The 117801-nt window shown below is 36.8% G+C and overlaps 10 protein-coding genes and 1 long non-coding RNA gene across 16 annotated transcripts; 7 read left to right on the forward strand and 4 right to left on the reverse strand.

The window, feature by feature from the left end:
- The first annotated feature begins 8472 nt into the window (after positions 1 to 8472).
- Positions 8473 to 16033, forward strand: LOC149502515 (uncharacterized). The gene is made up of 3 exons (XM_089729101.1): positions 8473 to 8665; positions 14458 to 14642; positions 15291 to 16033. Exons 1-3 carry the CDS (start codon positions 8597 to 8599, stop codon positions 15388 to 15390), a joined length of 354 nt encoding a protein of 117 aa, XP_089585227.1. The 5' UTR covers positions 8473 to 8596; the 3' UTR covers positions 15391 to 16033.
- A 3112-nt stretch (positions 16034 to 19145) lies between these two features.
- LOC149502516 (uncharacterized) lies at positions 19146 to 24240 on the forward strand. Its single transcript, XM_089729100.1, has 7 exons — positions 19146 to 19362; positions 19753 to 19897; positions 20231 to 20332; positions 20492 to 20599; positions 21445 to 21593; positions 22348 to 22525; positions 23158 to 24240. Exons 1-7 carry the CDS (start codon positions 19276 to 19278, stop codon positions 23340 to 23342), a joined length of 954 nt encoding a protein of 317 aa, XP_089585226.1. The 5' UTR covers positions 19146 to 19275; the 3' UTR covers positions 23343 to 24240.
- A 5039-nt stretch (positions 24241 to 29279) lies between these two features.
- Positions 29280 to 66740, reverse strand: CenB1A (Centaurin beta 1A). Its single transcript, XM_089729096.1, has 20 exons — positions 66543 to 66740; positions 66311 to 66427; positions 64905 to 65078; positions 63313 to 63397; positions 62644 to 62787; positions 51170 to 51265; positions 50021 to 50277; positions 49542 to 49658; positions 48300 to 48494; positions 47350 to 47456; positions 46519 to 46607; positions 45261 to 45355; positions 39838 to 39972; positions 39248 to 39318; positions 37684 to 37815; positions 36667 to 36821; positions 36010 to 36123; positions 35209 to 35315; positions 34261 to 34415; positions 29280 to 32715 (listed from the first exon to the last, which is right to left on the reverse strand). Exons 1-20 carry the CDS (start codon positions 66593 to 66595, stop codon positions 32696 to 32698), a joined length of 2418 nt encoding a protein of 805 aa, XP_089585222.1. The 5' UTR covers positions 66596 to 66740; the 3' UTR covers positions 29280 to 32695.
- On the forward strand, positions 57015 to 59227 carry LOC149502518 (uncharacterized). The gene is made up of 2 exons (XR_016323401.1): positions 57015 to 58409; positions 58519 to 59227. It is a non-coding gene; the product is annotated as an uncharacterized LOC149502518 (long non-coding RNA).
- A 1643-nt stretch (positions 66741 to 68383) lies between the features above and the next one.
- On the forward strand, positions 68384 to 75071 carry LOC149502519 (ESF1 homolog). Of its 3 annotated transcripts, none has more exons than XM_089729102.1 (9): positions 68384 to 68633; positions 69027 to 69460; positions 69873 to 69996; positions 70408 to 70510; positions 71092 to 71206; positions 72636 to 72826; positions 73062 to 73272; positions 73658 to 73861; positions 74387 to 75071. In XM_089729102.1, the coding sequence occupies exons 2-9, from the start codon at positions 69046 to 69048 to the stop codon at positions 75049 to 75051; spliced, it is 2028 nt and encodes a 675-aa protein (XP_089585228.1). In that variant the 5' UTR covers positions 68384 to 68633; positions 69027 to 69045; the 3' UTR covers positions 75052 to 75071. The 3 variants fall into 3 exon arrangements, with proteins under 3 accessions (XP_089585228.1, XP_089585230.1, XP_089585229.1); XM_089729104.1 differs by having other exon boundaries at positions 68483 to 68625; XM_089729103.1 differs by lacking the exon at positions 68384 to 68633 and adding an exon at positions 68849 to 68934.
- Positions 75072 to 83133: 8062 nt separating this feature from the next.
- Positions 83134 to 88434, forward strand: LOC149502520 (uncharacterized). The gene has a single exon (XM_089729107.1). The coding sequence runs from the start codon at positions 83149 to 83151 to the stop codon at positions 84733 to 84735; it is 1587 nt and encodes a 528-aa protein (XP_089585233.1). The 5' UTR covers positions 83134 to 83148; the 3' UTR covers positions 84736 to 88434.
- A 980-nt stretch (positions 88435 to 89414) lies between these two features.
- spt4 (Transcription elongation factor subunit spt4) lies at positions 89415 to 91318 on the forward strand. The gene is made up of 4 exons (XM_028172295.2): positions 89415 to 90270; positions 90805 to 90911; positions 90980 to 91035; positions 91119 to 91318. Exons 1-4 carry the CDS (start codon positions 90130 to 90132, stop codon positions 91235 to 91237), a joined length of 423 nt encoding a protein of 140 aa, XP_028028096.2. The 5' UTR covers positions 89415 to 90129; the 3' UTR covers positions 91238 to 91318.
- A 2412-nt stretch (positions 91319 to 93730) lies between these two features.
- On the reverse strand, positions 93731 to 94611 carry LOC114241473 (TP53-regulated inhibitor of apoptosis 1). The gene is made up of 2 exons (XM_028172308.2): positions 94263 to 94611; positions 93731 to 94038 (listed from the first exon to the last, which is right to left on the reverse strand). The coding sequence occupies exons 1-2, from the start codon at positions 94407 to 94409 to the stop codon at positions 93937 to 93939; spliced, it is 249 nt and encodes an 82-aa protein (XP_028028109.1). The 5' UTR covers positions 94410 to 94611; the 3' UTR covers positions 93731 to 93936.
- Positions 94612 to 98447: 3836 nt separating this feature from the next.
- Dnmt1 (DNA cytosine-5 methyltransferase) lies at positions 98448 to 109651 on the reverse strand. 3 transcript variants are annotated; one of them, XM_028172261.2, is made up of 8 exons: positions 109446 to 109651; positions 109010 to 109100; positions 107125 to 107554; positions 105654 to 105867; positions 102554 to 105557; positions 101566 to 101746; positions 100355 to 100536; positions 98448 to 98713 (listed from the first exon to the last, which is right to left on the reverse strand). In XM_028172261.2, the coding sequence occupies exons 1-8, from the start codon at positions 109484 to 109486 to the stop codon at positions 98627 to 98629; spliced, it is 4230 nt and encodes a 1409-aa protein (XP_028028062.2). In that variant the 5' UTR covers positions 109487 to 109651; the 3' UTR covers positions 98448 to 98626. The 3 variants fall into 3 exon arrangements, with proteins under 3 accessions (XP_028028062.2, XP_089585232.1, XP_089585231.1); XM_089729106.1 differs by having other exon boundaries at positions 109220 to 109651; XM_089729105.1 differs by having other exon boundaries at positions 109205 to 109631.
- A 1173-nt stretch (positions 109652 to 110824) lies between these two features.
- SerRS-m (Seryl-tRNA synthetase, mitochondrial) lies at positions 110825 to 113443 on the forward strand. 2 transcript variants are annotated; one of them, XM_089729108.1, is made up of 5 exons: positions 110852 to 111066; positions 111136 to 111697; positions 112051 to 112238; positions 112442 to 112609; positions 113081 to 113443. In XM_089729108.1, exons 2-5 carry the CDS (start codon positions 111272 to 111274, stop codon positions 113397 to 113399), a joined length of 1101 nt encoding a protein of 366 aa, XP_089585234.1. In that variant the 5' UTR covers positions 110852 to 111066; positions 111136 to 111271; the 3' UTR covers positions 113400 to 113443. The 2 variants fall into 2 exon arrangements, with proteins under 2 accessions (XP_028028065.2, XP_089585234.1); XM_028172264.2 differs by having other exon boundaries at positions 110825 to 111697.
- Positions 113305 to 114454, reverse strand: dbe (KRR1 small subunit processome component homolog dbe). Its single transcript, XM_028172272.2, has one exon. The coding sequence runs from the start codon at positions 114452 to 114454 to the stop codon at positions 113456 to 113458; it is 999 nt and encodes a 332-aa protein (XP_028028073.2). The 3' UTR covers positions 113305 to 113455.
- Positions 114455 to 117801: the final 3347 nt, after the last annotated feature.

Here is a 117801-nt window from a genome sequence, read left to right on the forward strand (position 1 = left end):
GTCGCGGGGCGACCTAAGGGGGTTGAGGCTGCGCCGCACACTACCGCCACTCTAGCGCGCTAGCACCAGAAGGACGGGACAGCGGGTCGGTGGCTGCGGACTGCGATGCGGTCCGCATTTTCGTCGTCGCTGTCGTTGCCGAACATACTGTAGAAGAGCAACCCGGTCGGCGGTGTATCGCGTTCCGACCCGGCAGGCTGGTTCTGGCCCAGCGGAGTATCCCGAAACACCAGCGACATCGCCCGAGCGGCCTGGTAGGGCCGCCGTACCGCGGAGACCGACGTCGTTGGTCGTCGACTATCGCCTCGACGACCCATCGGTCGGGCGTCCTCGGGGTAGCGCCGCGTGTCTGGTTGTAGTGTTGACCGCGGGAACCTACTCTGACCGGTTTCTGACTCCGGACGGAGATCGGACGTCGGGTGTAAGAGTGCAGGGGAGTCGTTTAGTGGGTGGGCCCTAAAATCCTTGGGCCCGCGATCTGCTCTCAACACCTGCAGATCGTTGAGTCTCACATACCCCGCGCGCCCCCTAGGCGCGGGGACCTCGTAGGAGGTTCGGACCCTTTCCAAAAAAAAAAGGTTCGCCACAGTCTGTGAAGCCTGACCGGCCTTTGACCACGACCTTTTTCGCACGTTCCTGTCGTACATGATCCAATTTTCATCACCAGCTATGAGCTTCTTCAAAAATGGTTCGGTTTCATTACGTCGTAATAAAGAATCACAAATGAGTACACGGTTTATTGGGTTTCTTTCAGTGAGCTCGTGAGGTACCCAAATATCGAGCTTTTTTTGTGTACCCAGTTTTTTTTCAAATGCGCCAAAACTGTTTTGTGGTTAATTCCCAGTTCTTCAGTTACATCGTAGCTACTGATATGCCGATCTTGCTCCACTTTTTCAAAAATGGCGTCGATTTTATCCGTAATAGGGCGACCAGAGCGACGTGCATTTTTGACATCATAATTTTTGGATTGAAAAGGCTTAAACCAAATTTGTGCTACTCTCACAGACACTGCACTAGGTCCATAATTATCGCAAATTTTTTTCACGCCTTGCGTTGCATTTTTACCTTTTTTGTAGTAAATTTTTAAAATGTATCGAATATTTTCATTAGATTCACTCATCTTGACAGTACGAAAAATAAATAAAAATCACACATCTTCCTAATTTTAATTTGGAATTATCTTCTTTAGAATTTAAACTTTTAATGACATCAAAACCAGCTAGATACAAATAGTATAGCTAAAGAGATTTTATTACAAGTTCATACATACTATAATGCGAAAAGACTTTTTCCCCAACTTTTTATTATCAATAATAATTATTACAAATAATAAAAACGCTGGCTTAGGCGGCGGTTTTTATTTGAACCAGTTCTAAATTATAAACTAAAATTCCATGAAAAATTACCCATATTTATCTATAATCCGAAATGATATTAATTTATTTTTTGTAGTTTAATAAGTTATTATTGTTAGTAGTATTATTTACTAGTCGAAATATAAAATTTTAATTATCTTATGATGAGAATCTTGTATTAATGAGAAAAATATTCAACAAAAATAGTTTCGTTCTAATAAATTCGTACAATAATAGTACAGTGAAATAGCAATGTATTTTGGTAATTCTGAATTTAAACAAACATGTTGATGAGAAGAATTCATTTTTACTTTGCAAATTTGTAAATACACGCTCTGTAGCAATGTACGTACATATAATAATATGAAGAAACAAAAATAGCATCTACAAATTAGTACTACGTGGTACTACATTTACTAAAATGTGAATGTTATTAATGAAATTAATGAAATTGTGGTTTTAAAGTTTTAAGGGTGTATAAAAAATGGGGGGCGCTGAAAAATAATTGATTTTCAAAGGGGGCGGTAAAAGAAATAAGTTTGATAATCACTGTCTTAGAGTGTTAAAATTATGAGTTCATTAAATTCTTCACGGTAGGCCTAATTTTCAAAAAAATTAAGTAAGTCCTTAGGTGGTATCGGGATAGTGTTAGGTTTACTATGGTGTCAGTGCTATCGAATTGAAGGTTTTCTTTTTCGGAGTAGGAAAGCGTCTGTCTAGCCCGAGTGTCCATATAATGCATTCGTTTTAAAAAGAATACGTTAAAAAGCTCAGAAGATCGCAAGATAATGTTTATTCTAGACCTATACGGTGCATATGAGGAAAACTTCTCAGACCTAACCCATTTTTAAATAAAAACATTTTTGTTTCCATTACTTGCAAATAAGTTCCCAATTAGCCCGGTCGATCATATAAACTTTTCATTGACCCTTTAGGTAGAGTAGCATACGACTCACCTGATTGTAAGTAGTCACTGTCACCCATAGACATCGACAACGTTTGGGTTACACCCAAGATGTTGCCTATAAAAATATAATTATTTTTATAGTTCACAAAGCTTCGTAGTATTTTATAAATTCTGTTGTAGGCGAGGGCGTAATAAACACAAAAAAAACTCAGACTGTTGTAGGCTCGTGTATCACCTCATCGATAATATAAGCGAATAGCTCCTGGTAAATTCGAAAATTAACGTCAAAGAGATTAGTTATAAGAAGAGACAGGACCATAAATTGTTTAAAGAGGTTATTAAAAAAAAATACTGAACTGGTAACATCGTAATGTTGGCTTTTTTGTGGGCTCGTTAAATCGAGATTTGTTTGGGTGCCGCTCATGAAGAACTGTTGTTTTGTCTGACAGTTTGGCAGCTGTCCAGGCCCTGTGAAATCGTCGCAAAACATATCTTAATGTATATGACGTTCTTGTGCATATTTAGTCTAATTTCGAAAATGTTATTGGTGCAACGTTTGATCATCGTGTCATATATGAAATCGAGCCCGCTGTTCAACCAAACTAGTTCGTTGCTCCAGAAATACATGAAGTCAGCGTCGGAATGGTACTTCGATAAGGCTATGCGTCATGATAATCGCCTTATCGTAGCCGCCGCTGACTACTCCCCGAATCCTGATCATGCAGGAGCTAGTCACCGTCGACGCCCTAGACACGTCCTTACGGATCCATCCGATCCAATAACCTTTGCACTAGACGCCTTCAGCTCTAGGAGCAGACTTAGGGACCTCGGTAACCGTACTCGTCGAACTCGACAAAGAGTTCGCCGTACAACCTAACCCATGAATCAGCTCGCTGAGTTTCTCGCCGGATCTTCTCAGCGGGTCGCGATTCCGATCCGGTAGTAGATTCATTCGCGAAGCAGCTACTCTTGAGTTGTTAGGTCTCCTTCGGAGGCGCTCGGGTAGCTGTTAGCAAATCCCACCCCTCCTGGCTGAGCCTTTGCTCGCCCACCTGTCCTGATGAAACTGTAAAGGCCTCCGGGCCACCAGTAATCCTTCAATCATAAAAAAAACTAGTTCGTTGAACTTTAGAGGTCATTGCATACAGAAGCAATCCTGCAGTGATATACTGCGTAGATTAATTGTTCTAAGAGTATTCAACAAGATTTTAAGTTATGTCCCATTTTCAATAGATACTTCAATAATTCATCTACTGGGATTTAAATTAGTAAATTTAATAATAACAAACAAATAATTAATAAATAAAAAATCGACCTTTTTAAAAATGGCTTTTTTACTCAAATCGATAGTAAAAGTAAAGATAGATAGATAGCCTTAACTTAGCCATCTTGAAATCTAGCAAACGAACTGCGTAGTAGGTAATCTACAAAGTTATACCTCTTGTTTCAATCCAAATATTTATTTGAATATTTTTTATTAGTCGTTCAATTTTAACATTTTCGCAAGTCGCAAAAGTTTTCCAAAATATTAACCGAAGGTAACTCATATAATGTAAATCTATTATCAATACCAAAATTGTAGATAAATGTTCTGTGAAATATAAGTAGGTAATCTGAATACATTTATTTGTCATTGGTCACTGCTTTTAAATATTTATAATGTCAGGTAAGTGTGCATTATGCATTTCGCTGCACTCTGTTACGCTACTGGCACCGGAATGGAGTTATTCTCGGAACTCATCATTGGCTGGCTATTCACGGTTTATTAGATTTTTCATGGTCACGACATGGTCGGACTAGAGCTCCGTAAAACTAAACCTACACGATATATGAAATGTCGATATTCAAACACAAAATATGAAGTTTGAAAAAAAAAAATTTGTTATTGCTATGGTGGGTGGTGGGTGGTGGTTGGTGGTGGGTCACAGCCCACCTGGTGTTAAGTGGTTACTGGAAACCATAGACCTCCACGACATAAGTGCGCCATCCACATTGAGATATCAGTACTAAGGTCTCAAGTATAGTTACAACGGCTGCCCCGGTTGCAACGGTTAATTATTAAACATTATTTGAGATTTCACTTTTTTATATTTGTAGACGGATCAGCATATGACCCCCGAGATGGTGAGCGGTCACAGTCGCTTATGGACATCACCTGGATAAAAGCAAGCAACGGCCTACGGATGAGAATTCTCCTCGAGCCTCGTTTGAAGAAGAAGTAATATCATAGCAACCGGGTAGCACCGTGGAACGAAGTTAATTCGAAAGTTAGATGGCCATGGCATGGAAAAAAATCTCTGGAAATGCACTGTGGCGGGAAGTGTGATGGTTAAAACGAAATGACAAGATCATTTCAACCAATTATTCCGAGCACTCCCTATAAAACACACGGTACCAAACAGCAACTAGCGAAGTCCATCCCTAAACTAAAAAACTAAACGATCCGGATTATCGACAAACCGAACTACCCTTTCTTATATAGAGTTATATGGGAGTACCTAGTATTTTAACGTTACAGTGGACACGTGTATTCCATATCATAAACTAGCAATGTTTGCAATTTCACTTGATTGAGTACAAAATCGCTAAATATAACTAATATAAAATCATTGAACGTTAAATTTTACTTTGTATATATTGAGACAGTTCAGATTTAAATGTGTTTCATCTTATTAATCTCTGGGCTTGATGAAAGGAAAGTATAGTTCAAATTAGTTTACGTGGAGTATCTAGAAAGAAAGAAACACAAGCGACATCCTAACCTAAATTACTAATGTAGCCAATTCCAATATGGCTGTTTTTATAATATAATATAGCTATAGGATAAAATAAAAGAATACAGAGACAGAAGTATTTCATTTCATGTAGTTTAGCATTCAAAATGCTCTGTAATATCTATCAATTCGCAAACAATAGCGTAAAATATTTTATAGGCAATTAAATTTGTTCGGATTCTATGAAACTTTTGTGACGCAAGTTTTTGCTATCATTCATTATTTGATGTTTATTTCTATTGTCTGTGAAATTCCATTTCTATTCAATGTTCTACTCCATTTATATTTCTGTTTTTTTTTTTACTTCATAATGATTATATAAAACGCCTACATAAAGCCTTTGTTGTCAAGTACAAGCCAAATTGGTAAATAACGGCGTTAGATTATTTAAGAAATTCGGATGCCGCGGGCTTTCAACGTTATTATTATGTCTAATGATTTGAACTATAACAAGATAAAACATTATATGTCAAATAAGTAGAAATGTTATCGTATGTTTCTTAAAAAAATATTGTGCTGTAGTTGAAGATTTTTTAACTTGTAATGACTCACAAATTTCATTTCTTTTTCGTTTCCTTTTTCATTACAGTGTTGATGCCTCTGTTTCTTCCGGATGATCTTGATTCTCGATTCTGATTTGATAGCAAGTACTATGCAGTAGTTCTTACTGTTGTCAGAACATGATACATATTATTACATTTAGTTAAATGCAGTGCTTACTTAATTAGCTAACACGCATCAATTTCCTTAACTTGTAAGATGTAAATAATTAGCGTTCATAAAAAACATAAGTAAATATTTGATGTTATACGAATGACCTATAAAGGTCGGGTATTGGGGCCCTTTTAAGATGTAAACTCACCGGATTGAACGTTTAAGAAATGGTGTAGGCATAATTTAAAGTATAATAATTTTCAAAATTGCTTTCGATATTAATCCTAACAGTTTTCGTCGGAATCGGATACACAAAGTACGCTAGAAAATAAAAAAATCGTTATCCGTATAAATCAATAAAAGGAAATTGAAAAAATATTTTCTTTTTTCAATTCTGATTTGTCTTTTTATAAATCATGATAGTATTATATATTAACGCTAACCTGTAAGGTTTATTTAGGTGTTATGAAGTTGTTACGTAAATACAGCCGTTGGTTGTACTACAACTGAGACTTTGAGTTATGTTCTATGATAGATAAGAAAATAACGTAATAATAACTTCGCAACGTTCACTTCGTAATAAATTCGTAATTTTCGTAATAAATGATTATTTTTTTCATCTGATAAATTACATATAAATTTCGCGGGTATTTTCTAATTTCGTAACAATGTTCCTAATTTGCATTAAGAACACATCGTTTTTATGATATCACATTTCATTTTGAAATAATAATTTTAAGCTTTAGCTAAATTTAATTTAAGTTAGCTAATTTTCTAATGTACTATAAAATTGGAAAAGTAATGCAAAGCTTTGAAATTGGCTAAACAACCGGGCACCAACAACTGTCGCGAATGAAATAAATAATGCCAATTCATGACGCACGGGCCGCCGTGAGCATTTGTAAACATACCGTATATAGCTTTATATATCGATGTGACTTTGGAATAACTGAAACCTATGATTTCTCCTTCGATAATAGGCACGTGTACTAGTAGCGATGAATCAGAAAACAAATGCGGTGACCTTGACAAAAGGCATAAATCTATATATTAATACGTGAAGCAAAAACTTTGTATCCCTTTTTACAAAAAATGCGCGGACGGAGGAATATGAAATTTTCTACACTTATAGAGAATATAGAGAAGAAGTGCACAATGCTAATATTGTTTTTAAATAATGCATAAAAGATACATTAAATCAATAAAGAAAACATTACACACACTACATACCATGTATTTGACGCACACGCGCATGCATACCTACTATTTATTGTTAAACTTTTGTTCTTGACGTCTGTGGTAAATTTGGGAATAGATTAAATATAGTTTGTCTTTATTAATATTTTTTTATAGTATAGCCTTTGGTGAAATTTGTGATTATAGAAGTATAAAATACAATCATAATAGTGTACAAACTTTGAATTCCAATTAATTATAGTCGAATTTCGACTACTGCGGGACCACTAGTATAAAAAAAGACATGTGAAAAGTATTTATTTTCTTTTTTATGAAAAGGCAAAATACTTATAAGTTACATTCCCCTTGTTTTATGCACAATAATCTTAAATATCCCTTATCCTAAAACGTAATTTAGTAAAATTTTAAAATGATACAATATTAATGTTAAATTTAACTATAGGACAAAACCTGTTCAACTGTGTATGAGTTAAATAAATCATGCACTAAAATCGTAGACCGTATGAATTATCAGTTGCAATAACAATTATTGACGTGTTCGATATTTGACGCATGTGCAGAGAGTTGTCCATTAACTGAATTAATAATTACGCAATGAGGATTTCTAATAGTTCTACACTATAGTTCCACATTAGTTATATCAATCATATTTACGACTTGAAGATCTGTCCAAAATTTTATTGGGACCGAAATCAAAGTGGTACATTTATTCCTTCCTTCACAATGTGTACTGTTGAACAATCCATAAGAAGCCTTTTGAGAAGAATTAAAACAAAGACCATGGTAGAATGTCACCGCATTAATCTTGCAATGATGTGTCCTCAATTTTATTTGTCAGTAAGAACATGAACGATACCAATCCTAAAGTAGTGGAAGATACAAGAATATATAACATGTTTTTTTTTTAAATTTTGCTTCTCCTGTACCTATAAAGTAAATGAATAAAACTTGAAGGATCTTTTTTATTTTGCCTGTATCCATTCAAATATCAAGTAACATATTGACCTCTCCCTCTAGTTTGAAAGTGGTTTAGTAACTAGATTTCATCTTAGAAATATCATCAAACAGCATCGTTTGGATTTAAGAGATGTTGCTCAGCAAAGTGTTGTATTTGACTTTAACTAATCTTTTGAACGCTCTAAAATATGATATAGGCTTGTGGTAGGACCTCTTGTGAGTCCGCACGGGTAGGTACCACCACCCTGCCTATTTCTGCCGTGAAGCAATAATGCGTTTCGGTTTGAAGGGTGGGGCAGCCGTTGTGACTATATTGAGACCTTAGAACTTATATCTCAAGGAGGGTGGCGCATTTACGCTGTAGATGTCTATGGGTTCCAGTAAGCACTTAACACCAGGTAGGCTGTGAGCTCGTCCACCCATCTAAGCTATAAAAATAAAAACGTACATAGAATTCACAATAATTTACAAGATTACATTTTTATACAACAGAATAACAGTTACAAGACATATTTTTTTGTGTTCACAGTTTACAATTTCGTGTTCTACGCCTTAAAAGTATCCCTTTGTCTACCCAACGAACTAAATACGTCGTAAATATATATGTATTTGGATTTTACTGTGATCACAGCGCCGGGTTTCGTTGAATACATAAAAGCCGGCGCGAGTTCACCGCTGCCGCCACTCCACGATCTGCCGCTGTGCGAATCTTACTTTCTTCTACGTCTAACCAATTATTTTAATTAGAAATCATGAGGCAGAGTGTATTACTGATTCTGGCGGTTTGTGCTTTCGCGGCTGCCAATGTTCCCAAGGACAGGGTAAGTGCTTTTACATAATGATCGTTTATCGCGCAAGAGTTTTACAATTCCTATTTATAATTAATTTTTTCGTGCCCAGTTATTTATTTTCTAATGGTCAATTAAGCGTTCATACAATAGTAAAATTCAAAACTAAGTTTTGTTATAAAAATATCATCTTTATTTTGCGGGAGCATCGTGTATTTTAATTATTTAGAAGGTTATTAAAAAAAAAACTTCCATGTACTAAATCGTTATTTCTATAAAATGACAAATTTTATCCAAACTTTAATAATGTGATAAAAATATAATTTATTTAATACGTACGTAATTATTTGCTAATACGTTCTTTATGAAAAAACGACAACACTATTATATTTAAATGGGCCTCCTAATGAAAAGCTGTAAAACTCATTGACATCTTTACAAGGATCCAGATGCTCTGCTTTGAGTTCCAAGGAAGAGATTCGAAAAAAAAACCCTGTTCTATCCTTAAGCCAGAAAACGTGATTGCAACGCGGTAAGAATAGTAAAAACTTATATGTGTACTACCGTCAATATCATTTTAATTCTCTTCATCATAATACCGTTTAGATGCTAAACCCTTTACCTTACATGGTTTAGGCCGGACAAACCAAGTAACCGAGTAACCACCCATACCCACGATAAGTAGGGATTGATTGAAATTATAACCTACGAATCGAATATTCTAGAAACATGTAAGCTTTCTAACTTAAACGAAATTTTAATTTTTTTATTTTTAACTACCTGCTACTGCGTAAAAGTGACTCATACTCGTAGAATTCATTGAAGAAATGAGACTCGAACGAGATTTCGTTAATTTTAAAGTTCTTTGTTCTTGCATGTTCGGTTTTAGTTTTCCGAATGCTTTGAGAATATTTCTGGAGGCAGAAAGCTTAACTTGGTCATGAGATGAGAGCCGCCTTTAAAGACAAACTTTAAAAATAAATCTATATACCAAATGTGGGTATGGGGATGCAGAATATGATAATAATAATAAAATACATGAAATACTTTTATCATTATATAAATAAAGCGAATCATGAAAATAATTTTCCACTGGACAATTAAATGAACACGGTCAGAGCTACCCGTGAATTGTTCTTAATTTTTTAATCATTTAAACGTGTGATTCAAAACTTGCGTTATGCTTTTGCGAAAATCGGAAATGTTATATCGTTAGTTCAATATATGCAAAACGTCAATGTGTAGAAACTTTGAGAGCATTTCTATTTCACGAACGAGCTTCATTATTTACAATTTATTAACAGAAGCACGTAGCGTTAAGTCCGAGCCATGAGTGACTCATTAACAAAGTAATTATATTTTTGCAGCTACAACAAAGGCTGTCATGTGGAAAAATAATTTAAAAACAGTTTCTGCTCTGCACAATAGAACTACGTATTAACTCATTGAGGGTAGTCTACAAAATCTTGGTTCACTCGATCTTATTAAAAATGTAGGTACTTTTATTGACTGGCAAGTTTTCAAAGCTATCACGAAATTACTGAAGACCTTAACTTTGAGTTCTTCTTATAACTTCAACATGTTGAGATTTCGATGTCCATCGAGGCTTTCGACATTGGGCGCGTAATCCGTCATCACGTATTAACCGCGCAAGCACCCAAATTTTAGATGAATTCTATACAAGCAGATCGTATAGTAAGTACACTACTAACCTTGGGGGGCAAAGATTAAGTGTGTCCACGCTTATAGATAACTCAATATCTATCTAATTCATTAACATAATTTTTTTTATATTGCTTAGATGGGTGGACGAGCTCACAGCCCACCTGGTGTTAAGTGGTTACTGGAGCCCATAGACATCTACAACGTAAATACGCCACCCACGTTGAGATATAAGTTTTAAGGTCTCAGTATAGTCAACAATATATATATATATATAGTCAAGGCTGTCCCACCCTTCAAACCGAAACGCATTACTGCTTCACTGCAGAAATAAGCGGGGTGGTGGTGCCTACCAGTGCGGACTCAAAAGAGGTCCTACCACCAGTAAATAACTAACTTTAAATAAATAAATAACTTTTGTGAGCATACGAGCATGCAGACCACCTAATGGTGATTGACTATCGCCAGTCATAAACGTCAACAATGCCAGGGGCATAACAAAGCCTCTCACTACATACTGTTATTGGTAACAGTAAAAAAAAAGGTGGTTACACTTATTGTAAGTTCTAGCTACAATAACAAGCTCTATAAGAGTAGGTAGGTAGGTAACGCGATCTGTCATTATATTTTACCACGATGACATAGATTACAACAAGGAAATATTCCTACTATTTACTGGCTTCAAATTTGTAAAATACATACATATTTCTTAGCATATAGTACGAAATATCAATTTTCAACTTCCTTATCAGGAAATTCATGAAAAATGACCAATGTCTTCTTGTCCAAAAGAGGTGTCTGTATTCAGTGAATCTCTATAAACAGATTATCGTATTCAGAACTACAAAATGTGCATCTAATTTACTAGAATATATTTTATTCTGTATAAATAACACTGGACAAGGACAAACCTGCATACATTCATTTAATGTGTGCATGTTTGTCCTTTATGCGTTCCTATACCATTCATTAGACGGTAATGAAGCTTACCCTCAGACACAGCCCACTGAGTTTCTCGCCGGGTCTTCTCAGTGGGTCGCGTTTCCGATCCGGTGGTAGATTCTGCGAAGCACTGCTCTTACTAGGGTTCGTGTTAGCAACGTCGTCAGGTTTGAGCCCCGTGAGCTCACCTACTAGTTAACGTTACGCTGGAATACCCTCTCAAGGCTAACAGGTCAGGTAGGAAAAAAAAAAAAATGAAGCTTATTCCAGGGAGAAGTCTGTACCGCTACCACAAGAATAGTTGAATTCAATGTTTTTCTTACATTTAGCGAGTTACAGTCTAGTGTAACCGGGTTTCCCAAGTTTCTAATAATATTATCACACGAAAACATAAATATAAATATTATACCTCTACTCTCTTGTAGAAAAAACAAAAACTTTGATAATAATTTTAAATGACAACGAGACTAACGCTATTTATATCAAGGTAAACACGATACTTGTTTACAATATTCACGATAGAAATTTGTTTTCAATATTCACGGCGCAATAGTTAAAATAGACGAAAACAAACCCAGTCAACGAACTTTTGGCTGATTCCCTGTTTATTTATACGGTGCCTCACGCAATGTACTACTGAATGTGATGGTAGGAACATTTAATTTTACACATCTAATACTATTACATGTTACCTACCTAATACCTACACTTTCATTCACACATAGCATATTTAAATATAAGTGGGACGTTACTGGTGATCGTGTATCGTCAAAATAGTACAAGCAATAAAATAATTATCTCTCTCCCTTTCTGATGATTTATTTTACATTGGAACAGCAGAAATAAATAGAACGGTAGATATAGCGAGTGCGCACGACATTGACTAATATTTGTAGAATAATACTGATGAAATAAATCAACGTAATTTCTGAGAATGTTGACGAACAATTAAGTTGAAACTATTGACGTAAATACAGTATAACATCAATGACTACAGAAATATGATACAAAGCTTATTTTACGTTTGGGGCCTTTACAATCTCGAATTAAACGTGTGCAGATAATCTAACACTGCGCGTTGATTCGATGACTTATCTATTTTAATAAATAATCAGGTTGAGCCCGTGAGCTCGCCGGCCCGTCTGCGAGAAGTTGCAACAGGCTTTAGGCTCCTGCCGAATAGGTGCGGAAAAAATTAATAAATACGGTACAAGAAACTTAATGCACTTCGATTATTTTTTTGTTTTCTTTTTGAAGCTATACTTCTTTAGGCGCGTTATGAAAATTGATGAGAGTGAAATTTTACGATGCGCGCGCACCGTGACACAAAATTAACAGAATGAAGTTGCCCACTAAATCGCTCATTACAATACGACCGACGTAACTTGGCGAGTCTGAATATAGTCGCAGTTGAACTTTCCGAACCGTACCGAGAATTACCGAATTTATACGATGTCAAGAAAAGGGATATCCAATATGCGTGTTTGAGGATGTTGTTTAATCGATTTTTTTTTCAAATTGATTAATATTTAAATAAAAAAGTACACGCACCCTTTTTTTATTGTCTTGTAAATAGAATCGGTTCATTATAAATCGCATTTATATGTAGCCCGTAACTCGAATACATTCAAGGACGGGTCGTGGCTTGGAGCGCGTACAGATTGTACGGTGTCGCGTGCCTCGTCCGATAACCGATATTTGAAAATTAAATTACTCTTTACACTCGCCTGCTTTTAAAGTCTTTGAAAACCAAAATTTATTGTGATAACAGGATCTTTTATAATCTATATATATAAAAATGAATTGCTGTTCGTTAGTCTCGCTAAAACTCGAAAACGGCTGGACCGATTGTCTTGAATTATTTGCGGAGGTCCAGAGAAGGTTTAAAAGGTAGATAAATATGAAAATGCTCGAAATTAAATAAAAATAGTAATTTTGTTTTTCCTTTGATATGCATTGTTTTAAGTTTATTTTATACATTTTATTTATCGATTGAGGCACTACGAAGTCTGCCGGGTCAGCTAGTAGCTAATAAAATTGCTAAGCATTTTAATGCTTAAAATTACTACCTCCATCCTGGTTTAGGACTAGAACTACTACTTTTATTTTTGAAAACTATAAGGCAGTAAATGTTATAAAGAAATTCCCTTGATAGCACTCATCTTATTTGAACAAAACTACTAAAGCTATCACGTGGACATGATGGCCGATCCAAAAAGAAATAAATTAAATAATTAAATAAATTAAATAAATAAACATTCATCTCTTCTATGGCTCTTCGCTATGTTATTTTTCTTCTGGAGTATAGTATGAATCGACCAAAAATTAGACTCTTAAGTATCTTAATTAATGCGTGAGTCCGAGATGCTTAAACAATCTAATCTTATGTTATGACTAGTTAATGGGTCGACGGTCGCAAGTCCGAGATGTTGAAACAATATTGTATCATTGAACGTGAAACGAACGTCCGAGAGGTCAGTCCGTCGACTCGGAACAGTCCAAGAACATCTTGCCATCATCAACATTTCTGAGCAGTCTGAGAACAAAATACTGATACTAAATATCAAATACTAATTATTACTAAATACTAATTGACTCTATTCACTCAGCATCAAATGCGACTTCTTCTATTGCATAAACTTCTCGGACTCTCTCATGAGTAAACATAGTTTAAAAGTGTATCTATGTAGATTATGTCACTAGTAAGTACTGAATGTACTACGAGTATATGGATACGAATTATAATAAATCACAATACTGTGTTGACGCAGTAAGCGTTAACGATAACTCGTTTGCCCTTTATGACAATATTGTCATTATTAGATAAAATATACAATGCACCCATTAAGTCAGATTGATACAATGTGCGACATTATAATTCATGTGTACCGATGAACATATGATGGCTAGTACTTAACGTCCCTTACGGTTATCAGCGATACTGGGAACACAACTTGGACGATGATATGCGTTGACAGCTCCTGCATATTAAACTATTAAAAAAATAGTCTTTTCATTGCTCAAACGGATGAAAAAGCAGACTGCCTGTTGCCATCCACCTTGAGGCATGTGATTTGAGTCTCAAATTTATGCCAGCCGTCTCGTATTTCAAACCCGAACACATTACAGCTTCTCGGCAGAATACACATGGTGGTACCTACCCACATGGGCTAACAATACACTCTAACATCAGCGTGTAAAAAAGTGTTATTTTATTACAGCTCCAAGTAACAGATACCGCTCAACCGACAACACAAACTACCGAAGCAACAGAAACAACGGGAACCGCAGAAATGACACAGGCATCTGGAAATAAGCCCATAATTTGCGCCCCGACTACTCCTTGCGCCTGGACTGTTTATTCGCCAGTTTCTAAGATGATACAGACTAACATGACAAACAGATTGTAAGTTTACAGAATTCGTAGCTTGTGCTATACCTAGGTTTTAAAAATAAAAAAATATCAACTGAAAAATTTTCTCCGTTATCAATAATTACCTTTTTTTGCTCTTTAAGTTTTTTTATTATCCCTACATAGTATAAAATAAAGTCGCTTTCTCTGTCCCTGTATCCCTATGTCTGTTTAAATCTTTAAAACTACGCAACGGCTTTTGATGCGGTTTTTTTTAATAGATAGAGTGATTGAAGAGGAAGGTTTATATGTATAATAACATCCATTAAATAGTGGAGAAATCAATAATAAATTACAGTTTCCGATGCGAAGCGAGGGCGGGTCGCTAGTTATTTAAATAAATATAACTTAACGGACAAGGTTATCAAATGTTTCAAATTAAATTACAGCCTCATTTGACAGTCTGTCTCATCTGTTGTCCAGTTTCTTTTTTTCCCCTACCTATGCTGTAGGTGAGCTCACGGGACTCAAACCGGAAGTGTTCCTAACACTGGCCCTAGCAAGAGCAATGCTTAGCAGAATTTACTACCGGATCCGAAACGCGACCTACCCGGATCGAAACTCAGTGAGCTGTGTTTATGGGTGCTGGGTTCGTACTTGCTTAGGTTGTTATATGCACTTAACCATAAGTTTTTTTTTCAGCTGCATTTGCTCAGCCGACACCACATGCGCTATTACCGAAGACGATAAAGAAGTGCACGCGTACATTCACAGATGCACTCGCGTTGATCCCGACTCGTAGTAGTTTTGTATGCTGACAACTTATTGCACCGCTATAGAATAGCTTGTTCATTTATAAAAAGTCTTAGCTAGACGAGAGTACTTAAAAATATCCGGTTAGAGCCGCAAAACTTTCATTATAATTTTCACTATCCATTTTTACATGTTGATAAATATATAATATTGCATGTCGACATACACCGCTATAATTCACATGTTCTGTTGTTTTTCGTTATTATTTTCTAATTTAATGAAAGTATAATTATTGTTTTATCATTCGTCAATGCCGCCACGCTTCCGCCGATTATTAATATTAGTATGTAAGTTTAGGTTAAGTTTTTAAACGAGAATTAACTTTTGATTTTGTATGTTTAAAAACCAGTATCTTAACAGCCATTTGAACAAAATGAACAAGTTCGTATTTTTTAAAGTTCCTATTATCATTTTATAGTATAAGTGTCATATGCGGCATGATTTGTGCCACCTCGATAATATGTACTCATGGATGACATAATAAAGTTAAGTGATGTTTAAGTACGTTTAATTAAGTTTCTGACTAAATAAAAGTGTCGATTAATACCTGATTAGTAGTTTTAATTTCTTGTTGTTTCTTTCTGTCTTGTTTATGACTGATGCGCAATAAATATGCTTATACCTATCTGTAACCCATCTATTTTTTCAACAACTTCCTTCGAACATCCCGATATAAAATATTATATGTATATAACTGCTTTTCAATACGATGACACAGATTTCATTGGTGATATTAAATTTCGTCAAAGTGTAAGTTGCGTAAAATCTTTGAAATAAACAAATATGACAAATACACAATACCTACATTGTATCAAAACTAAATGATGGAATGAAAATCTGACATGAATTTGATCCATTACAAAAAAATTGAACCTTCTCATCCTGATCAGTATTGTAAATTTCAGAAAAGTTTTATACTTACTAAATCAAATACTAAATAACTAATTATAAATACTGTATTCGGAAATTCATATTTCCGAATACCCTCATGGGTAGATAGACAATGTAAAATATTAGTGCACATGATCAAAAAGATTTGACGCGTAAATGTTAAAAACAGGTCTGTCGATGCTTCCATCGGCATTCGATTCATAGTAACAGTTGTAGATATATTGAATGGTTATTGTACTCATTTGAATTGGAAAAATAAGACGTGCAAAAAAGATTTGAACGCGCTTTTGACCCAGGGGTATCAAATCCTTAATCACAAATTAGTAGGTTCGAAACGGGTTGCTACGAAGTATATGTACCAGCTGTCTACGGAGTTATTAGTGTATTTCTACAACTTATAAATATTATAACTTATTATAACACACACATAACAGGTTATAGCGGTAAGCTAACACATAAAGAAGATATGCCGTCAAAACCTGCACCGCGCTAGCGAAACTTTCAAGTCAAGTTTGCATCTATAAAAGTTAAAAACAATAATATTCGGTTTCCGAGTAATAACGCCGCTCAGTGGAAAGTCTTCGCAGGTCCCTCCGATTTTGTTCATAAAAACCTCAAAGCCTTAAGTTTAATTGAATTGTGAAGATAGTTCCAAGTCTGAATAAGTAACGATATGTGGTAATAAAGTAAATATAATGCTGAAATAAATAAATAAGAGAAACACGACCTTGTGATACATTTTTTTTTTTTATGCCGTATAGGCAGACGAGCATACGGCCCACCCGATGGTGAGTGGTTACCATCGCTCATGGACGTCAGCAATGCCAGGGGCAGAGCCAAGCCGCTGCCTACCAAATAGAACAAAAGGAAGGACATAGGAAGAAAGGACAGTTTCTTTTCAAAAATCGTTTCTCTGACAAGTTCCACTTGCGTTGAGACGTTGGAAAGTAACCTTGTTTCCGGTTTTTTCTCACCAGAATATGTACTTATATCGAGTGAGGAAAATATCTTCGTGGAGTATTTTACGGAAAATAAACGGAGCGATTATGCTTTTGCATTATTGAGTTAAATGAGCGGTGTAAACGCCTTTCTCTTAAACATTTTATTTAGCTAACTATCTGCCAGTAACCTTGAGGGGCTATTCTGGCTTCACCATAACTGGTAGGCGAGCTCATGGGACTCAGCCTGAATGAGTTTGCTAACATCTGCCCTCGCAAGTGCAGTGCCTCACTGAATCCACCACCGGATATAAATCACGATCCACTGAAAAGATTCGAAACTCAATAGATATCGGTTAGACAGGGCACGCTCGTCCCTTAAGTCGTCGTCGAATAAGGAAATATATTTGTGTACTGTCCTGAATTACAAAATATGACATTGAGGCCTACGTTAACTGGCCTGTGACATAGTATAGGTATGAGCACTACCGGTTATATTTACTTAACATGTGTTCACAAATGACTTCTAAGATGCAAGGTAAGAACATCGTGTTTTAAAAACCTGCAAAATTTGTAATTTGTTTAGTTAATATTGTTTGTGAGCCTACACAAGTAAATACTATCACCCGGCCTCTTTCTGCAATGCAGCAGTAACGCGTTCCAATATGAAGAAACCTCATTTTTGGGTAGTTAGCGGCATTCAAGTTTAGATGTCCATGGAGTTAGTAACCATTTTGCATGAAGTAGGTATGCCGTGTTTTCATTCGCTTGTCTATACAATAAAAATTGTGATTATTTTTAAAACGAAGTTGTCATACGAACAATCAGGGGGACAACGGTGAGGCAATAAAACAAAAAATTCAACCCAATCTTTCAAAAGAGTCATCAGCATTAATCACGTTCATGTTTGATCTTTCGAAGTCGTCGTGGCCTAAAGCATAAGACGTTCGGTGCATTCGTATCTAACGATGCATCGATATTTGAATCCCGCAGGCGGGGTACCAATTCCCCTAATGAAATAAATGTTCACTATTGACTTCCACGGTGAAGGAATAACATCGCGTAATAAAAATTAAACCCTCAAAATAATTTGCGTAATTACTGGTGGTAGGACCTCTTGTGAGTCCGCACGGGTAGGTGCCACCATCCTGCCTATTTCAGCCGTGAAGCAGTAATGTGTTTCGCTTTGAAGGGTAGGGCAGTCGTTGTAACTATACTGAGACCTTAGAACTCATATCTCAAGGTGGATGGCGGCATTTACGTTATAGATATCTATGGGCTCCGGTAATCACTTAATACCAGGTGGACTGTGAGCCCATCTAGGCAATAAATAAATAAAGAGATCTTCTATCTGATGGCTTCGGAGATCACTGAATACGAGGTGGGAATTTAGTTTTCTAGTTCAAATGTAATAAGTAGAAACTTTCGGTATGATCAAAATTAAAAAGTGCTTTATATCAAACACATATACAAAGTTCATAAGTACCATATCTCTTTATTATTATATTTTTTTCCCTACCTATTCGTTGGTAACCTAAGGTTAACCTAAGCTACGCGCGGACGGGAACTATTATTATTAACTTTATTTCCTTTGAACGCTAATTGGAAAGCGTATTAAGCATTTATGAACCACGGTGACCAAAAATATGGTTAAGAAGTCGTGTATTATCAAGATAAGTATAAATAACTTTTTTTAACTTGTTGCTTTGATACCTTTGAATATTCAGGTAGGTAACTACTCAATAAAATGACAGTAAATACACCGCGACTGGTTCAAGCTCAAATCTAGTAATGTGAACCGTAAGTCAATTCGTTTATGATCGTCTTTTTATTGTTTTATTTACATCAACTACAACATTAAACAAGTGAGGGTAGAAAAGAATCAAAGCCCATCGAAACATTTAGAATACTTGCCTTGTAGTGCTCTTATCTACATACATACCTATAGATATCTTTATAGTGTTAAAGCATTATAAATAAGCAGTTTCAAATTAATTTGTTCTTTACTGTCGCCGCATGCAAAGAGCAACATCTTCCTAATTGAAATGGATTCCATGTCATATAACTTCAATATGGAAGATGAGAAGCCTATTTTTACAACAGCTAGCGATGTTACAACCACGACTACGACTGTAAGTACCTATTTAATTTGTTTTCATTGTTGCGTAATATAAGGTATGTAATATGTAATTTTGTTTGTTCATAAAATTCACAAATTCTTTCGTATTTTGTTGAAGCATATACCTATGTACTTGTAAATACAAGCGTTCTTATAAACTCGTCAACGATATCTAACAATTTTGTGTTTTACTAACCGAAATACTTGGATTTACAAATTGAATGAAGTAAAATAAAATTTTAACTTTAAAAACTGAAACTAATAAAAGCGTATTAATAAGGTGAATCCATTTAAAAATTCATAGATAGCTTTTTTGCGGATAGAGTTTCGATTCGTTGGTCAAATTCGTCTATAAATTTTGAACACTAAATATAACTTGTCGTACTCCTACTGCTTTTAACAGGAAAGTTACACTACGACTGGTTTAGACAATATTACCATCAACAGCCAAGAGGGATCATTCTCAGCTACAACGCCATCGTTTCAAAGAGGAGGAAATGACCTTCTTAACTTGCTAGCTCGGCAGGAACCAAGAGCCGCGGATCCCGGTAACAAAATGAATGTCCTTTCTTTCTTAATTCAACCTTATAATTACTTATAATTACCAACAATACTTATAATTGTTTAAATAAAAAAGCCATTGAACACGCTAAGACACTTCATTCTTCAAGCAATGTTTCAAAATAGTTCTCAGAGGACAGTAGTGGCTTAACTGTTTCTCATTTCACTCACTCATTTGGTTCCCATTTTATGAGTGACTGTCATCTATTGTTTTACCGTGAGCAATTTAGGACTTTTGTAAACTGTTGGATTATTAAAACCGCTGTTTTTCCGAGGAAGTAACATTTGTGGTAAACTAATATTATCTTAATTATTTACAGCTCCAAATAGCACCGAAATGGAAGACATTCTACTGAACATGCGGCTCAATGGCACTGACCCACTGTTCGATGATATGGATCCAAATCACAACTACTTTCTGGGTAAATTTAATTATTAAAATTAAATTAAGAAATAATTAACATTTCATTGATTTCAAGAATCGTTTTATAGATCTTGTATAAACGCGAATATTTCACTCGGTCAGATTAATTGAAACATTGTAATATAATGTGGGTAATAATTGTATTTGTTTTGTGTAGGGGGACGTCCTGAGTCCGTGGCATCATCTAATCTGTGGAATGATAATTCAAGTGTGTCTGGAGCTAGAAACGGCGAAATGATGGACACTTTTGACTTTCTCATCAAAAGTAAGAACAATTTCAATGTAAATGTTTAGAAAATAATGTTGAAAATGCAAGGCTCTCCAACTCTAATATCTACAACCACATTCGTTTTTCCTGGTGGTAGGACCTCTTGTGAGTCCGCGCGGGTGGGTACCACCGCCCTGCCTGTTTCTGACGTGAAGCAGTAATGCGTTTCAGTTTGAAGGGTGGGGCAACCGTTGTAACTATACTGAGATCTTAGAACTTATATCTCAAGGTGGGTGGCACATTTGCGTTGTAGATGTCTATGGGCTCCAGTAACAACTTAGCATCAGGTGGGCTGTGAGCTCGTCCACCTATCTAAGCAATAAAAAAAAAAACTTAAATCACCAATATCTTATCGATTTTAATGAAATAATGTAATGAATTACATTTTTTTGTAAACCGGACTATAAAGGGTCTAAAGCAAGGGTGGCCAACTTGATTAGAACCAACATCTACTGTCTACTGACGAAACACTCGGCGATCTACCAATGGCCTTAATCTTGAAATTTAACGAAACAATGTAGTTCAGTATACAAATAAGTAGTATATTTTCTTTTATTAAAAATATTAAAATAAATCTGAAATTATATAATAAAAGAGAACTATTGCGTAGAAGAGAGGATAAATAATGTGACGTAATGGTCATTAACAAATGAGACAAGATGAAGATGATGCGTGCAGCAATTGGTGATTACGTTGCGCAGTCTGTTCTAAGTATTTCTAGTTTTTATCTTTCCACGATCTACCGGTCGATCACGATCTACCGGTTGGCTACCCCTGGTCTAAAGGTACCAAATTTTTTGAAATACAGGGAACAAAATTAGTACATAAAGTTAATTTTGTAGGTTTGTCATCTGCTAACAACTACGTGTCGATGTTGACGCGGGAACAACTCTCGGTTCTACGTTCAATTCGACCTAGTCTCTTGTACGAGTTTCTGCAGGAGGTCGCTAAAGTTCGCAGTGATAGAAGAATGCGCAGGGCTTTACCTAATGTAAGAAGTTCATTTTTACTCGATTAAAATTATTATTTGAACATTTATTCGAATTCTATGCTTTCGCAAATAGTTCGTCGATGGCTATTCAGATAGTTTTTTATGACATCCAAAAGTAGTTAAAACTCGTATGTTATGTTTCTTGATCCTCACAGGGAAGATTTAATGCGCAATAATACGCAATGATTAAGTGGCCGACTTACACTAGTCTTATAAGATATGAAAATAGAATGCCGCCGAATTGAAATCTAAAATCGGCAGTAGGTTAAGCTTAAATGTGTTTTTGTTGGAAGCTTTGGAAGGAAAACTGGAAATATTGTTTGAAATTTGTCTTTGTATAAAAATTATCAATTGTCACATGGTGCTAATAAATAATAATAATACTAGATGAAACTGTATTAGGACTCTATAAATACCTCTTGTATTTATACTAGATACTATAAAATAAATGTTATACGTTCGTGGAACTCTTGCCAAATCCCTATGCAGCATGATGTGAATGAATACACATGGAAACCCAAAATACTGTTCCCTAGTTGACTAGTGACCATTATCTTTAATAACTATTGACAATTCTAGGACTACAGGCAACCTATTATTGCCTACCGCTAAAAATATTCTCAAGTCTGCTTGTACTTTAAAGAAGAACAAAAGTAGGCAAAATTATTCTCAAAACACTCAGGGGACTTCCATTTAAATCGTTACACTTTAAATTTCTTTGGTATATATTGTTTTCGTTTTGAATACACCCCAGGAATGCGCATTTTGTAAGAACAACGGTGAGAATGAAGAGTGTTACTCTTCGCATGCACTGAAGGATTGGCGCGGGCGTGTACTTTGTCCGGTGCTGCGTGCTTTCCGCTGTCCGCGGTGCGGCGCCACCGGTGACCGCGCTCACACAATCAAATACTGCCCGGAGAACTCTGATGCTAGTCAGTGACTTTAATTGTTAATTAAGTTTATTCATTACATTTTTACTGGTAGTAGGACATCTTGTGAGAGCGCACGGGCATGTACCACCACCCTTTTTCTGTCGTGAAGCAGTAATGGTTTGAAGGGTCAGGCAGCCGTGGTACTTTAAAACTTGAGACCTTAGAACTCGTGTCTCAAGGTGGGTGGCGCATTTACGTTGTAGATGTCTATGGGCTCCAGTAACCACTTAACACCAGGTGGGATAAAAAAAGCAGTAATGCGTTTCGGTTTGAATAGTGAGGCAGCCGTTGTACTTTAAAACTGAGACCTTAAACTCGTGTCTCAAGGTGGGTGGCGGCTTTTACGTTGTTGATGTCTTCGGTAACCATTGAACATCAGGTAGGCCGTGAGATCGTCCACTTAAGCAACAAAAAAATCGTTTTTTGACGGAGGCAGCGGCTAAAAGGCAGAGCTCGAACTCTGCGTGACATCAGCAATAGCCCCAGAGTTCCCAAAAACCTGGTTTCATTTTATATACGATGTTCTTTAACAATTACCACATGTCAGTGTCCAAGATCGAACTACGATATCGTGGAATCAGCTCCCAGGAAAAGGATGCTATAATTTATTCATTTAGGCTTATTTGTTACAGGTTCCGATCGTTCTGGAAGTTTGTCCGCGCGTCGTCGCGTGCCACCATCGGCTTCATTGGTTATGGGCGGGACGAACAGAACAGGCTTTGGACCTCTGACTCCTAGCGCGCCAGCTTCTTCACCCGTACCTACTTCTACTTCGTTCCCGAACTCTTCATTCTGGACAAGTTTCAGCATGAACTGATTTTTTATTTGATCGAAACTAACAGATTCAATTTAAAACCAAATTAGGTATATTTAATCCACTGAGTATTTGAATTTACAATGTTTAAACTTTCGATTCAAGTTAGAGAAAATAGTGTATACTAATATTAAAAACCATATTCGTGAGCGCTCTAAAAAATCTCTGACCGTGCTTGTTACACAATTTTGATACTAAACAAATAACAAAACACCTTAACAACACTGAAGTCAATTTTTTTTTTTTTCATAATAATTTTGTGACTCGCTCTTTTTCACCAATTCAGGATATACTGTTACTTTCGATTACATATCTAGTTAGTTTTGAATATCTGTCAATACGCTTTAACAAAATGCAGTCCCACAGGTACTTCGAATTAGATTGTTTGTTAGAAATCTAAGGATTGAGTTACATAATTTCATAATACATCTTTGTTCACTTTACTACACGGCAGTAGAAAATGTGAATGAGTTGTATATACATGTGAACTATTCAACCGTTCAAACAAAGCTATGCTGGTCATACATTGTTTGATATAAATACGTTGGAATCTCAATGTAGCTCGATTAACGTAACGTACTTACCTACCTACCTTTATTTAAATTTTTCATTGGTACAATTAATTGTATGCGTTATCAGATTTTCTAAAAAGTTCGTTTATACTGAAGTTTTAATATAATATCATCAGTCAAATACAATTCAATACTACAATTTCAAAATTTTAATGAATTTATTGTTAATACTGATAATTCATTCAATTTTGTATGCAATTCATTTTAATGCATTCACAACCGTATGTTATAAATGTAATTAGTGTTGTCGATTACGTAGGCCAATGAAAAATTCCTTTTCTTTGTTTTGGGTGTCGGTTTCTTATTTTTAAATAAATGTTTTTGCAATATCACTTGTTTTTACTATCTTTCACCTATTATTTCTGTAATGCGAACCAACCATTAAAATTCCTATGAAGAGCCGGTGGCGTTTATAATGCGAATTACGTAGGTAATTATTATGATCGTTAAATGATTAACGCCATCTGTTATTTCTACAAACACCATTAGACATTAATGGTTTTGCATTTCTCATTGTCAGATCGGTTTGAAATGATTTTTTTTATTACTTAGTTGGGTGGACGAGCTAACAGCCCACCTGATGTTAAGTAGTTACTGGAGCCCATAGACACCTACAACGTAAATGCGCCACCCATCTTGAGATATAAGTTCTAAAGTGTCACTATAGTTACGACTGCCCCACCCTTCAAACCGAAACGCATTACTGCTTCACGGCAGAAATAGGCAGGGTGGTGGTACCTACCCGTGCGGACTCACAAGAGGTCCGACCACCAGTAAGTGCATAATATGTATATCGCGTATCAGAGGTATGTAAGCACATGTGGTCTTAACTAGATACTATGTATTAATTTCATATTTACACTTGTAGGCTACGCAATTTGCTAAACCATATTATTTCGAAGAGAAAAGGTAAATAAATGAGTAACGATTTTAGAATATTTTATTTTCAATATAATTACGGATAGACAAATAAACAGTACATATTACGAGAGTATTGATTTTAAAATAACATAGAACAACAAATAATATTGTTTCTCTTTCCATTTCAATGTTTGTACCATAATAGCTTAAAACATTTTCATCAAGAGCAAAATTAGCGTATCGCTCACTTTTATACCTGATGACATAATAATATGTACTTTTACGCTGGATAAAGTTGTTTACTTATAAGTTTAAGCAAAAATGATTTGTCACATGAATCACAAAAATTTATTTCAACGCGTAATTTTAAAAATTGTGAATCCCACTTAATCAAAACCCATTAACGCTTTCAGAATATTTTATTGTTTTAAATCACTAAACCAAGAAAACGACAAGAACGCGTTTTCTTAGAGGTAGTGTAGTGTAAAGAGGCACTTTAAGAAGTTCGCCATAATCGGCACCTTCCGGACATATTTCCTAGCTTTGCCGATCATTTCATACTTTCCTTACCTACTGCGTTAGGTTTTGATAAAGCTAAGCTCGCATTAGATTATAGATAGTTCGTAGATACACAATTTGTAATTTACATCTCCTGATAATATTTTCAAATTTCAATTACATTTTTTTGTTTTATCTTTATAATTACGTAACAATTTTTTTTCGATTGTTTAGTAAACTTAAATTTTTTCTCCAACCGACGCCGAAAGTTCGGTTTTCGTCCCGCTGTACAGGGAAGAAAGTCTAACTTTTTCTCCCTGGGTACTGACAAGTGCGCATGCGCGTTAGTGTCTACGTCTGCTCTCACGCACCTAAAATTCTTCGCCATTGTTATGCTCGGGTAATTTGCAATATTGTGTTTAGTGTAAAAGTGAAATAAACAAAAGGCAATAAAATTTAATAGTGAAGTATTAAACAAAGATGAGTTCATCCGACAGTTCTTATTCAATTAGTAGTAGTTTATTTAAAAATTAAAAAAACAGTTAACTTGTTTTTTTTATGAGGGAGGGGGGCTCCGCCCCCCCAAACCCCCGCCAGACCTTCGCCCCAGGACCCCGGCTCGGTACTCCACGGGTGCTAAGTTTTTTACAATGTCGAACTTACGGCCTGGTAGGAGAAAAAATAGTATGTGCACCGCGGGAAAAAAGTAGGACATCTCATCCCGCGTGTTTTCCACCCTCGCAACAATTTTTCTCCCTTGGTGCACAATGTACTATATCAAATAACCATTAGATTTATTCGTAATCACGATTAAAATTTACATTTATAATTTCGTTCATGGACAATAATTGTGCATGCAACTTGAAGTTCAACGTGCAGAACGAGAAAGGGAAGATCTTCCGCCGTGCGGACGTACCGCTACAAACGTATACGTAAAATTTAACATAAAGCGACATATATATGAGACCATCAGCGCACAAGTGACCTAACCCACAATTTTTCATAACCATGCTTATAAATGAATATGCAATTTCGAAAAGGGCACATGTCGCATATTTTGTCAAATACGTTTTTTCATATACATGTAGTTTTGAGGCTTACCTACACCCATTTAATAATAATTCCAGTAATTTTCAATTGTTAATATTTTCAAAATTTAATATTTTAAATTTTACACTGCTTTAGAAATAATCCATTTTTTTCATTTCCTGAACATTTTACATTTTCAGAAATGTGCCTTTTCGAAATTGCATATTCAATTATGTACAATGCAATTTATTTAAAATGTAATATATTTTTTTGCAAAGTCGGCCTATCCATAGTTTCACTCATAAATAACAGATGGCTTTGTAAACATTATTTTTGCGCGGTTTGTTTTTTTGCCTACTCAAATTCAAATTCATGAAAACTTAAAGCTCATTGCTCCGTAATAACTATGGTAAGCTTAGGCCACTTTTGCGCTGACGGCCTCATATAACAACACATTATTGAATATAAGGCATATCATATGTTATCAATTTGGCCACGATAATATTTATTTACTAGCTTTTCCATCCGTAACTTCGCCCGCGTGGATTACGCGTTTTATCCTGTAGGCGGAAACCCTATTATATATTTTCGCGAGATTCAAAATATCTGCATATCACATCCATTGGTACAATTGTATGCGTTTTCAGATTTTCTAAGCTCCTTTAAACTGAAATTTTCATAAAATACGAGTATCATTAGTCAAATACAATTGAAAATGCAATTTCGAAAAGGACGCATCTCTGAAAATGTAAAATGTTCAGGAAAAAAAAAAAAAACTGATTATTTTCTAAAGCAGTGTAAAATTTTAAATATTAACTTTTGAGATATATTTTTGTGTTAATTAACAATTGAAAATTACTGGAATCATTATAAAATGGATATAGGTAAGCCTCAAAACTACATGTATATGAAAAAACGTATTTGACAAAATATGCGACATGTGCCCTTTTCGAAATTGCATATTCAATTAAATAGTAAACTTTCTATAAAATTTAACAAATTTATTGTTAATGCTGATAATTCATTCAATTCTGTATGCAATTGATTGTAATGCATTCACCACTAGATCATATCTTCAATAGTTTAAACGTCAAACTGTAACAGACAGACACAATAACCACACAATAACTATCCGATTTGAATGAAACAAAGCGTACATTCTGCACTAAATTAATCTCTACCGAGTATATCTTCACAGATCAGTTCTACTTGTAGCCAAAGTATCACTGAAAAATTCAAATCTCTTTTATTTCATTTCATAAGATTTTTCTTAATAATTATTATATAATATATAACAAGAGTCCCAAAATACGTTATTGATATTTTTCGAATCAGTTCAGGAACGTAGATATTCTTTCGATTTAATAGTCACAGAGTTGTAACACGATAACATAGAACTTAAAAACTAACATTTCATGATATTATTTATTATACAATATGTACTTTTTAACTAAGCATAACTATTTAGTATTTCCAAAATATCCTAAGTTATATATTTGTAAATGTTGTAATATACGTAAAAAAATAGCGTAAATGGAAAGTTACTAGGAAGTAAAACTTAAAGCTTTTTTTTTAAACATATATTTCATTTTTATTTCATACAATGGGCAAGTCTTCTTTACATAAAAAGAATTGGCAAGTTAGTAACATTAACATTTGGTAGCACGCGACTCATAACCGGTTTACTGCTGCAAGTTATTGTGACGTTTTATTACCGTCAAACGCAACGTGAGAGCTTGCCACCTAGGGTTGCGAACAATTTTACAATTTTTAAAGTAGATGATTGCAGATTGCAGAAAGAGGAAATAATACAAGCTTTATAAGTACAGTGCTGTTTTCCATTGACGTCACAGGCAAACGAATCTAATGAGCGACTGATAGCGGTGACTTACCGCCATCATTAATGAGCATTGCCAACGCCGCAGTGAGGAAGAATCCACTATATGTTTAGAAATATATAAGAAAATACGTTTTAATCAAAAGACTACGATATTATTTACGGTATTTTTGCTTGTAAATTATTTTATTTAAATAGATTAAAATTCTTTTTTTTAGTGCTGCAACCCTAAGGCCCTCTGATGGTAAACGGTCACTGCCCTCAGGACATCGGCAACACCAGACGGAACAGTGCTGTGGCTTACCGCGAAATGCCCTTCGAACGACTTTTTATGTTTGGAAACAAGCATTCGGAATTCCGATGAACAAGGTTAATTCCAAACCCAAATCCAAATTCATAGTTCTTTGGAAATCGACAATCGTTGATGTCCCATGACACGATCTGAGAAAGCGAGAATTTTCACAGCTTAATCTTTTAATTAGGTACTATGGAATATACTATCGTCACCCAAGTTATTATTTTCGGACTAGAAATCCTCAATTCCGGCGCTTATGAGAACTTTGATTTGGTGATAGCCAAAAACTGATTTAAATGATTAAGCTTCAAGTCAAAATAAACGTGGTAAAGTTTTTAAAATTCGAAAATACTTTATGCCAGTATTAGACCAACTAGATCACAGCTTAACTGGTATGAAGCGGTTTCCGTAAGTCACATAACTTGGCTATGTCATCTATCTTAGGGCGAGAGGTCTTTATTTCAATTGTTCTATAGCATCCCAATTTTCAGACTAGAAGCCATGAAAGTTTGAAGGCTGGATTTAAAATAATGGTAATTAATAACTGAACAGAAAATCTTAGGATTCGTATGCGCGATCGTACAATTATCAACTTCTAATTGTCACATAATAATGTTGTCGAAAATTACTACTCTTTTAGGACGCGGTTTTTTTTCAGATCACATACCAGGCACTAGTATCCCAGTACAAATTCGAAAAATAACAATAGGTAAAAATAGCTCTTATTGAGTTTTTGACATTCGTTAAATTAATATAAATGATATCAGATGAAATTCAGGTTAAAGGAATTAACTTTGTTCTGGTACCGGATGCTGCGATAACGAAATGGAGATAATGAGCAAGGGAGATAGTCAAAACAAAAACCAGCAACACTTTATTTAGTAACCAATCTTCATATAATATGTTAGATTAATTTCTGAAGACGAATTTACAAAAAAGGTGGCTTTTTAAAATAGGTACATAACAAAAAAAAAGAGAACTGAATCCGTGAATTTTGAAGTACCACACAGTTTTCACGCCAATGATAATTCTCTAAAATCTAGAGTAAAAAATTTTACTTTGGTAAGTTCCATATCGCACCGATTTCTTTAGAGTCATTTAAAAAACACCGCACACTATAAATTAAACATAAAATAATAATAAAAAATACAAAAATAAACCACACAGCGTTGAGATTCACAGAATGAGCTAAATATTTATATGAAAATAAATTCTTTTCTTTTTTTTAAATGCGAAGACATTGGAATGATCGTGAGATTAATTTAAGATTAAATTAATTATTATATATGTATTTAAAAATCAATCATGTAACACGGAGAATCGCTCGTAAGCGACTTGACAAATTTGGCTGATTTCTTCGTTGTGTTTGTTGATAATTTTCAGCACAAAATGTCAGCATGATAATAAAGTTTTGGAAAACCTTAGCGATAGTCATTAGTGTCATTAGTTAAATATAAAAAGAGTTATAAATTTACATAAGTAAAACTTTATGAGTTGCATTCATAAGAGTAATTATTAAGCATTTCGGGAACTTCCTAAACAGTCCATAACAATTAATGACGTCACTATTTTACATTTTATTCGTGCCTTTATTAGTAGTGTGCGTTGTTATTAGTACACACGGTGTGTCTTACCACAACATAAAATTGAATCAGAACAATAACGACGTTCCTTCAGGAATTAAATATTTCTGAATTTACCATTTTTAATTACTTATGTTCGCCGACTTGCATTAACTTGAAGTATTAAATAATGGTTATTGCATCCGGGCTAGCACAGGTAGGCTGCAAGCACTAGTGACATCTTCACATTACGTACATATATATCGACGCTTGAAATGCAAACGTGACTAAGCGACAATAATTGCTTTGTACATAAATGATAGGCATTAACCATATTCGATGCGCAAAAATATATATTTCTAGGTCTATTAAAACCATTTCAATCCTACAGCTAGATTCGTTAAAACATATTTTTTTTCAGGTATTTCAACTTTAAATTAGTCTACTGTAAAGTTCACGCATTGTAGCTTAGTCACGTTTGCCTTTCAAGCGTCGATATGTAGTAATTAAACAAAAAACTTTATTTTTTCCTTATGCATACTTAATAATTGAATCTTTATGATAGAGAAAAAATAAGCATTCTAAACATATTTAACGCCTGAACAGATAAAAAAATAAAGGTTTTTCGAATGGATTTTTATATGTACAGTCCTTATTTGAAACTATTCCGGAATTCAAATTAAATTTCTAAAATAAGCATTTATTAATATTCGTTAAATTATCTAATAAATGGAACCATATGGAATCGTTGGACACCGAACATATAAATCGATCAACATTGGAAATCTTTGGTCTACTAATACACAACTTCACAAAACACCAGATATTGTGATGCTATCGCACGTGGGGCCGCCCACAATTATTTATCAATTTCAATAAAATATTTTTAATCACGAACATCAGCGCCAACAGTAGACGGACAAACAAACTCACAGCCCATCTCATGGTTCAGTGGTTATCGTTAATATTACTAGCCTGTTCATTTTGATATCCGAGTGCTTAGTGCAAGTTTCTTAACGTTGTCGGTAGCGTAAAAGTTAACCCAATTTTGTATGCAGTTGGTACAGCGCCCCTAGCGGCAAACGTACGAAAACGATCCCATTCCATACAAATATATATACGCTATATAAATTTTACGCTGTCGAGAACGTTAAAAAATTCGCACCAAGCGCACTGAAGTACAAGTCTGAATAATGATTAAACGATTCTCTTAGTTGTCAAACCATTACCTCGCGATAGGATAATTGTGTGTATCCATACTTTTAGTAATATTGTTTTATTATTATTTGGAAGGATAGCTCACCAGCTTCTTTATGACGGAAGGGCGCACTCAATTGCTCAGTTGGATAAGTTTGCTAACAGCTGCTCGAGCTCACCCAGATTAGGGCTAACCGTTCAAGAGCAGCTACTTAGCGACTGCATATTTCAGTAATAATTGAAGACATGAGTGGATGAAGGGGTTTTTATTTATTATTATTTTATTGCTTAGATGGGTGGACGGGCTCACAGCCCACCTGGTGTTGAAGTGGTTACTGGAGCCCATAGACATCTACAACGTAAATGCCGCCACCCACCTTGTGATATAAATTCTAAGGTCTCAGTATAGTTACAACGGCTGCCCCACATTTCAAACCGAAACGCATTACTGTTTCACCGCGCGGACTCACAGGAAGTCCTACCACCAATGAAAGTTAAGTACAATTTTTAAGATTTTTGAGCTTTTACATTTAATTTCGGAGTCGTCGTGGCCTAAAGGATAAGACGTCCGGAATCACAAACGCAATGTTTACTTGTGACAGGGCGTATTGTGAGCACCCAAGGGTGGATATTTTGATCTTGTCCATTTCTGCCGTGAAGCAATCACTCATTTCAGTTTGGAGTCTGCGAGAGCCGTTATATAGAGACAAATACATTGTGATTTTGACCGTGGCGGTGGACCATGAGTATGTCTAACCATCTAGTGACATTAAAAACTTGTTTATTCGACGGTATCATGTGATAACATAAAAAAAAAAAACTTAGTTACGACGCAAAGGAAACCAAGGCGCAGTCGTTTAAATTAAAAAAAATGCTATAAAATTTGTATTCTTAAAATTTTTATTGTAAAGCCGTATCAAAAATTTTATTCCTAAAAAGTTCCTAATCAAAAGCTTTTCAAATGCGCCGATTCTGTTGAAAAAATGTTTTTACTAAATTATTCTATATTGATATCGTATTGATTTTTAAGAAGCAACAAAACACATGTAAAAAATTTATTTTCAAAATTTTAATAGATTACGATTTTATAAAACCTGCCTAATAAAATATTATCAATTACCAATTATGTTTTTATTTTATTTTATTTAATAAAACAATTAGGCCTTAAAATCTGTTTAAAAACATTCAACATTCACAACACAGCGCTGGGAGACATATTTTGACGTCATCAGTTTTTTTTTCCGTAGGTAACTCAATCAATCACGATAGCAAATAAACTAAGATAAGATAAGATAGCTAATAACTAAACGTGTGTATACGCATCATTTAAGTATTCACGTACATGTATATTTATATAAGTTTTTCATTTAACTCATCCCCAGTACGATTCCTTTGGTGAACAACGGTCCTAGGGTTGTCAACAAAGAATTCGCCTACGATCGGAAAACCTCTCAGTGCTTGTGAGGCCACAGCAGCCACCGTCGCCGAACGATGTTCGGGTGACGTCATTCAGTCGACTGCTCATCTAAACAAAGACAACTTAATAATATACACCTTATACTGTTTACTATATTTATAATACAGTAAAAACTCCTTATTCGCGCTTTTTTAATTCGAAGATTAAAAAATACATGTGTGCAATTCAGACGTGGTAGAAGTGAAACCTTCGAAAATTTAAATACAATTATCCTAAATATCTAAGTATTGTATATGTAAAAATTCGTCATTAGTAAATAATTGTAAATCATCTTTTATAGTATGAGGTAGCGCCCTCTGTGAATTGATATTTTAACTTCACGTATTATCCTAAATTAAAATTCACTACAAGAGGTTTTCATACACACGTTAGTATTAAAAAATCTCATAGATGGCGCTGTATTAAAAAAAACACTACGGACTTATTTTTTCGTTTCATCGAATTTGAAATCACAACAATTCTAAAGAAGTTTCACTTCAAAAATATGACCCAATCCCTATATTCCCGACTAAAGATTTCCTTATTCGCGAATCTAATCGATACAACGATAAATACATATTGATAAAAAGGATGTCAACATGGAGACACTCAATCGAATATCCTTTGTAAGCGCGCCGTCAAATGGACTAATAAAAAAAGTAAAATAGACCTTATTACAATTATGCTTAAAGTATGCTTTTATTGTCATCTAGGAACGTATCCCTTATAACCCCATATATGTAAATTACCATATTATATTCACGGTTTCTGTATTTGCGAAATATTTACGGAACATATACTCCGCGAATAAAGAGCTTTTACTATTCATAAAATACCCAACGATTTCAGAGCAAAATGTGATAGATGTACATACGAAATGGATAGCGAAGCGAACGAAGGAGAAATAGGTTTTCCTTTAAGCCGAAGGAATCAGTGTGCTTAGTGCTTAACTTCTCGATTGCGTAAAAGTTAACTAATAACTAAATTTGTATGGAGTTGGAACAGCCCCCCTACGTTTGCCGCTAGGGGCGCTGTTGCAGCTCAATACGAATTTGACTTATAACAATCCGTATATTAAATATCCGTATATTTTTTGTATAATTCGTCATATGAATGAATAAAGTTCCTGTTTAATCAGGCACTTAACCTAATAGGTGTATGGCTCTAATAAAGAATAAAAAAAATTAAAAATAAAATAAAAAAAAGACAGACATCAGCCATTTTAATTCCTCTGGCAACATTATAGAGTTAAATTGTACGCGATCGAGAAGTTTTTTTTATTGTCCTTGTAGGCAGACGAGCATACGAACCTTTTGATGATGAGTGGTTACCGTCGCCCATGGACTTCAGCAATGCCAGGGGCAGAGCCGAGCTGCTGCCTACCAAACTACGGCCTGCTGTAGTTAAAAAACTGGCACTAAGCACATAAGTCGGTAGACAGCGGCTCTGCCCCTGGCATTGCTGAGGTCCATGGGCGACGGTAACCGTTCACCATCAGGTGAGCCGTATGCTCGTCTGTCTACAAGGGCAATAAAAAAAATAAAAAAATAAACATATGAGAGGAGTAAGGAGAGAGGAAGTGAGATAGCAAGAGACGGTGTAGTGCGCACGTACTGTTGTGTTCGCAGTTGTTGTTGCGGGCGCGCACGAGCCGCTCGGGGTGCGAGTGCGCGAGCTGCGTGTAGTCGCGGAACACCTCGTTGTACGTGTCGTCGTTAGAGCTCATCTCACTCTCGCGCATCTCCTCGTTCAGCTTCGTCAGCCGTAGCCTGATCGTGAACGTAATAAATACATAATAATATGCATTAACGCCGTAATAAAGGCGAAGGTTTAAGCGATATTTATCTTTGTGTAAGCCGCGCCAATAAAGAAACGAATCGAAAATGGCGTCTATGTACCTGCACTGACAGATGGTAGGGTCAACAAATAAAAAGAAATATAGAATGAAAAAGTTGTTTATTGTAAAAAAATATAAAAAAACAAATGAGAAAGTACTTTTCTTTACTTTATGCCCCGGCAGAGAGGGAGATGTCTCGTCTGGGATGTAACTGGCGTAGACACTTTTGCTGCCTGTCATCTAAGTCGCACAACTCGAAAGTGAAAAAACTCGAACTCAACAACAAAATCAGAACTGATATTTTTTTTGCATGCAGTACGCGGCGTGTTAGACTAAAGACAGCAATAACTTAGAGTGACAGCACATGGTCGCCGCCGCCATTTTAGATTCGTTTCTTTATTGGCGCGACTTATAATTATTAAAGGTTCGTTTCATTTGATATCAGTATCAACAATTCGATGTTTGCATTTGAATTGATTCATATGAACTTCAATTAAGTTTACTCCATTCAAATAGCTGATAAAGTATTTTTGTTATGATATTTTTTTCAAATCTTAAACTTAAAAATGGCTATCCTGAAAAATTGCAAAAATGTTGCTTAAACCACAGTCTTTCACCCTTCGGTATATATTTATATACAGAGTAACAATGTGAGCGTATATTAAATGCACTATTTTTCTGGATCAAATGGAATCAAAAGTCAGAAGTAAAGTGAGTAATCTTACAGAGTAACAATATCGGCGTTGGCGTGTTCCACGGCGATGTCGAGCGGTGATCGTCCGTCCTTGTCACGTATCGATTGGTCGGCGCGATACCGCAGGAGAAGGCAAACCTGAATTGTAAAATATATCATTGTTTTTTTTTAATAAGTATCTTACACAGCTAACCGAAAACTTACTGGCGGTAGGACCTCTTGTGAGTCCGCACGGGTAGATACCACCGCCCTGCCTATTGCTGCCGTGAAGCAGTAATGCGTTTCGGTTTGAAGGGTGGGGCAGCCGTTGTAACTATACTGAGATCTTAGAACTTATATCTCAAGGTGGGTGGCGCATTTACGTTATAAATGTCTATGGGCTCCAGTAATCACTTAACACCAGGTGGGCTGTGAGCTCGTTCACCCAATACCCAAGCAATAAAAATAAAAAAACCGTGCATTAACGGTACAGTAACAATCATAAAAAGACAGCTAACTATTAATTAACAACTAATCTTTTTAAATATTTTATAGTATCATCACTACATAGTATAAAACAAAGTCGCTTTCTCTGTCCCTATATCCCTATGTATGCTTAAATCTTTGAAACTACGCAACGGATTTTGATGCGGTTTTTTTTTAATAGATAGAGTGATTGAAGAGGAAGGTTTATATGTATAATAACATCCATTAAATAGTGGAGAAATCAATAATAAATTACAGTTTCCGAAGCGAAGCGAGGGCGGGTCGCTAGTGTACTATAATTTAGTAAATAGATTGACATGCAACAGGGATGTTTCAAAGGGACAACAAACGCGCCAACTGTCCGTACCTGTCCGGTGTGTCCTGCTTCCGTGGCGAGATGCAAGGGAGTCTTCCCATCTTCATCTTGCACGTTCAGCTTACTTCCGTTCAACAACAGGAACGAGCACGCCATCACCGAGCCCTGCAACACACACCACAATATACTACTCAGTCTATAAAACGTAGTTCCACGAAAGCACTGAAAGTCGTTGTGGCCTAAAGGATAAGACGTCCGGTGCATTCGTATATAGCGATGCACCGGTGTTCGAATCCCACAGGCGAGTACCAATTTTTCTGATGAAATACGTACTCAACAAATGTTCACGATTGACTTCCAAATTGACTTCCTTCGGTGAAGGAATAACATCGTGTAATAAAAAAAATATAATTAACGTTTATCACTGGTGGTAGGACCTCTTGTGAGTCCGCGCGGGTAGGTACCACCACCCCGCCTATTTCTGTCGTGAAGCAGTAATGCGTTTTAGTTTGAAGGGTGGGGCAGCCGTTGTAACTATAGTGAACTGATATCTCAAGGTGAGTGGCGCATTTACGTTGTAGATGTCTATTGGCTCCAGTAACCACTTAACACAGGGTGGGCTGTTGGCTCGTCCACCCATCTAAGCAATAAAAAAAAGTCTGGTGCGTCGGAGCGGAGCGTTGTGCGTGATGTGTGTGGTGTACTGACGCTGAGCACGGCGTGGTGCAGCGGCGTGCGGCCGTCGTGCGCGGCCACGTTGACGTCGGCGGCGAGCAGCGCGGCGCGCAGCACGGGCACGTTGTGCGCACGCGCCGCGCGGCACAGCACCGCCGCCGGGCTCAGCCGCTCCATGCCCTCCGCGTCTGGAACGACGACAATATAATACATCACTCATAAAAAAACAATTTAACTGTTTTTATTAATTTTTAAATAAACTACTACTAATTGAATAAGAACTGTCTGATGAACTCATCTTTGTTTAATACTTCACTATTAAATTTTATTGCCTTTTGTTAATTTCACTTTTACACTAAACACAATATTACAAATTACCCGAGCACAACAATGGCGGAGAATTTTAGGTGCGTGAGAGCAGACGTAGACACTAACGCGCATGCGCACTTGTCAGTACCCAGGGAGGAAAAGTTACACTTTCTTCCCTGTACAGCGGGACGAAAACCGAACTTTCGGCGTAGGTAGAAGAAAAACAAATTACCGTCATTATAAAAAGTTGAGATGACTTTTTATTGCACCCAAATTAATGTTTTTTTTATATTTATTAGGTACTATAACTTTTATTGTGCGAGCATGCCGAATTTCTTGTGGTAAGATACAACAATCGGGCTTCTATTAATGAAATTTTAATGATCGAGTGACCTATGTTAAATTCTATGGTGCCACGTTAAATTCGGTTAAAAATACAATGAAAAATAATTAACATTTTATGTACAGGTCGTGATCGAGGCTGCCTCTCAATAAGGACCGGTTTAAAATTTTATTATAAATTCATAAAATATGGAGCAGTCATTGTACAGCTAATGCCACTAGACGAAAACCGATATCTAAAGCGAATATTCGAAAGCCGATTTATATGCTAGCTATTTATATAATGTTAATTTTATTTTTTAACAAATAAATATTATTTTCTCCTTATGCCGTGGTTATTGTTAATGTTCGGGCATCGACCCCGGTCCTACAGTCCTGTGCTTTCTATAAAGTACTCACCGAGCTCTCCGTCCTCTCCCTCTGTAGAATCGTGATCCGAAGGCAAGCTGAGGTCCACGTCGCGCTCGCTAGCCAACTCCTTCCCGATCAACAGCACCGGACTTCCGTCTGATTTCGTTGAACTTTCTGATACTGAAAACAATACAGACAATCCAGCGATTTTTTTATTAGTTTTATACATATATATGGGATTAGCTTGAAACAATATATTTTTTGAAATAAATACTGCACTTTTATTTATTTTGCTGTCAGATATGAGGTCGTCAACGCAAAAGTGACCTAACGTACAATTTTTCATATTCGTGCTTATATGTATATTGCAATTTTAAAACATAATAAATTTTGATGCAAAACCGGCCTATCCCTAGTTTCGCACATAGACAACAAATGGCTTTGTAAAAATTATCTTAACGTGTATTGTTTTTGCCTACGAAGCAGTGTAAAAGTAAATTCAGACCTCATTATCTCGATACTTACTATGGTAAGCTTAGGCTACTTTTGCGCTGACGGCCTCATATAATCACCACATTTTTTTCGAAATCCTTCGCACTGACTTTTCTCTTTGACACTGACAGATAACTAATAAAATTGTGTGTGAGTAGGACACAGATAATAGAAATCACTTAACATGATGGGTTTAAAAAAAAAACAAAATTAAAAATTTATAAAACATTTGTATATATCATCTTTTTTTGCCTTTACTTGGCTATTTATTGAAGACGTATCTATGTTCAGTTTTACCATCTAGTGATCCATTTAGAGGATATCTTTCCTTACCGTACCTTTTCCTTAGGTAGCAGGGCGTCTTCTGAGCTCGTATGGTTAGATATCACCACCCTGCCTTTTTCGGCCGCGAAGCAGTAATGCGTTTCGGATTGACGTTTGGGCAGCCATTGTACTTTAAAAATAGACTTGGAACTCATGTCTCAAAGTGAGTGGAGGCATTTACGTTGTGGATATCTAGGGGCTCCGGTAACCACTAAACACCAGGTGGGTCGCAAGCTCGTCTATTTATCTATGTAATTAAAAAAAGCTGTTCATGAAAGATTTTCTGAAGTTATTGTTTTCAAAATCTTTTTTTTTTATGATTGAAAGATTACTGGTGGCGCGAAGGCCCTTCCAGTTTCACCAGGACAGGTGGGCGAGCAAAGACTCAGCCAGGAGTTCAAAATCTATATCTGCAGGGTGATAATACAGTACAAAGTGTTGCCATTTAAAAAAAACACCGCGCAAACACAAACCCAACTTAATTAATTCTATGTTGAGTACAATTCGTTGAACATTTCATCTCCAGGACTTTACCGTCGACTACACGAGAGGTTTAGCGCTATTATATTAGGAAAGTAAACCAAAAATACTACGATAAAAAGAAAAAAAAATAACGTCCCATTTCTTAGATTTCTTGCAGATTTGTTAATTAATTTACGTAAACTCTAAAAACATTTGTTCATGTTCAAAACTGAAAGAATAGGATGAGGAAGGACATTTGATGGTACTAACTTAAGTAATATAAAATTCTGAATAGACCATATAGTACAAACTAAAATAAAATATTAAAACTCACCGCTCATATCGCTGTTAACATCGCTTTTCTCATCGCTAATTGTATCTGGGACGGAAGGCGGGACACGCACTCTGTATACAAAATGTAAATAATAAGGATAGTGACAAATTGTAAACAGTACATTGTGTAATTGTGGTCAATTACTTTTTTAGATAAGCTCATAGAATATTTTGAAATATCTATTAATTGCTCACTACGCGAGTTTTTTAGCGGCAAACGTAAGGGCGCTGTTCCAAATCTGTACAAATTTGAGTTGGAACGTTTGCCTACGTTTGCCGCTAGGGGCGCTGTTCCAACTGCATACAAATTTGAGTTAACTTTTACGCGATCGAAAATCTTAAAAAACTCGCATTAAGCACACTGGTCGCCCTGTGTGAGACCTGCGCCAGGTACCCGCGCTATTACCTCGTGTTATAACCGAATTCTTCTCATAAGCTTATGATAATAGTTGATAATCTTATTTCTCGTAGATAACAACTAAATATGTTACGTTACGTTGCGTTGTGTTACGTTACGTTACGTTCGTTACGTTACGTTACGTTACGTTACGTTATGTTATGTTATGTTATATTACTTAACAGTTATTTTACCTTCGTCGAGCTCTTCTAACGGACCAGCGTCTGCCGGACTTGAGTGGAGACTGTTCGAGGGCATCAAAGTTCACGAGCTCTCGTACAAACATCAGCGAGACGTACTTAGCACGGATCCACGCTTCGCGAACACAACTGGACAACGACAAACCACATTACTATTGCACTAAATTTTACAAGAGGCTTTGCTCGTAGTTAAATAAAAGCATAAAGATGATAAATAGTGAAATCAACCGATGACCTTTTCTCTCTCTCTAATAACGGGTATATTACATTTCACGATCGATCGAGTAGTTAAGACGTGAAAGATTGATAAACAAATAAGCAAAGTAAATTCGTTATCTTATTTATAATTGTAGGAAAACTACGTGGTTGTGAAAGAAATAAATGATACGTTTTAGGATCACAATATAACTCGCATTTATTGGTAGAAAAATATAAAAGTACACAGAATGTCAGCTTGACAAGTAGTACAGAGTACAGCGCCCCAGGCGTAAGAAAAAGGAAACTAAAATGGCTGCATTCCATTTCTCTAACACCCTCCCTTGGAATGCAACCCCATTTTCGTTAAACAATACAAATGTTTATCAACACTAGTACCCTTAGTTAAATTATCAGCTATCATTTCCTCACCCTTTATATAACAATACTTTATATCTAAGTTACTGACATGGTCTTTGAGAAAATGATAACGAATATCAATATGTTTTGATCTGGGTAAATAACAATAATTATTTGATAATTTTATAGCACTCTGATTATCACAAAAGATGATGAGAGGGTTGTTCTTCTGTTGACCGAGCTCGGTATGTAATTGTTGAAGCCACAACGCTTCCTGCGCCGCTGACGACATCGACATATACTCGGCTTCAGCAGTGGAGAGAGCAACAGTCTGTTGCTTTTGAGAGCGCCAAGATATAGCACCATCCTGTAACATAAATACGTAACCAGTGGACGACTTACGATCACGTACATCGCTCGCCCAGTCGGCATCACAATATCCTGTGATGTTCTCATTACCATCTTTGGTATAAACTAATTTCAAATCTTTGGTACCCTGCAAATATCTAAAAATTATTTTCACAGCTGTCCAATGTGCAGCAGTATAATCCTTGTTGAATCTGCTCATTGTATTTACTGCAAATGATATATCCGGCCGGGTACCTTGAGCCAAATACAACAAAGAGCCAATAGCCTGTTGATATGGACAGTCAATCAATTCATCCTCTTCCTTCTTCTCACTGAATTTCATACCAACTTCAAAAGGTGATCTTACAGGTTTACAGTCAGACATTCTGAACCTTGCTAACATCTCTTTTATATATTTTTCTTGATCTATCATTACTTTACCTCCATCTCTGGTAATCCGTAAACCTAAGCAATAGCTTGTCGAACCAATATCCTTCATTTCAAAGTGTTCCTTTAACTTTTCTTTCAACAAATTTTTTGTTTTCTTTTGAGAAGTCAACAAAATTAAATCATCGACCCAGATAGCTATAAACGTGTTTTTCTCTGCATTATAATAGATACAAGGATCTGTTCTTGATTGTTGCATACCTAACTCATGTAGTACACAATTTAATTTCTGGTTCCACAGTCTACTGGCCTGTTTAAGACCATAAATAGATTTATGTAACTTACATACCTTAGACCCTTGCTTATACTGTTCTGGCTGCACCATATAGATCTCAGTATCAATTTCTCCTTGTAGAAAGGCCGATACAGCATCCATTTGATCTATATCCAATCCATATTTAGCCGTTAAAGCAAATAAGTAGCGAATAGTTGTGTACCTGACAACTGGAGAGTATGTTTCCTCATAATCGGTGCCTTTTCTTTGAGCATAGCCTTTTATTACAAGTCTTGCCTTGTAACGGGTGACATTTCCATTTTGGTCTGTTTTAATTTTGAATACCCACTTGCATGGGAGAGCTTTTTTACCTGGAGGAAGTTCTGTCAATGACCAAGTTTTATTTTTCATAAGGGAACTATATTCTTCATCCATGGCTCTCTTCCATTCTGCAGCTTGTGAAGATGTCAGTACCTCCTCAACTGTTTGTGGATCAGTCAAATCTGAATACAAACACAATAGGCTTGTTTTGCCATCCTGTGTATCACATTGTTTATTTCGGTGCCTTAATGTTATACTACTACTATAGTCTTGTCTTATCGGATAAGGCGGGTGATAAGTGGCATCTAGTTCCCCAGTGTCAGTGTCATACTCACTTGAGTCTTCACTATCACCTTTTCGTATATTTGAGTCTTTACTAGACATTACAGGTGCAGTTGCAGATGACTCCTGAGTGTGTATCTCTTGTTCCCGGCTGACACTGGAATTCCCTGAGTTCTCATTTTCTGAAGGAACAGAACTGACCGTGACTGTGCGATTATCCTCAATTGGAATGGAAGTTTCCACATTTTCAATAAAAATAACATCTCTACTTTTGATTATTTTTAGTGTTTTAGGGTCCATTAAACGATATCCTTTGGAACTGTCGCAATAACCCATAAATATCATTTTTACTGATTTTTTATCCCATTTATGGCGTTTTTCCTTTGGCACATGGACCATAGCTTCAGAGCCAAATATTTTTAGATGTGATAAGTTAGGTTTCTTACCTTTCCACAATTCATATGGAGTTTTACCTTCTAATGACTTTGTCGGGGAACGATTCACAACATAAGCAGCAGTTGCTACTGCTTCAGCCCAGAATTTCTTTTCTAGGTTAGCATAAAATAACATGCATCTTGCGCGTTCAACTAAAGTCCTGTTCATTCTCTCGGCCAGGCCGTTCTGCTGTGGAGTATAGGGAGTAGAGGTCTGATGAATTATACCATGATTAGATAGGTATTTTTCAAAATTATAGTTGCAGTATTCTTTGCCATTATCTGTACGAAGCCTTTTAATTTTATAATTTAATTCATTCTCTACTTTCAGTTTAAAATCCTTAAAAATCTCTAATATTTTCAACTTGTCTTTAAGAAAATAGACATGAACCATTCGTGTGAAATCATCAGTGAAAGTAATGAAGTATTTCATACCTCCAAATGAAATGTTCTCCATAGGACCACACAAGTCAGAATGGATTAATTCTAGAGGTCTTGTAGCTCTTGTTCCAGTATTTTTAAAAGGTAACCTAGCTTGCTTACCTTCCATACAATGTGTGCAAGTGACATCATTTACATCTGGAATCAGAGTCACTCCCTCAGAGCATGTAGGTAGCTTCTTTACATCAGACATATTCAAATGACCCATCCGCAGGTGCCACAGGTAAGTATTATTGCTATTTTTATTTCTTGAGACCAAGTGGGCCACTTCCTTACAGGTCTCTAATACATACAAACTATTCTTCAGCTTTGCAGAGCATATTACTTCACCTTTACTATTTCCAACTTCACATCCTTTGTCATTAAATGTGACCTTATGTCCATTTTTCACAATAGCTCCAACTGAGAGAAGATTAGTAGCCAGCCCGGGTACAAATAAAACATTTTTAACTTGTATTTTATTTTCTTGACTTAGCTGAATGTTCACACAGCCAACTCCATTCACGGCAAAGGGTTCTCTGTTAGCCACAGTGATGTTTTTTACAGATGATTCAGTGACATTATACATCCAATCAATTCTGCTTGTCATATGCATGGATGCACCGGAGTCAATGTACCATTCATCACTTACATTTTTGCTGACTGTAGCTGAAAAAGCTGCCACAAAACTAGTACTTTCTCCTTTGTTTGCTGTTTGTTTCTTTGGTAGTTTACAATATTTAGCGAAATGTCCATTCCTATTGCAGTTGAAGCATCTCGGAACCTTTGTTTTTATCGATGAGGTATTATTTCTGGGTTTTCTGGAATTTGTATAGAAGGCTGCTGATTTTGATGTATTAACTTCTTGTATAAGTTTAGATTTTACTGAATCAGCACTTATTTTAATGCCAGAGCTCTCTAAGCCCATAATCATGGGTTTATATTCTTCTGGTAAGCCAGCCAACATCAAGGTGCCAAGCCACTCATCATTGACATCAAAACCAATATTACGTAACTTGTGTGCTGTGTTCATTATTTTACTTACGTAATCTTCAACACTGTTACTTGAATCTAATGTGGTGTTGATCAAATCTTTAAGCAAACCTACCCTTCTTGTTAAACCATTATCATCAAATGCCTTTTGCAAATTTTCCCACACTTGTTTGGCGGTTTTACAGTCTTGCACATGGACATAATTTTGCGGATCCAGTAGTAAAATCAGCTTTGATTTCGCTTTGATATCCTTTACAGCATTCACCGGCTTGCCGTCGTGGCATTCGACACAACACCACAAGTCTTCATGTTCCAAATATGCTTTCATGCTGAATTTCCACGTGGCAAAGTTTTCTCTTCCTACCAGTTTTTCTAAATTAAACATATTTGGGCCCATCTTGCTTATCTTCACGAGAAATATTCAATTTTTGATGAACGATCCTACCCTTCAATTTGAATTGCAACGACAATTTTTTCGGATTGAAGTTTTATCCACTTTATTATTATTTCCAGCTATACCACAACTAAACACAACTGAACCACGCTCTGCTACCATGTAGGAAAACTACGTGGTTGTGGAAGAAATAAATGATACGTTTTAGGATCACAATATAACTCGCATTTATTGGTAGAAAAATATAAAAGTACACAGAATGTCAGCTTGACAAGTAGTACAGAGTACAGCGCCCCAGGCGTAAGAAAAAGGAAACTAAAATGGCTGCATTCCATTTCTCTAACAATAATATATAAATTTAGATGGCCTAGCGCTTAAAACTCTAAAGAAATCCGAAAAGTGAAATCTGTTAATATACAAAAAAAAGGTAATGCGGTCTGTTTACATGTGTTCCAAATAAATCTTACATGTGTGCACCAACGACTGGGAATAACTTATAGTAAATATCAAACGCACATATATTTTTCAGCTAGCGTTATTACTGTTGACAGAGTCACTCTGTCTTGAAACAATTGAAGACATGAGTGGATGAAGGGGATATCATACAATTTGTTAATTTTGAGAACACGGGCAACAAACTTTTGTTACTTGTACTTTTTCTTCGTACATAGCTCTGCAATTTCTAAAAATAGCCTCTAAGCTCGGAATTTCAAGGTCTAATATAGTTTATAGGTACATAACACCTTCATTCAATGTAAAAACTCAAAAATCTTAAAAATGGTACTGAACCCCTTCATCCATTCATATCTTGAATTATATTTTTTTCCTACCTTAGCTTGTAGCCTTGAGAGGCAATCCCAATCTGGAGACTAGGACAGCTCTTATACAATATAATTTGAGGTTTCAACCTCATGTCTCAAAACGATCTCCGATAACACCTTAATACCACGGCGGGTTGTAATATCGTCATTAAGACCAATTAACGTAATCTCAACAATTCAAAACTCACGTTTCACAATCCGGCGTCGCTCTGGTAACAGTCGCGCCCTCCGTGTTAGCTTCATATATTAAATTCACTAATTTGTTCCCTAGTTCGGCCATTACCTGCATCAGAAACATTAATTTTCGATAAAGTAAAATTTAAATTGTTACTATTAATTATATAGACGTTTTTAGTGTACATAGGCAAAGGAGCTAACGGCTCATGTTGGATAAAATCTGTTTCTAGAAGCTCATGGCGAACAGCATCACTCTATGTTGCATCGTTTTCATCTTCCTAGTGCTTTCCTTTATCAATTCTTACATTATTCCGTATTATTCTTATTCCATTCAATCCGTGTTTTTTTTATAATACTCTTCGCCTTGTTTGCATGTACATTTAATTTACCACTCTTCAAATAATACGATATTACATACAATGTATGTATGTTGGAGTATTTCCACTTTTAGGGTAGCGACATGGTAAGCGGGCGGTCTTCGTAAGTCAATAAAACTAGAAATGTGAAATGAAACTCAGAGCGTATATTACGCAGGAGCGAATGGTTTATAAAAACACGCGCCGACATGTATATATGATATTACATTAAAAAAAACTTTTCATAATATAATACGTATGTTTTTTTTTATTGCTTACATGGGTGGATGAGCTCATAGCCCACCTGATGTTAAGTGGTTACTGGAGCCCATAGACATCCACAGCGTAAATGCGCCACCCACCTTGAGATATAAGTTCTAAGGTATAGTTACAACGGCTCCCCCCCCTTCAAACCGAAACGCATTACTGCTTCACGGCAGCAATAGGCAGGGCGGTGGTACCCACCCGCGCGGACTCACAAGAGGTCCTACCACCAGTAATTACGCAAATTATAATTTTTCGGGTTTGATTTTTATTACACGATGTTATTCCTTCACCGTGGAAGTCAATCGTGAACAATTGTTGAGTACGTATTTCATTAGAAATGTTTACATTATAATACGGTGAAGAGAACTTCTTTACTGGTGGTAGGACCTCTTGTGGGTCCGCACGGGTAGGTACCACCACCCCGCTTATTTCTGGCGTGAAGCCGTAATGCGTTTCGGTTTGAAGAATGGGGCAGCCGTTGTAACTATACTAAGATCTTAGAACTTATATCTCAAAGTGGATGGCGCATTTACTTTGTAGATTTCTATGAGCTCCAGTAACCACTTAACACCAGGTGGGCCGTGAGCTCGTCCGTCTAAGCAAAAAAAAAATATATATAGTTTAGTAAAGTCAATGCAATAGGTACCTTTATAATTTCCGGTTCCCAGTCATCGAGCGTCAGAGACCTGACTTTACTGACGTGCACGCCCAGCGACCGGTGTATGCCCGAGCATTCTGAAACCAATCAATCATATTGATTTAAAGGATGCTAGCTGGCTGAGCTGCTGACTTTATGCGGGCATCCGAGCCCCTGGAAACCAGAGCGTCATCAGCAACATGGGGTCTCTTTTGAATCGATTTTTGTTTTTCTACCTAAGCTGATGGTCTTGACAGACCATATCAGCGTCACCGGGCGAGTAGGTGAGCTCACGGGGCTCAAACCTGACGACGTCGCTAACACGAAACCTAGCAAGAGCGGTGCTTCGCAAAATCTACCACCGGATCGGAAACGCGACCCCCTGAGAAGACCCGGCGAGAAACTCAGTGGGCTGTGTCTGTGGGTTAGTTTACTCGCCGAGCCCATCGTCACAAGCGACGGGTTCGACGAGAACGATGACCGGTGCTTGAGGTACCTAAAAGCACCGTTAGTGGATCGGGAGGATCCGAAATTACATGTTTTTGGGCGATGTCGAATGTTTACCATTCTGTCCGCAGGATCGGGAATGTAGTTACCGGCGGCCACGAAGAAAGGGTTTTCGTGTCGTTCCGCTTTATCGAAATGGCGTATTGATGCATTGGGTACATTCCCAATTACTTTAAAATCAAGATGGCTTTCTTAACTTACTTTTTTTTCTGTAATTTTAAAGTTATTTTCTATATTCCATCCATGTGAAACGATAGTGGAACACCCTGTATACCAGCCGATTATAACATTGTTGGTCGAATACGACAGATGTTGGCAAAACAAAATACTAACCTATACATAGTGTGATGCCGAGGTTAATGCTCGCCCACCTCGGGTTCGGACTACCGCAATCACAACAATAATTGTTCCCGGGAATGCTGAGAAGTTGCTCCCAAATCCTAAGACAGAAATGTTTTTCTTATGCACATACGTACAGTATGTTGTTTACGCAATATAGAAACACATTAAACAGTTTTATTACACATTCAAGTATTTATTCGTTGCCATCGGAGCTTCTAAATGAGTCGCGATTCCGATCCGGTGGTAGATGTTGCGAACCACTGCTCTTAATAGGCCTGGTGTTAGTAAATTATCTCAGGTTGAACCCTTGAGCTAAATTTTCCGTCGGCACGAAGTTGGAATTATCTCTGAGGCTACCAGCGAGTAGGTAGGAGAAAAAAACCAAATTCAATTGATTACTGATTAAAAAACTCAATTCAATCAATATGGAGTTCAGTGTGTTAAATGAATTGACAAAATAACTGTTTCAATTTTTAAAAAAAATTGCTTGGACGGGTGGACGAGCTTACAGCCCACCTGCCCGCCCACAGGTATTAAGTGGTTACTGGAGTCCATAGACATTTACAACGCAAATGCGCCACCCAACTTGATATATAAGTTCTAAGATCTCAGTATAGTTACATCGGCTGCCCCACCCTTTAAACCGAAACGCATTATTGCTTCATGGCAGAAATAGGCAGGGTAGTGGTACCTACCCGTACGGACTCACAAGATGTCCTAACACAAGTAATTACGGAAATTATAATTTTGCGGGTTTGATTTTTATTACACGACGTTATTCCTTCACCGTGGAAGCCGATCGTGAACATTTGTTAAGTACATATTTAATTAGAATGAACTCCAAAATCGTATTTGTGTTGTAAGATTATTCAGTAACTAAATCATAAACGTAGCCAAATTCGAAGTAATGTTTAGTTAAGACAACAAGTTTCCGAACAAACCTAACTTTCTTCATGGCGACACTGGTCGTGTTCCGTCTGGTGTCGCTGAGCCTCGTGTCGTCCGGCACGAGCACTAGCTGCGACTCCGGGTTCTCTCGGCTCTGGCCCTGCTGTATCGCCGAGCGGATGCCGCTCTGCAGCGCCGCTATCCAGCAGCTCAACATTTCCTCGGAGTCCGCTTGGAGCATGTGACTTCTGGGTATCGCAAAAAAAATTATATAGAGAAAATTAGATCGCTTTGTATTCCTAGAGGATTATCTGTGGATTCCGCTAACCACTTCACACTAGATTCTAGATGAACTTTGAGCTCATTCACCCTTCTATGAAATAAATCTTATATACTATCTTTAAACGAGCAATTCTTGTATATATAAACTGAATCTCGGAAACGGCTACTACGATTTTCATAAAATTTAGTAAACAGGGGATTTCGGGGGCGACAAATCGATCTAGCTACGATTTATTTTCAGAAAATGTTGTTTTATTCGTGTTTTCAATAATCAACTTTATCGATAATTTTGATTTTTTCATTAAATAACCAGTTCATTTTTTTTATTCTGTCGGTAATCGGTGTCGATATTATTTTATCAATATAATTTCTAAAAAACACAATTAACAAAAAAAAAGTTGTCTAGTAATTAATAATAAGTAATAATCAAAAATTAAAAAAATACTAGGGAAGTTGTCCAGTTCAGCTTTATTTATATGCTGGTATTTTATCTCTTGCTTATTTCTATAACCTACAGTAAGTAGTAACAGCCGAAGATTGGTAGATTCGATTGTTTGGAATGACAATTAAACAATTTGAACACGTTTATTAGAGATGGGAGTTGTCACGCGATAGCAGCTACAGCGTTAAATCTTAAATTATTCACAATGATGATAATGATTCAAATTATTCACAATTTAATAAAGATACAAGCTTATTTACGTTTTATTTATTAGTTTCGTTATTGCTTTCGAGTCCTCTTCGAGAATTAACGTATTTAAAATATTAAAGCTTTTATTGCCACTGTAGACAGACCAAGATAACGCCCTAAAAGTAGTGGTTATCGTCGCTCATGGACTTCAGCGAAGCCAGAGGCATAGTCGAAGTCTGCCATTTAGACTATATCATATCATACGCTTTTCAACACAAAACTCCATGATAATAGGTGTATTCGTTATTTCGTGATTGTCGAACAAGTATTCTGAACAATACTTTTTTTCATTAATTTATTCTATTGTTAATCTATTACTTACTTGGATGGCGACAATACTTCGAAACAGAATCTTCGTTCGCCGTCGTGAACCGGCTTCACAGTACATAATCTTAGGTCTTCTTCCATCACCGTTACATTCAATTCACCCGTTCTTTTTCTACAAATAAAAAGCAAAAGCTAAATGTATTCCTAGTTTGATAATAAAATATTTACTAGTTCTGTGCCTTCCCCGCTGACTTTAAAAAGTTTTTAAAAGCCATAGACAAATACAGCAGAAGTGCTGCCATCTATCATTAAAACGCTACCTATTTCAATACGTTAGAAACTTAAGCTTTATGGTCAAGAGGTTGAATAAACAGGATGATTGTACATGTAATTATACATTTAATATCAAAAAGCGTATATTCTAAAAAAATTATTGTAAATTGCTTTAGAATATATCGGAAAAACGTCGACAAATGACCGACTAAAAAGAATGAAAATAATCACGCGCATTATAGTAAATGAAGTTTTTGGTACCTGTAAACAAGTCTGTTGTCATATAGATAAAACCATCTTCTGTTCCAAGTCTTGAAAGCGTTCGATGTCCGTTTGAACAAGTAACCTTGCATCCTAGGCAGGTTTTTGAGACAAGGCGTACTCAACAAACCCTCCTTTGAGTCGCCTTCGGAATTTGTTTTACAGCTTGGCAACACTGTGTCTTTACTGTTTACAATCGTATGACGATTCTCCATCTCTTTGTCCAATATTTTTGTATCGTTACGCATTGTCGTTATCTAAAAAAAATATTAAGGTTTATTTCAGATTATAGAATTCCGGTCACTCTTCGCTATAATATATTAATACTGGTTACATTTCAACAGCTCTCATATAAGAAATAAGAAACATGGCAGTAACGATGATTATTAAAATAAAAATGATTTAAAAAAATCGGCATGTTGCACCCGGCCTATGGTTTAAAATCATGCGACGCACGAGAGAGAATACGAGATAATATTTATGATCATCGTCGCGTTACTAAAACGAGAAGTAAGTATGTTAGTATTTTTTTCGAAATATATGTATAAAAACGGTTTACTACTTCCTTTTATTATTTTCTTAATATATTTATTTTGTTGATAAAACCACGTACCGTAAAATTATATATTCGGAACCTCGGAAATATACAAATATTTGAAACGTAAATAATTATATTAAACAGGATACCTACTAAAATAAACCGGAAAAGTAATCATTCATACCTCTGTTAAGTTTAGTGAATATATTGTATTCGTACATTAGTCTAGTCATTTGTTTCATTGTCGGCTGAGAGAACAATTTATTATTAGGATAATTACTAGAGGTCGACTATGCGACAAAAAGAAAAAAAAACTATACACGAATCCGAAAATGATATTCTGATGTCAATAATATTTCTAATCCTGTATATGGGCAGACAAGCTGTTAGCCCACCTAGTGTTAAGAGCTGATAGACATCGCAACATAAATTTAATCCTTATCCTCAACGTCAAACGTAAACGCTTCCGGGCAGAAATAGGCATGACAGTAACATAGAGTTTACGACATGTGACCACTGTACGATAATTACGCAAATTTCGAAATTTTGCAATTTCCTTTTGTAATACTCGAAGGAACATCATTCATCAGCGAAATCTTACTTGTTCGTACCTCATCTGCCGTTGACTTGAGAAACGGCTCCAGGTCCTCTGTCAGATCGGCGCCTTGGTGATAGTAAGTGCAGCACGCTTGTAAATACGACAGAAACTGTAATATAATATATTTTTTACATTATTACAAGTTTATTTTGATGTGTCACATGTCCATGCCTATTTCTGCCGTGAAGCAGTAATGTGTTTCGGTTTGAAGGGCGGGGCAGCCGTTCTAACTATACTGAGACCTTGGAACTCATATCTCAAGATGGGTGGCGGCATTTACGCTGTAGATGTCTATGGATTCCGGTAACCACTTAACACCAGGTGGGCCGTGAGCTCGTCCACCCACCTAAGCAATAAAATAAAATAATGTAGCGCGTGTAGTGTTCGAATAAATTGAAAGTTTTTAAAATTATAACGATTATTCATTTAATAGCTTTATGTAGTAATTATAGTCGTATTTATAGATGTTCTATTGTTTCTTTAAGTTGGTCGTTAGTTTTTCCTAACCTATACCTAATATAAAAAGACGTACCAAAGATATATAGTAGTAGTTTTATTTTTACAACTGGAAAGGCAAAGGTGTCCGTATGAAAGATATATTTACACCCTTGTTTCTAGAATTGTCAAACAGACAGAAACTGGGACTCTTTATCTTAACTTATCGTTCCAAAAATAAAGACGACGGTTTATTTTTACCAATACTTATCAGTAACATAAGCTGAGCATGTCCATTATCCATACAAATCTCTATTAAAAATCTTAACTAATAAACCAATTTGACCCGATCATTCGTCAGCGACAATATTAATGCGACTTTCTGTCGGACAGAGCACAGACATAATATGTACAATTGTACATATGATGTCTTTTCACAAACGCGATCTGATTCATATATTTGTGTAAGTGAATTTATTTTAAAAATACTTATCAGTAACATAAGCTGAGCATGTCCATTATCCATACAAATCTCTACTAAAAATCTTAACTTTTAAACCAATTTGACCCGATCATTCGTCAGCGACAGAATTAATGCTACTTTCTGTCGGACAGAGTTAAGATGATTTATGTACATATGTATGTCCTTTCACAAACGCGATCTGACTCATATATTTGTTGAAGTGAATAGCATTTTTTTATCTGACAGGCAGAACGCTTTTTACTTCAATATTTACCAAAGCGAATTAACGTCTAAGTGAATCACTGATTGCAATTAGTGCGCAGTGTTTCCTTTGAATGATGATTCATGGCCGAACACATGAATACATTACGCGATACTACAATTTGTTTTGAGTGTAAATAAAAAGCTACAAAAAAAACCTTTATGCCTATCCAATTAAAAGACTTCGACATGTATGCAGCCTCTGCGGGATCCGGTAACCGCTTAACCACAGGTACACTAATATGCTCGTCTGTCCGTCTGAGCTAAGAATAAAACAGATTGCTTAGATGGGTGGACGAGCTCATAGCCCAACTGGTGTTAAGTGGTTACTGGAGCCCATAGACATCTACAACGTAAATGCGCCACCCACCTTGAAACATAAGTTCTAAGGTCTTCAGTATAGTTACATAGTTATTTTAATTGATATACATAAATACATTTATAAAAACGTATTACATGAACTAACTCACCAACTCTCGATGAGAGTTTAAAGACACTGATCAACTTCAAAATACTTTTAAATTCGTCACAGACCCATCAGAGTATGAACACAATTGCACAAAAACAGTTCGAAAAGATTCGAAAACACAATACATAACTGTTTACAGAAGAGGCTACCGACGGATAGACGAAACGACGCGACCAATCTTGCTTCGAGTGGGCGCGTTGCAAAACTTAGGATTCTATGACATTGCAGTACCTGCTAAGGAATCCTTGGCTTAAATGGCGGCCGACGTGACCGAAGCAATCGTGATTGTGATTCACAGCGTAAATAAAACACAAAAAAAAAGAAAAGATAAGTGATAAAACGATTAACACTTGCTCTATCACTATAATCGCTTAATATGTTGAAAGTTCATTACGTATTTATTAATCTGTTAATAGAATAATAAAACCGATCTCTTCAAATATTATGTCTACTTTCACCGTGTTACGAAACCGGTTAATACTGGTCTTGTTCGTTTGAAACCGTACAGTACGAAGAAAACTTTTTAAATCTTTATAAATTGACTATATTATACCTATGTTTTTTTCGCCCTACTTATTCGCTGGAAGCCTAAGAGGCTATTCCCGCTACGTCCGGACGTGGTAGGTGAGCTTACGGGCTCAATCAGGCGGATTTTGATATCACTAGCCCTAGCAAGAGCAGTGCTTCGCAGAGTCTACCACTGGATCGAAATCGCGACCCACTGAGAAGATCCGGCGAAAAACTCAGTGGGCTATATACCTATACCAATACACACACTTTATGCACTACGCGATAAATATATAATACTATTCCGTTTATTTTTAATGCAAGATCAACATTTAGATTTCATTCGGGATAAAGTAATAAGTATTTTTTTAATATTATTTTTATCAAAAAAATAGCCGTTCTTGGTTATGGTGATGGTATACTTTATCGTTAATATAGAATCATTCATTGTGTGACTACATGCCATTAAGTTTTCCTTTGTATTTAAATACAATTATCTGATAAAACCGATGTAATTTTCCCGATAAGCTAGTAACATTATATTAGTATTAAATAATATCAACATATATTTCAAATAACTTCTAGTAAAAAAACAGACATCCTTCAAGACCTTCATTATTAATTACGGTAATATTAAGTTACTTTGAACACAATCTAATTCAGACACAACAAGTCGATTAAAATCTATACCTACGTATATGTTTGTTCGACTACGTATGTTTTATTACGACACGCAATTCGCTTCTATTATTATTGTGTGAACCTCCCGGGCTCTACTGTTTCATCACGAAGAACACAATTCACATGAGTCACGTTTTTTTTTTCTAATTACAATAGGATGCACGACGTCTCTACTCTCGTCAATTCGAATATAATATTTGATCCGGTAGTTTTTTTTTATTATTATTATTTGAAACTAGCGATCGGCCCTCGCTTCGCTTCGGGAACTGTAATTTATTATTGATCATATTGAATATTCTCTTATACAAATCTGGTCCTGACAGTAACAAACACAATAAAAAAAGATCGTAACAAACAAAAAATCTAATTCCTCTTCTTATATTAATGGTTCACTATTTTGGCGATAATGGCTTAGAAATAAAAGATAGATATGCTGTCAAGGGCTAGAATTATTTGAGATAAACATTTCAATTTTACAATAAATACGTGTAAATCCAACAGTTTTTGCGGCGCACGCAAAAAGCTCGCAGATGGTAGATCTTTTTTCCTTTTCATTTAATAATTATCGTTATATTTTGGGGAAATAATACTATATTTTTATAAATTACTAGCTGTACCCGTCCGCTTCCTGGGCCATTTAACTCCCATAAAGATTCTCATAATTAACCGCAACTGGTGTAGGGAGTCCAACACTCATATAAATATTAACCTATCCATTAAGTACATGTAGTTTCTACATGGATACCAAGTTTCAAGTAAATCGGATGCATGGTTCAGTAGTTATAACGGAACATCCGTAAAAACCACTATAGATTTATATATTAGTATAGATACCCTATGTGTTATTTTGATGTTTAAGCTTAGTGTCATATTTATTTATTCCGAATCCACGACCTAAAAAATAAGTTTCAAGCTTTTAGCTCTTTCTAGGAACTTTACTACGTCCCCTAATTTCTTTCGATTTCGTATCCCCGTCCACATTTCTCCCGGAAAACAATCCAAGTTGGTCAAAATCAAAGTTCCAATGCAATTGGAAATTTGACTCTATAGACATAAGGTGTTTTACGTTATGTTATCTCCGCTAACCAATTTATATCAAATGGACCGCGAGCACGTCTCACTATCTCGACTAATAACAATTGCATGCCGATTCGTTATCAGCAGCTATGACATCATGAATGGGTTAATAAACGGCACGTTATATGTTACCATGTAGTCCACAACATGTGCATTATTATCGAGTGCGCGTGCATGCAGGTGTACATAACAGTGTAATTAGAGCGGTAATATTTTTTTTTTAGTAATTTTTTTTTTTTAAAGTACTCCTTTTATTCCTAAAGACCAAAGCCTCTTCAGGATATGAGATTAATAGGTGCAAATAAAATAACAAAGAACACTGAAAAGTTTTCATTTTTTTTTATTGCTTAGTTGGGTGGACAAGCTCACAGCCCACCTGATGTTAAGTGGTTACTAGAGCCCATAGAAATTTACACCGTAAATGCCCCACCCACCTTAAGATATAAGTTCGAAGGTCTCATAGTATAGTTACAACGGCTGCCCCACACTTCAAGCCGAAATGCATTACTGCTTCACGGCAGAAATAGGCGGAGCGGTGGTACCTACCCATGCGCACTCACAAGAGGTCCTACCACCAGTAATTACGCAAATTATAATTTTGGGGGTTTAATTTTTATTACACGATGTTATTCCTTCACCGTGGAAGTCAATGGTGAACATTTGTTGAGTACGTATTTCATTAGGAAAATTGGTATCCGCCTGAGATTCGAACACCGGTGCATCGCTAGATACAAATGCACCGGACGTCTTATCCTTTAGGCCACGACGACTTCTTATTTCAAAGTACAGATTTTAGTATTAACGTTGTCAAAATTAAGTATTTATTGTGTTTTTACGGAGGCATACATAAAAGCAATTACGACGCCTACAGCCTTGGTAAACACAACACTAAAGGGCTATCAACAGACAATAAGTTACTTCTATATTATGATTTCCAAAGCATTGAAATATGAAAACACAGGGTCAAGTTTCGAATGACTATGACACGCGTAATAACTTCGAGCAAAAAGCGTGTCATTAACATTGTTTTTGTTTTCTTCTAAATAAAATAAATTTTGACATTGCTAAAATATTCTCTAGAAAATTTCGTACAAACGTTCATTTAAACAGTCTTTGGTAGGTCATCGTACCAATGTAAAAGTTCAAAAAGCGGATTTGACTCTGTTGAAGAAAACGAGGTATCTAGGACAAACGCCGCGCCGCAATTGGGCGAAAACAACTTGTCAACAGCCGATTTACACGCGTGAATACGATGCTAATGCCGGTCATTATTTCGTAAAATACAGGGTGGAGGCAGCGGTGTCGCCTTAAATCGTACCACAAATGTACAGGGTGTAATTTTGGGAGGCCGCACAGTGGGTCGATACTGTGATTTTAGTGACTTAGGGACCAACTTTGTTTTTTTATAAATTTTTTTATGTAGATAGATAGAGCTCGTTAATCTCAATAATAATTGTTTTGGGCAAAAATTACAAAAACTTTATAGTTTGGTCAGAAAAATGTGTTTTGTGATTTTTTTGTATGGAGCGGGTCACATTAAATTAAATTCCTGCTAAGTACCGCGAGGTCCCGCTTTGAAACTTTATTTTCCTTATACCTTGTCTAGTCTACTATCATTTGATGCTATGAACATGTGCATAAAGTTGCAACTCTGCCAAATAAATGGATCGAAAAAAATTAATAAATACATAGAATAAAAACCTTTATATTTTTTTTCGTAAGTGCTTTTAAGTTAAATTTGATATGGATTAGTAAGTAAAAGCACGTAATGATACCCATAATTAAATAATACCTAACAACAATACATTTAGTAGGTCTCTAATTAAGCAATCTCTCTAATTATTAAGATAGTTAACATTATTTAATGAGGATAATTAGTTAAGTAGCCATTACTGGGTAGTAGAAAATATAGTAAACATTTGTTTGTCTCTGGAAGTATAAAGTGACCATGTTTATTATATACTAACTAGTGTTCGTTTATTCGTACTACTACTAACATCTCGTGATTGTCGTTGTGATCTTGCTGTTTCCGTTATAATTGGTAATTTTGTTAACAATTTAGGATTATTTATGATTTTAAAAGAGCAACTACAGTCGCTGTCTGATAATAAAAAACTTTTTCAATTCCTACAAAATCAAATAAACGTGACCGAAGAGAAAAATGTTGAGCTCCAAAAATTCTGTACGCAATTTTGTTCAAATATAAGTGCAATATGGAAACGAAGTAGTCGCATGTTAGCACAGTTTATAAGAAAAAAATGTGATTGGTTAGAATGTGCAATAAACTGGCCCGAAGGAATGATACCTGAAGCTATCAACACTGCACATGAAAGGCTCGAGATTTCTAATACTCAAGATTTTGAAAATGTACCACCCTCAAATGTACTACAGAAGCCTCGACATCTATTTTTGCACCTCGAAAACCTTTTTAAGAATTGGGATCCAGGCAAAAACGAAGACGCATTGAACAAATTTACAAATCGCTTTCGTTATCCCCGGATGAAATGAAAGCTACTACAATTGCTAGTTTGAGAAACACTAGAAATGAAGATGTAGGAGAAATAATGAACCACTTGTCAAAATCACCCCGAAGATCTAGAAAAAGTTAATAAGTATTTAATTACAAGTAAAGTGAAAAGTAGTACATATTCTCCCGATAAGGCAATATTAGTTTCACTTAAATTAAGTGGCAGTATATAAACCTAAGAGAAGCAGCAAGTGAAAATGGGTCTGATTTATACCCTTCTTAATATAAAATTAAGCAAGAAAAGACCAAATGTTATCCAGGGTAAGACGAGGCAATTATTACTGAAGAAGGAGCTGCTATTAAAATGCAAGCATTACTAAACTTGGCGCTATATAGGCTTTTAGATGTGATTACTTCGGATTTGGACTCTGCAAGAGAGCTACTGCTTATAAGCAAATAGGCTTTGATAGAGCCCCAGGTCAAAGTCTAGTTCCTATAAGGCTTCAGAAATTTGATGGAACAATTGTTTGGGAAAACGACCTACCGTCATCAACTTTTTATTGCCGTCCAATAATGTTTAAATTTACAAAAGAAACGCAGCCAACAGTGACAATTATAAAAGCTAGCATAACAGAAGAAATAGAAAGACTTCAGCCATCAAAAATCAAACAAGTTGAAGTTAAGCATCAATTGCACATGATGATGATAGACGGCAAAATAACCTCATATTTTTCAGAAACATTTTCTGCTGTCTGTGATATTTGCAAAGCAAAACCGTCAGAGTTTTTTGGAGTGACTTGCTTATCAAAGAGAAAATAATGAAGAAATATTCCAGTATGGAATGCCATCTTTACATGCCTGGATAAAATGCATGGAGTGCTTACTTCATATCGGTAAATATAATTTTATTACTTCACAATTTTTTCATCGTATGTAGTTTCCTGTGAGATAATTTTTTAAATGACACTTTTTTTGTTTACGTCTTATCGTTTGGACTTCAAGAAATGGAGTTGCAAGGGGCGATGACAAAGAAAAAATAACAACCAGAAAAAGTGCTATACAGCAAGCGTTTAAAAAGGAATGCGGTTTACTTATAGATGTTGTCAAGCAAGGAGTAGGAACAACCAATGATGGAAATACTGCCAGAAGATTTTTCAGGGATGCAGAAGAAACAGCCCGCATAACATGAATACGTAAAGGTTTCACGTGATTCTTCACTCTGTTGCATCTGGAGAGCGCGTTTCCAATTTTTCGGAATTTTTTAGATATACTGCAGAATTGTATGTTAATTTATATCCCTGGTATTATATATGCCTTCCAGTATCCATAAATTGTTGGCACATGGCAGTGATATATAATAATGAAGAACTTTGGTGCCATTCGTATAGGTAAACTCTCGGAAGAGGCAGCGGAAGCTCGCAATAAAGATTTTCGGAAATATACAGAGAGATGTTATTCAAGAATGAGAAGTAGAACGTCGACTAATGAGGATATTTTACACAATCTTCTTTCGTCTTCTGACCCAAAGATCGAAAGGTGAAACAAAATATATAATATTTAGAGAGATTGCATAATTAGAGACCTACTAAATGTATTGTTGTTAGGTATTATTTAATTATGGGTATCATTACGTGCTTTTACTTACTAATCCATATCAAATTTAACTTAAAAGCACTTACGAAAAAAAATATAAAGGTTTTTATTCTATGTATTTATAAAATTTTTTCGATCCATTTATTTGGCAGAGTTGCAACTTTATGCACATGTTCATAGCATCAAATGATAGTAGACTAGACAAGGTATAAGGAAAATAAAGTTTCAAAGCGGGACCTCGCGGTACTTAGCAGAAATTTAATTTAATGTGACCCGCTCCATACAAAAAAATCACAAAACACATTTTTCTGACCAAACTATAAAGTTTTTGTAATTTTTGCCCAAAACAATTATTATTGAGATTAACGAGCTCTATCTATCTACATAAAAAAAATTATAAAAAAACAAAGTTGGTCCCTAAGTCACTAAAATCATAGAATCGACCCACTGTGGGCCGTATACAAGTGACAAGATAATATTGAAGCCCACTGAGTTTCTCGCCGGATCTTCTCAGTGGGTCGCGTTTCCGATCCGGTGGTAGATTTTGCGAAGCACTGCTCTTACTAGGGCCAGTGTTAGCAACACTACCGGTTTGAGCCCCATAAGTCAAGGTGAAGCTGAAATAGCCTCTCAAGGTTATCAGCATAGGTAGGAAAAAATATATATTTACACATTTTAATGGTTTGCAAGTTTATGATTTAAAAAAGTTCATATATTTACTACACAATGTATCATAAATAGTAAGATAACACTATTCGTTGAATCTACGATTTACTTGAGTTTAAAGTTTTGTTGCTCAGGATAGATTCATTTTCCAAGTGGAACTATAAACGTATACATCGATTTTACTTTTTAGTTTTTCCCTACCTATTATCGCGCATTTTACTTTGTGGCAGACCACTTTGAAAATGCTAAAAAAATAAAATTTTGAAAGTAATTGACCAGATCTGCCATTGATATAATAATATGTTGTTTATTATAGTCTTAAAAACTTGTATTGATCACGGCAGACCTCTACATTGCGTACACACATCAACATATAATAAAATCTTAGCTACTACCCGGCCAGATGTATATTATGTTTTCCGTTCACTGTTTTAGAGGAATATAATTTACTTGCGATTTACTTTAGCAATGTATTTACCGAAATTAATATTTTTTTATATTCTATATACTAAACTTCATTAGTTAGACAATAAAGAAGTGAATTTTTTATGGAATAATTATAAATAATACGGTATAATGCTGATCAAAAAATAATTCAATTCCTCATTTTTATTTCGTCAAGACAAAATTTAAAAATGTTAAATCAGTTAAAAAAATATATCATGCATGCATTACATATATCAATCTTCATTCATCATCATCATCATCGGAGTCATCTTTATCGTTAGGCGACTCGTCTTCATCATCCATTGAATCGAATATTGCAAAAATAAAACATAAATTGTAAAATGAACGTAAATTCATCTGAACATATTCAATAAATAATTTTTGTAAGCATTTCTCCAAATAGAAAAAATATAGTGGGCCCTCAAAAGTTGTTGATAAAGCTCACTCTTACGCGGTGGTATTGAGCTTGCCTCAAAATTTTGATTTTTTTTTCTATAATTTTCATTGATGTCTGAATCTTTATAGTTGCTAACGAATAGCTGGAACCTTCCATCATGTACATCACTAGATTTTTTGGCATTGTATAGCTGGCAAGTTAAATGTTGAATGATAAAAATGAGGAATTCAATTATTTTTTGATCAGCATTATACCGTATTATTTATAATTATTCCATAAAAAATTCACTTCTTTATTGTCTAACTAATGAAGTTTAGTATATAGAATATAAAAAAATATTAATTTCGGTAAATACATTGCTAAAGTAAATCGCAAGTAAATTATATTCCTCTAAAACAGTGAACGGAAAACATAATATACATCTGGCCGGGTAGTAGCTAAGATTTTATTATATGTTGATGTGTGTACGCAATGTAGAGGTCTGCCGTGATCAATACAAGTTTTTAAGACTATAATAAACAACATATTATTATATCAATGGCAGATCTGGTCAATTACTTTCAAAATTTTATTTTTTTAGCATTTTCAAAGTGGTCTGCCACAAAGTAAAATGCGCGATAATGGTCTGCCATTCTTATTTTCCGATAATAATAATCATATATTTTCAAAATTTCAAAACGGCAGACGTGGTCAAATGGATTTAAAATCCGTCAAAATCGGTACCTGTCCTACCTGAGCGCTCGGCGCGTCGACCACTTTGAGCTTAGTGAGTCCCTACCTCATGCATGGTAGGTATAGGGGTCTCAATGTACGAAAATTCAGGTCTGGTCAAATACACACAGGTAGAGCCCACGGGCTCTTGGGCTATTAAGAAACTATTCCAGCTTCGCGTGGACTCGAACGCGAAACTCAATAAGGGTTGTGTCTATAGGTTAATACATCGGATACGTGGTACGTCAGATGTAAAGCCTTCGTCAAACAGAACGCGTAATTAGCGCGCGTCAGAGCGCTAAACTGACGCCGCGCTATGACGCCGAGATGTGTTGTACTACTATAGTAACATACCGTCAAACAGAGCCACAGCGCTATAAGTACGCAGCGTTCTGTCGCGGCGTTAGGACGCTTTGACGTCAGGCGTTGTAATTTTTTACAAATTTTATTTTAGCGTCCGAGTGAATGTGTATTAAAATACTAGATAATGCCCGAAAAAATGATATAAATAGTTAGAAAATACCCATGCTTATACAATGCCACATCTGAATCACTCGATTTCTTAATACTTTTCAATTTTCACACTGCTATCGAAAGGCACTATGATTTGCCGAATGCGCTGCGTCACGGAGCATTAGACTCATCTAGTCAATTTGAAGAGCGCGACGTTAAGCACGCGGCGCTAAGTACGCGTTCTGTTTGACGAAGGCTTAAAGCAACCTATTTAGCGTTACTATCTATACTAATATATAAATCTACAGTGGTTTTTACGGATGTTACGCTATAACTACTGAACCATGCATCCCATTGACTTGAAACTTGGTATCCATGTACAAAATACATGTACTTAATGGATAGGCTAATAATTATATGAGTGTTGGACTCCCTCATAATAATGAGAATAAATAATAATGTTAATTTTAAATGCCCAGCGAAGCGGGCGAGTACTGCTCGTATTTTATATATATTATAGATTTCTATACCAGTATATTTTATATAATAAATAATTTTTTATTAGAGTTTTCAATTCTTTTTAATATTATTTTACTAATTTTGTATATTACGGATATTTGAACGCCTTTTTTGTAGAGTCCGATTAAAATGAAAATTTTGCACACACATCAAGCGCTGACAACAATATAATATTATAACACGCTCTAATATTCCGACCAGAATCGACAGAATAAATGAGGAAAAATTAAATGTTGTTTCTGTTTGATATTTACGCGTATTATTATAAGTACCTAATTAAATTACTTTTTTGTTAAGCTCTTGAGATATGTTTTTTAAAATTGTACTACTGTATAACTCACCGTCGCCAATATCTCGTGTCGTTTTCTGGCCTGCAACATTGTGATCTTCTGTACATGATCGAGAGCTGTGTGACGGAAGCACGACCTTGTCGCGAGCAAGAGATTCACTACCTCCTCTACATCGGCGGACTTATGACGAGATACCTAACGCAAAAAAAAGCGATTATTAAAAAAAACATACATTACAAAAAGTTTAATTAATACAATGCTAATGTTGTTTTCTTTCGAGTTTCATTGTTGCATAGGATGAGCAAAAATAAGAGTCAAAATAAAAAACAATCTTGAATACTTTTTCTTTATTGCCCTTGTAGGCAGACGAGCATACGACCCACCTGATGGTGAGTGGTTACCGTCGCCCATGGACTTCAGCAATGCCAGGGGTAGAGACAAGCCGCTGCCTACCGAATACAATCGGGCATGTAAATGCAAACATTATTCAAACAAATTTTGACGACAATCTCATGTCTTATAGCCCTAATTGTTTCGATACTTTTCTCTTGTCAACTTGAAACTTGTAACGAATAATCTATTTAATTAATGCTTTATTAAGAAGTCCCGGCTTCATAGAACGCATTACATGATATGGTTTGGGGGCTTTTTATTAAATGTCAATGTGGTCAGCACAAAAGTCTTTTAGAAAAAGTAAACATGTTATGATATTAAACATACCTGAGAATTTCTAATTAAAGCTAAATCAAGATCATTCGAGATTTTATCAAAATGATGTTTGCTCTCCTTCACTCCTTTGATATCCCTGTAATAATGACAACAGTGATGATGTGACTGACGTAGCATTCGTTATAGCAGTTCAAACAGGATGTGGGGTGTCTGTCACGTAAATATCAGTCAATTACCGAATGGTTCATGATTTTTTGTTTAACAATAGCACTTAAAAATATGCATTGGTGTGTATAGACAAACTGATAAGACTACTGTTATAGATACATATATACAATACACTGTGACACTATCTGCTGTAACATGATACTTTTTATTCTTCATAAAGTTTATAAAAATTCACAAACCAGAAAGAAGATCGAGTACATAGAAGACGGGTTGATCTTACAGTATTTTTTCATAAGAAAATAATATAGGGCATTGCATAGACAAATTTTAATTCCCTATTAGATTAATATGTTAAAGTCCCATTGCTATAACTGAACATTTTAGTTTTGGCTATCATATAAAGGAATGGCAATGTACCTATAACAAAAGTTTCATAATTTAATGTCTCTGTCATATTTAGATCAACTTAAGCAATATGTTGTTGATACATTTGTTTTTAATATGTAGTTGATATTTTTTAAATAATTTTTTAATTTAATTAACATAATTCTGAATGTTTTTCTTTGAAGTTTATTTTTTTGCATGACACATAGTCTAGATATCTTAGCATGAAGTTATTATACATCAAGTGAGAACTCCAGGGCTTAAAATTATTTCTCTAAGCCATAATAGTTTGCTGGCTGATAAGTCTGCTGACCATGGAAATTATATTAACATAGTCTAATGCCCGTTGAGTGTTTTCACACTCAACGGGCATTAGACTATGTTAATATTCTAGAAGTTACTGAATTGACAGCATTAGCATATTATAACACTATTTCTTTATCGCGAAGGGAGGACTCATGTAGGCTTATAGTATGCCCAACCATAGTCAGTGTTTCAGTGTCTTCTGAATAATAATTTAATATAATTTAAATAATCCATTTTTTAAACCATAAAACAAGCAAGCTGTGCTCATGTTCAATAAACAAATTATATCCAATAATTAAGCTATTTTTGGAGTCAATGGACATTTTTAACAAAATTATTAACAAAAGAAATTATTAAGTTATAATTGAAGCTACTTCTATAGTATGATCTCACTTTTTTTATTCTCAATTATTTCTAATGTTTTCAGTTTCAGTCAGTTTTGGTAGCAGTCCTTTATTAAGTTAGTCTAAGCATTCTAAAAATAAAAACATGAATCCAAACATCAAGTAAACCTCATGCAAATATGAACCATATCTTTGAAAACAATATTTTCCAATGCTTTTGATAAAAATAGATGTCATCCAAAAATCAAATCACTCATTTAGATATTTAGAGCAATAAACAAGATATTGTATTATTTAAACACACCAGAATTAAAGTGAGCTAAGCTGAATATTAACAGAGGCATGAAAACTCACATTTTTTTATGAATCAAATAAGTATTAAAATGTTATTGTTTGTCTCTTATTTTCAAAGCTACTTAATATCATTTAAAAAATCCTTACACCCTTATAAATGCAGTGAGATTCTTTATCACAGTTCGGGAAACCTGGTCCAGCAGTATTGAATGAAACTTGGTCATCTCCTGCAGAGCATGTGCCATACGGTTCAGTGGTGCCATCACTGTTGGGTCTTCTGAGAAACTTCCGGTTAAATCCCATAGTGCATTTGTAAAGGTACTGATAAAAAATAATTATGTTTTTGATCAACATACACCATTAAAGTAAAGGGAGCATCGTCAAAATTTATAAAAGGAGAGTGTGGCAATGTTAATTTAGATTTTGTTTTTCTAGATCTTAATCCTCATGTATTCATGACAAAATTACTCTATCTAAAATAATCACTTACTACAACTGAATAAGCCTTCCATATTACAGATTAGAATCACCTTGAAATACTATGTGGTGTCTTATCAAGTGACAACATTTAAATAATATAAATAGTAATAGTACAAAAACAATGATTTAACTGATTTTATTTAAGAACTTAGATCTTGTCTACTAACACTTTATAACTGCTCTCATCAAAATTATTAAGTATATTATGAACAAAGCAAATTGTCAAATCAAGGTATGTATACGAGTTTATATTTCCACAAGAGGTCCTACCACCAGTAATTGCGCAAATTATAATTTTGTGGGTTTGATTTTTATTATACGACCAGGTGAGCTGTGAGCTCGAAGACACATGAAACAAAAAAAAAATTAGCCTATGTTCATCACGGATAATGTCGGTTTCTACTGGAAAAAGAATTTTTCAAATCGGTCCAGTACTTTCGGAGCCTATGCAAAACAAACAAATCTTCCCTCTTTATAATATTAAGTATAGAAGTATAGATATAGATTGTTCCTCAAAATTTCCACAACTTATGCTTTACCAATTAATGTTATTAGACATATTAATATTGTGCATAGCAACAAAATATATCGAGGGCTGAAAGGCTATTTGGTTTAAGCGACATTTTCACTTCTTTACAGAAGACCCAAGCAAAGATTAAAAATTTGAAGAAAAAAAATTGTAACAAAAAACTTCTTCAGCTATTTGAATGGAGTAAGCTTAGAAGTTCTTAGAAGTTGAACTGTTGATGAAAAACATTGAACTGTTGATGCTAATACCAAATAAAATGAAATTTTAATTACAAAGATAAATGTCACATATAAAGCAAAATGTAACTTATAACAAATAGACTTTCACCCCTCAATATCATTAATTCTTTTTTGTTTTTTATGAGTTACTTATTTCACTTTCAATAATTACTACTGGATATTAAGAATTTTGCAGTAGGTTAAGATCACCATAATATATCTAATATGTTACAAACTATACTACATTTTAAGTGAGTGTTAGACTATATTTATTCCATGAAAATGTTATTAGGATGTTAATTATAGAAAAATTCGTATAAGTTTACCCTCTGTGATTCATATAAGTCTTTCCCGATTCTATCATTATGCTGCAAGCTTTCAGTACCTTATCTAGCTTTTGTTCCAGCCCATCAATATTTGCTTCTTCGGTTTCTAATTGCTCTCTGTTCGATAAAAACAAAAATGTATCACTTAGTATGTTTAGCACACACGAAATTTCACTTTCATTGTTAGTTTTGTACATGTCCACAACATTAATAGAAAATACGTTGTATGCACCTGAACTTTGGAGAGTCCCTAAGGCACTCATCAAAATCAATCAACGGTTTCATTTTATCAATAATTTGTCGTTCTTTTTTTTATATATTTCACATTAAATAGCGCTAAGTATTCACAATATTCCTCCTCAGATTTCAATTAATCAGTTGTGCAACTGATTTGAGTTAAACACTAATAAGTGTATAATCTATGACTAATAATATTAGTTTAATCTATGCACTAAGTCGTTTTTTTTTAATTATAAGACCTGGTAACATAGACCATTTAGGTCATATATTATTTGGAAAATGTTCATTACTTTGGAGTCACTACACTTCACTTGACTAAATGTCGGCATTTAAATTGTTTGAATTGTATTTTTTTTATAGCTAGGTTTATAGGATGTTGGATCTTTTAGTAAAAAGTTAAGTGGTCGCGGAAACATTATTTTTTTACTCCACGTTACTTTACTCCACCCACAGATTAAGTTTAAGTTACTGATTGACATAAAGTGACGTTTATCTAAATGATTAGTCTATCATAAGCACATTTTCGTGTTTATTTCTTCTTCAGGTGAATGAAGTTAGCCCCTCAAAAATTTTTTTTTTCCTATTTTATACTTATTTTCTATTAATTCGTTTGTTCATCATTTGTTCATGATTGTTCACTGTTAATAATTGTTTGTTCTGCATTTATTTATTTAAAAAATATATTTAAAAATATACCTACAAGTTAGCCCCTCTAATGCAATTTTTAATACTTTTTCATCCTTAATGACTCGTAAATATTCATTTTCGATTGTTCTTATATAAAACATGTTTGTTCTCTTTCGAAATTACTCGTTTTTTGTTTAATTTACTATTTTTATTAGTTGAATAAATGTATGCAAAATATGTGTACTGCGCATGCGTCAACTATAATGCCTAAACTTTCTACACGGTTTTAATCGTGAAAAAAAAAACAAATATAAATCCTGAAGGAGCAATTAATTGGTATACAGTTTAATTAAAAAAAATTAAAAATAAATAAATGAAGTAATGTGCATTGGCGTTAAGTTAGACCAAATACATTTTTTCCATCCTCCTACTTATCGTTATGAAGGTATAAAAAAGATAGGGAGTTCACATAGGTAATATAAACAAATAAGTAAATATGTTCATTATTTATCTTTCAAGAGATAATATAGGTATACATTATAATAACTTTTTTACACAGTCGAAATTATATTCCTAACATTAGTAAAATAACATTTTAATACGATAGGAAAAAATGTATTTGGTCTAACTTAACGCCAATGCACATTACTTCATTTATTTATTTTTTTATTTTTTTAATTAAACTGTATACCAATTAATTGCTCCTTCAGGATTTATATTTGTTTTTTTTTTCACGATTAAAACCGTGTAGAAAGTTTAGGCATTATAGTTGACGCATGCGCAGTACACATATTTTGCATACATTTATTCAACTAATAAAAATAGTAAATTAAACAAAAAACGAGTAATTTCGAAAGAGAACAAACATGTTTTATATAAGAACAATCGAAAATGAATATTTACGAGTCATTAAGGATGAAAAAGTATTAAAAATTGCATTAGAGGGGCTAACTTGTAGGTATATTTTTAAATATATTTTTTAAATAAATAAATGCAGAACAAACAATTATTAACAGTGAACAATCATGAACAAATGATGAACAAACGAATTAATAGAGAATAAGTATAAAATAGGAAAAAAAAATTTTTTTGAGGGGCTAACTTCATTCACCTTTCCTCTTCCTATTTGCCCCCTCAAGGGGTTATTCCTGTTCCAGCTTCCCTTCATTGGTAGACAAGCTCAGGGGGCTCTGCCTGAGAGACTCTGCTAGAGCAGTGTTTCGCTGATCCTATTACCAGATCAGAATCGCAGCCCATTAAAAAGATCCGACGAGAAAATAAGTGGGCTGTGTCTGTGGACCAGCCTTTCAATAATATAAGCCTTTTCAAAATAACACTTCTCTTGCTAGAGCAGTGTTAGTAAGTCTCTCAGTCTAAACTCTGTGAGCTCGTCTATATACCTGGTGAAGCCAGAATAGCCTCGAAGGTACTACTAATTAAGAACCTAGGTAAAAAGGTTGGTTTCTACTTTTTAAAAAGCTATAATTTTTCAAAAAAGTTCTCTGTACTCACTAAAAGCCCACCTTTTTACTATGATGTTATTGCATTCAATAGCCACGATTTTGTCTTATCTCCCTTTGCTTAATTTAATTTCGTTCCAAAATCAAATTATTTTTGTTCCTTTTCACTCTCCATATAACAAACATTACTTCGGCTTATGTTGCAGGAAATTTAGCTGTATAGACAGAGACTGTATTACCTTTGCCTGCTTAACGGAGGAGTAAACGTAAAGAATGTTTTAGGTTATGTCATAAAAAGTAATTGTAGACCTGTGAAGTGATACACACACAAAAACGTTTTAAAATTACATCTGTAAAGGTTATAAAAGTAATCCATTCTTATTTAACAGGACTAAGCATCTATTGAAGATGAGTAATATTTTGCAAGATAGTCGATTCACCAAATATTTAAGTGATCCACGATACAGACAAATCCCGAAACATGAAAGAAAGGTAAAAATTGATAAAAGATTTCAGCCCATGTTTGACGATGAAAAGTTCAAAGTTAAATACACAGTAGATAAAAGGGGACGGCCCATTAATGAGACTTCAACTGAGAACTTGAGAAAATATTACGATTTAGACGAATCAGACGACAGCGAAGATTCCGATGAAGAAAAAGCAGAAGAACCAGGGCGTTTTGTAAAGCGACCGTCAACTGACGATGAGAGTATTGATAAAATTGACCCTAAAACATTAAATGACAAATTAACCCGTGGAAAACTAGATAAAAAAATTAAGACTAGATTATTGGATTTAGATATTGACTATGCTCGCGGTGAAGGTTTGTATTAGACAAGTGAACACCTAATATACAATATACTTCAGAATGAGGAGTCCTATAATTTATGCAGTCATGTGATTTTCCTAGTATATAGTTGGATTTTCAAATAATCTTTTTTGCATTAGTGAGTTACTCAGCTCACCAACCAAATAAGTCCGAAGTCAATCCATGAGAATGTACAATGAGCATTACCACCATGGACTAAGTTAAAAAAAAAATGTTATTCTATTACATCATGATATTTACAATGGGCTGCTTGTTATATCCAATGTTATTCTTTCATTTTGAAGCTTGTTTATTAATACATGTTTAGTATATGTTAGTAAAATATGTATCTACCTGTATGATTTGAATTCTGGAATAGTTGTTTGCCCAACAACTTTACTTTAAAATTGATGAATGCATGTTCTAGGTGTTTTGCTTACGGATAGTTCTTCAGAAGCAGAGAGTAGTGATACAGAAGATGATAGTGAAATGGAGCATGAATGGGGAGAGTTGGATGCTGATGCTGAAACTACTGAAGAGTCAACTCGGAGGTTGATAGTTTGTTTACTTCTATTGGTATTATGGTACTTATTAAGAAGTTGCTAGGACTCAGGTAGAGAGTACAACATGAATGTCACCACACACTATCAGATGGAAAAGCTTAAATAATGACATTATTTTTTATCTTACCTTTCAAACCACAAAGCACACCCACCAAGTAGGCACAGTGGTAGTATTTCAGCTTAAATAACTTACCTTATCTGCTTTTTTAAAATTATTACCATATCCAAGACACTTTACAGATACAGATACAGATTATAATGTACACATCTATAACTCTAAAGCACTTAAATTCAAAATAAGTTACTTGTATACTTTTTTTGTAACTAATTTAAGTATTTAAGTAAATAAGTGAAAATGGTAAAATGAAAACATCTCAAAATAAAAATCTACATTTTCAGAATCGCCATTTGCAATATGGACTGGGATAACATTAAAGCATCAGATCTGATGGTTTTGCTGAATTCATTTATTCCCCCTGGAGGAATTATTCACAAGATTTCGGTAAGTTTGCATTAAGAATGTATTAGTGACTATCAGTGCATCCACCCCTTAAGTATAATTACATAATCTTGAGGACTTTAAAATTAATGCTATTCTAACTTTTCATTTTGTCATAATAATTATGCTAGTTCCATTGATTTAGATTACTATCTCAGATTATTTTTAGATTCCTTGTGAATGATATGCAGCCAGCGTCTACTATTGTCAAAGAAAATAATCACATTATTATAAATAACTAGCTGTACCCGTCCACTTTGCGGGGCATTTAAAATTAACATTATTATTTCTCACCCCCACAAAGATTCTCATAATTAACGCCCCCGCAACTGGTGTAAGGAGTCCAACTCTCATATAAATATTAGCCTATCCATTAAGTACATGTATTTTCTACATGGATACCAAGTTTCAAGTCAATCGGATGCGTGGTTCAGTAGTTATAATGAACATCCGTAAAAACCACTGTAGATTTACATATTAGTATAGACATATTAAAAGCAAACAACATAAATAAATAAATTTCTCTGTTGACTTCCTACTCCCTACTTAATTAAGTAAAATGACTGTGATATTTGATTTGGCAGATTTATCCCTCTGAATTTGGTTTAAAAAGAATGCAAGAAGAAGAAGTACGAGGCCCCATTGAACTGACAACAGAAAAAACTGAAAATCTCCCTGAAGATGGTGGAAATGAAGAGGGTTAGTTTTTTTGTTTTGCTAAAAAATGTTAATTCTGTATTTTAATGATTGCCTTTGAATTAAAGGGAATTGAATAAAAGTAAATTTAAAAAAAGAATCATACATAGAATTACAATATTAGATTCTAATAACAAGTGTCTTTGTTTGTAAGACTTTTATAGTTTAATCTTGCTCTTGTTCATAATATTATTTCCGACGTTTCAAATATGTACTTTAAAGTTTTCATAGTCATGGATGATTAAGGCGTTATTCATCGTCATTTTAATATTGTATGCTAACTACCCGCACTAACTACAAAAAAAGAAATAATAGTAAAATAGTTTTAGTTGCGTCTGATAGTCGCGAAAACCAAAGAAGATACTATAAAATACTTTACAATACAATTCTTCGAATTTTAAAACTTCAATGCTGTGATATCGAACTGCATTTATAAAACGTGGAAATAAACATATGTTATTCAGTACGGACGGTATTCACTAGCCTGGTAAACCAGAATATTATCCCTCAAGTTACTGATAAATTGTACCAGTGTCTTCTCTGCATGTATCAGAGAAATCGCCTTCTCAGAGGGTCTAGTTATCAAGGAGCTGTCTAGATACCGTTTCAAACACTCATGCCTACAATAGATGCACTACCTCACGGCATGTTCTAGTGGTTGTTTATAAACCCGAACTCGTTTACATGATAGCCTTCTTCTTCAAGTTCGACAAACATTTTTCATCAAGTATATGTCAAGTTCAAGTATTTTATTTTCAAGGCTGATTAAAAAAAAAGCTTGTAAAATATTGTTAAAAATATAATTGTAAAAATATAAATAAAATTAATATTACATTACGCTTCTGTTGATTAGTTCAACTAACAAATAAATGAAGAATTCATTATTAACACTATAAATATACTCTTGAGTTACAATTTTATCAAGTATATATTGAAGTCGTCGTGGCCTAAAGGATAAGACGTCCGATGCATTCGTATCAAGCGATGCACCGGTGTTCGAATCCCGCAGGCGGGTACCAATTTTTCTAATGAAATTCGTAATTAAAAAATGTTCACGATTGATTTGCACGGTGAAGGAATAACATTGTGCAATAAAAATCAAACCCGCAAAATTATAATTTGCGTAATTACTGGTGGTAGGACTTCTTGTGAGTCCGCACGGGTAGGTACCATCGCCCCGCCTATTTCTACCATGAAGCAGTAATGCGTTTCCGTTTGAAGGGTGGGGCAGCCGTTGTGACTATACTGAGACCTTAGAACTATATCTCAAGGTGTGTGGCGCATTTTACGTTGTAGATGTCTATGGGCTCCAGTAACTGCTTAACACCAGGTGGGCTGTGAGCTCGTCCACACATCTAAGCAATAAAAAAATAAAAAATAATACTCGAAGTGTAAATTGCACTCAAGATGAAAATATATTGTATTTTTTCAGGATCAACATACCACATGGAAAAACTGCGACGTTACCAGCTGAATAGATTGAAATACTTCTATGCGGTGGTGGAATGTGATACAGTGACTACCGCTGACAAGTTGTATAATGAATGTGACGGGATGGAATACGAAAGTAGTGCAACTCGCCTCGATATGAGGTTCATACCTGATAATGTAACTTTCGATCATGTACGTTCTCATTTCTATCATTAATAATATTAATTTAAGTAATGGAAAGGGTCAATTGAATTAAACAAGATGAATTGTTCCTGTGTTGTCATGACACCACTTGTCACCGAAATGTTATTGCAATCATTTACGTTACGTTACGTTTTTCACAGATATATTTTGCTATAACATACTAATTATGAAATGAATGCTTCTAGAAAATACTATTAAAATAATCGCCGACGGTTGTTGCCAGGAACCCCGTGAGGTATGCAGTAAGTTGCCCGACCTCCGCAAATATAAGCCTCGTCTGTTCACAACTACAGCGCTGCAGCAAGCTAAGGTCGAGCTTACATGGGACGCCACCAATCCTAACCGCACTGAAATCATTAAAAACGCACTCGACGGGAAAATAGAAGACCTTGACCTCAAAGAATATTTAGCTTCGAGTAGTGATGAAAGCGAAGGTAGAGAATTAAAATAAGAAATTATATTATAATGCAAAATATTTATAGCAGCATAATAGTGTGCGAAAATGCCTGTACATATAGGATACAGTGTGCATACAGTAGACAAATATACATTTACAAATATATTTTATCGCCTTAATAGGTAGACGAACCTAATAGGTGTATGGCTCGAGAAGATGACCCCTCTGGTGGTAATGCTCACATCGACACTAACAATAACAGGGGTACTGTTGATTTGAAATTTGAATTTTATGTATGCATTATGGAATGTTCTCATGAGCAAGGTAATGAGGTAGTAGACGCCTAGACATTTCAATAAATTAACTGCGTGCTCGTCTCATACTTTAACACTAAAATTAATTGCGGAATGAACATTTTACAGATGAGAATCAGCCCAAAAAAATTGAAAGCAATATTCAATCAGATGACGACAATGAAGATCCGATACAAAAATACAAATTATTACTTGATGAAATTGATAAAAAAGAGGAAAAGAAGAAAAATAAAGATATGGAAATGGAAATTACATGGGGATTAGGAATAAAAGAAAAAGCGCAAGAACTGGTCAAAAAGAAACAAGATGAAGGTATTTTAGAAATAAACGTGAACTCAATGAGAATTATATTTAGCACTTTGTCATTTACTTTATAACAAGTAAAAATAATAGCACTTTGCAACTGCTGTTTCTGTGAAACTAGTGTTTTTCTGTTCAAATATTTTTAATTATAGTTAAAGTATAGTTAAATATTATTAGTTTTCTGTAAAATTTATGTATTCAACATAATGTATTCATTCAAAATTAATGTAGTTCTTCAAACTATGGAGTAATCAAATACAGCAAGCTAGAAGTAGATTATTTATTTTTATATAATAAACTAGGAGACTTGTTGGAAGATGTCGATCTTAAAAACAAAACTTTCAAACTGTTTCTATAAAAAAAATTTAGAAAATGCATTTTGCTGTGGACGAATTCTCGAATCTACTTGATCACACCAAAAATTTGTCAAAATTGGTCCGGCTGTTCAGAAAGAGTTCAATCACACGCAAAAATTATATATATTTTTATAAAGATTGAAACAGTTTTATATGATTATGACGCATCCTTACACAGGAAACGCGAACCTTACGCCGTTCGAACAATTATTGAAGAAGCGTAAAGAAAAGAAGAGGTTAAAGAAAATGAAAAAGATGAAAGATTCGAAACAAGATGAAGATGATAATTCAGATAATGTGTCTGATGATGTACCGTCTGATATCGACATGAACGACCCGTACTTTGCAGAAGAATTCAATAAACCAGAATTTAAAGATTCAAAAGGTAAATCTAAAGTAAATTCTACAAGCAACGAAAATATTGAACACGACGAAGAAAAGAAAAAAGCCGAACTTGAATTGTTATTGGAAGAGGAGGACGGTAAAATGCACTTTAGTCTTAAAAAAATACAGGAAACAGAAAATGCTAACACAAAAAAGGCGAAAAGAAAAAAGAAACTAAAAGAAAAGATGAGAGAAGAAAAGCAGTCCTTACCAGACTTCGAAATAAACCTGGACGACCAACGTTTCTCTGCAATTTACAATTCACATCATTTTAATATCGACCCCAGCGATCCTAACTTCAAGAAGACCAAAAACATGGAGAAACTAATTCAAGAAAAATTAAAAAGAAGGCCGGCCGATACTGCTTCTTCTGAAGTAGATGCTAAAAGGAGTAAAGAGGATATTGAATTAAGCTTATTAGTAAAAAATGTTAAAAGGAAAACTGGGAATATGAAATAATAAAAATTTACTAAAATTAACGAATCTAATTCATTGCATTTTAGTAGGTGCTAGTTTTAAAATGAAAATTCGTTCAGTTAAAATAATGAATTTTAGTCCAAAAACACGTTTATTCACAGTTTACAGAGTGTGGATCGGTACTCACTAGCATATTATATACAAGGTGTCCCACAAAGGATATTTGAAATAGATTCGATAAAACGAAAAAAAAAAAATTCCAACTAAATAGTTTCGGGATAAAAAGTACGTTCAACGTAATGAACAAATTATTCTTCTGTCTACCCTTGAACTATATTTAACTTAAGCTACTGCTCACGACCCATCTGGTGTTAGGTGGATACCGAAACATGAATGCTAAGTCTCAGTTTTTACAGTACCTACTGCGGCTCCCTCGCCCTTCAAACCGAAACGCATTATTGCTTTGCTGCAGAAAATGGCAAGGGTGATGGTACCTGCCAATAGGGACTCGCAAAACGCCTTAGCACCATGAAGTAAATGTATTAAACATAGATTATACACTTAATATATTTGTATTAAAACTGGTCGTACGAATTAAATGCGGACACCATACGGCTTTCCCCGCCAAATAGGAACTATCCTTCTGATACCACTTTCATTCAGCACTCTTATGCACGTGACCAATAATCTGGATAATCTAGGTCGAAAGAAAGATTTATAAGATATATTAAACCAAGCTTAACGCAGGAATGAGTAAAACTTCCCGGGATCTGGACGGGACCTGCAGCACGCAATGATTGCGTGCTGCGGGTCTCGCCTGCGAGGGAGATGCTGGACTTCCACCGGGCGCGTCCGTAGGTGGCGGATCACGGGATCCTCTGGGCGACATTCCCAGAGGTATCGTCCGATCTTTTTCGTTGCAAGGATTCTTAGGTTTAGGTCCTAGGTTTAGGATTAGGTTTAGATATAGGTTAAGGTCCTAGGTTTAGGATTAGGTTAAGGTTTAGGTTTAGGATTAGGATATTTTAGCTAGGCTTTGCAACGAAAGAGATCGGATGACGCGGACCAAATCAGCACTAGGAGGAGCGGAAGGTCGGCGCCCTCCACACTCTTCACTAAGTGAAGAGTGCTCCTTCTGGAGAGTGCAGCTTCCGATGGCACCGGTTTGCCGGCATGCCGTGAGCGGTGACACCCTGTGCCCCGTTGTCGTGGAAGTGAGCCGGCGTTGCATGTCTGTGACTGCTGGCCGCTGGTTGCCATGTCCCCGGCTTCGGCTACAGGGGAGCGCCCCTCAGATATGGGGGGTACCGGTTCGCCGGCGTGGCTCCGTGGTTGCTCGTTTCGAGCGTCGGGCGGTGGTCTACCGAGTTGCCCTGGGCATTCGGTGGGCGACCGGCCAACCCGTAATCCCCACTGAGTGGGGGGCGGTGACCGCTGCCGCAAGGCACGGGGTCGCGAGGACGTAAACCTCTATAAAAAATACCCCAATCCCAAGCTCCGATGCCTGGCGAAGGGATGAATGGCTGGAGGGAGTTCAGTCCCAAGGGCATCACTCGATCCCAGGGGACCAAACCCCTGGTTAAATAACAAAGGAAAAAAAAAATGAAAATGGACAATTGCAAACAGATATTACCCCAGGAGGGTACCTCTCGCTCAGCGGGAGGAGAATCCCTCCGTGCCTCTGAGCAATCGGAGGCACGCTGCCCCTCGTATTCTGGGGGGGGCAACAATTGCCAAGAGGAAGGCGGCGGCAGCACGAGCCGCGAAAGGGAGAGGATCCCACTCGTGCACCCCGAGCGCTGTGACAGTGCGCTCTCACTGCGCTCGACCCAAAGCTCCGCAAGGGGCTGCGTGTCGAGCGGTCGGGAGTCGCCACTTTTCGTCCACGACAGCGCCGGACTTTTCGTCAGTCGGAACCAGGCTGACCCGAGAGCTCGAAGGAAGCGGAAGTCGGTCAAACGACCAGCGGCTCCCGCTCCCTCCGAGTCCTCGGAGGTGGAACCCGCACCTGCCAAGTTCCTGGCAGTCGAGGAAGGGCTGGTGAATGCTACGGCGTTACCCCCCATAGGATGCGGACCTGCACGAAATTTGACGGTGACCTACGGCGAACCGGTTGTCACCACCCCGGTGCGGACCAGTGCCTCCCGCCGTAGAGATACAGCTCATGTGAGGGAAGGTGAGGTTGAGCGACTATCCCGCTCCTTCGTCAAAGAAATGGAGGCTACGGATCCACGGGGGACATTCGTAGTCTCGAAGGAGATTGTCTCCGCGGTGGCGACCAAATCGGGCTCGTTGAAGGGCACATATGTGCAAGCCCTGAACCGCGTGGCCACCGCCGTGGAGACACGACTGGACGATCTCCTAAAACGGACAAGCACGGACGAAGTGATTAGCCTGCGGTTGCAAATGGAGCAACTGCAGGCACTATACACTTCCGTCCAAGTAGAAAACGCGGAGCTTCGTGCGGAGAGTGCTCGGGTGCGGGAGGAGATGGCCAGGATGCGTGTGGTCCTTGACGATGTCGTGGGATGCCAAGGCAGCTCGGCCTCTCCGCCACCCGTGCCCTCACAGCAGGAAGCAACGGATAAAGACCGCGAGATAGAGGAATTAAAGAGGTGTCTCGCGATAATGGAGGCCCGCACGTCTACGGTGGAACGCGCAAGGCCTCCACTGGCGCACGAGCGGCCTGTGCCCACAAATGCGACAGCGACCGCAGTTGTACCAGCGCCCACGGGGGCTGCAGCCAAGGTGCGTATGGCACCCGCCACACGAACGGTGCGCAGCTCTCGTGCACCGGCTAAGCCCGCTGGACGACGAACGCCCGCCCAGCCCACGAGGCCCCAAGCCGCTGCTTCTGCCCCGCCCCAGCCTGCCAAGGTGGGGCCTGGCAGAAGCCGCAAAAAGCGAGAGAGGGGCGTGAATGCCGCTGAGACGGCGCCGATCCCCCAGCCCCGCCCATTACCTCCTGCTCCGTCCAACATGGATGAAGCCTGGAACACGGTGGTGAGGCGGGGGCGAAGGAAGGCTGCAGCGCCAAGCACCCGAACCACCCCTGCGGTCGCCTCCCCTCAAGCAATGGGTCGAGCGACGACTGGGGGAGGGAGAAAAGGGCGCAAGGTGAAGAAACCGCGCGCCCCACGGTCGGCAGCGGTCGTATTAGAACTGCTGCCGGCTGGCAAGGAAAAGGGCCTCACCTATGGGGAGGTGATGGCTCGGGCGCGCGGTAGCGTCGACGTTGACGCCATAGGTGTGGAAGGGGGACTCCGAGTCCGGCAGACGGCCAGCGGGGCTCGGCTGTTGGTATGTCCTAGTGCTGACTCCGGCGCGGCCGCAGACAGACTGGCAGCCCGGCTTCGCGAAATTCTGCCGGACCCGGAAGTGGTGCGCATAGATAGGCCTGTCAAGATGGCGGAAGTCAAAGTGACGGGCCTGGATGAATGTGCCACTAAGGAGGAAGTGGCCGCCGCTATTGCGTCGCAGGGCAACTGCGCCCGCGCACAAGTGAAGGTGGGGGAGCCTCGGAGTTGTTACTCTGGATCTTTCACTGTGTGGGCGCGTTGCCCTGTGCAGGTGGCCACTCTTTTGGCCACGCCTCCACAAGGTCGGCCCGCCGACTCGCCGGGGAGGCTGCGCGTGGGCTGGGTGATAGCCCACGTGCAGTTGCAGGAGGCACGTCCATGGCGATGCCTCCGGTGTTTTGGCACCGGTCACGGCCTCGCCAAGTGCCCATCGACTGTGGATCGCAGCGGACTTTGCTTCCGTTGCGGTCAGGCTGGGCACAAGGCAGCCTCTTGCAGCGCCGCCACGCCACACTGCGTGTTGTGCGACGCGGCGAAGCGGCGGGCCGATCATCGAGCTGGAGGCCCGGCCTGCTGTTCCGCCCCCTCTTCCACAAAGAGGCGGCGTGGCGGGAAAAAAGAGAAGAAAAAGGCAGAGAGAGAGCCGGCTGCACGTGAAGCAGCCGGCCCGTCAGTTCCCGCCGCGGCCGTCGAGCCGCAAGGCGGGACGGAAGACGAGGGAGCGATGGATGTGACACCTCAATAATGGGTCACGTCCATCGCTTCCTCCAAGCGAATGTGAACCACTCCGCCAGGGCGCAGGATCTCCTCGTCCACACCATGGCGGAGTGGTTCATCGACATCGCGATCGTCGCGGAGCCATACTTTGTACCTCCCGACCGGGAGGATTCCTGGGCCGGAGATGTCGATGGCTCTGTGGCGATCGTGATGCGACAGTCGGCGGCGTTACCCCCCCTTGGAATGGTGGCCAAGGGACCCGGGTACGTCGTAGTTAGGGTCGACGAAACCGTCGTGATCGGGGTGTACTTCTCTCCGAACAGGAGTCTCGCCGAGTTCGAGCAGTTTCTGGGTGGGCTCGAGGCGTTGATCCATCGCTTCGAGTCTCGCCCGTTGATACTGGCGGGGGACCTCAACGCCAAATGTACGGCGTGGGGTTCCCCTCGCACGGACTCACGCGGCGAGTTCCTGTCGGAGTGGGCCTTCGCGACCGGCCTCTGTCTTTTGAACAGAGATTCGGTCGCGACCTGCGTGCGGTGGAATGGGGAATCACACGTGGACGTCTCGTTTGCGTCCTCATCCGCCGCGCGCCGTGTTCTTGGCTGGCGTGTCCTCGAGGGGGCGGAGACGCTCTCGGACCATCGGTTTGTCCGATTCGAGCTCTCTGCTTCCAGCTCGTTGAACGCGCCGGCTGAAGACGCCCGCGGCGAGGAGGAGCTCCCGCGTAGCGCTCCCCGATCATTCCCACGATGGGCACTGAAGCGCCTGAACAAGGTGCTCGCGGTGGAGGCGGCCACAGTGGCCGCGTGGGCGCCGATGCCCGCGCGTCTAGTGGACGTGGAGTCGGAGGCCGACTGGTTCCGGGGTACAATGCGTCGCGTCTGCGATCCTTCGATGCCCCGGATCAGCGGTCGCGCTCCACGTGGTGGTGCGTATTGGTGGACGCCCGAGATCGCGCTCCTCCGAGAGGAGTGCGTGCGGGCGCGCCGCCGAAGCGCCCGCCACCGCCGTCGCCGCCTTCGCGATGCGGACTTCGCGGAGGTAGCGGCCCGCCTGCATGCCGACTGCCGTCAGAAGCAGGAGGCACTGCGGCGGGTCATCGGCGAGGCCAAGTCTCAGAGCATGAAGACGCTCCTAGAGACGCTCGACCAGGATCCCTGGGGGCGCCCGTACCAAACGGTCCGCAAGAAATTGCGGCCGTGGGCGCTCCCGGTGACAGAGCGTCTCCAGCCTCAGCAGCTGCGGGAGATTGTCTCCGGACTGTTCCCGCGGATGGAGAGGGACTTCGAGCCCCCCTCCATGGGCGCGCCGCCACGAGGTGATGTGAGCGGTGATGCCCCTGCTGAGGTGGTCCCTCCGAGCATCTCGGAGGAGGAGATTCGTGCGGCCGTGTCGAGGATGCGGAGGAAGGACGCGGCCCCCGGCCCTGACGGTGTTCATGGTCGGGTCTGGGATTTGGCCTTCGGTGCCCTTGGGGACCGGCTCGTGCGGCTCTTTGAAGCCTGCCTCGAGTCGGGACGGTTTCCGAAACAGTGGAAGACGGGCAGACTTGTTTTGCTGAGGAAGGAGGGACGCCCTGCAGACTCACCTGCGGGGTACCGTCCAATCGTGTTGCTGGACGAGGCGGGAAAACTGCTCGAGCGAGTGGTGGCCGCCCGCATCGTCCAGCACTTGGCGGGGGTGGGTCCCGATCTGTCAACGGAGCAGTTCGGATTCAGGGAGGGCCGCTCGATCATCGACGCGGTGATGCGCGTGCGCGCCCTCTCTGATGAGGCTGTCGGCCGGGGCGGGGTTGCACTGGCGGTGTCCCTGGACATCGCCAATGCGTTCAACACCCTGCCCTGGTCGGTGATCGCAGGGGCGCTGGAGTATCACGGCGTCCCTGCGTATCTCCGTCGGCTGATCGGGTCCTACCTCGAGGACAGGTCGGTCATGTGCACCGAGCACGGTGGGGCGGTGCTCCGCTTCCCCGTCGAGCGCGGTGTCCCACAGGGGTCGGTCCTTGGCCCTCTCTTGTGGAACATCGGCTACGACTGGGTCCTGCGGGGTGCCCTTAGCGCTCCTCTCCCGGGTCTAAGCGTAGTTTGTTACGCGGACGACACCTTGGTCGTGGCCCGGGGTAGGGACTTGCGCGAGTCTGCCCGTCTTTCCTGCGCGGGGGTGGCCTTCGTCGTCGGCAGGATCCGAAGGCTGGGTCTGGAGGTGGCGTTCGATAAATCCCAGGCCCTGTTGTTCCACGGGGCCCGGAGAGCGCCGCCTCAGGGGGCCCACCTCGTGATCGGAGGCGTTCGCGTCGAGATCGAGGCGACCGGGTTGCGGTACCTCGGCCTCGTACTTGACGGTCGTTGGAGCTTCCGTGCTCACTTCGAAAGATTGGGTCCCCGACTGATGGCAGCCGCCGGCTCGCTGAGTCGGCTGTTGCCGAACGTCGGGGGTCCCGACATGGTGGTGTGCCGCCTCTACACGGGGGTGGTGCGGTCAATGGCACTGTACGGGGCGCCCGTATGGTGCCACGCCCTGACCCGTGACAACGTCGCAGCGTTGCGACGTCCGCAGCGCGCGATTGCGGTCAGGGCGGTTCGTGGGTACCGCACCGTCTCGTTCGAGGCGGCGTGCGTGCTCGCCGGGACGCCTCCCTGGGACCTGGAAGCGGAGGCGCTTGCTGCGGATTACGCGTGGCGATGTGATCTCCGCTCCAGGGGGGAGCCGCGTCCCGGCGCGGCGGAAGTTCGAGCGCGGAAGCTTCAATCTCGGCGTGCCGTGCTCGAGGCGTGGTCTCGCCGCCTGGCGGACCCCGCCTACGGGCGACGGACCGTCGAGGCGATCCGCCCGGTCCTCTCGGACTGGGTGAATCGCGACCGCGGACGTCTCACCTTCCGAGCGACGCAGGTGCTCACGGGACACGGCTGTTTCGGTCGCTACCTGCACCTCGTCGCCCGGAGGGAGCCGACGCCGAAGTGCCACCATTGCAGTGGCTGCAACGAGGACACGGCGGAGCACACGCTCGCGTGCTGCCCCGCTTTCGCGGAGCAGCGCCGCGTCCTCGTTGCAAAAATAGGACCGGACTTGTCGCTTCCGACCGTCGTGGCTGCGATGCTCGGCAACGATGAGTCCTGGCAGGCGATGCTCGACTTCTGCGAGTCCACCATCTCGCAGAAGGAGGCGGCGGAACGGGAGAGGGAGAACTCTTCCTCCCTCTCGGCGCCGTGCCGCCGCCGTCGAGCCGGGGGTCGGAGGAGGGCGTTTGTCCAGCTCCGGCCCCTATGAGGAGGCAGTCTCCTCCCGGTGATGGTCACGGGGCGACCTAAGGGGGCTGAGACTGCGCCGCACGCTACCGTCACTCTAGCGCGCTGGCACCAGGAGGACGGGACGACGCGTCGGCGGCTGCGGACTGCGATGCGGTCCGCATTTTCGTCGTCGCTGTCGTCGCCGAACATACTGTGGAAGAGCAACCCGGTCGGCGGTGTATCGCGTTCCGACCCGGCAGGCTGGTTCTGGCCCAGCGGGGTATCCCGGAACACCAGCGGCATCGCCCGGGCGGCCTGAAGGGCCGCCGTACCGCGGAGACTGACGTCGTTGGTCGTCGACTATCGCCTCGACGACCCGTCGGTCGGGCGTCCTCGGGGTGGCGCCGCGTGTCTGGTTGTAGTGTTGACCGCGGGAACCCCCCTACTCTGACCGGGTTTTGACCCCGGACGGAGATCGGACGCCGGGTGTAAGAGTGCAGGGGAGTCGTTTAGTGGGTGGGCCCTAAATTCCTTGGGCCCGCGGTCTGCTCTCAACACCTGCAGATCGTAGAGTCTCACATACCCCGCGCGCCCCCTAGGCGCGGGGACCTCGTAGGAGGTTCGGCCCTCGGCCCGGAAAAAAAAAAAAAAAAGGAATGAGTAAAACTTATTAAATGCAAAAAAGAAACAAACGTTAAGTTGAAAAAGCGCGGGAAACTTTGAAGTAGGCGGTGATGTTTTTGGCGTCTTTTGTTTAAAATTCATTTTATTGTGTAAATAATAGGATTATTCTAGTGGTAGTATTATTAATTTAGTTTATTTATTAATACTTTGTGTTATTTGTATATATTTGGAGCCAGTAGGTAAGTTTTATGATTTTTTTTTCTTAGTCCCTGATGAATGTCATTGAAGATCCTGGGGGGACAACCCCACAGGTGTCTCATGTTGTCACGATTAATAATGATTGCTCGGAAATGGAAACTGAAAGCTCTTTATTAGACACAGATGCTTCAGAAACCAAAAGTAATACAAGTACTAAACGAAAAAGAGCCTTATCTCGTAAAATTTGTAGGCATTGTAATAAAAAGAGGAGACGTCATAAATTGCCTTCCGATGTTGTTTGCGAAAGTGACTGCCACTGTGAAAATGTTATGAAGAAAGAGTCGTCAACAGTTTTTAAGACACCTCAATTAGCACCCATCCCAGCGTCACAGCCCAAGCAGATTGATGTTACTAATACCAGTCTAACTGAACCTCGCACACCAGTCGGTAGGAAATTATATGAAGCATGTGATTCAGCTCCTTACACCATTCACATCCAAAAGGTACAATCATGTCCAAATGACAATGTTTCTATCAATCCAATTTCTTTTGGCCGTTTCTTAAAAAATAAATCCATTAAAAACATAGTTAATGGAAGCCTGAAAAAAATAGGTAGAAATAGATTAGTTTTAGCTTTCACTAACTATGCAGACGCAAACTCTTTCTTAGAGAATCAAGCAATAAAACAAATTAATTGTAAAGCCTTTATTCCTACCTCATCTGTAACACGTATGGGTGTAGTCAGAGGAGTACCAACAGAATGGTCCGAAGACGAAATCATAAAAAATATCACTGTGCCTTTTGGATGTGGAAATATATTAAAAGTACGCCGAATTAATAGGAAAAATGTGGTAGAAGGGAAGACAAATTATGTTCCAGTAGAGACAGTGGTTCTCACTTTTGATGGCCAGGTTTTACCCAAGAGAATATTCCTTTGTTATAACTCCCTTCCAGTTGATTTATACATATTCCCAACAGTTCAATGCTTCAACTGCTGCCGCTACGGTCATATTAAAGTCCAATGCAGATCTACTCCACGTTGCTTTAAGTGTGGTAACAATCATTCGGGTGATAGTTGCAACATTGATGAGGATGATGTAGTATGCTGTCTATGCTCAGGCTCACATTATGCAACCAACAGAAAATGTCCCGAATTTAGTAGACAAAAATCTATAAAAGAATTGATGGCAAATAATTGCATTTCATATGCTGAAGCTTCCAAGCTACACCCACCTGTGACAAAATCCTATTCGGATGTTTTAACATCCATTGCAACCCCTTCATCTCCTTTAAAAAATTCTTTTGATATATCTAAAGGTAATAGTAATAAAACAAGCACTTCTTATAAAAAAACAGTATTTATTCAGTCAAATATTGTTCCTAAACAGTATAGTAAGGGCTATGACAAACAAGCTCATGCCGCACTAACCAAAGACTACGACATTCCTTTGCCCACAATTGGCTCACTCAATGAAAATAATATGCCTTTATCAAATATGTCAACTAGGGATCTTATCATTGTTTTAATTAAATCATTAACTCAATCCAAAAATATGGTTGAACCGTCCAACGCTGCTATGCTAAATGTAAGTAACCTTTTTAATAATAATATCAATAATGGATCCATCAACAATACTTCAGTGGAATTGCCGCAGTATTAACTCTAAAAAAAGTGATATTTATCACCTTATAAATTTGTATAAACCAGTTATCATTGCAATACAGGAAACTTGGCTAAAACCAGGTTATAACTTCAAAGTTTCCCAATATTTATGTGTAAGAGAGGATAGAACAGATGGCTATGCTGGTGTAGCTTTACTTGTTCATAATACAATACCTTTTGACCACATTCCTATTGCAAACCATAGCATTGATTTCTCTATAATAGCAGTAAGTATTAATAAAATATGTTTTGTTTCGGTGTATATTCCACATCCTACATCATCAATCTTTGACGAAATTGAAGTAATTATATCACAGCTCCCAAAACCAGTTTTAATATTAGGGGATTTTAATGCACAGCACCAAGCTTGGGGTAGCACCAATTCCAGTTACTATGGTGCAAGAATATTGGATATACTGGATTCTAACAACTTTTGCATCCTAAATACAGGAGTCGCAACACGGCGCACTCAGCCCCATGAAGGTATCAGTGCTCCAGATCTATCGTTAACCACCCCTGGCTTAGCTTCCTTACTGACTTGGAAAACACTTTCCTCTACATACGACAGTGATCACTACCCCATATTAATAACTTTGCCCAAAAAATTAGTTAGAACAAAATTTAGACGCCCACCAAGATTAAAATACAAAATATGCAATGATACTGACAGTGACAGATGGACAACGTTTCGTGAGCATGTTGCAAAGAAAGTGTCCTCGCTCCCTCATATAAAAAAAAATAATCATTCCGTTTGTGCTGATGCTTTGGCCTTGGCTATGATAGAGGCTGCAAACCAAACATTTCTCATTAAAAAATCAATTAATAATATACCTTCTCCTCCGTGGTGGGATAGTGAATGCTCAGCGGCAGTGAAAGAGAGGAAAAAAGCTGAAATAAAATATAATGAATGCAGCACTACAGAAAATTTTGATAGTCTAATCATAATAATTAATAATACCCGTAAATTATTTAAAAAAAAGAAATGGGATAGCTGGCGAGCTTTTTGCTCATCTTTAGCCCCTGATGTTCCTCCATCGACTATTTGGCAAAATATCCGTAGATTTAGGTCAGCATTTAAGGAAACCTTGCCACAGTTTCTTGATGAGTCTGTGGCAGATAAATTCTTAGACAAGTTAGCCCCTCCTTTTACTCCACAAATGCCCATTTTATCACCTCACCTTTCTTTTTTTCCACCATTAAGTAATTTTGCTGATCTCGCTTCTCCTTTTAGTGTTATAGAATTAAAGGGTGTGTTATCTTATGTAAAAGATTCTGCACCAGGTATTGATGGTATTCCATATTCTTTCATTGCACATTTAGGCGACTCAAGTTTGAATTATCTGCTACATCTTATCAATTCCACCATAACTTCCGGAGAAATCCCGGCTTCATGGAAAATTCACGAAATTATCCCTATTTTAAAACCAAACAGAGCTCCATCAGATCCTAACTCCTATAGACCTATAGCCCTTGCCTCAGTTCTCTGTAAACTAGCGGAACATTTAGTGAAAAATAGATTAGAATGGTATCTCGAAAGTCAAGGTCTATTGTCACCAAGTCAGTATGGATTTAGGAAAGGAAAAAGTACCATGGATAGCTTAGGTATTTTTTCTACAGATGTAAGATTAGCTTACTCAAATAATGAATCTGTTCTTGCAGTCTTTCTAGATATCTCTGCCGCATATGATAACGTTGATCTTCACATCTTAAATACAAAACTATGTAAATTAAAAGTGCCTCCAATTTTCTGTAATTTTATTCATAAACTTTTCTCTGAAAGACAAATACAAATAAATATTGATGAGTCTAATGTTATAACAAGGCTTACATGGAAAGGTTTGCCCCAAGGTTCGGTGCTGAGTCCACTTCTTTATAATGTATATACCTTTGACCTAGAATCTCATATTTCTAGTAAAGCCAATATTCTGCAGTATGCAGATGATTTAGTCTTATATGTTTCTGGTCGCTTTGTAAATAAACTGAGTTATTCTCTAAATTGTGCTCTGGAATTTTTGAAACTATGGCTGGATAACAACTCCCTAAGTCTTTGTGTAAACAAAAGTTGCTCAGTATTGTTCTCAAGGATGCGTTTACCGCCACCATTTACACTTTTGTACAATGAACAAATAATACCCGTAAAAAATGAAGTAAAATTTTTGGGTATCATATTAGATTCTAAACTGTCAGGATTATCTCACTGTTATTATGTGTCCACTAGATGTGAACGATTATTAAACATATTACGATGCCTCTCAGGTGTTTGGTGGGGATCCCATCCCTTCACATTAAAACTCTTATATAATGCAATTATAAGAAGCATATTAGATTACGGGACATGTTTTTTAGAACCATGTAGCGTTGTAGGCTTAAGTAAGTTAGACGCCATTCAATCTAAAGCGTTGCGTATTGTGACCGGAGCTATGAAGTCCAGCCCTGTTAATGCTTTGCAAGTAGAATGTTTAGACCCCCCATTAAAATTACGCAGACAGTTTTTATGTGACAAATTTTTATTTCGAGCTCTCCAATTTTCTAACCATCCTCTCTATCACAAACTAAAAAAATTGTCAGAAAAAGTTAAATCCTCTTCCTATTGGTCCCATAAATCTCCACCGTGCTTAGTTATTAGTTTCCATAAATTTATTTCATTACAAGCTCCCACTCATCGCTCACAGTTTCTACCTATATTTTCCGTCAGCTACGAAGCTCTTGTCAATCTTCCTAAAATAAATTTTACTTTTGAAATCCTGAAGAACCACCAAAACGCTAACACTGAAATAAAATTTGTAACGGATAGAGATTGGGCAGACTGGCACTATATCTACTGCGATGCGTCTAAACACGCACTCTCTGGCACAGTTGGAGTAGCTGTTTATCATGAGCAGTACAATATTCACCAAAAAATAAAACTACCCCCCGAAACAACAGTGTTTTCTGGAGAATGTTTTGGTATTCTAAAATCTCTAGAATATATTCTACTTGCAAAACTTAACAAATCCATCATCTTCACAGACTCGAAAAGTGCTCTACAAGCTTTGCAGAAATTTCCTTTCAAATCTTGTTTAACCTGTGTTTATATAATGGACTGTCGACAGCTACTTCTAAATTGTAAGCTCAAAGGTTATGATGTTCTTTTTGTGTGGATACCTGGCCATCACAAAATACTTGGGAATGAAATAGCTGATAAATTTGCGAGAGATGCGATAAATAGTGGTGATATGTCACCTTACAAAAATGTTGTGTCTGACCTTCTTTCCACTCCTAAAGACCATTTACTGAGGTCTTGGGAAAGTATTTGGAATAGCTCTAGCTGCCATAAAGGCCGTTATTATAAAAATATACAGCAACGAATTCCTCTAAAAATGTGGTTCTGTAAAATTAGTCTATGTAAGCTTGCAACTTCCTGTATTATAAGAATGCGATTGGGACATGTTTGTACAGCTTCTCACCTTGCTAAACTCGGTGTCATTAACAACAGTTTGTGTGCTTGTGGCGTTGGTGAGGAGGACTTGAATCACATTTTCTTTGGATGCCTCCTACGTGATTGTTCCTCATTCATAAATTCCCTGATAAACCTCCGGGTTCCTCTTCCCACATCAATCCCTACATTATTAAGTACTATAAATTCTGATTTGTATAACTTGATATCAAATTTTTTATTTAGTAATAATATTAAAATGTAAACAGTTTTAAAATATAATATTCTTTTTATTTATACCCAATCACTATATATTATGAACTCTTAGGCATTATTATATATTATTATCCTATTACGTACATATCCTTTCCAAATTTCGAACCTTCCAATTGATTCCTAAATAAAACTGGTTTCCCTACCTTTTCCACACTAGTAGTGGCAAATGCACAAACCGTGCGAGTCAAAATTATAAAAAAAAAAAAAAAAAAAAAAAAAAAAAAAAAAAAAAAAAAAAAAAAAAAAAAAAAAAAAAAAAAAAAAAAAAAAAAAAAATATTCTGAAAATTTCGATAACTAGATTCTTTTCGGAAGTTGCAGAAGTCACGTGATATCAGCTGATTGAAATACACACATGCTAACTTTTAATTCTTACCATTTTACTGAAAGCTTTTATCTCGTTTTTTTTTATCTCGTCTAACTATAGTCGGATTTTTTATTAGACGAAGTCAACTGACGTTTACTGTGTTGTCAGTTTTTGATTAAATAAAAATAGTGTTGTGACAAAGTGAACGATTAAAAAAACTCCTGAATTAATGAAATTGCCTCGATTGTCTAGTGAATAGTTGGTGTGCCGATATGCCGATATCGGGTACGGGGTTCGAATTTTAGGCGTGCTTTGTACATACCAACGAGTTTTCGACGAAATATTATGTTCCTATAGTATCTACCTGTACTGAATACCGAGTGTTTTAAACATTAAGAAAACATTGCGTGGAAGCTTGTAAGACTGTCCTATTTCCAATACATCACATAGTTGAAATTATAGATGTATAAAATATAACAATTATAGGTAGGTAATGAAAATAAAAAAACTGATTGTAGTTACATACTACTAGTAACATATATTGGAGCACTTTAATACAATTTTATTGTAAAATATAAATAATATTCTTTTATAGTTTGAGATTAATGATTAACTCTTCACACTCATTGTTCATTCATGTGATTGAACGAGAACTGAACTCATCACTATTACTTTAAATATAGCAACATTATTTCACAAAGTGACATTAGCTACTGTCAGCTGGCTTCGTCTAATTAAAAATCCGACTATACGGCGCTATATTATATCACCCTATTTAATATGTAAGGTAGAACTTAGGAGTAGAATCTCAGTATATTAAAAAGCGTCCGCCGAAAAGAATTAAAGTGGTGCCATAGTAGCAAGTGGAATGATTTTAAAAACAGCACCATAAACTACTACACTTCGGCATTTATTACATTTCAAGTGTACATAACGATAACAACAGAGAGCTCCGCACCGTTCGTCTGCGCGAGCTGGAATGTGTTGTGCGACGAACAGTTTTCGCAGCTACGAATAATAAAACTACATATATTAAAACACACTCTTCAGTGTAATTCAGTACACTTCACTCTGTTAAAACCGCAATATTCATACCTACAACTTCCACTTCCTACAATAGCGCTATTTCGGTGAGTCTTCGAAATGTTATGTATAACTTGCTGCTTACATGTGGACACTTTTTCAACTTGTCCCCTATATAGGATGGTGCGCCTTAGTTCTATCCTCCATATTATTTAATTGCATTCCTTCACTTTTCCTAAGTCATTTAATTTGACATGATTTTGCTGCTTTAATATATTAAGGGTATAATCTATGGACTTGACTTTATTGGCAATGTTTCCTTTGCCTGTCTTTTGAACGAATCAATTTGAAGTCAATGGTAAATTGAAATTTATGTGTAATGCAATTTATTTTGAATGTAATGTTTATTGTTTAGCTTATTTTCTATACATACGGTGCAGTATAATGTCCATAGAAACGGTGCCAAAAGAATTACGCGGGTTGCGAGCATGCCTGGTCTGCTCTTTGATAAAGGTAATTTAAGATCTCAACAATTTTGTAATAATTATTGTACTTACAACTAATTAGATATATTCTTACCTAAATTTTGCATCTGTTAAAGATTATTTACAGCTTAAAACTTCTCAGGTAGTTTCAAAAACACTAACAAAACCAACCAACCACCTACGATTACTACTATTTAGCATGTTATGTTTCTCTACAGCTGAAACTAGAATATTCCTAATAGTTACATTCAATATTATGTATACTTGTTGAGTACACAGTTAGCAAGTATTAATCGAAGTCTTAAGTCTCAATTGTATTGTATAATGGTTATACCACCCTTCAAATCGAAATGAATGAATGCTTTGCAAGAGACAGAATCAGGATGTTAGGAATAACTCATGCTGATATAAAACTAAAAATTCTATTTTTATTCTTCAAGAAGAATTCTTCTTTCATTTTGCATTCTCTCTTAATCGCTTTTTAGAACATCCAGTGAAAGAGATGAGATATTGCTATTTTAGGCCTATAACAACAGACTTAGATTCATTTTATTAATTGCAGACATTTGACCAATTTGAATATGAAGGCTGTGACAATTGTGATGAATTTCTTCGCATGAAAAGTAACAAAGATAATGTCTATGATTGCACAAGTAATAACTTTGATGGGTAAGTTGTGATGAATGATCATCAATTTGGTCTAAAGAAATTTATTAATTTTGAATTTTTGTTTACAGAATGATTGCAGTAATGAATCCTGAAGACAGCTGGGTTTGCAAATGGCAGCGAATTAGTAAGCTAAACAGCAAAATGATGGTACAATATAGTTAGAATTCTTTTAATTAAATTATTACAAATACCCCCCTTTATCCACAGGTAGATTTTGTAAAGGAGTTTATGCAATATCTGTTTCTGGAAGGTTGCCAGCAGGTGTAATAAGAGAAATGAAGAGTCGAGGTATTGCCTATCGCCCAAGGGACACAAGCCAGAGATAAAAATGTTTAGTATTAATGTAAAATAAAAAAATGTATTAATACTTAATTAAAATAAATTGTTCGGTGACTAATAATGTTAAATTGTGTTCTAATTTATTTACTACATAGCATGTTCAAGATCTATGCAATAGGTAGGTCTCATAGGACTTGACGATTTGCAGAGGTTGGGAGCAGACCACGGACCCAAGGACGTTTTAGGGCCCTACCGCACTAAGTGACTCCCCTGCACTCTATCACCCGACGCCCAATCTCCGCCGGAGGTCTGAACCCGGTCTGAGTAAGGGGTTTCCCGAGGTCAACACTAACCAGACTCGCAGCGCCACCCTGAGGACGCCTGATCAACGATTCCGATCTCCGCGGTACAATGTATATGTGCTATTTTAATTCCTGGGCCATAGTTCATTTTAATCAGCAATGGCTTGAGGGTAACAATTAGATTCCTTTCTATCCATTGTCTATACAAAATTATATATTATATTCTATTTCTCCGCTCAGTTGAAATTTGAAATACAGATACCTGTACAGATTTAATAAACATGGCAAACAACAAAAACTTCAATGTGATGCTTGAAGAAAACATTTCTATTTACTTATTTTAATTATGACATTATTATTTTGAATGTAATGTTTGCATGTTGAGGTACTAAGAATTGATACAAGAATTTGATGTTTTTTTATAAGTGAGTACAAGATACTAAATTTATTAAGCTTTCAAGTTCAAACAAAGCATCTTAAAGTCTAAATTTCATGTTCAACATGTCCACCCCTGTTTTGCACACATCTTCGCATTATTTTACGAAGTCCAGTTTTCACTACACCAGTAGTTAATTTCCTTCTTATTTCATTCACCACATTAATAATCCTGTCTCTTAATACCTACTTCAATTGATGAAATTGAGTTGGGCTCACTGTACACGAGACTTTTCATGTGTCCCCGCACATAAAAATCCATGGGGGTTAGGTCCGGACTTCTGGCTGGCCAGGGTATAGGCCTACCTCATCCAATCCGTTTGTTTGGATAATTTGTGTCCAGCTATTCTGACTTCTCCTGAAATGTGCAGGGCAGACATCATGCTGAAACCACGTGTCTTGAATCAGATTGAGTGGCAAATCATCTAATAGGTCATTTAGGCCTCCTCACAGGAAAAAATCTTATCAGCATTTAACATAAATCTGCAGAAATCTAATCTTCTCACGGGATCTCCCCCTTCCATAACATGTACCGACGTATAATGATATGGGTATCGGCACTCTGTCTGAACGGTAAACCATACTTTCCATTGCGAGAGTCCCAGATTACAGACAACAATATTAATAGAAGTGGTTGGAACCAATCGAAATCGTTCCACTACCTCATTGGTTTGTTTTTCGTCGTCATCAATCACACGTGGTCTTCCCAAGTCTGTACGACGTCTTGATACGGAGCCAGTTTCTCGAAGTCTTCGATAAACTCCGTCGAACACGCTCACATCCGGCACTCGACGGCCGGGATAGCGTGTCATGTACTCATTGCGAGCATGTGCAGACAGAATTGCAGTATCCGTAACAAATTAACATGTCAGCATATTCCCTCATTGGTGTAGGTCGTCATCTTTCACAGTTCTGTATCACAAGCATAAATCAGAGTCCAGTTTACAAGCACAGCAGTCCGGAATCAGAAGAAAGAGTCCAGAAACATTACATTAAACTCGCTAGCATCGCATTAACCTTGAAGGACAATTGGGGAGGGACTGTTAGAACCTGCTACCAGGGGGCTCGCAACAATTTTTTTCTATGCTGTTTTATTTAAACCCTAGATTGTTATACCTCATTGGATAGTTGATGAAATCAAGTAGAAATCATTAAGCACATCTGCCAACCAGGCAACATATTTTTTTTTAAATATTGATGAAACAAAATAAACTATCTAATTTTGTATCAGTTTTTATAAGTTTTAATCATCTACAACAGCTTATTTATTCATTTTACGTACAATATTGGTTATAGGGGTAATACATCATTTTATTTTACAAAGTAAAAATCATGTAATAATAATAATAATAAGATTACGCATTTGAAAATATCTAAGCTGATAGCCGAAAATCAGGTATTTTTATAAAAAACAATTAAATGCAAATATCTTTAAATCGGTTAGATTTAGGAGTGTTTCATAGTCAAATCAATCAGAAACTATGTAGACTACATGCCCTTAACGGGAATAGGTCGACTTAACATGTAACCTTAAATACATTTGAATATTTGCATACATAGATAATAGACACCCAGACAAAGAAACAAACCTGTTCATCACACGAATGTTTTCCTGATATGAGAATTGAACCCACAACCCTTGGTTCAACAGTCAGGGGTTTACTAATGCATCCTAGCAAAATTGTGTATTTCACTCAGCAACTGAAACTTGTTTTTTTTGTACACTGCATAGTATATAATATGTCGAATGGAGTAAATATTGAAATATTTCATCAGTGGTATTAAAAAAATTAGACTTAAAAGTTTTAATCCATCAATTATACATTTATTTCTATTCACTAATTTTCATCATTCACACAAGAAACTTCATAAGTTTTAACACATTCATTTTCCTCTTTCACTGTAAGCCTATTATCACTGAAATCTTGGTAACTGCATGGAATCATAAGAAACTTGCCAAGGATATTGCAACAGGCTGTGGGTTTAAAGACACAGACTAATTTGGGTTGTCAGCTACTATTTGCATTTGGTGGTGTTTTGTATTCATTTTCAGTGCCTAAGATATCCTTATCTATTTCTTTGAAATCAATGCTTTGCTGTTTCATTGCATTCTGAAATTAATGTACACTATTAGCATAGATATATGAGTGAATAGTTTCATATTTCATAGATTCAATAAATATTGGATTATTATGTTTGAATTATGATTTAATTTGGAATGAACTATATGAACCTTGTTAGGTTCAGAAGAATTATGTTCTGAATTATCAATCTTTCACTTGAAACTCTAACGTTAATTTTTTTTCTTTGAAGATAAGATAAACAAAATGTGTACCTTAACACATTCTTGATAAATTTTAAATATTCCAGCGCAAACAGAATCATCTTGATCGCCTTTTAAGAACCTTTCCGAGAACCAAGTATTGAAACAATCATCGTATTTTTTCTTTAGGTCTGTACATTCTTCGCCAATGCTGTTCATTTTTTATTAAATCTTTTGGAGATCAATTAAGTAAATTCTGCCGCAAAGATTAAAATTAAAACGTTATCCCCAATTAATTCCGTTTACAATCGATGTTTCTTTCAGATTTGGTAGTGGACACCAAAATCAAATAATGTGTACAATTTCTGATCAGACGGGCACATTGGAAGTGTCGCAGAACACTATTTTAGCGAAGGGAAGTGTTCTATGCATTATCTATAAATTGTATTTTTTTAAGGGATTTTATGACCTGGTAACTAAGACCCTTAAGTCATGTTCTATTTTAATTTATAGCCCTTTTCTTGACTTTGTATCTGTGGAGACACATCAGAAATTAAAAATTCTAGTGCCGTTATTTTTTAGCGCAATCTTAATAATTTTTGTATGCGTGTTTATGGGCTCAGTGAATTTGGCCCCTCTTTTTTTGTTTTTCGGATTTTTTTATCAATAATTATTTGTTCGTCATTTGTTCGTTAGTGTTCGAATGTAAAAATCTTGTGTTACTTAGCAATACAATTCTCTGATTCGTTTGCTTATTAGATATAAAATGATTAATAATTGTTAATTTAATTGTTTTTATGATCGAACAATCACCGATAGTCATCGAACAAACGCTAATTGATCAAAATCAATTAATCTGAGCGGTAAAAATAAAGATATCTAGTAAGAGAGGCTAACTTAAGGGTGATCATTTGTTTAATTAATTATAAATAAATCAAAGACGAACAAACAATTTTTACATTCGAACATTAACGAACAAACGACGAACAAATAATTAAAAATTAAAAAATCCGAAAATAAAATAAAAGGGGGCCAAATTCACTGAGCTGTGTTTAAGTTTTCGAAAGCACTTTTGGTTTTTTCTGTTGGCCAGACTGATGAGTTGTTTTTTTTAAAGAATTTTATGAGCTGGTAACTAAGACCTTTCATGTCAATCAAGTCATGTCTTATTTTAGTGTTTATTCCATAGACCTATATAGTAGGGACACGACATATTGTTCTATACGTACAATTACTTATATAAATAGCACCCATTTTGAAGGCACACACATAAACATATATCTATCTCGTTCTTACTCAGCACTTTAACTCGCAGGAAAACAATATAACAGTATTTCAGTGCGTACATAAAATGAAACATGAATATACGTAAATGTCTCCATCTCCGTCTAATGAGGCCGAAAATCCGCCATGTTTAGCGCGCCAAATGTCATTGTCACGTCAGTTCGGCCGTCTGTTTTGGGTTGTACATTATTTATTGACTTTGATATCGATTTAATATGATTGCTTATATAAAATTTCATATTTTATCATGCTTAAAACATACAAAAATAATAATTAAAACATATTTTATAGGATCTCAAGAAAGTCGATGCCCCAAAACTATTATCTATATATATTTAAATTCATTATGGAGTCCTCATCCGAAACATAGATTATACACTTAATATATTTGAATCCGAAATATCGGACACCATTTTTCGGTCGGAATCTATTCATCATGACACTAATCATAAATATCTCTTTAAAATATGTCATCAAAACATATTTAGACATTCTGTTTAGATATTTCGGGAAAAAGGCTACCGACAAAATCTCTTCGGAACTATTTAAATAAAATAGTTTTATTCCGCAGTGAGTAAAACACTATTGTAAATTCGTTAAATATTTATTAATTAAGTGATTTTAGAGAGGAAGTCACAAGGAATGACGTTTGTAATTTCATTAACGAATAAATGTTCTGTAGGTGTTTTTTTTATCAGGCGGTCCTTTGATAAGTTTAAAATTTGCGTGCGGTGCGGTAGTGCGGTGCACCTTCCTTGAGGTGCGCTGCGGTAGTGTGTTACGGACTTTAGAGTCAGCAAAACAATTAAAATAGATTGTAATAGTCAAAGAAAAACACGTACTCAAAATACGATAACATTCAGCATGCTAGAAATGGGCTGATGGCACTGTACTATGCCATATCTTTATGTTTTGCGGCAAACGACAACTTTATAAAATCAGTGTAGCAAATTTTAAAAATCGTCATATCGTTTACTTGGAAAATTTGAAGCACGAACTCGTCTTAGATTTCACATAATATCTAAATCACATCATCTTTGCACATAACAATATACTTACTTCCTATTAAAGTATAAATTCTACAAATACATTCATACTCAACAATATTTAAAATAAAATAAGCCAAGAACGTTTATCGATAAAACCTACTAACATTAAAATCTTCTGGGCAGCACTAAATCCGCCATGTTTTGTGGCCAGATGACGTCACAGTGGCACGAATTTGTTCGATCCCTTCGTTCGTTTGTCCCTTAAATAAATGATGGATTAAAAACACAGTTTAATTATTATTATTTTCATATAAATTATTTTGTAATCAAATCATAGTAAATCTGGAAATGTATCTATAGAGATACATTGTTAGCGTAACATATCTATTAATGGTCTTGACAATGGATCCTATAAGATACATGTGTTTTTTTAACTACCTTCTTCTTGTATTGTATTATACACATAATATATTGTAATTTTTTGTAGTCTGTATATATTTAATCAAAATATAGTGTAAAAATAGCGGATATTATGTATCATTCGTGATAATTATTTTTGCTCCATGCACTTACTTTTTTGTGGTGAAAATACCATTTAAATGCATCAAGTATAGCTAACTCTATATTTGTTGTTTAAATGCAAAATAGATGTCTTACCTAGATGTGAATTAATATGACCTTGTTATTTACATTTATTACTGAAAATCGTAGTGTTAGAGATAAAGTTCTTACGTGATCTTACTTAAAGATATTTTTTTAGCGCAAATAAAATTTACTAATGTAACAATTAATATGATAACGTACTTGATATAAACTACGTCATCGACTAGGACATGCGGAATCGAATTTTGTCAAGGAAAATTCTATCATGATAAAATTAAAACAGTTTTCGTTTTTGTAACATTTTATACAATAGTGCTCATTTAAATCTAGATACTATGAGAAAGTTAAAATAATAGGTTTCCGTATTTAAATTAAGCTAAGTTTTAATGGTACCTATTTCACCGATCATCATTCTCGTCGAACCCGTCGCTTGCGACGAAGGGCTCGACGAGTAAATTAACCCTTAGACACAGCCCACTGAGTTTCTCGCCGGATCTTCTCAGTGGGTCGCGTTTCCGATCCGGTGGTAGATTCTGCGAAGCACGGCTTTTGCTAGGGTTCGTGTTAGCATCGTCGTCAAGTTTGAGCCCCGTGAGCTCACCTACTAGTTAAGGTTCCGCTGATATAGCCTCTCAAGGCTATCAGCTTAGGTAGGAAAAAAAAAACAAAATGTGTGCAATTCACACGTGGTAGAAGTGAAACCTTCCAAAATTAAAATACAATTATCCTAAACGTCATAAGTATATGTAAAATTTTGTCATTAGTAAATAATTGTAAGGTAGCGCCCTCTGTGAATTGATATTTTAATTTCACGTATAATCCTAAATTAACAAGAGCTTTCATACAGACGTTAGTATTAAAAAATCTCACAGATGGCGCTGTATTAAATAGTATGTATATTTCTGTCTCATTCTTTGCTGGCTTCATCCTACACATTTTTGTATTTGTGTCTCTTACCTGTCGTTTTTTCCGTTGCATCCGGTTTGAAATCACGATTCTAAAGAAGTTTTCACTTCAAAAAAGTGCCTATTTCAATTATTACCCAATGTCAATACATTTAAATCAAAGTTTAAAATAAATTTATTTTAAACTTTGAGCCATAGATAATATACTTCACTGAGCGTAACTTGTATAGGTCTATGGTAACTCGGAGCCAATTATTAGAAGTCGCTTTTTCAAAGAGCAGCCAGCTTAAAGGCAGCTAGCTATGCATGGGTTCTGCACACATTCATACAATCATCTGTTCCACATTTTTTGTCCATTACAACATTGTCTGGACTTGGACTATTAGTAGTTATTGCTTCTTTACCATTAAAAAAAAATACTAGACAACAAAATACGCTTAAATATATTTTAATTAGAAGGTAATTTAAAATAAATGTTCTTAGTACACAATTTTATTAGTTATTGTCAGAGGTTCACAGGTTTTAATGTTAACGTTACATTTGAAAATTAAAGCTAAATGCATCATAACGATTTGCATCTACAAATATTTTTGTCAAATTTCCTTGTATTTGATGTGTAATAATGAATGTTAAACATAACAAAACAAACGTTATGTCATGATGTGGTCAGGCTGAGAGTAAGCGCTTTCTTTATTTCTCTACCCAGAGCGGCGCCAAGAGGTGGTGGAACTGCATTTCCGATCTATAAAGGAATAGACAAAAAAAAAGAATAGACATAAGCTAAGAATCAGGGGCTCAAGAATATATCTATCTTAAACATATCATTATTAAGGGTGGGTGCGTTATTGCAGTATTATTTAACACTAGCGACCCGGCCTCGCTTCGCTTCGGAAACTGTAATTTATTAGTGATTTCTCCACTATTTAATGGATGTTATTATACATATAAACCTTCCTCTTCAATCACTCTATCTATTAAAAAAAACCGCATCAAAATCCGTTGCGTAGTATTAAAGATTTAAGCATATATAGGGACAGAGAAAGCGACTTTGTTTTATACTATGTATAAAGTAATGAGTAAACAAAAATTACTTGATCTCCGTAACACCGGTTATCTTGGTTTGAAGTTAATTGGTAGATTTTTTACTGTTGTATATGGGCATAGCGGCTGCTTTGTGTAAGAAACATATATAACGGTGGTCATAAACTCTTACAAGGCTCATAAGACGCCCAGTAATTACGCAAATTATAATTATAGCGGGTAGCGGTGCTTTTTATAATTAAACCTTGCCTATTTGTGCTGTGCAGCAATGCGTTTCAGTTTGAAGGGTGCGACAGCCGTTGTACTGAACTTTTATTGAGATTTAGACTCGTATCTCAAGGTGGGTGGTGCATTTACGTTATAAATGTCTATGGGCTCATATACCGTGTAGATGTCTATGAGCCCCGGTAACCACTTAACAGCAGGTGGGCTATGCACTCGTCTAAACATCTAAGAAAGAAAAAAAATACATATTGACGACGATTTCTCTTTTTTTGTTTATTTTTAATGGCAACGGTTTAACATAGAACACAAGGCCTATCGCCGTGGAAATGAAATATTGATTTTGAAAACAATCGGTATTACAATGCACAATGTTAGTATTGACTGAGATTTAGGCTGCACGCTTGATGCCCCCCTGCCATTGTTAATGTCTATGAGTGACGGTAACAACTTACCAGCAACTCAGTTGTAATCTTGTCTGGCATTGATGATGATGGCAATAAAAGAAGACTGCTCATCCTAAAATTCCTGTAATTTGCTATCGTAATTGGGTGAACAAACTCATGACCCACTTACAGTGTTTTTATTGATTTCATTTTTACTATCAATTTTACGTGTTAAGTATTTGTGAGAAATAAATAAATAAATAATAATTCATATTGATGTCGTCGTGGGCAGTCGTGGCCTAAAGGATAAGACGTCTGGTGTATTCGCGTTGAAATCGCGTTCAATTTTTCTAATGAAATACGTACTCAACAAATGTTCACGATTGACTTCCACGGTGAAGGAATAACATTGTGTAATAAAAATCAAACCCGAAAAATTATAATTTGCGTCATTACTGATGGTAGGACGTCTTGTGAGTTCGCGCGGGTAGGTGTCACCACCCTGCCTATTTCTGTCGTGAAGCAGCAATGCGTTTCGGCTTGAAGGGTGGGGCAGTCATTGTAACTATACTTGAGACCTTAGAACTTATATCTCAAGGTAGGTGGCGCATTTACGTTATAGATGTCTATGGGCTCCAGTAACCACTTAACACCAGGTGGGCAGTGAGCTCGTCCACTCAATTAAGCAATAAAAAAACCAAATGATTTCTATGAAATACTCAAATATCTCTAACCTGTCGATGTTTATCTTGTACGGAGCCTGCGAAGAGATACGTATCAGGAAAGCCCTGCGAGCGCGCACACTCTCGCACGGAGACGACTCGGTGCTGGTCGGGGTGGAGCACCCGGCCTTGCTTGCCCATCGGCTCGGGATCCGTCACTGTCGTGCTGAAGTACCCGCCCCACGATAGCCGACCTTATTTAATGCATTATTTGATTATTAATTTTACCATATCAGCGTCACCGGGCTAGTTAATAGGTGAGCTCACGGGGCTCAAACTTGACGACGTTGCTAACACGAACCTTAGCAAGAGCCGTGCTTCGCAGAATCTACCACCGGATCGGAAACGCGACCCACTGAGAAGATCCGGCGAGAAACTCAGTGGGCTGTGTCTGTGGGTTAATTTACTCGTCGAGCCCTTCGTCGCAAGCGACGGATTTGGCGAGGACGATGGCCGGTGCTTGGGATACCTAAAAGCACCGTTAGTGGATCGGGCGGATCCGTAATGACCTGTTTTGGGCAAGGAAGACAGCAGATATTGCAGTGTAACACTTAATTAACAAAACGATGTGTTGCATAATAAAAAAAATCACTAATATTTTTTAGCGGTTCTTTCACTAAACCTTAAATTAAAATTTAATATCATACGACAGATTTTCTTTGCAGTTGACACTGGCTAGGGTTGTCACTCCTACTTTATAATAAGTATTGTAACTTTATAAAAAGTATTGTGCGTTGTTTCAGGTAATTGTACTCTATACTTTATGTGAACACGAAAATACTTTATTTGGCATCATTTGGTTTCTTTGGGATTTTGAAAAGCTTAGTCATAATAATATGTAATTTTTCGTTAAGCGCAATACATCGATTGCTCAATCGCTGTCGCTACTCGCCAACGCCAGATCACTTAACCACTCGTTTTTCTAACAAGTATTTGTGAACGTAAATTAACCTCAAATGTCAACAATGTCACTGTCATTAATTGTCACACTTTCTTGTTTATTTCAATTTAATTGGAATAAAAATGTGTATTTAAACATAATAAATAGTAATAAAAAATAAATTTTACTTTATTTTAATACTATGTACTTTTTTTAACCTATAATAACCAATGTAGTTTATTTGTAAAAAGCATGGTGGCAACCCTAGCAGTGGCTCGGCTAGGCCATTCGTAACTGTAATGCGGTAAAGTGGCCTATAAGGCACAGGTAGCGCGGCGGTTACCGTAGAGCCCGGCCCAGTGGTTGTGCCTGTTGCCGGTGTGCGGCAGACACCACGGGATGAGCGTGTTCTCCTGCTTGTCCAGCGGCGAGCAGGCGCGGCCGCTCGCGCATGCGCACACGCCGCGCACTGCGCCGCTGCTCGACCGCCCATTGCGCTTGTCGTCGTAGCGATACTGTAGAACCTGATCGAAATACCATATTTAAGTAGTGTAAAATCTTATATATTGAAATACTGATGTAAAATGTAACGGAAATAAATGTGCCGATTATTTTATTTTAATGTTTATCCTTTTTTTTTTTAAAGTGATTTTATGACCTGGTAACTAAGACATTTAGGTCAAGTTTAATTTAAATTTTAATGAAAACTTTTATATATGAACAATGATATTATGAAATGAAATGAGATGAGATGATATGGGATGAAATATAATCTCAGTAAAATGGTCATTTACTGAGACTTTTTCAGGGTACTTTTTGGAGGATCCCGTGAAGTTACGTTCAGCGCCTTTATTTTATTTTCTCATATTTGTGCAGTTTCACAGATACTAAACAGTTAATAAACCAATTAATTTTAATTACGTTTAAAAAAAACAATTATTCCAAGGGCATTTGTGTGCCTCTTTTTAAAGGGCTATCTCAAGACAAGTGGAAACATGACTCCACAATAAAATGAACTTGTATTACAATGACTGCTGCTTACTCTGAATGCATTCAAGAAATAAATTAGTCCATTGATTACCTATTTTTACTGGTAGTAGGACCTCTTGTGTGTGGGCAGATACCACCACTCCGCCTATTTCTGCCGCAAAGCAGTAATGCGTTTCGGTTTGAAGGGTGGGGCAGCTGTTATAACTAGACTGAGACCTTAGAACTCATATCTCAAGTTGGTGGCGGCATTTACCTTGTAGATGTCTATGGGCTCCGGTAACCACTTAATAGCAGGTGGTCTGTGAGCTCATACACCCATACATGCAATAAAAAAAAATTACCTTGCACTTAGTGCCATCAGAGAGAGTAACCGATATGTTGGGTAGATCTCTCCAGTCGGAGCCCGGTGTTGTAGGTATCCTGCTGATCCTAGCTTGAATCAATGGCGCCATGTTTTTACAGATGTGATCTCGTAGTTTAGAATTCTCATCGTTGCTTCGCACTAATCTTTGGAAATGACTTTCTGGCATGGAGCCATATTCGATTTCTATTTTATTAGCACCATTACATATTTGAGGTAAATCACTCATGGCGTCTTGAATAGTGCACGTTCTTTTTGGAGCCGACTCGTCCCAGTGAATATTAGTCGAGAACCTTTTGCCGTCAATCGTCGTTGTTAATGTACAAGCACGTCTACTGAAGACGTGTGTGGGTTCTGGGTAGAACGGAAGTTTGTAACCCGGTGCTGCCGCTAATATGATCAACCTTCGTCTAGTTTGGGGAACTCCGTAGTTACCCGCTTGTAAGATACCAAAGGTACACTGGTATCCCATGTCCAACAAGGCCCGCAGAGTGAGCTTCAAAACCATACCTTTTTTAAAGGCCACAAAGTTACGAACGTTTTCCAGTATAAAATATTTAGGTCTGTAATAATCACAAAACGATAAATACGATGCAACTAATGAGTTTTTGAAGTTCGAATACTCTCTTGAATTAAAACGATTCATTCCGGAGAAGCCTTGACATGGTGGCCCGCCACATAAAAGCTCCACTTCTCCTTGCATGGGGAGCCGCAGTCCATTCGCGCTGTGCTTAGCACCAGACATTACAGTTTTCAAAAGTGCATTACAGTCTTCATTAAATACAATACAACTTTTATTATTTAATGAATAAGCATGAGAGGGAGCTTCCACGTTTTCAATAGCCCACTTGCATTCTGCAACTCCAGCTTGATGCAAGCCTTCTGATAGGCCCCCACAACCGGCAAACACGTCTAAAGTTCGCAACGGTCTAATTTTCTCCTCTACAACTTTAGCGGGAACCGTTTCAGTAGTTTTCGTAGATTTTCCCTTCCCCTTCCCTTTATCTTTAGTACGATCTGTTCTTCCAACACTGATGGCATTCTGCGGGACATCCGTGAACTCTCCCGTGGACTTACAATACGCCATTCTGAAGTAGAATCTGCACGGATCACTTCCTAACCATTCTTGAAGTGAAATATTTTGGGGAACATTTTGTTCATAAATTAAATGACAATGCCCAACGACGGTCGAAAATGGAATCTCCCTTATTTCATTTGTCCAATATAAAACATTAGTGTCCTCGTGCTGCGGAAATTTACTGCTCGTGTTTTCGGGTCTAAGCAGCACATTCACTTTCAGGTAAATGTCTTGCGGTACAACTAGAGGTCCCTCACTCGCAGCAGTGACGGCAGCTATGTAACCCACACAAAAAGGTTCCCCGGTATCAATATTAGACCCACGCGTATTAGAATCGTTCTTCCTATAATATTCAGGATAAATAGTTTCATCGACTTTTTCAAACCGCGGTTTGGCAACAGTGTTCGCTTTTGTCATACTATTTTTTAGTTTAAAGGTTCCCGGTTTTAGGAAAACACCACAACCCTTCTTATAGTCAAAGTCTTGCCATTTTACATATGACCATTCCGACCTGTTTTGTTCTGAAACAATTTCTGATTTCACAATCAATTTTTCAAAAACTTTAGGAATGTTTCTTGCATCTCGTTTTGTTTTACGTTCACAAGATGGGCAGAATCTGTGCTTTCTTAAAGCATTTGGACACGCTGGATCTGGAGGTAAATCTTCAAAACGCGACGTGAACCTGTCGTAATACTTGCTATAAAAATAAGTTCTTCCATCATCCTCGAAATGTTCGTCGTCTACTTCTTTCCCGCCAAGTTTAAACCAATCTGCTGACGTCTCTTTCCTTTCTATATTCGCTTTTCTTAATATGGAAGAAAGCGGAGCACCATGGCAACATCTGTCACCCAAAAATACTTCTCTTGGGTCACTCACTTCTCCTAAAACTGTGTCTGAGGCTCGTATGAAGACTTCTCCGTGAAAATAGCCCGATTTCGGGTTAAGGATTTCTTTCCACATGTATACAACTTTAGCGACCAGTGTAGGAATGTTTGTTTGGGAAGTTTCAATCATGACAAAGTCACCATTACACAGCTCAGCACCATCAATTTCAACTTTTTCGTAATATATTTTTGTGGCATCAGCTTTAACAGGCTCACCAATCCATTTTAAATTTTTACTATTTGACCCAGTGAGCTTGACTGGTACTGCATCATCTATTTTGTCTTGTTTTTTCTCAGATATTTGCTGATACTCATCTTCATCATCGGGATCAGAATCTTCTGCCTGTTCTACTGCCATATTAGGACATAATCTACGGACGCATGCTTTCTTAGTTCTTCCATGACCACCGAATTTAGCCATGGCACGACATGCATTACATTCGCCGCAATCAGGCAATTGACAGGCTTCACAAACCCCGCATCGTTTTCTTCGTAAGACCAGTTCGTGATTGGTTTTGTCTAATTGATTTGAGAAAAAACTTTCAAATGTTTTTCTTACAAGTGGAGTTGTTGTAGCTTTTGTCCATGCTTTTTTATCTGTTTTTTTGTATTGTATCTGGGTACGTATTTTTCGTTTACCGAATTTTATGCCCATTAATTTGATAAGTTCTCTTATACAAGGTAATGTTATTAATGGTTCATCGTCTTCCTCTATTTCTAAGCTAACTACTTGATCACAAACAAACTGGGCATGTTTATGTAGCATTTCTTCTGTCATCTTTTTATTATTTAGTTCAGGAATGGAAAAATCTCTTACAACTTCAAGTAAATCTTCATAGCTCGGTTGTAAGTAGTGATATTCTTCTAGGAATTCGACGACTACTTTGCTAAGCCATATTTTTTCATATAAATTATTCATTAGGGGCGTATAAGCTTCACTAGGTTTGAGCAAGTTATATTCCCCAAATTCCGTTGATAAAGTTATACAGTTCCTATCTCCACCATCGAAACCATGTATGAACCTGATGGTATGTAAATTAGAAGATTAATAATTCACAAAAAATAACAAACAAACATAAATATTTTTTTTATGTGGTCCTGATAAGTGAGATACATACCATTCTATTATAGGACCTACATCTTTAACTGGAATGGATTCTTCGTCAATCTCTGATGAATCAGAGCAAATTGACTTTAAATATCCAGACATATAAATTCGAACATCATTTTCTACCAAACCACCATCAATTGGACACAAATGTCCTTGCTCATCAAATATTGTAAAGTCAGTTATATTTGTTTGGGGTCGTTCCATTATGTCTCCATCTTCCCCTTGAATAAGTACATTACAATATAATTAAATTACAATATAATATAACAAATGTTCACGATTGACTTCCACGGTGAAGGAATAACATCGTGTAATGAAAATGAAACCCGTAAAACTATAATTTGCGTAATTACTGGTGTTAGGACCTCCTGTGAGTCCGCGCGGGTGGGTACCACCCCCTGCCCATTTCTGCCGTGAAGCAGTAATGCGTTTCGGTTTGAAGGGTGGGCAGCCGTCGTAACTATACTTGAGACCTTAGAACCTATATCTCAGGGTGGGTGGCGCATTTACGTTGTGGATGTCTATGAGCTCCAGTAACCACTTAACACCAGGTGGGCTGTGAGCTCGACCACGCATCTAAGCAATAAAAATAAAAAAAAATTTTAGACAGGAACTGCATATCTACATTTTTCTCTCTAGTAGCTCCTCTACAGAGATAACTGTCATTTGTTCTGTAACTCTGCAGTGGAGCCCAATGCTTTTAGCATGATTTTTGTGATTTTAAAGTAATGAAAGATATTGTGGAAGACAATAAATACAAAACAATACAAGTAATTCTAAAATTATACCACCAAAGAAACAATGAATGGGAAATATTGAAAGTGATAATGAAGATTTGCTGGAAAAGTTCCTACAAATTCTTTGCACCCAATGCAATATTTTAAATTATTTATCATAAACAAAGAAAAGTCAGAATGCACAAGGGAGATTGTTTCCAAAGACATCATATCATTGTGAATTACAAAATTTAAAATGTATCTTTCATTTACATGAAGTGCGTACATGTAAAATAAAAAACATGTGTAATTCTTCTCACTTAAAATAATACTTCTTCTTCACAAACGTCTGACTGTGCTGTATCGGAGTTGCTGGTAGGCAGTGGTACAAAAATGTAGATATCACTAAAGGTTAATTGGGCCAAAGTAATAATAATGGGTAACTTTTAAGCCAGTTAAATGGTAATAATAATAAATTACAAAATATGTCAAAGTAAGCACAATTATTATTAGCATATTTGGTGAATCATATAAAGGATCAAATAGACAATTCAAGCTTTAGAGTTTAACTTTGAGACCAGTCTTATTACTTTTGTGACATTGTGCAATATTCAGAATTTAAATTCAAGGGCTTTTTTATTGCTTAGACTGGTTAAAAAGCTCATGGCCCACCCGACAGTAACTAAAGGTTACTGACTGGTAGCCACTTAACATCAGGATGAACACTCAAATAGCGGAGTAAAAAAAAGTGCTGTTACATACCAGAGCTCAAAACAAGTTTGTCATTAGTCAATGCAATATATTCTTCAACAGCATCTTGTGGGTGACCTTGGTAATAAATTAAGTCAGAGTTATTTAAAAATTGGCCACATATGTTACATTTCTCTGTATCAGGGATAATATTATTGCTATTCTTAATATTAGATATGATCTCTGAATCATCAATCATGTTATGATTGTTGTTAACTGATCCAGGCTTATCCTTGTTATCTATTTCAGCAACGATAGGGTCACCATTTTTATATACTGGTTTATTTTCAACCTTGTCATCATTTTTATATATATTATTGATGTTTTCAGAAACAATAAGAGTATTATTTTTGGCTGGAATGTTAAGATTTTCAATAGAGTCATTGCTTGTAGAATCTTGTGAAATTCGATGTCCATCATTGTTTTCTGTTTTTGATCGTTTCTGTAATATACAAACATACATTAAGTTTCATTATTGTTAGATTTATTAAGTCTGAAGTCATTTTGACCTAAAAGATAAGATGTCCGATGCATTCTTGTTGAGCAATAAAATAAAATAAAAATCAAACCCACAAAATTATAATTTGCATAATTACTTGTGGTAGGACCTCTTGTGAGTCCACATGGGTAGGTACCGCTACCCTGCCTATTTCTGACATGAAGCAGTAATGCGCTTCATTTGAAGGGTGGGACAGCTGTTGTAACATACTTGAGACCTTAGAAGTTATATCTCAAAGTGGGAGGCGCATTTACGTTGTAGACGTCTAAGGGCTCCAGTAATCACTTAACACCAGGTGGGCTGCAAGATCGTCCACCCACCTAAACATTAAAAAAAAACAGTGGTATAAGTAAGGTATCATTGAACATAAAGTACCAGTGATTACTAGCTCAGTAAACTATGAAATTGTCATAGGTATTTTTTTAAATGCAAGAATTTTGTTTCTTCTAATTAACAATTATACTTTTTATGTTCTAAACATGAATTACTGCATCGACAAGTGATTTAGCAATTCTCTTTTTGCATTTTAAAAAGCCAAATTAGCTTTGTCATGCAACTAATTTTTTTCCTATTTTTTTTCTATCTAATGATGCAATTAGGGTTTGTGACTCAGAAAAAGTTCTTTTGTATACATAAAGGAGACGCAATATTTTTTTTTTCATTGCCTTGACACATTCACAAGACACTCAAAGACCATACAATAATAAAATAGTTACCAGAGCCTATGTATATCATAACTAGCAGGTTAGCAAAAAATCGCTTATTTAGGTACATATTTTTGCGTAGCTTTTTGATCTTTTAATTGTGGAGACAACCTATATAAATTATTTTAAGTAATGTTGCCATATCAATTATCGTATATATATCCACAATACATTATTATGGAATCATAATTAGAAACGTGAACCATTAAATTCCGATCTGTAGGTATTCAAATTTCATCTCTAACTAATTGAGTTTAGATGGCATTTTGTAAAATCACTAGCGACCCGCCCTCGCTTCGCTTCGGAAACATTAAAACACACATGAAACCAAAAAAATAAAAAAAAAAAAAAATAAAAAAAAGTTGCCTATGTTCATCAGGGACAACGTCGGCTTCTAATGGAAAAAGAATTTTTCAAATCGGTCCAGTAGTTTCGGAGCCTATTCGAAACAAACAAACAAACAAATCTTTCCTCTTTATAATATTAGTATAGATATGAAAATGAATGATTATATGGATGACCCCCCTTGAGATGTGTGGTCAATTGTATTGTATAATGGCTACAACCACACCTTTCATGCCAGATGGTATGACCCCTTTGCAGTAGTAGGATATATTGTGAGCTTGAAGGTAGGTAGCCCCATTCCTCTGTCCAATAACTATTTTGATTTTTTTCGTCAAAACAAATTACTTACATTATTGGCAGAAACAATTTCTTCACAGCTCCTTTTTCTCTTAGAGTTTTCTTTGATTATTTCATCCCCATCAAGTATCTTATCCATGCACCTAAGAAGCAAGCAGAAAGTCACAAGATCACTGAATGTAGTTTTACTTAGTACATTCAATAAATTTTGTAGATAATTTATAATTATCAAGAGAGAAGAGCATACATGCACCAATCTGACCTCATCAATACTAGAGACAGCCAAGCCGCTGCCCCTAGGAACTCTTCAACCCACACTTGAAGATTGGTATGCCCAAATAGTTGTCCATTCCATTTTCCGATTTAGAATCAACCTCAGTTATAAAGCGGCGACGAGAACACTACTGACTAAATTACGATTTATTTAGTCAGTGAAAATTTGATTTGACACACACAAATTTAATGTTTTATATGATACAAATACATACACTTGTGTTAAATTGTTGCAAGTAATAGTTGAAGTGGGCATTTTGATTTTTTTTCAATTTTTATTTTCTGTTAATTATTCATTGAAAATGCTTAAATAGGTATTTAATTTTTATAAAACAGAATACATATTCTTGTCTTAATTATAAAAATGTCAACAAAGATTTACCGAAACGGCGCCAAATCTGACAGATGACACTTTTCGAGTAGTAGTTTTAATTTGCCAACTGGAAAGGCAAAAGTGTCATAACGTACAACTTGATTTTTTATAATAAAAAAGGGGAAATTGAATGAAGTTCATTAATTTGGAACATTAATCAATTGTCATGAAATTAAATGAACTGAAATGAGATGAGATAATATGGGATGAAATAGAATCTTAGTAAGATTGGTGGTTATTTACTGAGACTTTTTCAGCGGATTTTTTGTAGGATCCCGAGAAGCTACGTCCAGCAGCTTGAAACAAATCTTAATTGGTGGTTATTTACTGAGACTTTTTCTGCGGATTTTTTGTAGGATCCCGAGAAGCTACGTCCAGCAGCTTGAAACAAATTTGCAAACACATTTGTGCACTTTCACAGATACTAAACAGTTAATAAGCCACTGCTAATACACATTTAAATCTGAAGAAACACCAATTAAATGAAATAAAACAATTCACACAACTTCACAAAAGTCTCACACTTTTCTATAAATTAGGAGCATTTCTTTTTTTCCAATTGGAAAGGTAAAAGTATCACACCATACAGCACAATAAACTTAGATAACATTTTTTTTTTTTAATCCGCGACACCTCATGTTGGCGAGTCCTTAAAAAAAGAGTGAGTACCATCACTGCTCTATCTAAGAAACGATTTGTATGCATTGGGATTTTTTCCCTCTCTCTCTCTCTCTATCAATAGCGCGGATCTATCTATTTAAACTTAAAGCTAAATACACAATTATATTATAATAATTTGTATTAAGTACATATATTTAAAGGTCAATGAAAACCTACGTAGGTCCTTGTTACTTGTAGTCTAAAAACATGATAGTATTAAATAGAATTTTAAAGTAAATACAATTTTTGTCTTGCAATACGTATTTGGTGGAGATAGATTGGGAAAATTATATTTTGAATATTATTTGAGTACGGTGCATTTCTAAATTATTAACAACCGTCTTATTTTTAAAAAAAAAATCCAGTAGCCCACAGAAATAACTAACTTCATTTAATTTCATCCCAGTTGATTAATGTCTCAAATTAATCATCTTCATTTCATTTCACTCCATTTTATCATTTTTCATAAAAATAAGAATATAAATTAAAATAAGACATGACTTAAAGGTCTTAGTTACTAGGTCATAAAATCCTTTAAAAAAAATAAGGTACCTACCTTACCTCTCAAATATGTGTATAATCTATGACCTTACCTATCTTGATATTTTTGTAGATTGTTTGTTTTGAACTGATTTGATGTTTCATCTTCAATAAATGAAGATCTCAGGTTTTAAATAAGTATTAAGTACTTTATTTTAAAATTTGCCACCAAAAATGAGACATACTACGTTAAACTAAGTGTGCTGTTTCTTCCTCTGCCTCTTGGTAGTTTCAAATTATCATTGATCAAGTCCCATATATTGGTAATATTTTACTTCAGTTAAAATGCTATACATCTCTTCACTGACTCAAAATTACCGTATTGTCTACAGCACCAAAGGCTTTAAAAGATTTTTCTCACAAATTTATCCCAATTATAACTTACAATATTATTGTAATCCCAAAAATCATGAAGAAATAAAACAAAATATCAAAATACGAAAAGGAGTAGGAGATATCGATAGAGTAATGCAATTGTATAAGATTATCACAAAAACTTCTGAGGATAATCATGAATACGAAAGAATAAAGCAGGATTTATATGAAGCGCTAAGTATCTTACCAAATAAAACCCATCCTTTTGTAAAAGGAAAGTTTGAACCTCACATTGTCCATGAAATAAATAAAAAGAAAGATTTTGGAGAATACAAGCCTTTCGAATTCAGTGAAATAACAAGACTATTAAATTTAATGAGAATTGAGAAGCTGGGACACACCTGTGGTCATAAAAGTTATTACTTTTTTGGAGAACTAGCAGAATTAGAGGAAGCATTAATAAAATACACAGTAAAAAAATTACTTGATGACGGTTTTCAACTGATATCAGTACCTGACATCCTTGCTAGTAATGTTTTGGAGAGCTGTGGCATGTCTGTAAAAAGCGACAGAACACAGGTACAATAACATTTGAAGACAAAATTGATTTGAAGAAGGGTTAGAATAGGTTCTCCTCTTTTGCATATTTGATAAAATTTACATAGTGAAATAATACTACTATAGATAAAAACCAAAAGCATTTCTATAAAATATCAAGTTTTCTTTTGATTATACCTAATTGTATGAAGAGATTCCTGTATTTTTCTTCAAAATCTGGTTTATAACATATCATAGCAAATCAGTTAAATTGGTGTCACAATCTCAATTGATTATTTATGATATTTGTATATTGAGATTTCAATTTACAACTTGAAAAATCTATATAATCGATGGACTTGATAGTCTTTTAATCTCAATATTTGTTGTTTTAGATTTATTCACTTGATCCACACCACCATGGAACTGACCTTTGTCTTTCTGGTACTGCAGAAATGTCTCTGGCTGGATTACTTGCAAACAGTGTACACAATATTAATGATTTGCCTTTGAAACTAGCTGCAGTAAGCAGGTGTTACAGAGCTGAAACTTCTAACTTGGCTGAAGAAAGGGGGATTTACAGGTAATATAATTTTATGATGAACATTCTAGGCCTATTCTGTATAGTAGAAATATCATATTATAATTTAAGGTTAGCTGAATGCATTGTAATGTAATTTGAGTTATTTGTTTGTATTTTTTTTATGAATAGGTAAAATCTCTAGTATATAAGCTTTATCACAATATATTTGTTCTGTTTTAAATTACAAAATTTTACTATTCCAGAGTTCATCAATTCAATAAAGTTGAAATGTTTGTAGTTACTACTTCTGAACAATCTGAAGAAATGCTTGAAGTGATACGGAACACACAAAAAAATATATTTACACCACTGGGAATATCTGTAAGGGTTTTAGATATGCCTCCTTATGAATTGGGTGCAGCGGCTTACAGGTTCGTAAATAGTACTGTTATAAATAGCTCCTAAAATACTTTAACCATTGCTATAATTTTGCAGTGTGTGTAACATACAGATTGGAAAAAGATAAATATTAATAGCACACTGAAATTATTGTTTTTTATTGCCATTGAACAGCAAACAAGTTGACTACAAACTTATTTGGTTTATAGCAGTTACCGGTGCATCGATAGCATATTAATGTTGTCAACACCCTAAAATATAAGGATGTGTTTTTTTTTGTCTTTTAAATCAACTACCCCCATGTCAATCTAAGATTAATTCCAAATCAGCCTTGGAACAGAAATAGACAGTACTAGCTGATGCAAGATTTCAATCTAAGATAGAGCAATAGGTGAAAATACTGCAAATACATATAGACCGTCTAGGGTACCATTATTACCTCTTAGTAAATTTGGTCATCATTACTAAACAGTGACAAATATAGATACTGAATTTCTTTACAGAAAATATGACATGGAGGCATGGATGCCTGGACGTCAAGCTTATGGTGAAATATCTAGCTGCAGTAACTGTACTGATTATCAATCAAGAAGATTGAATATTACATACAAAACATTAAATGATGAATATTGCTATGTCCATACACTTAATGGTACTGCATGTGCCATTCCAAGAATGCTTATAGCCTTGATTGAGACACATCAGCATCCCAAAGGAAAAATAATAATACCCGAAACAATTCAGAAATTTATGAATGGAAAAAAGTTCATATTGAAGAACACTAAAGTGCCTGAACTAAAATTGTTAAAAATAAAGAGATAAAACATATTTTATTGATTCAATATGTTAACACATTTATAATTAAACACATGAAGTTTTCATTTTAGTGATTTACGTTTTGTAAACTTTTTCATTTTTGCTTTTAGTTGATCAACATCTACTGTGGTTGTACTTGATGTTGTAGGTTTTTCTATTTTTTCTTGAGGAGGAATAAAATCTTTTTGTCTTTGTTCATCTCGTACTCTCTTAGCTTGAGCCTGTTTCTCTTGTTTTTCATGGTGAATCTTTGCCTTCTTTTGATCTTCCTTAAGGAAGTATTCCCCTGTGGCCAACTCCTTATCAATTTTACTTTCAGGTTGTGGAGGTGGGAATGGAGTATAAGGTTTTTTCTTGGCTTTCTTCTTTGGTTGCTTCCTTGGCACATTCTTGCTCTTAAATGTTGGCAGAAATCTATCCCAACTTTCATTTTTTAGCCTTGGGTCTTTCATTAATTCTCTTTTAATCATCAAACTTTTTATATTGTACATAGGATGTATATTTTTCATTGTGTCTTCAACAATTCGTCTTACTTGCACTAAACCTTTATAGGGGCCTACTGCAGATACTGTATTACCTTGGACCAAAACATAGCATTCTGTTAATAATTCAATGGATTTTAATGTAACACCCTGAGGTCCTATCAACCTCTGCCTTCTCTTCAAAAAGGTTTCTTTTTTGCGAACAAATGAATTAATTTTAATAATGTCGCATCCAATTTCGTCATCTAGCACACGAGAGGCTTGTTCAAACGGAACACTTCTCGATAACAGCTTCATGAAGTCTCGCGCTTTAATAATAATGTATGGATCCCAAGTTTTTCTCGTTGTTTTTACAGTTAAGCTTCCTTCAATTAAATCTAATTCTGCAACAATGTGATGTTCGCTAAGTATTTTCTGTACCAAGGGCCAGCATTCTTTCAAGTATTGCTCTCGATACTTTGGAAATAATGTGGCGAATTTACTTTCTTCTAAAAGGCCATGCGGGTTGTCGTCAGGTGTAAATTTGGGTATCTTCATAGCCCAAGCATTATCAACTGAATTAGTTTCTTCTACTTCCATATTAGTTTTTATCAAATGCAGTGTAGCTAGCAAGGAAATGTTTTTTTTATTGAAAAGATTGAGAAGAGAAATATTTAGAATTCAGAACTATTGATTTTAATGTGACACTGTGACAGCTGACAGTATGTAGTGATTCGGTTTTTTTCCAACATGAAAGGCGAAGGTATCATACCATACAGCCTAATTTATTAAATATTCTGTTATATGATAGATCATGGAGCGAAATGAAGTGAAGTTGATTTCGAGACTGTAATCAATGAAGATGCAATTAAAAGAAACTAGATGAGATGCCATAAAAGCTCAGTAAAATCGCATTTATTGACTGAGACTCCAGTGAACTTTTTGGAAAGCCTACGAAGCTTCGTCCAGCGGCTTTGGTTAATTTTTCCATACTTGTGCACTTTCACAGATGCCAAACGGTTAATAAGCCACCATTACTAGACCTAAAATCACAAAATTACCAAAATAATACAATCCACACAACTTCATTCCTCGCATTCTCTACAAAAATCTCATATTCTTTTTTAATATTTACTCAAAAATTAATTGTATCCGTTTTGTCAGCAATGGGAACATACGGCATACAGTTAAGTATTTTTATCTATTCAGTTATTTTTTGCGTTTTTAATTCTGGCTGCAAAATCATCCCGGGTGAATCGTTAGTCCCTTAACACCGTTTAATCGTATTGGAATCTAAAAATTACATACGCAATCAAACAACCAATTCCAAACCTGTTCCGTGAATAAAATGGCATATTATTAGAAACACAGAATGTGGTGAGAAAGTTAGAAAACAAGTAGCTAGTAGATAAAATGATAGAAATGAAAGATTTGAGTGGAAGAACGGTGAATGAATGTTGGAATGAAATGGCAATGAAATGGAATGCACAAGAAATGTGGCAAAAAGCGTGTTTGGGATGTCAACGGGAAAAAAATTAAGGATAAAGAGAACTGGTGATGGAGTGATGACGTCCAAAAAGCACTTAAAGAAAGAAAAAAAAAAGGCTTTAAAGAATTATAGAACATACATGTAGATTCCCCAGATTTGGTTACGAAAGAGAAATTAAAGACAGCATATAAAATAGCAAGTAGATTAGCTGAAAAGGCTGTAGCTATTGCCAGGACTAAGGCGCAGGCTATACGAGTTACTAGAAAGACTTGAAGGATAAAAACACCTAAATACAATAGAAGGATAGAAGAGATTTTAACCACATTAAGGGCGTGAAAGATAGTGCACGAAGAGTTTTAATAAATTATAAGAGAGATATATACTATTGCCCTTGTAGGCAGACGAGCATACGGCCCACCTGATGGTGTTTACCGTCGCCCATGGACTTCAGCAATGCCAGGGGCAGAGCCAAGCCGATACATTGTGATAGATGGAAGAGTTATTTTAAAAGGTTGATGAATGAAGAGAATGACGAGTGGTGAACTACAAAATGTTCCAATAAATACTGGTGTGGTAAAGGAAGTAAGTATGCAAAAAGTACGAAAGGCTGTACAAGATATGAAGAATGGGAAATTTACTGGACCACATGGTATCCGAATAGAAGTGTGGAAGTTTCTGAAAGGGGATGGATGTACGTGGCTGACTTTATTCTTCAATAAATTGTTCCAAGAAGAGGCCATGACTGACGAGTGGTGCAAACAATCAATTATTCAAGAACAAAGTTGACGTACAGGTATGCAACAATTATAGGGGAATAAAGCTCATGTCACATAGTATAAAAGCTTGAGGAATGGGAGAGGAGAGTGAGGTATCACAGAACCAGCTCGGGTTCATGCCGGGATGTAGTACAACGTACGCCATTTTTTCCCTTCGCCAATTGTGCAAAAATACCGCCGTGCAAGTAAAAACTTGTACATGGTGTTTGTTTATTTGGAAAAAGCGTATGATAGAGTTCCTCGTGAGGTTCTGTGGTGAAGCATGAAAGACAAAGGAGTGCCAAGAAAATACCAGCGGCTTTTTCGGGCTATATACGGTAGAACTAGTGCTTATGTACGCTCCGCAGCTGGCGATAGCGACGATTTAATGTAGCGGTAGGCTTACACCAGGGATCAGCTTTAAGCCCTTACCTGTTATCTAAATAATGTATGAGCTAACATCGGACATACAGGAGGAAGCACCCTGGTGTATGCTGTTCGCCGACGACATTTTTCTCGTTGGATAAGAAGGGCCTGAGGCATAGAGGAGACTGGCAAAATGGAAAGATTGGAAAACGTGGGTTTGAAGATTAGTCGAACAAAAACCGAGCACATGTTCTGTGAATTTTGCGGTTCTTGAGACTTCACGCCAATCGCCTTAGATAGTATATCCCTGCCAGTCTGCTCCGACTTCAAGTACCTCGGCTGTATACTCCAGAACGACGCCAACATAGACCGTGACGCATCGAGCCGAATAAACGCTAGTTGGGTGAAATGGCGACAGGTCTCTGCAACAATGCAACTTAAGCTCGAGGGGAAAATTTACAAAACGATAATTAGACCTGTCGTGCTGTATGGCTCTGAATGTTGGGCGACGAAAGTAAAGCATGAAAGAGGAGTGCATGCGGCAGAGATTCTATGCGAGTGTCAAAAATGGACAAGATAATGGAAAGAGTATATCAGAGGAAGTATGAAAGTGGCCCCGGTAATTGATAAATTAAAGAGCTGACGGTTAGCGTGGTATAGACATGTGATGCGTAGAGAGGAGATGCATGTGACTAGGAGATGTATGGAAATGGTAGTGCAAGATAGAAGGGGAAGAGGTTGACCGAAGAAGACATGGATGGAGTGTGTGTATGACGATATGAGAGAGAGAGGAGTGAGTCGTGAGATGACGGCTGATAGAGGAGAATGGAATAGAAAAAATCGCTGTGCCGACCCCACCTAGTGGGATAAGGTGGAGACAAAGAAGAAGCAAGCTGCAATCAATGTATTTAAGACGAAATGTTAAAACGGTTGAAATTCGCCGAAACTCCAATAAACAAATTTGGAAGAAAACGATAAGTCACGTTCAGCACCTTTGTTAATTTCACCAAACTATAAACTTTCTGAGAAGTGGGTGTTTATACATAAAAGTTATAAATATAAAATATATAAATCTTATAATCATTGTAAAATATCTAAAAGTTATCTTTTGTAAAAGCGTACACGTAACCACGAGCACTATACATAAATCTTAACGATCCAAACACGTATTAAACATCCTTCTTAATATCAATTTTTATTGCAAAATGAGCGGTTTATCTGTTGTGATTATCGAAGCGAATAGATATCACGTGAATGTCGCCACAACTTTGTCGCATTCTATAAAAACAGTCCCACTCTGGACCATATATACTTCGAGGCAGAAATGGGTACCAGTC

The sequence above is a fragment of the Bombyx mandarina genome, chromosome 08 (assembly GCF_030267445.1).
Source record: "Bombyx mandarina strain Sakado chromosome 08, ASM3026744v2".
In the NCBI taxonomy this organism is placed as follows: domain Eukaryota; kingdom Metazoa; phylum Arthropoda; class Insecta; order Lepidoptera; family Bombycidae; genus Bombyx; species Bombyx mandarina.

Excerpts from the sequence above, each read along its gene's own strand:
- LOC149502520 (XM_089729107.1), top strand. The coding sequence starts at position 83,149 with ATGAATGTCATTGAAGATCCTGGGGGGACAACCCCACAGGTGTCTCAT.
- LOC149502515 (XM_089729101.1), top strand. The coding sequence starts at position 8,597 with ATGAGGCAGAGTGTATTACTGATTCTGGCGGTTTGTGCTTTCGCGGCT. Across the intron at positions 8,666-14,457 it reads CCAATGTTCCCAAGGACAGG|CTCCAAGTAACAGATACCGC; the intron begins GTAAGTGCTTTT and ends ATTTTATTACAG. Across the intron at positions 14,643-15,290 it reads ACTAACATGACAAACAGATT|CTGCATTTGCTCAGCCGACA; the intron begins GTAAGTTTACAG and ends TTTTTTTTTCAG.
- Dnmt1 (XM_028172261.2), bottom strand. The coding sequence starts at position 109,486 with ATGCCCACTTCAACTATTACTTGCAACAATTTAACACAAGT. Across the intron at positions 109,101-109,445 it reads TGCAACAATTTAACACAAGT|GTGCATGGATAAGATACTTG; the intron begins GTATGTATTTGT and ends CTTGCTTCTTAG. Across the intron at positions 105,558-105,653 it reads GTAGGTCCTATAATAGAATG|GTTCATACATGGTTTCGATG; the intron begins GTATGTATCTCA and ends ACATACCATCAG.
- LOC149502519 (XM_089729102.1), top strand. The coding sequence starts at position 69,046 with ATGAGTAATATTTTGCAAGATAGTCGATTCACCAAATATTTAAGTGAT. Across the intron at positions 69,461-69,872 it reads TGACTATGCTCGCGGTGAAG|GTGTTTTGCTTACGGATAGT; the intron begins GTTTGTATTAGA and ends TGCATGTTCTAG. Across the intron at positions 72,827-73,061 it reads ATAATGTAACTTTCGATCAT|GAACCCCGTGAGGTATGCAG; the intron begins GTACGTTCTCAT and ends GGTTGTTGCCAG.
- spt4 (XM_028172295.2), top strand. The coding sequence starts at position 90,130 with ATGTGTAATGCAATTTATTTTGAATGTAATGTTTATTGTTTAGCTTAT. Across the intron at positions 90,271-90,804 it reads TGGTCTGCTCTTTGATAAAG|ACATTTGACCAATTTGAATA; the intron begins GTAATTTAAGAT and ends TATTAATTGCAG. Across the intron at positions 91,036-91,118 it reads TTGCAAATGGCAGCGAATTA|GTAGATTTTGTAAAGGAGTT; the intron begins GTAAGCTAAACA and ends CTTTATCCACAG.
- LOC114241473 (XM_028172308.2), bottom strand. The coding sequence starts at position 94,409 with ATGAACAGCATTGGCGAAGAATGTACAGACCTAAAGAAAAAATACGAT. Across the intron at positions 94,039-94,262 it reads TTTATCAAGAATGTGTTAAG|AATGCAATGAAACAGCAAAG; the intron begins GTACACATTTTG and ends CATTAATTTCAG.
- LOC149502516 (XM_089729100.1), top strand. The coding sequence starts at position 19,276 with ATGGATTCCATGTCATATAACTTCAATATGGAAGATGAGAAGCCTATT. Across the intron at positions 19,898-20,230 it reads ACCAAGAGCCGCGGATCCCG|CTCCAAATAGCACCGAAATG; the intron begins GTAACAAAATGA and ends AATTATTTACAG. Across the intron at positions 22,526-23,157 it reads CCCGGAGAACTCTGATGCTA|GTTCCGATCGTTCTGGAAGT; the intron begins GTCAGTGACTTT and ends TATTTGTTACAG.
- CenB1A (XM_089729096.1), bottom strand. The coding sequence starts at position 66,595 with ATGAAACCGTTGATTGATTTTGATGAGTGCCTTAGGGACTCTCCAAAG. Across the intron at positions 65,079-66,310 it reads ACTTATATGAATCACAGAGG|TACCTTTACAAATGCACTAT; the intron begins GTAAACTTATAC and ends ATTTTTTATCAG. Across the intron at positions 34,416-35,208 it reads AACGCCGATATTGTTACTCT|GCTACGGCTGACGAAGCTGA; the intron begins GTAAGATTACTC and ends GTTCACGATCAG.
- dbe (XM_028172272.2), bottom strand. The coding sequence starts at position 114,454 with ATGGAAGTAGAAGAAACTAATTCAGTTGATAATGCTTGGGCTATGAAG.
- SerRS-m (XM_028172264.2), top strand. The coding sequence starts at position 111,089 with ATGCTATACATCTCTTCACTGACTCAAAATTACCGTATTGTCTACAGC. Across the intron at positions 111,698-112,050 it reads TAAAAAGCGACAGAACACAG|ATTTATTCACTTGATCCACA; the intron begins GTACAATAACAT and ends TTGTTGTTTTAG. Across the intron at positions 112,239-112,441 it reads GAAGAAAGGGGGATTTACAG|AGTTCATCAATTCAATAAAG; the intron begins GTAATATAATTT and ends TTACTATTCCAG.